The following is a 144,179-nucleotide window of genomic DNA, read 5'->3' as shown; positions in this document are numbered from 1 at the left end:
AAACTAATCCAGACCCACCCAAATGGGTGGAGATATGCCTCTACTTAGTCCAGTCTAACAACTACTCTTGATTAAATCATGTCTCTAGGGAGATGATTTGATTACAGTTTCAAAGATACAATACTGAATAGGGATTAGAAGAAATGGCTGCCTTTACAAAATAAAATTAGGATTAAAACATGGTTTTTCTAAGGTACATACATCATTTCAAACCAGCACAGAGTGCTGGGTGTTCTTTAGGCTTAACTGGAATGGTTTTGGTTGGGGATTGGCAAGTCATGGTAATAAGCAATATCTAGCTAAAGCTTTCTAAGAATAGCCTCAAGAATAGCCTCTATTTGAACTCTCTTAGCAACTGATACCTTATTTTGTTACATTTCTTTTCCCCTTTTGCTCAGGATGGCATTGTTGATCCCATAGTACCAGGGCCAGGCTCATTCCTGGGAATCATATTGCCAGGGAGACTTTCATCCTTGGATGTCATGTCCCATGTAGTGAGGAGGGTAATGATTTTCCTTGCAGAGTTGGGCTGAGAGAGAGAGAAAGAGGTCATATCTGAGCACTGAAAGAGGTTTCCTGGAAGTAACTCTTAGGTATAACTATAGACAGGCTTAGCTTTTCCACTACATAAATAAGCTTCATAAGAGCAAGCCTCAAGATCAAAGGCTTGGCCTATTGACTTGGGAGTCCCTAATGTTTAAGACCATATCAGGGGTTTTCCCCACAGTAAAGATTAATAGTTCCATATATTTTCTTCAGTTTCTCAAGGGAATTTGCCAATACCTTTTAATTACCTGCCCAACATACTTTGGTATGTATCTGGGTATTACATTAAGCTATACAGAATTGCATACTCTCATTCCAATTCTGAGCTCCATGTGTTTGGATTGTTTAAATGAGCTATGCGGACAATTTGAGTTAGATTATATGCTACAGAAAATTTATGTTTTGTACAACATAAACCTTTCCTCCTTTGGTCCCATACAGTAGTTGAAGTTCTAAAATATAGACAATATCATTCTTACCCCTGAATTCTGATATATCTTAGTTCCAACCAGATTGACTTTTTTCTTGTCCCTAACTGAAGCTTGATCTCTTTTTTGGTTTCTTTAACAGTTGTTATATGTAGCAGAATTCCAACTCTGGTACCCAAAGCTCCAGGGAAATACCAGGATATACACATATAGCACAACATCTCAGAATCTGGAAATAACACTTAAAGCTCAGGAATAAATGTGATGGGTATAAGACTTACAACCTAAGTCTGATTTTTCTTATAAGTATTTTCTAAAAGAGACCATACAATATTCGTTCTTTGTTTCTGGCTTATTTTTGCACAGCATAATACCCTCATGGTTCATTCACCTTGTTGTATTCCTCATGACTTCATTCCTTCCTGTAGCTGCACAATATTCCATCTTATGTATACACCACAGTTTGCCTTTCTGCTTCTCGGTTCTTATACTCTTTGGCCATCTCCATCCATTTGGGCATCGTGGATAGTGTCCAGAATAAACAATGCACGTCTCACATTATCTTTACTTAGTTGTACAATCATCAACACTCTCAATTTTAGACAATTTTCATTGCTCCAAAGAGAAAAATAACAGATAAACACACCCTCACCAAAGACGAAAGTCAAAACTCCTTTTAAATTTTGTTCCTCTCTTCCCCCTAATTATTTATACCTAAAATTGTTGCAGTATTAGTGATATCTTCCTGGAAAATATCAGCCATAGCATGCAATAATAGTTTTCCCCTTATACCCCTCTATTATTGACTCTTTGTACAGGATTCATACCTTTGAAGTAATTCAGAGTTGCATTAATTTTTAAAGTTTTCTAACAACTTAGAATTTTAAAGCCAATGAAGCAATTTGATTCTCTCCTTCCCCTTGGACTAATGTCCAAGAATTCAGTATGATTGGCTAAGGGCATAAACAAATGAGCCCGACTGTTAATGAAATGTCAGATGCACTACAAAAGTTCTTAGTTAATTCTTCTTCATTTCAATTTAATTTAATCTTCAAATTCAAAGGGGTCTTTGAGGGTAACAGTTCCAGCTATGTAAGGCCTCGACAAAGTCCCCAAGATTTGATCTCTTTGGTCTTCTAAAGGAACAGGGGAGGAGATTCCTTGGGCCCTTCCTCGTGTATCAGCTATTGAGAAGTAATGAGAGATCCTAAATGGATACTCCATGAGAAAGCAGGATTTTATATTTATTTCTGAACCTGAAGACTTCATCCTGTAGTGTGCTGACCACATTTTCCTGGGATTTGAGAAGGTGTGGAGAGGGGATAACCCAGCACTTCCACTAAAAGTTGCAGGATGCCACTAATGATTCCCTCATTCATTCACCCTCAGCCTTGTCTTCTGGATACCAGTTCAGACCTGCCTTTGTGGATCTACAATTTGCCTGATTCATGTCATTTGGTCTGGCTTTATATCTCACTCTCATCCCCTTGTCCCATTTCCTGGCACCCACCAGAACTTCCCCTGCCCACAGGATGTTTAAACTTCCTGTTCAGTCAAGACAGAGATCCTGGGGGATTCATACCTAATAACTGGGACTCCAGAGTCAGGAGGGAGAAATGAGTAGCATTGTGTTGTGAAGCACAGTGGGCTCAGCTCAAGGTTTGCCATGAGATATTCTTCTCAATATTATTTCAAACCATAGGTGGTGTGAGGACAGAGAGATGTTTGATCCATATTTAGTAGAGCGGGAATCTAGTATAAATGAAACTTTAGTTGTAGCAGTCAGGAGACTTCATTAAAGACTGAAGGAGTTTAATGCATGCCAAACTCACTTTGATATTAGATGGGAGTGGCTTGGGTCAAGTAAAGGAAAGCAAAGAACAGAAGGAAAGGAGAGAGTGGGAAACAAGGGTGGGCCAGAGGGATTGTCAGGGTCAAGAAGGTCAAGGTTGTGGAATGTGAGCTGGTTTGATCTTTGAGGCTGTAATCCTTTACTTCTGTTTTTTCCAAAAGAGTATCCTCCCTACCTGAAGATATCACTCAATCTTAGTAGATACTTGTGGACAGAATGACTAAGGTCTCTTCAAAAAGTCATCTTTAGGCAGAGTTGAACACATTCTATAATAGCTCCCTATTCTGTCTATGTAAGTATTGAAAGTAGCAATGATTCCTGGTAGATGAGGCCTGACTTTTTAAAACAGCAACAAACTCACTTTTACCAAACTATAACTAGTATTAATAATCATCTATCTTGACACTGGTGGATATATGCTGATTTGTTCTGTATGTCTTCAGTGGTTTATTTCTGGTTCTAATCTACCCTTTGTGCCCACATCTACCGTGGAGGATGTCGCTCCTTGGTGGTAGATGCTACATCTTAGGCACATTCCAAGGAGGCTGTCCTCCAAGTCCAGGAAACACGCTTTGTGTGATTGACCTGTATTGCCTTCTGTAAACCATTAATGCCAAGCTATCATGTAGCAGGAAGTTGAATATCAACCAACAGCCAGTCATTTGGGAAACCACACAATATCCAATTTTCTGCATTTGTTCTCTCATATATCAAATTCCTGTTGCTCACCCCAATGTGATAACTTGATCTACATTTCTATTGGTCTCTGAATTTGATTTTTTTATTGTAAGGTCATATTTCAACGAGCCCAGTCATAGTGGCCTAGAAGGAAGAAACTGAGCCCATTCATTGATAACATTCATGAGATGAAGGATGTTTTTAATGACTGTCCTGGCTCAGGAGTCTTAGAAATAGTTTACATCAATGTCACTTCCCACCACGGCTTCTTACTACTGGCCCCCACCCACCTCTACAGGGTCCTAGTTTGTGTTCTTATGTGGTCAGGGGGTTGTCTGGGACATTGCATGAGCAAGGAGGTGACTGGAGGAAGCAAAGGTCCTGGAGCCCAAACATGCATTCATCTAGCTGGGCAGTCATAAGGTGAGGGAATAAAAGTCTTGTCAGTGACCCAGGATTTGATGAAAAGGATGCATTCTTGAAAAACTCACATAATTCAAAACTTGCATGTTTTAAAATTATATATAAGGCTGGAGGGGCACATTCCTGGGCTCCGCAAATCTGCAATCACTGAACACAATTTTGTTTTAATGTCATTGGGTGTTTTTTTTTTTTTTTTACATACTAAGTAGTATTTTCCAGAGTGCTCTTTCTAAATCACAGCACAGTGTATGATCAGGGCTATTTGGCCTCTATCTTAACATTTTATACCGCTCCAAGCTTATTGATCATTATGTGTTATTTTTAGTATGATGTTAGTACTGTTACTTAATGAATATTCCGATTTCATCATTTTGAGATAAAAATGATTTTAGAAGACATTTATGAGAAATGCTTAAATAACAGCAGTACAGAAAAATAGTATAGTTTAACAGATGCAGACAAAAGGTGTCAGGAAAACCTGTTACGACTGATGGAGGGCTGTTATTTGGTACAGTTTACACATTTTATCATGATGTAGTTCTTAGGTTTGTTCCTGCAATTTTTGAAAATTTAACCTCTCAAATTTCTTTTTCATACAAAGTGGAATTGGACTAATAATGTCTTTACAGAGGCACTATTTAAATTTGCATAAAATTCAAATGCCCTGTTGTTAATCCCAAGGGAACACTGCTCAAACCCCTGGCACCCTTCCCAGCCCACTCTGTAGGACTTCCTGAGAGGTGAGGTCTCTCCCTTCTTAGAGCAACTCTTTCTGATTATGCTCCCGGTTCTTAGGACCCATGTCTACCAGATTGAAATGCTGGGAAAACCCCTTCTCCCCCTACCCCCAAGCTATTTGGAAATATACACATGAATCCTGTTCTCCCAAGGATTTCCTCAGGGACACCCAGCAACAGGCTTAGGTACGGGGAGCTGCACTGCCATGGGCCTCTCCTGGGGCAAAGGAAGCACCTGCTTGAATGAGAAAGGAAAGGAGGACACAAAATATGCTCCGCATCAAAATATTATCCAGCCCGCATTCATCAGTGGTTTGAAGGCTGGGAGAAATCAGACAAGGCATGGCATTCTAACCTCTGTAATTCAGAGATGGGCAATGACTGATGGAATTGAATCTGGAGCACAGAAATAGATGACTAAATCTATGGTAAACTGATCTTCGACAAGGCCCCCAAGTTCACTGAACTGGGACAAAAAGGTCTTTTCAATAAATAAGCTTGGGAGAATTGGATATCAATAGCCAGAAGAATGAAAGAGGACCCTTACCTTATACCCTATAAAAAAAATGAACTCAAGGGTGGGCCACAGTGGCTCAGCAGGCAAAGTTCTCGGCTGCCATGCTGGAAATCTGGGTTCAATTCCCGGTGCCTGCCCATGCAAAAAAAAAAAAAAAAAAAATCAAACTGGATCAAATGCCTAAATATAAGAGCTAGACCCATAAAACTCCTAGAAGAAAATGTAGGGAAATGTCTTCAAGACCTAGTAATAGGAGGTAGCTTCCTAAACTTTACACCCAAAGCATAAGCAACAAAAGAAAAAATAGATAAATGGAAACTCCTCAAAATCAAATGCCTTTGTGCCTCAAAAGACTTTGTCAAAAAGGTGAAAAGGCAGTCAACTCAATGGAAGAAAATATCTGGAAATCACACATCGGATGAAGGTTTGATATCCTATATACACAAATAAATTACAACTCAACAACAGAAGAACAAACAACCCAATTATAAAATGGGCTAAAGATATGAATAGACATTTTTTTCTGAAGAAAAAATTCAGATGGCTAAAAAGCACATGAAAAGATGATTATTCTCATTAGCTATAAGGGAAATGCAAACCAAGACGACAAGGAGATACCACCTCACACCTATAATAATGGCTGCTATCAAACAAACAGGAAACTATAAATGTTGGACAGAAGTTGGGACACTTATTCACTGCCGGTGGGAATGTATAATGGTACAGCCACTATGGAAAGCAGTCTAGTGATTCCTCAGAAAACTAAATTTCGAATTGTCCTATGACCTGGTAATTCCACTACTCGGTATATACCCAGCAGAGCTGAAAGCCATGATGCAAATAGAGATTTTCACACTGATGTTCATAGCAGCATTATTCATAATAGCCAAAAGATGGAAACAACCTATGTGCCCATCAAAAGATGAGTGGATTAACAAATGTAGTATATACATATGATGGAATATTATGCAACTATAGGATGAAATGATGTCCTGAACCACATGACAAGATGGATGAAACTTGAGGACATATTGCTGAGTGAAATAAGCCAGACACAAAAAGGATAGATACTATATGATTCCACTTTACAACTATGGTAAAGGTAAAATCAGAGGCTTATAGTGTAGAATATAAGTGACCTAGAGATATATGGAAGCTAGAGATGGGTGAACAGTTAGCTAATGAGGTTGAACTTAATTGTAAGGGAATAGATAGAAATGAAGGTGGTTCTCTAGTAGGTCTATAAGTGATATTACCATACTGAAGGTGAACATGATTGAAAGGGGTTGTGTAAACCCAGGTGTCATTCAGATTAAATAAGTTCTTGCATGAAAAAGAAATACAGTTATTGATGTTGCTGTATGATCTGAAAATGTTTGGCGGGAGACACAGGTTCGATTCCTGGCCCATGCACTTCCCAAAGAACAAAGAAACCAACAAAAACAAAGAGAGAAGTAAAAAAATTCAACAAATGGTGTTGCAATAATGGATGCTCACATGGAAAAAGAATTAAATGTGACCCCACCTAACAGCATACAAAAAACAAAAATGTTTGGGAGAGAGGCTGGGGCGTGTGTGTGCTTGCTGCTTTAAATGGCTCAGTTAGACAATGAAATTAATATTTCAGGAAGAAAAAGGTCAAGACAGGAATCATTTATGCTTCCATTAAATAAAGCATGGACAAATACATTCCCATTCCATCTTCACATCCCATCATCTTTGTGCATCTTCATTTTCTTGGCAAAGTCTTTTGAGGCACAAAAGCATTTGATTTTGAGGAGTCCCCATTTATCTATTTTTTCTTTTTTGATTTGTGCTTTGGATGTAAAGTTTAGGGAGCTACATCCCATTAATAGGTCTTGAAGATTGGGGGTGACAGCGAGAGGGCAGGCTGGAAAAGTATAAAGCAATTCAGAAGACCTTATGGGAACCTAAAGTCTCCAGAAAGCTGCTCAAGGATGACTCTGACAGGGAGCAATTGAAGAGAAAACCACTTGCTGCCCGCAGAGTAGAATGGGCTCACTCAACTCCATTTCTCTGATAAACAACAGGGAATGCACTGCTACAACTGGCTTCAAGGGGTATATCTTGGCTCCATTCTAGATGTCAGAGGATATTTACCAACTTCCATCTGATAGCAATAAATATAAACATTTAGAAAAGAGAAGTTGATAATAAAACATAGGTGTTCCTAGGTAATATGTATTGAATGCTTCTTGTGCAGTAGGCACAATTCTAAATTCATGGGTTCATTGCCTAAGTGTGCCTGAGAACCTTTTGTGGCAATTCCCTCATGAACAACAGTTTATGGCTGAAGACACTGAGGCACTGGTAACTAAGCACTTGTATAAAATTACAAAGAATGCATGTGATAGAGCTTGATTATCGACTAGACAGTGTGGCTCCAAGTCCTTCACCCTTAACCCTTAATCCATCACCTCTCAGTGTACACCAGCCAAAATATCACAAGGGATTGTGTACTTTAGAGTTTCAACGTCAAATGAGTCATATTTGGAAAGCATTTTTAAATAGTTACTCTGTGCTAAGCAGGGTGCTAGAGAGTTTTATACTTCCTTATTACAATATCCTGTGATAAATCTATTCCATTTCTTTCTAACCTTGTTCTTGGAAGAGGAGGTTGAAATAGAAATGATGTAATTTTCACTGTCATAAAGAAAAACCAAAAGAAAATTTTAATAGGTGAATCCCATCATCTCTACTTTCTTTGGTTGTCCATACCTTATTCACACTGTTGGATGGCAGTCAGCCTAACTAGGAAGCATCTTCACGTTGTGGCAGCTACCCAACCCTCACAGGATGTTGTGGCAGAATTCATTTACCTCCTAGCATTGCACGTCTCTCCTTCCCTTTTCATCAATGCCAGATATCACATGAGTGATCTTTTAAAAAATTTCAGCAGGGGGGTATTTATTTGGGTGGATCAGTGAAGCAGGATCTTGTTTCATGTTCCTGGTTCCACATGGTCATCTTTCCAGAAATTCCTAGAGTCCCTCCTGGTCAACCATTTTCATTATCTTAGTATTTATATCAAGAAGTCCAGTCTGTCTGTCTACCATTTAAAGTCATCTCATGACCCAGTGTGAACTATTTTTTTCTGATAGTATTTTCTGATTCTTTGCCTCATGTTACAGTCTGTGCCTTCCTGACTCTAATACACTGACTCATGCTTTCCGGAAAATTCGTCCATAGTTCCTATCTCCTAACATCTCTACACATCTACATACCGTGAGTCCTTCAAAGCCCAGTTGCAAAGCTGTCTCTTTCATATTTCCTTCTCCAATCACTCCGTAACTTGAAGTTGTCTACACTTTCTCCCTCTTATAGTGCTTTGGCTCGGCCCTTTTGTGATGCAACACTTTTTATCTTGTTATTTATATTCAAGTTATTTATATACACGTCTTATGTTCCTAGGTTGTAATTCCCTTGAGCATGGGACTGGTGCCATTCTGGGATAGATATAGAGACAGACATGAGTGCTGTGATAAAGATGTAAGGGGAGAACCAGGAACCAGCTATTATGATACTGGTTGTGTCCACATTTCACAAAGAACCAGCAGCTTCTCCCACTTCATAGAGAACTGACTGAGGGCAATTGACTTCCATGGTCACCTTGCATTTGTATGTTTCTCCAAAGAGAACCTGCTTGGGTCGTTTTACCACTACACAGCACAGGGCACTCCTAAAGGGTTGTTTGTCCCAGATGACCTTAGAGGTGAACGACCTTCATCATACCATCATACCCAGCTTACATCCAGTTGCTCTGAATCAAGCATCAACCTTTAAGCTCACAGTAGTGATGATCAGGCTAATAGATTTGGCTTCATGCAAGTTCACTTTAGCCACAGCAGCTTACATAGATATACCTGTGGAGGATCATTTTCTTCTTCTTCAAAGGTAGTTAGATCCCTCATCTTGCCTACCCAGCCCAATAGAATCTGATGACTTTTAACAAAGTTGGATGAATATAAGGCTTTGTTTCCAATTCTGCTTTACTCCATAGCATGGTCCTTGCTAAGTAGAATTTTGTGGGTTAAGGCAGGAGGCTTTCCCTGTCCCCAGTGCCTATTCCAAAATCTTGAATAGCCAATGAATGGTTTATCTTTTTGTTGGGTTTTGAGCCATAGCTTAAAGTTCATTAGGCCATCTAGCTGAGGCTACAGCCCATAATGCCTCACTCCTAATTGTAACCCCCTCCATCTTTTGGGGCAGGAGCCCTTTTACTGTCTGTTCTGGCTTGGAGGTTGACGGTCAATAAGAATTTCCTGGGCCTCCGCCTATCACACATTTTTGTATGATCAACCAGGCTCAACATGAACCAGCAGCACGTTGGAACCGAGTTCTAAGGCTCACCAGAGCCAATTGTTTGTATATCTTCCTGACTTCACGAACTCCACATTCAGTGATACATGCTTGAAATTAACCATGATGGGAGTGTTTACACAGGAAAATTGGCCAACACTACAAATATGGTGGAGGATTTCCTCCCCAGAGAACTGATTTACCAAATCACCAGTGAAGTGAACCCACCACTACTCCTAACAACAAATAGAAGACAGAATATCTTCCCACAGAGGCCTTATCTCATTTCTCCTGATACAGAAAATGTAGTCTGTTTTCTTGACGCTATGTCCAAGTGAGACACCCAGATGATTGTTCCAAGGAAAAGAACACCACAGCGGAGCTCCACATGAAATAATCTAAACAGGCATCTAATTCCTACTAGAAAATGTGACCCAAGATATGAAAGCTTCCTGACCCAAAGAGTCAGATGAATCTAGGAGAAGAAAAGCCAAATGGACAGAATAACTTTTTTCAAAAAAGGACAAATGAAGTCAATAAGTGTTTAGACCGGAAAAGCAGCTCCCGTTCCAGGGCTCTAGCAGCCTCTTGTACATTTCCATGTCATGCTGGCTGTAATGGGAAGTGACAGCTGATGAAAGCTGCTATTCATGGTCAGCTGAAACAGCTTTTCCTCCCAGATGAAATTCAGTGTGGCATGAGTCTAAACACACAGACCAAAGGCCGGGCGAATGTGTTCCCCAGGTCCCCAAGGGCTGGCAGAGGCGATTCTGTTTGCAAAGGAGGCTTCCTGACTGGGCATCAGGAGGGCTTCGTGTAAACAATGGGAGCCTTATGCCCCTCTTGAGTTCAGTCCCGAGATGGTGGTCCTGGACCTAGACTCCACCTCAGGCCCTCCTCTTTGTTTACAATCAGCCACAGGCACAGGGGGTGACTTTGGGGATTTGTGACTAGTGTTTTCCACAACCATAATGAACAAAGCCCAGGTTTATCCTGTATGTGTTCTAAGTGAACCGTTTCCCCTTGGAGAACATACTGGGTGACATGACACATGGACTGCTTCGGTTTGAAGCAACCAACTCCTAGTCTGGAAGTACCAAGAGCAATTGCAAGTCTTAGCAAAATGGTTATTTGTATGGAATTCAGGAATTCTGGGTAATCCCAGCAGCTGGGGCCAAGCAAACACTCCTTGGAACAAGAAGCCATAACTGCCACTCCATTTCTTGCCACCCGACAAAAAGTGACAAGCGTATGATTCCCGTCAAAACAGACTTGCATCAGTCCCAGGGAGCTAGGGACTTGGTAACCAGGGTAACTAGTAGCTTAGTAGCTAGAGGTTGTGCACTTGGAATAACGGCATCTGGAGCAGGATGTTGGAGTAGCCAATGCAAACTCCCCCGGACTGAAAGTTAGGCAAAGTAGCAGGATCAAGTGTCCAGAAGTAGGAGAAATATCATCTAGTCCCATGATTCCGCCTCCATTCTGAGTCATCTATTAAGCCCTCCATCATTCTTCTTCTTGCACAGAGGTTGAAATATCATAAAGTTGACTGTGGACGCCCTACTAGGAGAGGCGAAGCCTACTGCACATCACGCTGGCAAATAGACCCACAAGCTAGGGAATCCAGAGCAAACCATGAATGTCCCCTTCTTTGCTTCTCTTGACTCCTGTCATATGTCTCTGACTTCTGTGAACCAATGCTATTCTCAGGCCACAGACTCACCTTTGCAAGAGCTGTGACCTTTCTTTCCATGGCTAAACTTCTTTCCTCTTTAAAAATCCTAGGCCACTGAGTGGTAGAAACTAAAGTTCTTGTATACCACTCTATTCCCCAGTGTCTATAATCTTGTAAATACTCAGTAAATAAGTTAGTGAATATGAGAATATTCAGCTTTTCTCTGGTTCTTGCAGGGTCACATCTAAGTTTCTTGCCAAGTGACAAGACAGGTGCATGTGCCCACCTCTGAGTGTGTGTGTCAGTGGGTGTGTTGGGGAGCATCTGGTTCTTACCTACTGTCTGTCACTCCTGGCATTCCTTGAACTATCCTTGTTCTCAATATTTCTCCAGTTATCCAACCATTTAGCTTATTGCTTCATCCTTCTTGCCCCAGCTATAAAGCCTGGTCAAGTCTAGCTCCCCATGAGCATTTTCTGTGTTTCTCTTGGGGTTTCAGGGTAAATACTCAGCCATTCTCCTGGCTATTCCTGATCCCAAGGCTCGGAGTCTATAAGACACTTGTCACAGCCATGCCACTGTTCACAGGCTGTTCACCTCTCCAAGCCCCCAGGGAAGCAAGGCAAGGATGTCTGTACCATTATTTCTTCAAACCAACCTGGGGCTTCTATCATGCTGTCGCCAACACAGTACTGGGCACCAGGATGAGTAGGGAGTAGGGCAACTCTCCATTCTCCAATGCTTTCCCTTCCTTCTAATTCTCCTCTCTTCTCCCAGCCTATGACATCTGTATGGAGGCAGAATAACTCATCTCTGGATCTACTTTCTCATTTCAAGGTTTATAAGAGTATTTGCTCTGCCATGCATGCTGTTGAAACTCATAATTTTGTGGTCCCTGTGACTTAAACATCTTTTTCCTACAAACGATTACTCTCGTTGGGAATTTCAAAAATCAATGTTGATCCAAAACTGACTCGATCTTTTTTCTTTTGGCATTGCTACTGAAACATTCCATTCCAGAGACATGAGAGTGGAATATTCCAACTGCCTGGGTTAGGGGATGTGAAAAGTGAGGGAAAAACCAATACTTTAAAATATTATCCTATTTTACCTATTACTTTTGATCAGATGGATGCAGCAAGCTTCTATCATCTGCCCTGAAACTGTTATTCCTGTGGCTCCAGTGGTCATTTGGGAGTATTGGGGGTAGGGGGGAAGGTTCAAGCTATATTCTGAGACTAAAGAGGCACAGAAAAGTCAGGATCCTGCCAACAAGTTCGAACAGGAAAGAAATGGACTCTTCATTTCCCCTCCAGTCTTTTGGATGGGCAGGGTGCACAGAGTACCTTGCACAAACGAACATTTGCCAAGTGTCTCTGGGTTGTCTGTCATCATTTGGTGTGGAGCCTGATCATATATTGAATCACATGAAGCCAAAGGGAAGAGGAACTAGATCCAAGAGAGAGCTTGCATTTTCCCAAAGTGTGCGGATTTTAGAGCCTCTTCACAGCGGTGGGAATGAAATGTGGAGGCTCATGCCAGAGTTCCCTTCTCTCAGAACCTTGAAATTGGTACACATAAATAAAGGGTTGCCCTTTATTTCTAACTCCTTGCCTGTCACTTCCTTAGTGCTGCTGACTTGCACGTCAGGATATCCATTAAGTGCTTGTATGAAACCAAAGGACTTAAAATCTAACCCAGGAGATAACAAACTCATCTAGTGTTTCAGCAAGACTCTTGCCCCATTCTTCTAGAGCAGTCACTCTCTTAAAGTGTGTGTGTGGGGGGGGTGTGGGGGGGTGTGACATGCTTTGTCATCCCCCCCAACCTTCCCAGAATTTCTTCAACACGGTTTGACGTTCTTCACTTCCACCACGGGAAAGACTGAATGCAACCAATTTATTTCATTTATATGTGTCTTAGTAAGAAATACAACGTAGAAAATTCAAAGGAACATTTCAACCATGCATATTGTTGTATGAATTCATTTCTCAGAAAAGAGTTTTAATCCACAATGGATATTATGAATAAGCTAATATGGGTGAGAAGACTGAAGCCAAGAGAAATGGAATTACTTAGCCAAAATCTACAGCTCGGTAAAAACGGCCTCCTGACTTCCACGGAAAATCTTCTCCTCCTCTAAGATTATGAATTTAATCAGATTTCTGGCAGCTGAAATAGTGGGCCTTGATGGAAAAATGGTTTTAACAGAGATTTAAGATGAGGCGTAAGGCAAATTTGAGTAGTAAGAGTCCTGATTAGGGCATAATAATGAAGATCTTCTGAATGGAAGCTTGAAGCCACTGGACACCTGGAGATTCCAGAAGAGTTATGTAAGAAACAGTGATGGTGGAAGAATAGTAAGTTAAATTTGGTTGGGTCAGCGATTATTACAAAAATATCAGTTCTAATTAGGCACCAGTGATGGTAATACAGAAACAAATACGAGCAAGAAAAAATGAGATATGGTGGCATGTGAATGTTTCACCAATTTTTTTTAAAAAGTTGAAATTTATTTTAAATGTTTTCTTTGCTTTATTAGGATTCATCTGTTCTTTGAGGGGTGGAAGAAGGACTAGGGTGCCTTCTCCATGAGGAGATGCCAACATGTTCCCTAGTGTAAATAGCAACTCTTCCTAGCTGTAGAAGGCGAATCAACTCTTTGGTTGTTAATGATTTAGGTTCAGACTGGATGGGATCTTTAGTGCCTTCTGACTACTTATGAAATGCCATTGTGAGAGAAGGAAATAAAGTAAAGCTCTTGTGTGGGCATAAAGAGAGTGTGTGAACAGGAACCCAGAAGAGAATGGAAAGAACAGGATAAGAGGAAAGGAAGAACCAAGTATGTCAGTTCAGGTGATTCAGAAATCTGACACAAAACAGAATTAGAGGGGCCAGAGATTTACAGGGAAACGCCTATTTATCTTTCAATAAAGTGAAGAAGAAGCAAAAGTGAGTGGAAAAAGCCTTCAGAACATGATGCCATTCTGACATCCATGAAAGGAAATAGAGAAGGAAGATGGGTTGGAAGAGCCTCAAACCCTGAAAATGTCTTGCTTATGGGAAGCCCCAGAGAAGACACTGAGTGTTAGAAAAGCCCCTCGTTGGGCAGAAATGGCCAGACTCTGGTCCCCCACTGCTCAGTCCTAGGCTGGGAGCAGCCTTGCGAGAGAGTGTTCTCAAGGTGAATGCTAGAGTGCATCCGAAGGGGTGGCAGCTGGAGGCTGTCAATCAGCCATGTTTCTCACAATAGGATCCTTGGAGGAGACATCTGAGCCATGCATGTCCATGGCTATGTATCTGGTGTACCCCAGACCAGGAGAGGGGCCCAAGAGTGGGCTGTCACCTGGAGGTGCTGGGTAAGGGAGCCAACAGATTGGCCTCTGCTAGAGGATCAGTTCAAGTGCCTCAAAGCTGTGTTTCTGCCAGCCAACCAGTTGAGATTTAAGTGAGGGGCACTTTATATCTTCTGCATCAAGAACACCTTCTCCATATCTAATGGTCAGTCCTGCTGGAAGGAGAGTAATTCCTGCCCCATGCTATGCATATTCCCTTAGTTACAATCTCTCTGTGTGCTGGGAGGGGCTGCTGTACTGTATCAGGGGTGAATGTGACCCCAGGAGAGTCTGTCCACGCAGTCGTGGAAACCAGATGTCCAATTTGGCAATTTGATGTGATGGATCTCAAGGATATGTGGATGAAAATCTGAGCTTAAGGACTATAAAAGACATTTAAGAAATGATCTGCCCTCACTAGGGTTATGATAAGTCAAAGTTACCTGAGAAGACGTTTGGTTCCAGGCTATAATTAATGATTTAGTAATTTTATTTGTGAGGAAGATGAGTGTGCAGGTCAATGAGTGAACTCTTGATATTCTTATGTCAGGATTTCTAAGTGTTTGACCACAGGGTGAGGGAAGGTTTCAAGGAAAATGGAAAATAAACTAGAAATCCTGTATCACGTGTAGAGGTTACCAGAAGGCTACACTCTGAGACAGAACCTCCACCACAATCAGAAAGAAAATGACATGTTTCAAAGCAATAAAAACAGACACGCCACATGCACACAAAAAGTAGTACTTGGAGACAGGGAGTTCTAAATAAATAATTGATGATTCTTTCAGCCAAATGCACAATGGATTTTTGCATCATAAATAAATGAGCAACCTTTTATTCATCCAGCGAGACCTCTGTTAGCATGAATATAGAACATCATTCTTGTACCGTTGTGTTCATTTAAGGGCTAACCAGCTGTTTGCTCCATCCACTGAGGAACTGGGGAAATGTTTCATGCAAATGAAAATAGCAAATAAGTGCCAGCCACAGGTACTGTGAGGGCCCTGCTTTTACGATATTTTCTTAAACCTCACATAAAGAAAAATTGAGCATAGTTTTCTGGAAGATGGGTTTTATATATCTGCATTGGGAGTACTGACATTTTGTAAAATTGTCACTTAACACTCTGGTTGCAAATCTGAGACTCAGAAGGGAATTGTTTCCTCTCAGGCATTTTGTTTGCCCTGAGTGAGTAGTGTTGCCCTGTGATTGGTTCAAATAACAAAGCTCATGCTTCAGTATCGGGGAATTAAATTTTCTAATCAGTGAGGTAAAATATCATTATAGTCACAAGGTAAGGGAGCTGTGGCATTGTACTGTGCCATGGAGAGGTGGGCTCTACATTCCCTCTTTTTGAATCTCAGCCGAACTGTACAATTGGTTGACCCATAAGATATGGTGGAAACAATGTAGGTCTGACTTTCAAGGTCAGGTCCTAGAAGGGGTCTAGTGTGTGATGATACACTGGACCACTGAAGCTGGAGTCCTGAGCAGTGATGTAAAGATCTTAGCTTTCTATGGCCGCCATATTGTAAGGAAGCTTAAAGCCCACATGGAGAAACCACATAAGGAAGCCTTTAGAGCCCATGGAAAGACAGAGATACCTGGCTGGCCACCAGCTGCTCCAGCCCTTGCTGTTCTAGCTCCATCTACTGCCTACTTGCAGCTGCATAATGACACCAAACCAGAACTTCTCAGTCAAACCCTCCCCAAATTCCCAACCCACAGAAACTGAGAGATAATAAAACGGTTACTGATACTTTAATCTACTAAATTTGGGGGATGACTTGTAATTCAGTAATAGTTAAAAGGAATACAAACCTAATCATGATAGTGTAAAGAATTATAGATCTGTAAATGACTCCACAATTTATTGGAACTTAATTACAATCCAATGCCTGGACTTTAATTAGGATATCTATCTCTTTAGGCTGTAGGAGTGGGTACTATGCCCCTCTCTTGGGGTTTTGGAGTGTCACCATGTGTTCAAGCTTTCATCGGTAGCCTTTCCTTCCTAGCAGCTTTCTTCTTGAGATTCACCGGTTTATTTCTGAATTTTCTTCAAGCCAATACAAGGGAAGTCTGTGTTTCTCTCTCTAGATTCCTGGATGTTTGCTCCTATACCCATGAAAAAGGTAGCGATCGCACTCATTCTCCTTAGCTTGCATGGCCACTTCCACCAGGAATCCACCCTGTAGAATCTAACTTGTGGGATCTAGGAATCTAATGTTATGTACTAGATCAGTTTACTTAAAAATGAAGGGCTTTGTTCTTAAGTATTCAAAGTGTAAGCAGTTTTTATCTCTAATATCAGGAATTATTCAAAAAGAGACCACATCCATTCCAGAAAGAAAAAAAAACCCACCATTATTTAAGTAGAAAATTAAAGAAGTCTTTAAAGATATGCTTGCATACGATTTCTGGCAATCTTAGTGCTTCAAGGCGGGAAGGGGACCTCAGTCGCATAAAACTACTGCTATTCCTGCTGCTAAGTTAATTTTAGCTTGTTTAAATTATTATTGTTTTTACTGATTGCATATTAACTGTAGAAATTTTGAAGATACAGAGAAGGAAAAAGAATGTGTATGTGTGTATGTGTGTGTGTGTCATGTTCCAGTAACTGCCATTAAGACATTAATATTTTGGTAGATATCTATCGACTTGTGTGTGTATCTTTCACATTCATTTTCACAAACAAAAAAATTTAAACTTTACGTGTGAACATCTGTAAGGCTTTTACTTGGCATTACAAAGTGAGTTCACTGGATCATCTAAACTTTTGCTCTCAAATTAATTTCCTGTCCTTCCCCTGTCTTCCCTGAGTTTTGCTCCTGCAAAATATATTTCAGCCCCAATGGGAAGAAGTGGTGGGAGATCTGAGGGCAGGAAGAGAAGAGGAGCCAGGTTACCTCCTTGCTTTAGGAGGCATCACTGGCAGGTGCTAGACCTTTTGTGTGGCTCCAGTTGCTATCAAGCAGCCCCCCTCTCCACAGCTTTGCCTCCCTTAGTGACCTGGTTGGTCTGTCTGGCACCTTCTCCTCAAAGGTTCTAGCTCCCGCTTAGCAGCTCTAGTTCCTGAGCTCTGACAATGCTATCTTCCCCCAGCATCGCCCCCACTTGCCTCCCCCAGTCATTTAAGCAAAAGTGAGTGGAAAAAGCGTTCAGAACATGATGCCATTCTGACATCCATGAAAGGAAATAGAGAAGGAAGATGGGTTGGAAGAGCCTCAAACCCTGAAAATGTCTTGCTTATGGGAAGCCCCAGAGGAAACACTGAGTGTTAGAAGAGCCCCTCGTTGGGCAGAAATGGCCAGACTCTGGTCCCCCACTGCTCAGTCCAGTTGCTGCTCTCAGGTCACATTTTGCAACCTCCTTTCTTTTGCTCTTTCAACACTCCTAATACCTTAAGTACCTTCTGTTTTCCTGTCTGGACCTTGGCTGATACATAAAGTAATTTTTCCACAGCAGTTTAGTTACCAAAACAATCACTAAAGTCTCTTAGACATGTATCACTGCAATTAAGTGTTGCCTAAGTTATTTCCTGCATTACAATAAAATATAATAGTGTTTGTAAATAAAACTAATTAGAAGACAAAAATAAAAATATACTTTCTATTTCTTTTATTTTCATTATGATAGAGCTTTCTAAAGTTACTAAGTCATATAATATCTGATAGACTCAAGTGTCCTATTTGTTTCCTCATTTATTCTTATATTTCCCAAAACAGCCCTGCAGCTTTGACTCGGAAGGAGTTCCAGGCTAAATTTCTATTGGTTGTGGGGAGAAAGGCTTAAGGTACCCTCTTGCAAATTTTGGAGATGAGAATCCAGCATTTGCTTGCCCGTTAAACCCTGAATTTTCAACCACACTTTTTTCATCCCAGGCCACACCCATTGACATTTTTTGTACAATTCATTCATGTCTGTTTTCAATCTGCTACCAGTTATTGAATTCTTATGCTGTGCCAACATTGTGCTAACTACAGGAAAAAGTGAGTGCACAAGCTGCCCCTATACTTCAATAGCCCACATTCTCATAGAGATGGATATTTACATAGGGTAAGCACTTTAGCAGAAAAGACTCCTTCAGGCCCAGCGAGAAGAGTGTGGACCTCCCATCTTCCCGGTTGAGACCAAGATATTCCCATCTAAACCATGAGAGCTGAAGAGAAGAGTGACCCATGAGACTGAATAGTCACAGAGGCTTTGCTGCCAATTCCTGTTGTCGTGACATCACAGAAAGGTACATAACATTAGTTAGAGCACTTGTGACTTTCTGTATTGAGCTGTGAATCATGCAAATTTTAGGGTGAATTGTGTATGTGTGATGAGGCTTATATGGGAATTCTGTCCTTTCTGCATGAGGCTTTCTTTTGTTGTAAACTTACAACTGCTCTAAAAAATAAATTTAAAAATTAGGGTGATTAGGATATGGACATCTGTGAGGGGTGATTATCTGAATTGCTACAAGTGAATATACGAAATATTTGTTTCTCTTATTTAAAGAAGAAATACGCTTACACTAACTTTGACCTTTACTCTCATTTCCAAAATCTCTTCCAAAATCAGAAGCAAAAGAAACCTCACCAATAAAAGGACTTGGAATATTTTTCAGAGTTACCAGGACAAATAACATTTGAGCTGAAGCTAATCTAAGAAGTTATTTAGTCCCTCTCTGTCTTGCTAATCTTACTGGAGTTTACAGTGTCTGTCCCATCTGGGCATGCCTTCCACATTTTCCTCATGCATTACTGTCCCTGTCTCCATTTTTAATTTTTTCCCATGACTTCTTCACTGCTAAGAAGATTAGACATTGTTTATCAAACTACTGCAAGACTCTCCCTAGACAATTTTGTCAAGACAACCACAGCAAAGTTGGGTGTTTTAGTTATGATAACATTCCTGTCATTGGAATTGATGGATATCTAATTTTGTCTTTTTACATTCCTGTTTCCAATGTGCAATAGTGCTGCTTTTACCATTGTGCCAATTTGAATCTGTGGTGGACCCCGGAAAAGCCACAACCTTTAATCTTCATTCAATATTGCTGGGTGGGAGCATTTTGATTATTTCCATGGAGGTGTGTCTCCACCCATTGAAGGTGGAGTTGCTTACTGAAATCCTTTAAAAGAGGAAACATTTTGGAGAGAGTCCCTTTTTGGTAGAGCCACAAGAAAGCCAGCAGATGCCGCCATGTTTGCCATGTGCCCTTCCAGCTGAGAGAGAAACAGTGAACGTCATTGACCTTCTTGAACCAAGCTATCTTTCTCCAGATGCCTTAAATTGGACATTTCTATAGATTTGTTTTAATTGGGACATTTGCTCAGTCTTAGAATTGTAAACTTGTAACTTATTAAACTCCCCTTTTTAAAAGCCATTCTGTTTCTGGTATATTGCATTCTGGCAGCTAGCAAACTAGAACAACCATTAAATAAATGTGATAGTTCATTTCATGTACCGCCTTGGCTAGGTTACTATGTCCAATTGTTTGGTGAAGTAAGCACTGGCCTGACAGTTGCAATGAGGGTATTTCATTGATGGATTAGCATCTAGAGCCAGCTGATTGCATCTAAGGCTGATTGCATCTGGAACCAACAAGGGAGATTGTCCTCAAGAATGAGAGGAGTGTCCTCATCCAGTCAGTTGGAGGTCTTAGAAGCCAGAACTGAGGATTTCAGAAATCAGAAAGAAGTCCTGCTTCTTCTTAAGCCAGGCACTTCTTCTGGGGAATATAACTTCATCTTCATCAGAGTTTTCAATTTGTGACTCTAAGAAGTTCAGCTCTGCCTGATTTCAGAATCACCTTTTTCAAAGTTTCCAATTTATGGCCTGCCCTATGGAATTCGGATTTATCCCATGGTCACATGAGCAAATTTCTCTCTCTCTCTCCACACACACACATACACACATACTGCTCACTTCCTGGGAGTTTATTTTTCTTGGTTTATTTCTCTCAATGGTACCAGCATCCTTACTCATGACTTCACACTCTCCACCTTCCATCAAATCCAGTGGCAAGTCCTTCTCTTACACTCACCTCTTTCATTTCCATTGTCAACACTCTAAGTTTATATTTTTATTACGTCTTCCCTGAACTGTTGACTCAGTGGTCATATTAGTCTCTGCTAATTCTCCCATTTGGGCAGGTGATTCTTCATTCTGTGTCCAGAGTAATTTTTCTAAAGCATGAATGTCCAATCCCTGGGAGCCACTTTCAGCTACCAAATAAAGCCCAAACTCCTTAGTCCATTGTAGAGGATAATGCACCAAGGATTGCCTTTTATCTTATCTCCTCTTCTTCCTTTGGCTCTGCCTTAAGTAATAGTAATCCTTGAGCACATCACAACCTCCTTCTGAGTTCTAATGTCCTCATGTCAGTGACAGAAAAATGGTTCTAAATTGCTTGTTCTAAGTGGGGTGTGTCAGAATTTTGTGAGTACCCACAATTTTGCAAACATGCCCTGAATTGACATTTCCCAAGTAAGGATGACCCTCGCATGGACATTTCTAACTGATTCAAGCATGTACCCCTGGATCATGGAGACAAGAGATTTTGGTTCATTGCTAGCTCCTAAGTCTTCTAGGTGAATACAAAGCTTAGTATATAGTGGTGGCTCAACATTTATTCATTGAATGAATTAATGAATGATTGCTAATCTCCTTTCCACCGTGAATTCTTTCTGCATCTTTCCTTGTCCATTATGCATCATTAGAATGCTTAATAGTATCCTTGTTGTTCTAGGTGTTGACTGAGTATCTGTTGAATTGAACTGAAGGTCAGGGAGTAATTTGAGGCCTGGAGGCAGGATTTGGAATCCATTCCTGATGACATTAGAACTTTTCCTAGCTCCATATTAGAGACAAAAACATCTGGGGGGGGTATTTTTAGATATATTTTTTAAAGACAGCATTTTAGCACGATACAGTTTCAAATCCTACTCTTACAAATTGGGTTTCTACCAAGTCTTCAATTACTTTTATCCTTTGGAGCCCCTTGTGTTCTTGGGTCATCCTACCCACAGGGATGGTTTATCCCTAGTGGCTCCAGCAGACAGAGGCACTGGAATGCATGAGGCAGTGCTTTCTGGTTAACTAAGCAAACTGCAGTGTTTGGGAGGGGATTTCCTGCTTGGTCCACTCCTGACCCTGTCCCCAGGGCCTACCGGGGCTGCCCCAGGTCCAGAGCCTTCCCAGAATGCCTGGCTGCAGGACAACTTAGAACAGATCTCCTTTGATTCAGCTATTTATATCTCTTTGTCTTTTTGGCTGCAACAGTTCCATGGCCCTTTAGTCCTATTCCTAAACACCATCTTCTTTAGGCTATGACTTGAAGCTTTGAACTTGAATAACTCCAGCTGGTTCTACCATGGAATCACTTTAAATGATCCCAGGCCGGCCTTGTTGACAGCCTTCACCTTCACAGAGGGCCTTGAAGTTTAATCTCTGCTTCTCAGTGTGAGTAAATGACCAGAAAATTTTGCTTTGCTTTGGCAAACTAATAGGAAAAATAACCTGCATGTATTAACAAATGTTAAACATTTCTTTTATTTCAGTCTTCATCCTGAGGCGATGAGGCAGCTGAGAATCCACCAAGGAGCCTTGTGAAGTAGGAAACTGTCTCTCCCCTGAGGGGCTGGTTGGGTGAAAGGTGGGTGGGTTGGTTGGTTTTATGAATTTTGCTTCTTGGTTTGCTTTGTTGGGCCATTTTGGCCCCTTTATTGCAAGCAGCCTGCTCTTGTACCAAAGAAGCCTCTTCAGCATGTGTAACCACATTTGCTGACTTTAATTAACCACATTTGGTGACTTTAATTACCTCAGCTGGTAATGACTCCACACAACTGTGTTGGGTTATATACATATAGAAAGAGAGAAGTGCATCAATTGAGATGTAGAGGCTTAACAATTCTTTGTCTTTCTCACCTGCTCCCCTTAATACTCCTGACTCTGCTAGTTGACTCTAGTGGTCAACGACATCTGCCATAATCTCATCTCTCGATGGTTTTGCAGAACACTAGCCCCAGTGTAGCAGACCTCACTATGAATTGAAGGTATTAAATGTGCAAGTAAAGAAGTATTCAATGTACAAGTAAACTGAAAGAAAAGACCTGGTCTCTTCTCATAAGCAATTTGCTAACACTAGAGGGAAACATATCATATATGCACAAAGTAAGATTCTAAGAATAAGTATAAATTAAATATTATATCTAATTCATATCTTATTGATTCACAACATGTGATATCTTGGATATGGACAGTACTAAAATTTAGCTTAGAAATGTCTGGACAATGTATAACGTACTTCTTGGAAGACATTTTTCACATTCTCTTAAAAAAAATCCAAAAAAAAGTAATTCTCAAATTTTGTTTGCCAAAGAACCACTTGACAAATATGTTTAAAATGTGCATTCCAGATATATAGTTGAGAGAAGAAAGCAAGGGCCAGAATAGACTGTGTAGCGTGAACATTTTGTATAGGGTGTACATGAGATGTGTGTGTAATTGCTTGGGTAAGTATAGAACCTCTCAAAGGACATACAAAAACAAATAAGAGTTTCTTGTTGTAATGTATCACAGGAGGAGACTGGGTGGATGGGGTAGGGAAATTCACTCTTCATTGAATTCCCATCTGTATGTTTTGAATATTGCATCATGTGGATGTGTTTATTACCTATTCTGTAAGTACTCTTTTCTAAAAAGAAAAGAGTTAAATAAGTGCATTACTACAGTCATTAAACTGTGCATTCCTAATCCCTTCTCCAGAGATTTGGATTTCATAGATACCTGTGGGGTGGTGGGGTGTGTTTTGAATAAACATTCTACGTTGGTTTGATGCATGCACTTTAAAAGGACCACACTCTGTAAGACACATCTCCAGAAGCATGCTTCATCAGGTGGTGATTCATTAGTTCATCAAACAATTAAAGAGGACATAGCTACTATGTTCCAAACCAATGATATAAGGATGAGGTAGCAAGCTCAGCATCTAGAGGACAGAATAGACATATAGATATTCCACTGGAATTGTGATTCTCAAAGTTCAGCACGAATAAGATTTGTTGGGAGAGTTTGTTAATATACAGACTGCTGGACCCCATCCCAAGAATTTCTGATTTTGTAGATTTGGGTGTAGGCCTGGGAATCTGTATTTCTATTAAGGTCTCAGGTGCTGGGGATGCTGCTGGTCCAGGGACCACAGTTTGAGGACATTGTTTGAATACATCCTGAAAAAGTAGTTAACTGAAGTTACTTGAATATATTTTAGGATGCATTTTAGGATGTTGAACTCACTACCATACATGAAACAACTTCCTTCATTAAAAAATAAAGCAACCCAAAATGTTTCCCTATAACTGCTATTCGTACATACTCTACAATCACATAGAAATTGAATCCCTCTTCATAAACTTGAACAAAGCTATTACCCTCCCCTCTTTCCTATTAACTCTCCTGATTCCCAGGTTAAAAGGCTCTATTTACCTTGGCCAGTCCTCATCAAGCTTAGTTTTGAGTCCCTTCATTTCTGTCCTCCTGAGACACTATGCTCTGTTAAGATTCGTCTTGGAACATGGTTATCAAAAATTCGTGAGACCTGAATCTGAGGTCTCACTTACTCAAGGTCAAACAGGACATCCACCTTCTTTGTATTGGAGTCCACAGTATATACTGGTGGTGGAAAGAGCTCTCTGGTAGGGTGTGGACACCGTCTTCAAGTACAATCCTGATTAGGTAAGTTAATGAGCCTTTCTGAATCTCCTACGGGAATGAAGATTACAGTGTCATTGTGAGGATGAAGAAAATAGATGCAAAGTTCTGAGTGTGCTTTACCTTTCTAGCAGCTGTCATTGCTACTATGGTGAGACTACAGAGCTAATTATCAGCATGTGTTGATATAAACACAGGGGCTTTGTTCATTGACAGAAGGAGGAAAGAGGCCAGGCCTTGGGGATTATGAGTAGGATGGGAAGGAGTGAGGGACTCCACTGGACTCTTGATAGAGAAGAAGGTGACAACAGAACCCAAAAGGGACTTTATGACAAGGAAGGGCTGTGACAACGTAACACAGAGTGGGAAAGGGGCATTTTCTACTTTCATGCATGACACCAGAGCACTAGCTGGGGGGACCAAGGGGAAAGGGGCAGCTTTCTCCCAGAAGACACTGGCATGGAGGGTGAGTGGCAAAGGCCCTCCATCAGATGCCTTTCCTGGAGCAGGACTTGAGTCAGGCTGAAAGGAAGAAAACGTGAGCTTATGTGATCTTTTATGTAGGAGGCTTCCTCTAGTAACTCCCAGAAATAATGGGGAGGTAGTGGGAGCGGAGTGGGTTCCTGCTTTTATGATCATTATGGTAAAGGAGACTGCTTTAGCTGATCTGTCCTTTCTTTAATGTTACTTTTTCAGAGAGTGTAATAAGCCTGCTTCTGTCAGCTCACATTTACCAGTTCCACTCCTTATAAACAAAAGTCTCCCCCCCCGCAAAAAAAAGTTAATTGCTTTAGTCTCACACAAAAGTTAAAGTCTTAAAATATGAATTAACATCTATTTTCAACAAGCAGAAAATGTTTATTTGTACAAAATTTATATTTTGACTAGTGCATTTCCTAATATAATTTATGTGGACAGTTTAATTGAACACTATAAGTACATGGACCCTTGAGTAGGGCATGAGATCTTGTAGGTTTGTCCAGGGTAATGCCCAGATAAATCCCAGAGTGATTTGAACCATGAATAAAAAAGTATTTGCAAAGTCCCTGTGGGGGAATGGCGAGAATGGAGGAAAATTCCCCAAGTGGAGAATTCCTGATATTCTCACATGCAGTGAGGACAACCAAAGCAGTAGCCTGAGCCCTCAATCTTGGGGTGTGTTCACATGAAACTTATCCCTGCAAAGGATAGGCTAAGCTTACTTAAAATTAGGCCTAAGAGTCATCCCCAGGGGGAAAAACAAAGTTAATTACATTACCTAATTTAAATTAGTTAAATATGAATATGTGCACAATTAAAATGTGAACTTTCTTAAAAAAAAAAACAGAAATGAAACATCACGTCTCTAACACAGAGGTAAGTCATATTTACCACTAGTGTCTTATCTTTATTCTTCATAATACTTGTATCAGAAGGCGAATTTCATACAACTAGTGCCCTTTAAGGCAGAGCCCACTTATCCACACTTGTATTCAATAATAAGTGTCACCATAAATGTAGATGTGTGTGCCTGGGGATAAGTAGAGGTGGAGGTGGAGGCAATTTTATTTTTAAGGCCACATCTCAAAATCAGATTTCCTAGCAAATGGGGATCTGAGCGTCTCTTTAAAATTCAAAATATCTGGCAACAGTGAGTTGCCAATAGCCATAAATAACAATGGTACAGAGGTGCTCCACCTTTTGAGGGGAGCTACCTGTTCCCTCATTGTACCACTTCTCTTTTAGAGGCCCTTTACCAGGCCTGCCTTTCCCTCTGCATCATTTAGCACATCCCTGCATCAAAATCCAGAGTCCTTTACTGGAAGTTTTCTTTTCTTCTCCCTTTCCAACATGTACTATGCACAAGATACTTTAACTTAATTTTTTCTGGGATTCTGTTGTCAATTCTCAATTTTCACAAGGTTTGGATGGTTTCTTAAGTACGTTTTTTACCCCCCTCGGTGAAGGACCCACCAGGTCCCTTCTCACTTTCGGGAAAATTATTTACACCACAATGGAAAGGCTTGAAAACGCCAAGCTTTACTCTATGCTTCTGCTATAATGAAGCCAGGTCTTAGGGATTGACATAGAAATTTCAATCTGGGAACTAAAAGGAGTTTTAGCCTAGCAGATAAGGGGAAGTCTTTGTAACCTGGCTCAGAAAATGGAAGTGTCCATCCTATTCCACATCCTAGGCTGGGGTGGGCCCTAAATAAGTGTTCAAATAAAATGAGGCTGGTGATAAGAATAGTCATGGAAGTGAACGTGCTGTTCCCTTAGAGTGACGGTGCAAGCAGAGAAAAAGATTTAAAGGGCATCGCTTTGGATGGGAATGTTCTTGAATGTGGAACATTTCTAAAGGCCATTATCATTAACACGGTATCATCCTCTCGAGCCTCATGTAAAACAATAACTTTCCCATTCCCCAAATGTATACTATAAAAATATATCTTTGAAATTTTTTGTATTATATGTCGAATTGGTGATGAAGCAATAAAAATAACCCCACAATCACAAGACTTAATGCTTTTTAAATGTAGTTATGGAAATAGATGAAAAAACACCCAGCATCTGTTCAGTGCAGGGATTTTCAAACTGGAGACAGTACTAATAACTTTACATTTCTCAGCACTCCCTTCCTAATGTATCAAAACCCACATGAAATTTAAATAATGGAGTCAATCATCTGGCACATTTCAATTGGAGGGACAATTTTTTTATTAGATTATAGTGGGAGGATATTAGCCTGGTAAAACCCCATTCTCTAGATTCAAAACCCAGGCAATGTTTTAACAAAACTCTTAAGCAGCAGATCATCACATACAGCATCAAGGAACTCATAATCAAACCCTGAAGAGCTACCTGGAAGCCATAACACCAACATGGGCAGGAGATACAGCATTTAAAATATCAATTTGCTGATGCAAAATTAAATGGCAAAAGCTCAGGACCTAATTCCATTTGAGCCTAATTAGCTGTTTTTCCAGGCGCCCAACAGACTCTGGGTGAATAATTGTCTAAATGGATTTGCAAGGGATAGCTTCATGAAGCATAATACCAATTTATTGGGGCAAAAGCCTTTAACTCACCAGAACAGTCATGTTAGAACTGCATGCTCTTTCCTTTCAAAGAACCACACAGATATGTAACAGTCCAGGGTTTGGTTTACTGGAGGTATTGTGTGTCATAGAAGATATTAGAGGTTCATGGTCAAATTCTTATTCTCCATCTCCTGTTTCAGAACTTCCTTGTAGATTACCACCTTATGACAAAAACACAGCAATAGCAGTAATCATAGTAGCAGACAACAGCAACGATAGTGGCTTTTGAACAATGCAAGCATGAGCTCCTACAACGAAAGGAAAAATAAAAACTAAGACTAATGACAGTGGAAAGGGAAAGTTTTACTGTCAAACATCGAACCTCATATCACAGTGTTTCAGCTCAGGGGTAGAGGAATGGGGCAGGTCTTAAGTCCCAAAGGATGAGAATTGTCTCTGTCCTATAGTAGGGAAACAAAGGCTGTGAGTTTTGCCTCTAGACTGGGGACACTGGACTGCAGGGAGGTCAGCACTAGGCTGGCTGGAGGTGACCTGTAAACACACAGTCCATATCTTGGATTAGGTTGACCAATTGCTTCAGCTGCATCTATGACACCCCAGAGTCAGGATGATGCACCAATGTCAGCAGCCTATGAGATAGGTTGGCGTTTATACTGCCTTAGGGGACTAATTCGTTGTTTATGCAGACAAACAGTGTGCTTATAGGTGAGGAACATACAAATAGAAAAACCATTTGTTACCAACTCTGGCAAAAGTTATTGATGATACCACTTTTGAGATGGAATATAGATCAGTCTCAATTTATTGGCATGAAAAGTGATGGACAATTGCATTGCTCCAGATTTCTTGTTGGCTGGTCATGATGATACGTGTCCCATTGCTAATAATTCTTGTTGGTCTTGGATTAATGACACAGAGAAGGTGAAACAGGCCCTACATCACCTTGAGGAGAAAGCTTTTCAGCTCCCTAAGGTTGATCTTTATGTCTTTAGGATTTAATCTTTTGGCCAGTGTTGGGAAATTGGGGTTCCTGGTTTCAAAGCATCTTACAGGCACTGTAATTGTTCTTGTTTTTGTTATGGCAGTCATGACACTGGTCTATTGCATTCCATACAGAGTCTTAAATGCCTTCCACACTGCTGTCCTCTCATCCTATCATTCCTATAATGATACAACAGAAAGATCAAGACAATTTTACAATGCAGTTGACTGTGAAGACGACTCAACAATCTCTGAGTGATGAAGGCCTAGCTTTCCCTGAAATGGTCAGTCTCTTGCAAGTGAGAGAATGACAAAAAGGTAGGACTGAGAGACTGAATATATGGTTGATAATGTCAAGACCACACATAAATATATAACTCTGACCCACTATCTACAGTAACCCATTCAGAAGGCCAGACCACTACCTCTGTGGCAATTAGCCCCAAACAGTCCTAATGATTGTTAGCTTCCCTAATTTTCACCCCTGCTTCCAACTGAGCACCAACTAGAGAAAGCCAAATATCCTTCCTTAACCAATACATAGGATGCCTCACTTACTAGTTAACCCACCTTCAGCTTCTCCATGTCAACAACCTTCAATGAGAGCATAACTGAAGCCTTCTTTTTTTCTACTATAACGCTTTCCCACTCCTCGATCTGCTTTGAGTATCTGCCAAATGTGAATGATGATGACTGACTCCCTTGAATTAGCAAGCTGAATGAATAGTTTTGGTCTGTTCTCATTTTGGCAGTCTTTAATGATTTCCACAAGATTTAGGGTCAGGTCAATTTGTTATTGGTATGATATAATTCCTCTTTGAGTGATTTTTTAATATTACTCACTGTAGAAGATATCTGCTTTACCATTCAACACTGTCCACACCATCTTATTTCAATTTCACTTTAGAAGACCTGATTCATCCACTTCAAATTCATGTAAACTTGACTCTACCTCCAGGAGTAGAGCATGATGTAGGCTAGATCAGTCCTTATATCTTATCCACCCACTGGTTCAGGAATGGGTAATGACAAGTCAGGTTAATCAGCTTTCTGAGGCTTTCATTTGATCTTTGGAAGAATCAACCTTTCTTCAATTCATGTGAGCCTGGAGTGATGGGGGAGCTACCACTTAGTGCCAAACTCTAGACACAGCCTGTTTTAGTTTCCTGGATGCCAAAGAAAATACAATGCAATGAATTGGCTTCAACAATGGAGATTTATTGGCTCATGGTTTTGAGGCTTGGAGAAGTTCAACTCAAAGCACCATGAAGGCAATGCTTTCTTCATTAAGACTGGTGTTCTGGGGATGGCTGCCATGATCCCTGATCCTTAGTCTACTTCACACAGCAATACATATGGCAGCCTCTCCTCGCCTCTCACTTCTCCTCTAGGTTCTGTTCACATTCAACTTTTTGTTTCCTGTGGCTTTCTATCTTTTTTAATTTCAGCCTACTTATAAAGACTCTAGTAATAGATTAAGCTGAGCCACACCTTTGCTAAAGTAGCCTCATCATAAGGTTCTACTCACACTGTGTTCAGACCCATAAGAATGGATTAAGTGTAAGAACATGTTTTTCTGGGGTACAAACTCCAAAACCACCACACAACCTCTATAATAAGCAGCATGATTCTAGTATTGTGATCTGAAACCCGGAATAAGCCATGCCTAAAACTAGTCCTTCCTCCTAGATTTTCTAGCTTTCAGGGCCATCACATCCCCTTCCTGGTTAAACCACTGGGTTGGGCCATACACCCCGTGAACCTTGCTATGACCAATACCAAAATGGATTGGTCTCACGACAGAAATTTATTGGCTCATGGTGAGGAAGGTTAAATAGTTCAAAATCTAGGCATTAGCAAGGCTGTGATGGTCCCTTGCAGCTGTGGGGTTCTGGCGCTGCCTTGCCACCATCCTTGAGGTTCCTTGGCCTACATCTCTGCCTCTTTTCATACGGTGCTTTCCCTTTTCTTGGATCTGCTCTTCCACTTTCACTGACTTCAGACTTCTGCTCCTCTCCCTGTGGTTTTCTCTCTATACAGTCTCTAGTCACTTGTAAAAGGCCTGCCCTGATTCAGTTGGGTCACACCCAAAATAGAATCACAAAAGACCCTATTCGCAAATGAGTCCACACTCTGACTCACCGTGACATATTGAAAGAGACTGTGTATTCATGGTTTCACATCCACGGGCGTGGATTAAGATGGAAAACAACTCCTATTTGGGCAGTACAGAATTCACTCTACCAGTCCTTGTAACCTACAGTCCTTAACACTATCCAGGAAGTTGTTAGGATGTCTGCTTTCTTGGTTTGGCAAAAACCCAGAAGTTACATTAACATGAAAAGGGACATTAATGTAAAATCATAAACTGATAAAGGTGTTAGGTAATGCTATTATCTTTTTCTGCTTTGTGTTCTACTTACTTGTCCAGTGGAAAGCGTCCTCTCTTGTTAGAGTGTAAGTTTCTTGAGGGCAGAAACCACTTTTGGTCTTTGTTTCCGTCACAAAGGAGACTCCAGTAGAAGCGAATTATAAGGTCTTTTGCTTGCTAAGTTCTATGATGGATGGAAATAGGCCCATTTGGATACAGATGCCTGATCATGCTGAATTGTTTTGGATAGTAACACATGAATCCATTTCCTTTCGGGAAGAAGACAAAAGCTAGCTAGCAAAGCTGGAAGTGCTGCATGGAAGAAGAAAGGGGGAAGGAGAGGTGTCCCGTTGATAGTGCAGGACTGGACAGACATTGTGGAAGAGAAACATCCTGATATTGTTCAATTTTAGCTCTCACTGGAACATCTCCCTCTGACCCTCAAAACCTTGGTAAAATTAAAAACAATAATATGCCTCATTGGAACAGTGCAAGCTGTGTGAAGTGCAGTAGTGAGAAGACAGCTATACATTTGGGTGGCCCTTGTGATAGATTCGTAGGGGCTTCTTACTTCGGGGGGCCTGCACCCCATTAGCTATACTGTGAATATTTTTGCAGCTAAAACTGGAGGGAGAGTGACTGGAGAGAGGCCCCATTCATCCAGAACAGTTTTCTTTGGCAAATTACCCATATAAGATGGAAAATAGCCACGGGCTGAGAGGCTGAGTGAGCTGTTAGTTATTGTTTCTGAGCTGACCCTTGCCCCATGAAAAGCACATCCCTAAGGAAATCAGGCCCTGGGTCAGCTCAATGACCTTTTATAGCCTCAACAATTTAAGTGATTGCTCCTGTTTGCCACAAATCACAGATGAAACAGAAATGGGAAGAAATTTTTGTCAACTTTTTCCCCAGACGAAGGGGTTTGCGGTGCTTCCTTTCGTAGTTTGAGAAAAAGAACAAACTGAGGCTTCAATTAAGCTCACCAGAGCTGATCCCCCGCTTCTAATGATGTGCTCTTGTGCCAATTATCCTTGTAAAAACCAACCTGGATTTCTTTACCCAAACAGTCTGATGGCTCGTTAATAAAATATGAGCGCAGGGAAGCGCTGACTACTTGGGAAAAAAAGGTAACCTGTAACTGAAAAACAAAACAAGCAAATACAATGTCTGCTGCTATCTGACAGAGGCAAATCAGCAGGAGCTACAGGCCGATCTCCACTCCATCAAACTCAGCTACCTGCTCTATAGAGAACTATGATTGCCTGATTCCAAACCAACTGGACTCCCACAAGCAGCAGAGAGGCTCTTAATTGTGGTCAAAAGTAACGCGTGTTGTTGTGGTCAGACGTCTCAAAGAACATACACTAGATTTCAATAGCATCCCTTCCCTGATTGAAGGGAAAAAAGTTGTAGAGCCCATTTTTTTTTGAACATTTGGGAAAATTTGAATATGAACAACACAGATTAAAATAATGTTCAATTTCTTACGATTGGTTTTCATTGTGGCTATGGAAGAGAATACTATCACTTTAACTAGAGATATGCTGAAATAGTCAAGGGCAAAGTTTTAACTTGTTATAAACAACTTACTTTCATGTAAGTTCAGCTAAAACAACCCCTACGTATGTAAAAAAATATTAGAATAGGATACATGCACTCATACATGCATACTTCATGCGTATGTACAGAGAGAGCTAACCCAGGAGAATCCAAGAGCTTTAGGTTAAGATATGCGTAAAATGTTGGAGGGTGGCTCATATGAAGGAAAATATTTCTGAAATTAAAGGAGAAAAACAGGACTGTTCCACTTATGTGCACATATACACCAAATCTACACCAAGAACAATTTTATTCTGAGCCATACAACACTTTCTCCAAAGTTGTCTTTAATCACCATAATCTTACTCTTGGGCAGGTAGTAAACATTTTAAAATAAAATGTAATTGGTGCCCCCCACCAAATGTAATTGGGTGCAGAGTTTCTCTTTGTGGTGGAGAAAATGTTGGGGCAATGGGTGGTGGTGACGGCAGCACAATATTTTGAAAGTAATTAATATCACGAATTGTACACCTGAAGGTGCTGGTAAAATGGGAACTTTTGAGTTGATTATATGTTACTATAATTTTGAAAAAGAATGTAATGAAGCATTTAGGTACTTGTTTCAAGCAAAAGAACTGGGGAACCTATCCCAACCAGTTCTGCTGTACTGTGAGGTGGGGGGCAAGAACAACTAGTCAAAGACAACTAGTCAAGGGAGCATCAGGTCATCCACAGGAGAGCGAGGCAGCAAACATAGAGGTAGGAAAGCTCCGTGTGTGTGTGTGTCTGTGTGTGTGTGTGTAAGGTAGGTGAAGCAGTATTTGTAAAATTTCCTATTATGTGCTGAGAACTTAAGCAACATTAACTTATTTTTTCCTTACAACAGCCTTGCAAAGTCAACATGACTATTCTCCATTGAGATATAGGAATTTGAGTTTCAGAGAGGTTGTGTAAATTGACCAAGGTTACACAGCTATTGCATTTTAGAGCCAGTATTCAAGGCCGTGTGGCACTCTTCCCCCCTGTACCAACTCAACCTCAAGACATCAGGCAGAGCACTTGTAGGTGGGTCCCTCCCAAAGAGCCCTCAAGTGATGGGAGACTGGAGAGGGAGTGGGCAATGGACTGTGTCTCTGGGCCCGGGTACCTCTGCTTGTTAGGGATGAGTACTGTCTACCCAACACCTTTTTGCTTCCCTTTCCTTTATCTCCCCACTGAAAGATTCTCTATTTTTTCTAAAAGAGACAGAGAATTTATCTGGTAAATAAAACTGACATAAAAAAAAAAAGAACATCTAATCTTCTTTCCATTCCTCCTTTAGTCCCAAGACATATTCACAGTTGCCTTCTAAACCATTGGTCAGAAAACTATGCCCTCTAGGCCAGCAGCTTTTTTTTTTTTTTTGTAATTTAGATTTTATTGGAACACAGCTACACCCATCTGTTTACTATGTCTTGGTTACTTTCACCCTGGAGGCAGAGTTCAGAAATTATAACATAGACCAGATTGACTATAAGCCTAAAATATTTACTACCTGTACTTTTACAGAAAAAGTTCTAAACATAATGATCTCTCTTTTAGCCCCTTAATGCATAGAAACAATCTAATAGTTGTCATTGTAAAGGAACACAAAGTTACCCCAGGCTGCTAGTGCAGCTATATTCTCTGATCTTGTGCAACAGAGTGAAAATTAATACTTGAAATGAAAGCAAAAATAATAATAATAATCCATCAGACACACACTCAGTTACCCAAAATGTATTACTTTTGTGTTTTTTAAAATGTGACTAAGTTAAAAAAAAAAAAAAAAAGTCAAAATTTTTTTTTTCTCTGGGGAAAAAAATTCCCTGGTACAAATGGTAACCAGTTATAAAATAAGATGAAACAGTAAGATTGAACTCCAATGTAAGGGAATAGAAACAAGTAAAGTCAGTTCTCTAGTGGGTCTATAAATAATGTTACCAGATTGAAAATGAACAAGATTGAAAGGGGTTGTATAGACCTATGTGAGTCACTGACTAACACTAGAAATAAAAATTAGTTCTTGTTAAGAACAACTTAAAAAAAAAGATGAAAGGAGAAGTCTCATTTACAATAAATGAAAATAAGATAAAGATACACTGCTAAGTACAATAGTTAAAGATAAGCTAAAGATAAAATACTTAGGATTGAATTTAACAAATATACAAACAATACTCTAATGGAGAACCTAAAAAATAACTCAAATACATGAGAGTATTTCTTTGTTCGCTAGTGAGAAGACTCAGCATGCTTGCAAAGAGGTCAATTTTATAGAAATGGTTAAGAAATTCAATGGATTTCTTTGATTTTGATAAAACTAGACAACATTTTAATTAAAAATAAACCTGAAAATGTCCAGGAAAATAAAATGTAATGAACAGTAACTAACCTCATCAGATAATGAAGCACATTATTAAACTATAATTGTAGCAGTGAGTGTCCAATCAGGAAAGAGAAACCATACAATTATTTGAATGGAGAAGATATGTTATAAAGAATTATTAATGATTACTGGGGACTGGTGTAACAAAAGATTGGCTAGTAAGGAGTAAAGAGAACTTCAAAGAATAGAAGAATTGCAGGTAAGAGTTAAGGCAGATTGCCCAAGGAAGACCTCTCCCCTCCCCCGCCTGACGCCTGCTGGGCTGACATGAAGACCTTCTTAGAGAGAGTTCTGGAAAACTGTAGGTCAATATTGCTGCAAAACATAAATACCAAAATTTCAAACATAATTTTAGCAATTCAAATAATACAGTTTATAAAAAGTACAATATATCATGATTACCACAATTAGTGGGTTTATCCCTGAAGCGCAAAACTGGGTTAACGCTTAAAAGAAAAAATCTACTATATCAACACTTTAAAAGATCATCTCAATAGTTGCAAAAAAAAAAAGAGCAATTGACAAAATCCAACCTTGATTCCTGATTAAAATCCCCAGAAAACATGAAAAACATGGCATCTGTGCAAAAGCCTACAGCTCATATCATACATAATGATGAAATCTGAATACTCTGCCCCTAAGATCAGGAAGAAGACAAGGATTTCTGCTTTCACCACATTTATTCCATTTTGTACTGGGGCTGCTAGCCAGTGAAATAAATGCAATAAAAGGGAAAGAGTAAAATTATCTTTATTTGCAGACTACATGATTATCTATGTAGAAAATCTGATGAAATCTAAAAAATGTTTTCTATATACAGATAATAGCAAGGCTGCAGGATACAAGTCAACACACAAAAATCAATCATATTTCTATATTCTAGCAATTGACAATAGAACATCAAAGTTAAAAAGCCATGCCATTTGCAATAGCATAAAAAATGTGCAATAATACTTAATGATAAACTTGAGAAAAGACATGAAAGACCTTTATACTCAAAACTACAAAATAAATCTGAGAGAAATTAAGGAAACCTAAATAAATGCAAAGATATCTCACTCATGGTCCAGAAGGCAAATATTGCTAAGATGTCAGTTCCCTTTATAATGAATGTAGATTTAGTGCAATTCAAAGTAAAATCCCAGCAGGCTCTTTTCAGAAATTGACAAACTTGTTCGAACATTTACATGGAATGGTAAAGAACCTAGAATAGTTAAAACAACTTTTGAAAAAGAAGAGTCAAGTTAGAGAACTAACAGCTGATTTTAATAGTTATTATAAGGCTTAAATACAAGCTTTATATAAAAAGCTTACATAAAATAAAAAAGTTATTCCAAATTGTGGTGTCATCATCAAGATAGACAAATAGATTAATGGACATGCACAGACAACTGTTTCTCTACAATGGTGCAAAGGCAATTCAAAGGAGAAAAGATGGTCTTTCAACAAACAATGCTAGATCAATTAGTCATTAGGTAAATGCAACTGAAAACCACGGTGAGATTCTAGCACATATCTACTGGAATTGTTAAAAGTTTGAAGACTGACCGTGCCAAGGTTTGGCAAAGATGCAACAGAAACAGAGCTCTCATATACTGTTTGGAATGTAAAATTGTACAACCCACTTGGAAATCAATTTGGCAGTTTCCTAAAAAGATAAATGTACACCTACAATATGATCCAGCCATTCTAAAACCAAGTATCTAGCTAACAGAAAATAAAGTATATGCCCAAACAACAACTTGTATGCAAATGTTCATAGTGGCTTTATTTTTAATAGCCAAAAAACTGGAAACAATCAAATGTCCATAAACAGGTGAATGAGTAAAGAAATCTCAAATAATTATGCTGAGCTAAGTGCTAGATGACAAAGAGCATATGCTGTATGATTCCTTTTACATATAATTCTGGAAAAGACAAAATAACATATAGTGACCGAAAGCATAACAGTGAATGGAGCAGAGGGGGTGGATGCCAATTACATTCAATATAGCTGTTAAAATATTATAAAATAAAGCCAAACACAAGACATAAAACTTGGAAAAATTTTACAACATATATGATAGACTATGGACTAAATTCTTCGATTTAAAAGGGTCTTAGAAATCTACATGAAGAAACTTAAATGTAGAAGAAATAAACAGACAGTTTTCAAACCATCAAACAAAAAACTAATAGCTGGTGAAAACATGCTAGCTTCACTTGTAGTTAAAGACATGCAAATACAATATCATGTTTTATCTACTAACCTGGCAAACGTTTGAAGTTTTGGTCCATCCCAGGGTTGGCCAGCGTTTACTGGGGTAAAGCAGGCTCTCATGTAATTTTGGAAGGACTGTAATTGGTAAATTATTATCCAGTATCTATTAAAATTAAAAATGTACATACCCACAAAACCAACAATTTATTCCATGCTTGTACTGGAAAATATGAGCATAGAAATGCTATTTTTAAAAATATTTTTCAGAAATATCCATGCATGTACGTTCCAACTATATTATACAATTAATGGCTCACAATATCATCACATAGTTGTGAATTCTTCACCATGATCATTTTTAGAACATTTGCATCACTCCAGGAAAAGAAATAAAATGAAAAAAAAAGAGCTCATACATTCCGTATCCCTAACCTCTCTCTCTCTCATTGACCCAAAGTATTTAAGTCTACCCAATTTTTACCCTTTATCCTCTATTATTTATTTATTTTTTATCCTTATATATTTTCTACTCATCTTTCCATACCCTGGATAAAAGGAGCATCAGACACAAGATTTGCACAATCACACAGTCATATTATAAAAGCTATATAGTTATACAGTCTTCTTCAAGAATCAAGGCTACTGGAACACAGGTCAACAATTTCAGGTAGTTCCCTCCAGCCACTCCAATACACCATAAACTAAAAAGGGATATCTATATAATGCATAGAATAATCTCTAGGATAACCTCACGACTCTGAACTCTCTCAGCCACTAAGGCATTATTTGGTCTTATTTCTCTCTTCCCCATTTCTCAATCCCATGAAGCACAGCAATGTTTGATAGAAGAAAATAACCAGACATCAAATAACAACAGCTTGTATGTTTCTCAGCAGGAAGAAGTTATATAAATTGTAGTATTATGTCATTGTAAAAAGAAATATTTTGACACATATATGTGAATATAGAATGGCCATGGGAAATTTATACCAAGCAAGGTATAGTACATGTATGCATGTACTATATATTTAATATATATGCATATGCACATATACATACACACTTATATGGCTTTGTGCCAGTGTGAACTTATTATGTACCCCAGAAAAGCCACGTTTTAATCCTGATCCAATCTTGTGTCAGCAGCAGTTTCTTTTAATTCTGATTCAATACTGCAGGTCAGAAACTTTTAATTAGATTATCTCCACAGACATGTGGCAGCGCAATTGTGGATATGCGTTAGATGGAGTGTGACTTTGATTAGATGGAGTGTGACTCCAAGCAATACAGGTGGGTCTTGATTAGTTTACTGGAATCCTTTAAAAGAGGAAACATTTTGGAGAGAGTCAGAAATGACAGAGCCAACAGAAACTTCGGAGCAGAGCTCACACAGATGCTGACACTTGGAGAACAAAGACATGGAGATGCTCAGAGCCCAGCAGACGTCACCATGAGAAGTTAAGCAAGCCAGAACCTGGAGAGAGCCAAAGGGAACCAAAAGATGAAAGCCAACCCTGGAGAAGCAAAGTGAGGAACCCCACAGGGACACAGGCTGAGAGCAAGGGACCAGCAGGCGCCAGCCACATGACTTTCCAGCTGACACAGGTGTTCCTGGCCCATGGGCCTTTCTTGAGTGAAAGTAATCACTTGTTGGTGCCTTAATTTGAACACTTTCACTTCCTTAGAACTGCAAACTTGTAGCTTCTTAAATTCCCCTTTTAAAAACCGTTCCAGTTCTGGTATATCACATTCGGCAGCTTGCAAACTAACACAGGACTTATGCATAAGAATCTTCAGAAAGAACACAGAAACTCAGTTACAAGTGGCTAACTTTGGAGAAAGCTTAATTTTATAATCCTATGCATGGCCTATTTTTTTTTTTTACTTAATTTTTCTTTTCTTACTGTTTTTTTGAAAAAGAATAAAATTCAATACTAACCTAAGAGGTCAAATTCATTCTAAACATTGTAGTTGTATTTTAAAAATGTCCATCTTGATACTTCAGATTATGAAAATAAAATTCCTGGATAATATGTAGAATGTTTGTTGAACTTGGTTGATGCAAGTAGCATTATTTGGAGGCTCTGAAGGAGCCACATGACGATGTCCTCAAGGACAGATGCCTATTTAGCTACTTCTCCTGTGGAATGGACTAAGGGCTGAATGCGAATCCCAGACCTACCTCTTGCTGGCTGTCGGACCTTGGAAAAATCTTCACCTGTCAAGCAGCTGCCTCACCTGTGAAACAGGAACAATAATCCCATGTCACAGGCGTTTGCTAAGATCGTTTAGGAAGCGTAAAACCTATCTTCCCCTAAATTCTAGAGCTTCAATTCTTGCCAAGGAAATTTGATTCAAATTTCATAAACATTTGACACCTGAAGGAGAGCCTTTCCTCATGGGTGGGGTTCTCGCTGCTGGCCACCTGGTGGCTGTTGGGACGTTGTCAACCACATGTACCCAATCAACAGGTCAAATGAAAGGTACTCCTGGTTGCCTGGGAAACGTTAAGAGGATGGTCCTGAACTAACTTGACTATTTTTTTTTCTGAGTTGTCTTTTGAAAGAGTAAATGTAGCCACTTGATAGGTGTTTGTGTGGATGGCTTTTCCTGAATAAATATTGATTTTTCTTGCTGGATCAGTGATGTTCCCCTCCCCCACACACACATAAAAAAAGGAAAAACACATTTTATAAGATGCCAACTGTAAGATGGCAACTACTAGTCATATTCACAAATGCCAGGTGAAATGAATTGATACGTCCTCGGGCTGGAGTGATGGGGTAACCGGTGTTAGGATGAGCCTAAGAAATTGGCCCTGGACTTACAATGGAAAGTGTCATTAGAAGGTTTCCAACCCTTTTCCAAGTCTGCCTTTAGTTGGTGGCTGTTGAGCAAGTCACCCAAAGCTTTTGTTTGATGGGTAAAATTTGGCTGGCTAGCCATTCCTCTTCTCCTAAGACCTTTGGAGACATCTGCTATGCAGCAATAGAATGCATGTAGAAATATAACTTGGGTGTGTTATTCAGTCAGCATAACTGTTTCTGTTAGACATAGAAGAAGGAAGGCAGTCCTTACACATAACACCAGGAAAAAAAGGAGGAGGAGACAGGAGCCAAAAACAATTCTGAGTCCTGATATAGGTGAGGATTTCTTCCAAAATGTAGGTGATTTAGTTCAATTAAGCGCTGCTTTCTTTCATTTTCATGGAGAGAATTTTTGTGCTTTGAGAACAAAGAAAGCCAAGTGTAGGTTACAACTCTGAGAACAAATCAAGAAAGATATCTCAAGGAAAATCCCCTGGAGGCAACGACAATCGAGAGGCTTCACCCATCAGGCAGAAAATCTGAGCGGTCCTCTGATAAGAGTCCCTCAAATTGCTTCGAAGGTTAATCCATTCCTGATGCTGTCCTGTGGAAAGGAGATGATTATCCAATGTGTCATGCCACAGGCATCAACTTCGGAGGGCCCCGTTGGTCACCTCTCAGCCCTGGCCAGGCGAGAGACCCTGGTTGGAATTCCAGATCTTTCCCATCAAGCGCAGAATTTCCCCTGGGTTTGCCGGGCATGTCTTAATTCTTGCTAACTGATGGTAATTTTGACCTGTGAGTTAACAGGAACTGCCCTTCAGATTTCATCTGGCCTTTGTGCAATCTATTAAAGCACTTAAGCTTCTGCTTTCTACATAAAACATTCCTATTTTTAAAAACAAACTTTTAAGTCCAAAATGACAGGGTTAATTATTCTGAAATATGCTGTTTACAGCCCAAACTCTATAAAACAGAATACATGATTTAATACACCATCCAAGACGGCACTGTTTTTCATTTCTGCACAATCAGGGACTAAATCTATGTCACTCACTCCCCTATGTGTGCTGGAAATGGTTTTATGTTCCATCCTACTTTAAATTATACCCATCAAGGTTATAATGGGACCCAGTCTACTTTGTTGCCAAAATCTGCTAGGTTAGATCATCTATTAAACTCTATTTATTTTTTATGACAAACAAGAAAAATGACAAAGCAGCTACTGAATGCTCACTAATGAACACCAAATGCCTCCTTCGTATTGCGCTTATTTCTTCAGGAGTTCGGTTAGCTTCCTCTTTGATGCTCTACCTCCCAAAAATAATCCTAAGAAGAAGCTGGTTTTCATAAGCTACTGGGGACTGAGCTGGTTACCATCTGCCCTTGTGCTCTCATTCTGGGGTCAAAAGTTTGATGCAGTTTTGACAGGCAAAGCTACTAGAAAATGAGAAAAAAAAAAAACTCACGTGTCCTCGTCCTACTTGTCTTGAGGGCCAAGTAAGAGAAATGAAATATTTGAACTCTCCATTTGTGAGGGTAGCCATCATCTCCACAAGCATTTTTATCAAGGTTCACAGATGACAACTAGAATAGGAAGTAACCAATGTAAGGACAGACTTCCCTAAATTGTCAGCCTTTAGAGATGCCTAAGAATCAAACTCAGAGGATTAAAAGGGACATTTGGAGTTGATTTGAGCAACAATTCCGAGTTTGACAGCATCCCATACTTTTAGATGTTGTGTATTCTTCTACACTTGTCTAAAAATCTTTCTAAGTTCTATTTAAAACTGTTCCTAACAGGCTATGTTCTGTATAAGATGCCCATAGCAGCCCTTTAAGAGCAGGTCCTGGAACGCAGTGGTGACACAATGCTTCACACACCTCATACCCAGTTCCCTGCAGGAACTTGGAGTCTCTGTCGGGATGGGAAAGGATGTCAGTGGGAGCATGAGATAAAAAGGCATAGCCTTCCTCTTCACAGCATAGCACAAGATGGGTGGAAAGGCATGGCTGCCTAATTCCAAGTACATCAGACCCTACTCCGTGTGGCAGGCAGAGAGGAAAAGGCAGACTGCATTTCTTTTAAGAAGAGGGCCGGGGGATAGGATGATATGAAATTTGAGCAAGTTTTCAAAATTCAGCTCTTCTGCTTCCTAATGACAGGCTATTTCCCCCAAACCCTAGCGCTTGCTTATCTCTTATTCTTAGGCTATTGGTGGCTGTTAATAGTTTATTCTTTTGCCAAGTCTTGACTGATCCTTAAATAAGGTATGGGATGGTGGGCCATTGCCATTTTGAACTGGAAATTTGAAATGCTCTGTTTTTGTTTTTGTTTTTGTTTTTTTGGCATAGGTAGGCACTGGGGATCCAACCCGGGTCTCCTGCATGACAAGCGAGAACTCTGCCTGCTGAGCCACCATGGCCGGCCCAGAATGCTCTTTTACCTACACCACACTCATTTCATTTAACAGTCTCAGTGTTATATTAATAGATCCTTTGGTACCAGAGCCGTATAAGCAAAAATATGTTGCCTTCGATCTTTTGAAGGGGCAGGTGAATCATGGGTTTAACAGAGGGAGGCTAAGCAGTAGAAGTGTGAAACAGGCAGAAATCTAGAGTTCTTTGGGAGCATAACTCTGTCTCTAATTGAAAAATATGAAAAAAAATTGCTTTTGCACACACTCAGTGGGTTTGGTGTGTGTATGTGTGCGTGTGTTTATAGTATGAGGGTGAGGAGAGCATGAGAAAAATGAAATGCCTTTGCAACTCGGAATATTCTGACTCCGAGTAAATACTCAGACACAACCTCCCCTGGTTTTATAATTCAGTATAAACCTGACAAAATAATTCCTGTACTGTTATCTTCCATGCAAAATGACCACGGTCTCACTTCCTGGCCATTCTCTATATAAGGTGAACTGGATGATTCTACCTGAAGAAGTGGAGACCTGATGGCTTATCACACGTGACTCCACATGGAAAGCGGTTTAATAGAGCCAGAGGCTGTTCTTAATATGAATCCATTACATTCAGGACCACTAAGGAAAGTTTTCTACTTTAAACTTTTGGGAGAGGGGTGAACTTGCCAGGTAAAATGCCGGGTGCCCAATTCCATGTGAATTTCAGATACACGACGAATCATTTTCTAGTATAAGTATATCCCATTCATTGCTTATTTGAAATTCAAAGTTTTTTGACTGAATTAAGTTTTTTAAATAGATTGCATATATAGATGTTTAGCCACACTCATCTATCTATTGAAATTCAAATTTAATTGGACATCTTGCGCTTTTTATTACTACAGCCAATGAGTCTTGCCTATAACTGCATTTTTTAGTCAATTATAAAGACCAGTAAGAAAGAAACCAAAAAATGTGTTTAATTGCCATATCCTACCATACCTGACAAAACAGTTTGCTTATTTTGCAGAAAAAAAGTTGGTCTCTGACAAAATAACAAACACGAATGTTACGGATGTTTAGCCATAATATAAACTCTGCACGAAGTCTATATTGGTGCCAGTTTATATTACTAATGGAAAACTGTGGACAATCTCTATTTTTATTAGAAAATAAGATTAAAGAGATTTAGACTTCATCAAAAAGGAGAATTCTTTTATCATCTTAAAACTATTTCTTGTCACACCCCAATTTAGTAAAACCGGATGACCTTGAACATTGAAATTGTTTCTTATACCGACCTACGAATTGAGGAAAGTCAAACTAGCTCCAACAGAAAGCTCAGTGCATTGGCTGGCTGTCTTAAAGATAAAGCCATCAAAGTTATTCTTTGTTGGTTATCATTTTCCTTTGTGAAAAGATGGGGACCCGTGATTATAGTTTCTGATCTCAGTGGTACATATTTTCATTTTCCCTGAGCATAAAAATAAAGTAGGATCACGGTTATTTGTAAATTTCCCTCTAAGAGCAATTGCGTAGTCATAACGCGATGTCTTCTATCAGCAAATTATCCATCGCAACATAACACATGTATGTCTGTCTCCATTGATCCCCAAATTAATCAGAGTGCTAGAAGGCTCTTTGTGGATTTCAGTTCCTTCACAATTGAAGACTAAATGGCTAAAGTCTTCTCCATTTAAATTTTTAAAAAGTCAGTGGCTGGCTGATGGAGAGCTGACTGGGGAAAAGGGTTGCGGTTATAATCTGCCATTTCTTTCTGGGCAGCCACCATATACCTCTCTGCCAGCAGGGACCACAGCGTCAGAAGGGCTGAGTGCCCACGGAGCAAGCAGTCAAGGCGACAGCCTCTTCTGGCTTGAGCTCCTCAGAGGGTGAGGGTGGGATTCAGACACTCCCTGGGAGGCAGGACTCAATAGCAGCAACTGGGAGGACAAAGCAGAATGTGGAGCAAATTGGCCTTAAACTTTGGGGAGATGACAACGTTTGTGGCCAGAGATAGCAAATCCCTTGTGCAGGAGGAATACTCATTTGCAGGATGAAATCTGCTTGTTCTAATACCATAATTAGTTCTCGTCCTTTCATGACTCATGGACAGTTTACTGAGCTGGTGGGCTTTTCTCTCTGCCAAGGTAGGCCAGATAGAATGCCGGTTGTATGCATCACCCTGTACTTGTTGAGGAACGATGTTCTTGGCTTGTAGGGGGCTGGAAAACCTCGATGGAACCCTGCTAAGTTGGAAGCAAAGACTCAGGAGATTCCAGTAAGTTGCAGGAGATTGCAATAAAGGCATTTTGAAGCAGTTCTTGTAAAATCAAGGCCTTCTGCTCCAAAAGACATACTTCTTCTATGGAATTCAGTGGCAACTCGTCAGCAGCTCATTCCTGGGAACTGTCTTCTTTGCTTTATGTATTTTTTCAGTTCCCTATTCTTTGGCTCTTGATTCTAAATGATGTATGAATCTTGACCAAAGTTTTAAGTGATGAACTGGGAGTCAAACTCAAGGTTAATTCACCCCAAAACCCAGCTCTTAACTTTATGCAATTAGTATCTAACCTTTGTATAATTACGAGGCGTTCATATGGAAATTTGAGATAGGCAAATCTGAAATAGCATAGTACAGAAAATTATTTATGTTCTTACTTTAGGCAAACCTCAGATTAAAAAAAAAATTTCAGAACTGCAAAATTTCAAAAACTGATGGGCAGACTCAATGGCAGAAAGTTTTTATGCCATTGCCACATAACTGTGTGACTTCACAGTATCCTATGAACCATATTGCAGTTTACATCAATACCTGTAAGCAATTTTGGTGGCTTGTGTGTTGGTGTTTTGATATGTATTGTTATTACAATTAATTATTTAATACGCATTATTATTATTAAAATGATTCTGAAAAAAGATCTTTATCTATGCCACCCAAATAACATTCCTGCTATAGCTGCTGCCACTGGAAATCAGTACCTTTTAGTTCTAAAAGGTTAGATATGATAAAATATTATGAAGTAGGTCAAAGCACCCAAATATGCAGGGCTGTTAATTTTGGAGAGAGTGCTAAGAGAAGCATTAGAAACATAGAGATGTCGCTGAGAAAATAAAAGGCAGGCTTAAAGCAAAAATATGTAGCAACAATTCTCGGTACATGGTCCCCAAATTTAATTTGTTCCCCCATCCCATGTTTACATTTGATTCTAAGGAAAAGCTAGTTATGAATCATGCTAGGTTTGCAGAAATGCGTCTCTTGCACAAAGTGCAACCCACTTAACACTTTTAATTAAAAGCATCTGACAACATCTTGCCTTCTTGTCTAGTTTTATAAAAGAATCCTGTGGTGTATCAACTAAAAAGAATGGAATTTGTAGGAGAATAAGACTAATCTAGTTCCACAACCTAATGCCACGCTTGTCTGGAACACATGGTGCTTAATAAATATTTGGTGAATATACAAACGAGTAAACATACTAACTCAAATAATAGCATATCACAAAATCCAGGTATTTTGAAATCCTAAACACTTTCCTCAGGATTATTTATAAAAGTGTTAATTCCCAGGAGAGATACCAATACTTAAGAGCCTTCACATAGAGAATTAACTATTTATCCCTAATCTTGCCTGTAAAGTAGCAGGCACTTTAACCATTTTACCATCTCTTAGCAATCCAAATAAATAAATAAAAGTTAGGCACAGAATCGTTCAATGGCATCAAAAGTCTGCCCCCTGTTGGGACTGTTTGTGCAATGTTTTGATGTTCTCTATATTGAGAGGGGCTATAAGGCATAACTTTTTGAAACTCATCCTTGGAATCACTGAAAGGCCATTGATAACTGTTACATTACACAGCCATCTTTTTTACAAAAATACCTTCTGGCCCAAATGAAGTCCCTGCCTGATGCTAGTATCAATACCAAACAGATTATTTGCTTTTCCGACTTAGAAAATGTAAATTATATAATTGACATTGTTTCCTTTTCTATATGTGTGTTATGTGCTAGAAAACTTAGAACCAAATTTGTGGTTGCAAGGATTTATGCTAATTTCCAGTCATCTTTTTTGTCCCTACCCTTGCCTGCCTTTCTTTTCTCCTAATTTGCCTTCTATTTCATTCATCTCCCCTAAGCCCTTTTTGGAACATGACAGGGTCTCAAAAAATAAGTAATGTCAAAATTGATCAAAGTCGATTTGCTTTAACCCTTTGAACGGGCAAATTAAGGCATGGAGTTTTCTTGCCTTAGTAGATGCATTCCTTTTACACAAACCATGTGGCTTTTCTAGAAGAGGAATATTTGTTAAATACTCCGTAACTCGAACTTCGGTGATTGGTAGCACTAACTTATCTGGTATGAAATCAAAACTCATTTTTCTATAATTCCCTCTGGTCTTTTTGAGGGGCCGGGGGTGGGAGTGGAACACAGATCTTATTACTCATCTCTCTAGCACAAAGTCTACATGTCAATAACACTACAATTTTTCAAAGAAAAATGCCATCTGGTCCTTACCTGTTATACATTCCTGATTTGACAATTTTATCGCATGAATTCTCTTTTTTTGGATCCATCATTTCTAATGTTTATTAATTTGCAATCAAAGTCTAAGGCACCAAATGCACAGACTGTAGACTCAGACCTTGTTCAAATATCAAATTTGGCACTTAGCAGCTGTGTGACTCTGGGCAAATGACTTAAATTCTCTGTGCCTCAGTTTCCTTACCTATAAAATGAGACTAATAAAAGGCTGTTGTAGGGATAACGGATTAAAACAATTGGTACAGCCCCTAGTATGTGGCTAGTACTCACTAAAAATTATTTGATGTTATGTTGTCCTGTTTTAAAACCTTATCTCACTTCTTTTGCATAACGTTCATTAACCAGCTCACAGAGCCTCTAGCTGACCTTGCCCTTTTTGGGATATAAAGAATCTATTATTGTTAGTCTTAGAGTATCTTTCCAATTCTGTCTTAAATTCTTTTTCTGTTTCTTTTTTGTTTGTTTGGCATGTCTAATTCATGGTGTATGCCTTCCTATTTTGTTCACTTAGCCTATCTTTCCATTTTTGAAAAATTGCAGTAGAATAACCTATTTTATTTTGCTAGTTGACCATGAAGAGTTGTATGTGTGCTTTTTTGTTTTCTTTAAAGTGCCAGTCTTTTGTTACTTGGCACGCATTTATCCTGGACTTTTAGCAAGCTATTTGGAAATAGTCACCAGGCTGTCTTAGCTTTTAAACTCTTCCTTTCAGTTTTTCCCCTAACAAATGTTCTCACTTGGCCATTAGTCTCTTTGCATGAATAAAGACATGAGGCATTTCTATTTTTTTCCTTCTCCCTCTAGAAAGAAAAAATTGCCTTGACAACTGATCTCTAGTGGTTTACCCCCAACTCCTTCCTGCAAAACTTCTAGTCATGACTTGGGCTTCGTTCCATGTATTTCCTTCCATCTATACTATTCAGGAAAGCTGTCTTCTCAAACATTTTGGCCTCTACCTGTCTCTTGATAGGTTTTCCTGCCATCTTATTTCAACCCCCTCAAGGCCATACTTCTATCTACTCAGCAAGCACGTAATGAGTCCTGGTTGCCTGTAGGATCCTCTGCTAAATGAAGAAGACCCATGAGTGCACAAAATACATTATCTGCCTGCAAGGAGCTTAGTCTGGTGAGAGTACTATCAGGGGTGAGCAAAGGGTATTCTGGCTGCATTTAGAAGTGATCTACCCATTTACATGGGCTCAGAGAAGACTTTTCTAAGGGGATGATATACAAGCTGAGATAAATGACAAAAAAGAAAAAAAGAATTCTTACAATATTATCCCATACACTAGTGGTTATTGGGAATAGAGTGACAGTGAAAGCTGAGTTAGTTTTCCATGGATTGCTTTTAATAAAGAAGAGAAAATACATTTCAATAAATTTGACCAAGTAAGATGGGAAAGATGCAAGGCTGGAGAAGGAAAGAGGTAAAATATAAGAGGGAACTAATAGGAACAAAAAATTAGAGGCAGCAAGTTTCCAAAGGTCGGGGTATTACCCAAGTTATAGTATTGTGACAACAACTGAAAGGAGATTAGTGAAGAGAGGAGGTGATGGGCACTGGGCACGAATGGCTAAGAAGAGTAGAGGTGATGGCCACTGGAATGGAGGAGAACTTGGGACCACTGGATAGGGTGTCAGCATGCAAGCTGAAGTCCCCTGGATAACAGCAGGAGGGATGAGATGGGGACAAAGTCAGGAAGTAGAGTACTATATAGTATATATAGGAAGATTTCCATGATTGGGGAAGAGAGATCTGGGAAAGTCAATAGATTCAAGAAGCGATTGAGACCAGTATGATAAAACTCTAGATTCCAGAGTCTCAGGAGCATGGTTTAAAGTCTAGCTCCATCACTTACTGGGTGGCCTTAGGCAATTCATGTCACCTCTGAAAGTCTCCTTCTCCTCATCTGTAAGTGGGGAGTAACCATGATCCCTACTTCTTAGAGTGTTGGGGCTATTATATGAGAGCAATGGTACACAGTAAATGCACAGTCGAATGGCCAAGACTCTGAGGCAACAGATACCAGAAACCAAAGTGAAGAACCTGCATGAGTGCAAATCCTGAGAGGAAATATCTAAACCAAACATGAAAGCACAAAATTCAGAATTGGTTTACATCGCTTCAACCCTTTACCTACATAGAGGGAAAAAAAAATGAATGTATCAGTTTTGGGCTACAAGGATAGATTTTAAGATGATTTCTTTAAAGAAAATGATGTTCAAAGTCCATCCCTCACTTGTGCCATGGCTCCTTTAGAGAAGAGTATGGGGATAGCAGCTTCAGTACAATTACTTGGAGAGCTTCATATGTGAGCACTTCAGTACAGGAGACAGAATGTACTAGGTCCCCACTTCCTCCCAAGAAATCAAGAGTTCTAACTGCTGACAGTAAGTCAAAGGAGAGACAGCTATATTGAGTCATCTTGCACTCCTAGAGTCGGACAGGGCAAAAGCTGTATTGATATGTCCTATGGACCAGTTGTGGTCACACCAAAGAGAAAGCTGCTGTGTGGTTGTATTAGGTCCTGTCTATAGGGGCTGGCTCGATGGAAAATGGTGCCTTGATAGACTGGAGCTGGAGAACAAGCACAAGGTTCCTGAGGAAGAGCCAGAAAGAGCAAGTACCTGACCAGAACCCTAAGAACTTTAGGTGTCAGATGTGCTGTGACAGTAGAGGGTGGTTCCTGAAGAACCTCTGGCTGCTCTGTTAGACAGGCTGCCTTCTGCAGCAGGCAAACGAGAGCTAGGACAGAAGCATCTCCTTAACTTTGAATAGAGCTGGAAGCTCTCTATGTCGAGTGGGGACTGGACAGTCTAGTTTCTGAATTGAGGCCATGCTTGGACATTTAATGACTTTTTATTACTTTGGAATGATCAGAAAATTTCTAGGACTATCTGAGTTCTCTTTCAGGAAAAGGGGAAGAACTTTTCACACAGAATTGACTAAGCAGGGACAATGAGAGATAAAGTTTTGGTTGTTGATTTTACTATACCCCCGAATGTTCAATGTCACAATTACACCAGTAGGATGAGGCGACAGCAGTAAGAACCAGCAAAAGAAGACAGAACTGTTTGGCATGAATCTTAAAGTAGAGTGTTTACTTGAAGTTGGAAAACATATTAAATTCTAGGAGCATTTCTGAGGACAGAGAAAGGACAACTCCCACCTTGGACCTGGAGGTATGCAGAGCATGAATGAACTGCAGCTATTTAAGAGAAGAGACATGGTTCCACTTTTTGGTCAAGCATGGATGAGGAAGAAAGGTTTGTGAAAAGCCAGACTTTGAAGATGAAGCTGTTCATTGGGAATGGGCAACCCTGAGTGGACAGAGAGGGGACTCGGTCAGGAGAAAGGAAGCAGAGAGCAGTATGGACAAGATAAGCCACCGAAGATGTCATATATCCATGGAGGACAGAGATAGAGAGCAGAGGGGGAGAGAGGGCAAGTAAATTCCAGAGGATTAGGAACAGTGGCTGTAGTCTGGCTTGATTATGGTGTGTTTTGCAGCTTTCCCTTGTCATTTCAATTTCCAACTCAATTGGATTCAACTGGTCAGGTGCATGTACCATGTATACATACAGAATTGGAGGCAGAGCTTTCAGAATTACCTTTATGCATCTCCCCAGTTTGGCCTTGACTCCTGAATGCTTGGACTCTTCCACTGAAGGACCAGCTACCAGCACAACAGCTCTGCATAGAGGAAACTCAAATGCGTCCTGGGAGCACAACTCTATTACTCCTCTCTGTTATAAATGCAACAGTATCATTCTCATTAGCTCTTATTACATATTATAGGCCTTTGATGTCACATACAAATAACAAATAGCAGACATTCAATCAGCAAGGACCTTAATGCTAATTACTCCTGGTTTCCAAATGTTGTTTTCTAATTTATAAAGTGTTTTCATGGGCACTAATCCATTTGATGCTGCCTCAGTCTTATGAACCCCTGAGCTGTGGTGAAGGAAATGGAGGCTCAGAATCATGGCATGGCATGTCCCAAGTTCACAAATCTATAAAGAGGGTTTCAAAAGTGTAATACTTTACATTTACCTGTGTTCAAAAGGATCTAGAATATTTGATATCTGGAGATGAGCATATCTTTTTTTTAAGATCCCTTCTGTACAGTAAAATTATTTTTAGTAATTATCATGAAATGAAATAAATAATATGGACAGAAAAAATGCAGTGACCATTTTCTTTTTAATAAAATGTTTACACATATTTATATACATCTATAAATACATATTATATAAGTATATATATGTACACATATATACGTGCACACACATTAAGACAACATTAATGGGTTAATTCTTAAATTACACTATTTCTTTCAATTAAGAGGAAAACATACATATCTGTCATAGTAGTGAATAATAACCTTATAATTGTTTTCAAGACTTGACTTTTGCAAATCTGTCAGAAACTTCATCAAAACTGATCTTTGCATATTTATGTTCACTGACAACATAACCAGGTTGGCCAAATTTCTTCACTCATCCATCTTCATTTTTGACTGAAGACTGCTTTTATTCAGTCTAATTTTAAATTGGTTCTTTCATATGAAGCAAAAGAGATAAATAGTTTTTTTAAAAGTTATGTAAAATAAGGCTAAATTTTACAGAGACTCAAAAATCCCACTTCCCAATAAACTCCAGGAGCTTTTTGTTTGTTTGTTTGATTGATTTTGTATGCTGTATGGCGGGGTCACATTTCATTATTTGCCATGTGAGTATCCTGTTATTGCAGCACCATTTGTTGAATTTTTTGTTTTTTGTTTGCGTTTTGTTTGTTTGTTTTCCTTGTTTGTTTGGGAAGTGCATGGACCGGGAATCGAACCCGGGTCTCCTGCATGGCAGGTGAGAATTCTACCACTGAACTACCCTTGCATAACCTAAACCTCAGAAGGTTTCAGCACAAAAAAATGTGAGCAGTACCTAGAATGATTCAAGTTCTTCTTCATCTCCACAATCATTGTACTATTATTTTGAATCTGTTGTTTAAACACAGGAATACCACAGGGCTTGTAGACGCATACCACGCCCAAAGGAGGCTTGAACGAGTCTAAAGTTTCATGAACTAACCCTTGAAATGTGCATCTGTTATGGTGTCTTGTGTGCCCAGAGCCAAATGCATGACCGGCAGTTCTTTGAATTACCATCCCTGTATTTGTAACACAACACCTATTAAAAAAGTAAATATTAGAATAATCCTAATAAAACGTATGTAGAGATATTGCCAAAACTCAACAGTTACAATCATTGAGAACTTAGATTTCTTTTTTCTTGAGGAGTATGTTGTCACTGATATTGTTTAGATTGCTAGTGTATGGTGATGATTAAAAGCACATGTACTCCAGTTAGCTTTATTTTGGTCTTCACGGTCCCTACAGGCAATGCACCCCCTTGTTGCTTGCACCCTAGATGAACTGTTCCCACCTCCCCACCTTTGGGATAGGCAAGACCTCCTGCTTTTCATTTCCTCTTTGAGCTCTGGGCGCCTCCTCCCTCACTTCTGCATTGCATGAGCTCTGATACGTTGGCAACCACAATACTTTCCTATCCCATGGTCTGGGGCTTCTGCTACTGCCTCTTGCCATTGCTACAGAATTTCCTAGGCCTGAGATGCCAGCCTGTTAGGGAAGCTTTTCACCCAACCCCCACATTGCTTTTAGCTGGAAAATCATCTTCAGGAAACTCCTGAACAGTAGCTGCTGCTGCTGTTTCTATAGCCCCTTATGCACGTGACTTACGCACACTAGGATCTCTTGTGTGTGCTTTTCCAGACCCCATCTGCCCTCTGTATGTGTCTCAGGCATATTTATTTGAGGAATAGGCAATGCTTTCATGCTTACCTCATGTAAATAAATTGCCTCGGAACATCTCAATGAGTCTTTGGACATTTTCCATTCTTGGACTGTGGACATGCCACATAAATTCATTTGGCCCTCTGCAAGTTTTCCCCTGAATGCAGAATGGAATTTTGGGCACCTAACCTAGTGCTGCCCACTCAAGGTAGGCAGGTGTTAACACTATAAAGCTAGAAATCCATGTGTGCTCTCAGATCACCAATGCCTTAATTTCAAAAGGCCTGAACAGGTTACGCTAACATCCACAGCCTGACATCTCCTGTCCTGGCTGTAACCTGAGTCTCAGTCATTGCAGTGTCCTTTCTCTTCTACTCTAACTTTATTTCATTCCTGATCCATACTTCAAATGTTAAGGGCCTTCAAGCGTAACCAAGTTCTGGAAAAATTGTTAACTAAGACAAACACATAGAGATGATAGAAAATCCAAATACCACCTTTGTATATGTTACAGTGTAAGTTAGAGGGCTTAGCAAAGTACAAGAGCTGCATGGGTCTGCTGAGAGTCCCAGAAGATGGCAAACTCAATACCCTCCCCCCCACCACCCACCCTTCGGAGGCAACCCGGGGAATCAAGGAGGCCTCCCCCACTTCCTTTCTATAAAAAGCCGAGTAGGATATCCGCTCCTGATGGGCGGTGTGCTTCCAAGAGAAGCAAGAGAGGAGCCAAGGCAAGCATGCCCAATTATTCCTTCAAATTTCCCAGCCCTGTAAGTCATTTCCCTCACTTTGGGTCAGGATAAAGGGGAAGATGGTGCAGGTTCATTACACCAACTGAGCTCTCACCATAGGGATGGAGACACCCGAACAGAGGAGGAAGGAGGGTTTACTGCAGTAACATGTCTTGGAATGTCTCAGTTTGCTCTTCCAGATCCTTTCAACCTTTCTCTACCCTTTCCTTTGTGCCTGGGGGCTGATCTTGTGGACTACATCAGTCAGACTCCCTTCTCCAGTGGATGTGGCCAATGGGAAGCAAGAAAAGGAGAACAAAGGGTCTTCTGCTCTTTCACCTCCCCTGCTTCTGGGTCTCAAGGTGGCGGTGGCCGCATTCTCCTCCTAAAGGCCACTGCTTCAATCACTCAGTCCTTGCCTATAGATGCACCTCTTTCATAGTAACCCCTGATTCCTCCTACATCTCCAAACTCAAGAGTAGTACCAGCAACCCCTCCTCTCAGCCTCCCTGCCACCCCCTCCCCCCTTGTAAACAGATTCTTCTGTAGATTCTCCTCCAGTACCTCATTTGCACGTCCATTTGTTTCCCATTGGGTCCCTGATCCGGTAGACGCAACATCCATCCCAAGGATTTTTTGTGAAAATTAAATGAAACGATGTTCCTAAGGTATCTAGCACAGAACCTGGTACCAAGTTACAGTGACTATAGATCAGCTATTTTTATCCTCTCCAATCCCCTTTCTATTATACATGCGTTTATGCACTCAATGCATGGAAACACTGCAGATCCGCTTTTGTCCAAAAAGAATGCAATAGAATTGCTGCTCCTCACATTCATTTCCTAGTACCTTGATCATTTTATTTGACTATTCTCTGTCCAAATTGAGTTGCCAATTAAGTAGATACTGATTTTCTCCCTCTTGCAAATATTGGCACAGACGATGGGCAGGGAAGGAAGTGTAGCACACAAATTAGAGCTCAGGCCTTCCTTGATATTCTGGATTTTGCTCTCTCAAGGTATATATGTGAAAACTTTCAGTATCCTTTTCATATAATTCAGCGATACATGGAGAATTGAGAACATGTGCGGCTGTGCGTATGGAAAATGAGCTTTTCTTCTTCTTTCATCTCTCTCCTTTAATCCTCACCTCTCTGCAATTTCCGGTGAGGTGCTCCTTGCCCTCCTGTCTTAGTTTTTCCAGAGCTGTTGTCACTAAGTACCATGGACTAGTTGGCTTAAAAGAAATTTATGGTCTCACAGATCTGGAACCCTGAACTCTGAATGAAGGCATCAGCCGGGCCAGGCTTCCTCTGGATTCTGCAGTGTCCTAGCAGTGGCCTGCAATCCAGTGCTCCTTGGCTTGTAGAATAACTCAGTTTCTGCCTCCATCCATGTCCCCTTTATCTCTGCTTATAAGGACACCAGTCATGTGGGGTTAGGACTCACCCTAATCCAGTTTGGCCTCATCTTAATGAATAACATCTTCAAAAGATCCTACTTTAAAATAAGTTTACATTCACAGGACCAGGAGTTAAGACTTGAACACGTCTTTTTTTGGAGGGCGTGGGGCACATTATTCAATCCATAACATTTCCTTTCCAATAATTCCTGCTTGGGGTTGTGACACTGCTTTGACCTGCTGTGTCCTTGTATTCTATGTCATGACTGTGTTCACAGAGCCCCATTTGGGCTCCAAATGTGGGAGCACTAAGTCCCCCACCTCCTTCTCATTCCAATGCAAAGAACTTCTTCAAGAAGAACAAAGTGAGAATTAAGACTCTCTGTGGCTCGATAGGACAAGAGTCTACCCTGCCCTCACCACTGGCCCTAGCCTCCTAAAGCTCCAGGTTACCTAAATGGTTATGTCAAAACCTGGGCCAAGATTTGTCCTTCCCTGGAATTAAGCCAAGTCACTGGTGAGATACACTTATTTGTTTGGGGGAATTGTATTTTATATATATTTTGTTGATATGTGTTTGGGAGGCATTTCACTTGGAAATTTCCCAAACATGTGCATATCCAGTGTCTCAGGCACAGTAGTAAAATAATAATAATAAATACAGACTTTAATATCAGAAAGAACTGGGTTCCAACCTGACTTTTCCACTTGTTGGTAAGTGATCCTGGACAGGTTAGGAATCCTCTCCATGCCTCACTTTCCTAGTCTGCAAAAGGGAACTAGTCAACTAATCTTCATAGGACTGCTGAAAGGATCAAGTAACATGATATAGTCTATATTAAGTTCTTTACTCAATGACTGACATTCAATAGAGTGTTAGTTCTCATTAATAATCATGGTGATATTGCAAGACCCTTGTAGACTTATTTTTCCACATTTAACAGATGAATCAAGGTAAGCTGTACAAATTGTGGGGCTGGTTCAAGGTCACACACTGAAGCAGTGATCTCAAGAGGCCAAATTCAGGGCTGTTTTCCCTGTACCATGATTGACTTACATTTCAGCATTCAGTGGCAGGCAATGTTAACCATATTCTCTCTCTCTCTCTCTTTCTCTTTCTTCTATATTATTTATCTATCTATATTATCTGTATAAATTTATCTATTTCTATTCACCTACATTTACCTATCTATCCACGCACCTCATCTATCTGTGGATGTGTCTATCAGTATATCCATCCATCCATCCATCCCCCCATCATCCAACTATTTTAGTTTTCTTTTTTTTGCAGTTCTGCAAAGATGGAATTTTTTTTGTGCTTTTTGTTTTGAGTTTCAATAACTGACTGTGGTCAAGCAAACCTGGCCTAAGTTGAACTGGTCTTTACCAGGTTTCTCCAAAACAGAGGTTATTTTGTTAGTTAGTTGGTTTGTTTTTAAAATGGAGAATTGGTGGAGCCCATTCTCCCTTCAGAGATTTATGTAAAAGAACTCAGGCAACTCAGTTTCCTTCTTAATGCTTTAGATACGTTTTCTGTAAAATGGAAAACTGCTACGTGTCCTCCTCCAAAAAGACTTCTCAGGGTTGGAACGTCCATTAGCTTTTGGTTTCTGCAGGGTATGGTATCATTTTGGCTGCTCTCTGTGTAAAAAAGAACTCATGGCAAGAACACAAGCCCAGTGTAGAATCTAAACACTATTTGGTGGAATATCAGGCAACAGCTTGGATTTCTGTGTTTTCTGAGTGTGAGTTGAATAAGTGAGTCTGGCCTGCCACCCATGTTTTTGGCAAGCAATGAGGTTTACAACTAGCTGTCTTCTGTCAGCCCCTCCATAAGAGCATTTCAAAGTACTTCTGCAAGGAGCCCAAAGTGACATCATTGCTACTGTTATCAGATGTCATGAGATCCATGCTTAAGGACCCTGGGTTTGGGCTGTTTGGGTTTGAATGGGGGAGGTACAGGAAGCTCATCTGGCAAGGGGCTTTCCTTGATAACTCTGAGTAAACCTTGTACCAGGTAGGTGCATTTACCTTGGCAATCAGCTGAGTTTCAGAACCTCACATTCATTCTTTAGATAGCTCTTTTACGCTCTTCATTACTAATGAGTCTGGTTTCCTCTTTCCACAACCTCCTGAAATACCCACCATTCATAGGAGTCTGAGTGTTCCTTTGCCAGACACACTTCGTTTGGCAAAATTTATTTTATGAGCTCATAATGCCAATTCAGGAAACAGAAGAAAGATTCATCTAAGATATCTTTTGCTTATTCCAATTTGGAGTGAATTGAAATGTTTCACTTTTTTATTTTAAAGACTCCTATTGTCAGTATTCATTGGTAGCTATATTCTACACACTTTCTTGGGAGGCACTCACCGTTCCTTATATTTCTACCTACCATCTCCATGAGCAAGACTCCAAACAAACTGGTACCAGACAGTCACCAAATCCTATTGATTTGAACTCAGAAATAGCTTAAGTATGATCTTGTTTCTCTTCCCCAGTATTAAAGGCCTGGACTTTGCAATGGCTTGCCTGTACTTTTTTTTTCCCTTTCACCTAATTTGCCAGCTAGACAAAGCCATATTTCACTATTCTAGGTTGTACAGTTTTTTGCCTTTTATTATCTCTGAATTCAGAACACATATTTCAATGGATGTACACCACGTCTGTATTAATTGCCAGTAAATAAGAAAGAAAGAGGATAAGAGTGCAAGAAATGTTTTCACTCAGAAACATCTTCCTCCATCTTATGCCTTCATCCAATTATGGTTAAAGCAGACTTTCAGTGTGACATGATGCTTTCAGATTTCTGGCAATCTTTCAATATTTTAGGTTCTGATCCTTTTTCAGATCAGGGGTCAGATGTGGTCTTTAAACTGGAATTTTCCTAGCATGGTAGCTGGAACTAATTAGCAGCTAAAGTAAATCCCATCCAAGCAGATCTTTAAGTTCATCTTTCAATACCCTTAAGGTTAAGAACTCTTGAACATTTAGCTATTGATGGCAAAGAAGTACAGAGTTTGGTATGTAACAGGCACTTAACGATATTTACTGTTGATTTAAGACATCCTTATTTCACTCTGCAAATGCAGGTTATGGAAGTTGAGCACAAGAGCATACATACCTAAACCCTCACCAGTAGCTTGGGAGGAGTAGGGCAGCTTGCAGGGCAGAAGAAATTTTTCTGCTTAAAATTGACTAATTTGGGGTTATAAAGATGATTATCAAGAATTGAACAAACTTTTCAGATCACTTTCTCCCTTAGGGGAAATCATGTGACTTGGGCAATTTTAATGTAATGGCAAAAAAAAAAAAAAAAAAGCCCAGGCATTTCCCACATGCTTCCCTCCAACCCTTAAACAGAATACTCCAATATTCATTCATGTATCTATTAGAGTATTTTTAGGAGTATTATGGAAAAAACTCTGTCTTTGTGTCTACAATCATTTCTCTTTCTCTCTTTCTTCACAACAGATGATGGTATTTGGAACTAGTCCTTTCACCCTGGGTACTGGACAGTCCACTTTATCTTTACACCATCTGATGTAGGGTCTGGATAATATAATCTTGAGCTCATTCAAGTGTTTGCTCTCATTTCCTGTAGCAGATATTCCAAACCTTCTCTCTCAACTTTTCTTCTACTCTGTCACCCCTGCTCTTGTTCTTAGGAGTGTAAAATTTCCTCTTAGTTCCCAGAGATATTGGAAACTATCAGAAGAACAGCGCTTCACTTTCTGTGATAGCCTGAAGTGCATGGTTTGGACCAGGTGACAATCTACTCAACCACGCTCTGCATCCATTCCATACTGTCTACTCTCTGGCTGTTCCTTCTAAGTCTTTCAGGACCAATAATTTGCTCAGCTCCAAATGTCTCAAGCCCTTCTTATTTCCCCCTAAACACTCACTCTGGTTATTCTCAATTACTCTAATGGCCTTGGTTAGCCCTTGGAGTATTTAAGGCTTCACAATGACTGCTCCAGCTCGTCTCCTTCTAGAACTTCAAATCCATATCCCCAATGACCCAATGGGCATTGCCATTTGGAAGACTGCTTAAAACCAGTAGGGATGAAATAGACTAAAACCCATCCATCCTTTTATGTTACCACTCTCAATGAATGGTACCACCATGCCCACAATTGTCCAAGCTTAAATTCTGAACATCCTCTCTGTTTCCCTGCTTCTTTCTTGTTCCAGATTTTGGCCAAGCTCCTAAGTGCTTCTCACTTCCCTTCACTTCTCTACATCCTCAATATATTTATCCTAGTTCAAGATGACATCACCTTCTGCAAAAATAATCTCAACACAAGGACATCTGTGATGGATTGTCTCAAATATGGCCTCTAATAATTCCTCCAATTCCTGTACACACCAGGTCAGGACTTCCAACAAGAGGAAGAGTCAATAACCATCCTCTTGATTCTTGTCTTGTAATCTGCAATCAGTAGAATGCCCCAGAGGTTTCTGACCTTTAAGAACCCTTTCACTTTCTTGGAACCCTGAGACATGGTTAAGTTGCCTGACTACCCTACCGGAGAGAGGTGCCCAATCATCCCAGCCACCATAGCACAGCTGCCAGACATGTGAATGAAACCTCCTTGGGTGTTCTGGCCACAGCCAAGTTCCTACCTGGAATGAAGTTGTGCAAAGGATGCCTTCTAATACCTTATGAAGTAGAGACGAGCCATTTCTACAAAGCTGTGTCCAAATGGTAAAATTATGATCAGATAAATGATTTTTTATTTATTTAAGCCAAGCTTTGGGTGGTTTGTTATACCTCTGAATGTGTTCATGATACATGCCTCGGTCACATCTCTTTCTCCTTGAAATTTCCCCAGTTTGCAGGAGAAATCAAGAGTGAAGTTTGGATAGTGTTGCATTTTCCATTATATTCCTTCATGAACTGAAGTTTTTGAAGAAAACATGATCAACTTTAATTGTTTGATTCCAGTTACAATCATTTCAAACCTTTGATAATTTGCTTACACTCATATTTACTCTCAAGTTCCTATATATTTTCTTTTTTCAATTAAAAAACAGCACATTTATCTACATTATGGGCTACTTCAGTGAAGCCCATATGATTAGTAGATGGACAAAGTGAAGCCGTTCTTACTTGTTTCTCATGCCTTTCCCTCACTGCCAATAGTTCATACTTGTGATTAAACCTGGGCTGTTATTGTTGGTAATTTCTTCCTGGTGAATTGTGAACTATGAGATATTTAAAGCCCCTAATGAATTCAATTAGTAGTTTTGCCCTAAATGTTAAGAAACATAAGAGGAAAGGTAGGAGAGGTGCCAGAGCCCTCAATTTCTGAGCATAGGACAACAGGGAGGAGATACCCACCTAGACAACCCTTGCAAAAGACCCTTGGAGATGGCGAGCACTCCTCCTAAGCTGAGGAAGGACCAGGGCCTCAACATCACAACAAAATCAGTGCTAATAGCTGCCCTTGTGGGGCATTTTCATTTGTTTTTTGTTTTCTGCTTTTATTTTTACCATTTTGCCTCTATCAGGTCACTTCAGGGCCTATGAAGAGTGATACAATGGATGGTGTTACAGCGCTCAGTGGGAAATGCCCCACAAGGCTCAGAGAAATCACAATGGTGGCTAGATGATGATGATAGTGGTTAGAAAGCGATGAGAGGCAGGAGATGGCTATTAAAAGGGACACCCACAAGAACACTGCCTAACAGCTCCCAGCAACTTCTGATGGCCTCAAACTCCCCCTTCCTCTGAGTCTGTTGAGGAAAAAGGACTTTCCAGGCCCTGCTGATGCACCTGACCAAATAAGAAATCATGGGGACAACATCTTATCCGTTGCACTGGTTTTGTTGGAATTTCAGAAGCTCCACAAAACAAGGCTTGAATCCATTGATGAACTGTAACCTGGCCCTCAGACTTCTAATAAGCTTTATGTGATGCTGGGAGCATCTTCACCAGCATTGGCTTTTTACTGCTTTGGAGAGTAAATACCAGTGTTGCAAACACAAAGTCTCGAAAGAAGGAAAAAACGAGTATCCAGAAATTTGCATCACACCATATTAGAGTCTTTCCCTTTCACAGTAATGTAATTTGCACTAGCATGGGGAAAGAGGATGGAGATAGACTTTCCCATTACAAAAAGATTCAAACCACATTCTTCCCTTTGCTTTCCAAGGAAGCTTGAGAGAAAACAGCTGTTTCACTGTGGTTAAACCCTAGTTTCCACAGCCCTATCATTTGGTTTCTTAGGACACCATTTCTCACTCCGTTCTTGGTTGACCAGGAAAGCAGACAGAGGATCAAGGCCATGCAATTGACACATAGATCATTTTCCATGTGCTGCGATTTGAGGGGCAGGGTCCACTTATGGCTTGCATAGGAATTTAAATATTTGCTCCTTTTCCAACAGCTTCCTCCTGTTGAGGTTTTCCCAGTGAAATCTGTGTAGACCATTTACAGTTTTTGAGAGTTTTCAGTTCTGAACATTCCGCGTCTTCTAGAATGACTGTCTGGCCACTACAGCGTGTGGTGGCAATGGGGTTGAGGCTGTGTGGCTATAGCCAAGACCCATGATTAAGACTTGGCCCCCATAGCGTGGTGTGATGGTGGCTCAGCAGGCGGAATTCTCGCCTGCCATGCCAGAGACCCGGGTTCGATTCCCAGTGCCTGCCCATGCAAAAAACAAGAATTGGCCCCTCAAGGGTCACACTGATTCTAGAGAATTAGTCTTCAAATCTAAGATGTCCATTCATTGTGCTTTGGTAAAAATGGCATACGTATTTTCAAGCATCTAATGGAAGCAATTGCCCTTCTTTGGATTATTGTACCTTTTCTAGACTATAGATGCAGAATTTTAACTGGTTTCTCTTGCCTTTCTCTCTCCTTGTGTTTATCCTCTGGGTTGTTTTTGTTTATTTTTTCCAGAAGAGATCTTTTTTTAAATGCAAAACAGAACATGTCTATCCTCCCCTGAATGACATGTATCACCCACAGGGAATTTAGTCCCTTCAGCATAGCATGCCAAAATCTTCACCAGGGCTTTGAAAACATTTTCTGTAAAGGGTCACATGGGGCTTGGAAAACATTTTCTGTAAAGGGCCACATAAATATGTTGACTTCATTCTTACCGGTGAACTGCACACAAACAAGGCAGGAAGCTGGCTTTGGCTGGTGGGCTCTAATTTGCCAACCTCTGTTCTTCATGGTCTTGTCTCCCTCACTCCTCTCTGGTCATTCTTTTTCCTGCTTGCTCTACATCCTGCAAGCTTTCTTCTAACTCCAGGCTGTTTCGTCCCCTTCCCTCTCATAGCAGTTTACTTCTATTATCCTTCCACCCTTTGACTTCATGTTATATTCTCTTCGGGTGAGGGATGATTTTCAGAGTTTTCACCTTCACTTTGTGACCCTATGTACAATGCACAGCTTCCTAACATCACTCTTACCACAGTTACTGCAACTTTGTTAGCTTGTTTATCTCCAACACTAAATTCTGAACTCCTCGAGGGCAGTGATCACTGTGAGTTATCTTTGAATTCCCAGGGCCCAGATGCGTAGTCAGCAAATATTGAATTGAGCTGGCTTTCTTTGTCCGAGGGGAAAAGGAGACATAGGTTTGATCGGAAGAGATTCAGGATAAGTGAGAAATCTGGACAGCTGTTTCTCCCCACCCCATCCCCCCATCTTTTTTCCTTTTTAATTAAAAAGAAAAATTCCCCGGAAACAAACACATTCCTGTGGGAGCTTCATAGCATAAACACATCCATTTACATGAATGCTGACTTGGGGAACATATCCAACTTAAGGACAAGGTTAGGGGCTGGGTTCCAGTTTCACCAAGTTTGGTACTCAAAAAGTTCTAAACTGACCTGAATTTAGCTTTGTACCTCCCTTTCTTTTTTTAAATGAAAAATATGCCTGAACAAATAAGGGAAAGGTAAATGGCCCAAAGAGAAAAATGGACATAGCTCTTTAATAGGCAATTCCGGGGGTGGGGTAGGGGAGGTCAATAATCCTATAAAAGAAACTAAATTGCATTAGCAATCAGAAAAGTATAAATAAAACATAAATTAGACAGTACAAGGATACTATTTTACAACTCTCAAAGTGGCCAAGACTTTATTTAAAAAGTAGCTTAATTTTCTGTGTTGGCAAAAGTTAGCAAGAGTGTGAGTAAATAAGAACTCAGAATTTAACAGTATGCATCAACATTTTTGAAAGTTTTGTCTTTAAACCAGCAACTCCATTTCTGGGAATTTTTTCTTCCGAAAATTTTCCTTAGGAAAAAAATCAAACATTCACCAAGTTTTGTGTTTGACCTTGTTCACTGCCGCATTATTTATGACAGTGAAATTTATGATCTATCTGTATGTTGAAACAAGCAGTCATATCGGATTATATAGTAAAAATATTTAATGATATAAGGTCATACTCATAATACATTATTAAGTTAAAAGAGCAAGTTACAAAGCAGACTATATATATAGTATAAAATGTGCCAAGACAGGGAAGATATTAATGAACTATTATTATCAGTGGTTACCTTGAAAATGGAAACTAGGGTGGAATCGGAAGTGTGATCTTTTTACACTCTTCAGGTTATTCTAAAGGGCTTCCTTTTCCTACTAGTGATCTCATTTGCTCCTTGAGTATAATTTTGACATCCCACCCGGCTTCTCATTGTCCAGCAGCCAGAGAGATCTTTCTAAAAATGCAAATCAGATCATGTCACTCTCTGCTTCCAATTAGACTTAGAATAAAAGCCAGACTCCTTACCATGACCTGAAACGCCTTCCCCAGTTGGCCTCTTCCCTTCCTCTCATCTCTCTCCACCCTCCTGCCTGCTTGCTGGACTCCAACACCACCAGCTGTCTTTATGTTCCATCCACGTGCCAAGATCTTTCAAGGATTCACGGGCTGGTTGTTCTTCCCCAAGGAATGCTACTTTCCTACCTCTTTGCATCGCTGGCTCTTCCTCGACTCTCAGGTCTAAGCTCAAATGTCACGTACTTACAGAGACCGTTCCACCTACTTCCATTACCCTCTCATGCATTTTCCTTTTTTGCTTTCCTAGCACAACCAATTGTCTTGTTAATTATCTGCGTATTTGTTTGTGGCCCCTCTATCTCTCTAGAATGTAATTTCCACAGGACATGAATCATATCTTTCTTGTTCTCTGCAGCCTCGTGTCTAAGGCTGGGCCTGGGACTAGAAGCAGCTCAATCAGTATTTCTATAATACATGAGTGGTCAAATCCCGGGTTCTCCTTTCAGAGCTCTGGGAAAAGGAAAACAAATTCCCTTGGAATACAGAATTTCGAGCTCCCAGAGGCAGAGCTTCTGAATCCTTGCTTTGTCTTGGGCAGATGTACTTGATGGTGACTATCCTACTCTGAGACATGCCTGGACCTCTCTGCTCATGCTTCTCTTCCGGTCTCAGTGCCTTCTCTGCTTCCTTCTCCATGTCTGAACCCTGCCCAGCTGAAAAGGCCCAGCTCGAGTTTTACCCTATGGTGTCCTGTACACAGTAGTTCTGCATACAGACATTTTTGTTTCATCAGATTATCCCTCATGATATGTCATCAGTGCTGTTGGAAAAACAAGCTGTTGCATGAAATGTGTGAGATCTAAGGGAAAAGGCCTGGCTTTGAATCACAAAGCTCTGCCCCTACTTTCTGAGTGAACTTGAACACATCATTTAATTTCTCCTGGCTCATTTGCTTAGAAGAACATTGAAGGGACATTGTGAGAGTTAAAGGACATGGCAAGTGAAAGGGCCTCACAAAGTACCTGACACATCACAGATACTCAAGAGTTGATTGTTTCCTCTTTCATCTCAGTCTTTGCTCAGCTAATGAAAAGAAGCAGAGTCTGTTTAGAGGGCTTCATCAATTTCAATGTCCCTGCTTCCATTGGACAGAGATAAATGCCCATTTGAGTGTGTGGGCAAAGATAAACAGCTTATAACTCATGTCTCCTGGCTAGGATAGCAGGAAGAGAGTGGTCAACAAAGAACTCTTCATGTTTACAGCCTGCTTTCAATTAGGAATCAAGAAGTCTGTAAGACAAAATAATTATTTACATGAGTCTCAAAAAGTCAATGAATGTAATAAATGTAGGCATTTTGTAAACATGTTATAGATAGCTTGGTTTTCATTGACCTTTATTGCATTTCTTCAGGGGTTGGAGGAAGATGGGGAAAATAAAAGGATTTTGGAATTTATTATTTATTAGAAGTTACATACACTTTTGGCCATTCCCTCTCCCAAGAGCTTTTTGTTCTGAAATATGGGAAGAGTAAATATTTAAGGCAGTGTCCAAATCCAATCTCTACAGTTCTCAGGCACATGGAGAAGTCTGTGACCACCATATATGTCCATCCCATGTCTGCCATGTTGGATGTTGGTTCTCAGCTCACAGGGAGAAGGGAAGCATTAAGAATTGGGTACTTTGAACTTGTGGCCAGTCCTACCTCACCCAGAAAGTATCTTATGTGATTCCTAAAGTAGAAGGAACTGTTAACTAGGATTCAAAAGCCAGAGATGGTTGGAGCACTGAGAGGACCAATAGGTAAGCTTTCCTGAGTGAAGAGTGTGTGGTTAGAATTCAGCATAAAGAAAGACAGTAAGTAAATTCACCTTTATAGCATCAGATTAATATTCCACTGGCTGTAAGGACACCTCTCAGTGGTAGAAACACCACTATGGGGTCTATATTACAAAAATAAATTTCCATGGGGGCATTTAGTTTTGCTTTTTTGTTTGTTTTTGTTTTCTAGTCTGCCACCCAACAGGGGACCCAGTTTATTGGATGCTCTCATGCAATTCACCCACAAACTCAACAGCTCTTCTTAGAACCATTTGGGTAAGCAGAATATATCTGAGATGCTCAAAAGGCATTCTGACACTAATTTTTCTAGCTTCTCCTATGAAAAGATGCAAGTGCTTTTTGAAGAGGAACCATTGTGGCATATAACAGCTAACCCAAAGTGCGTTACGAAAAAGACATCAGACAGATTCGAATTTCTTGATATTCTCATCTAGATGAATATGTGGGTGGGGATGAGGATGATAATGATTGGCATATGATTAGGTGGGGGTAGTATGGTTTTTGTGTTATTTTTTTGTGTTCTTGAACAGTAGTTTAGTACAAAGTTATCCAATAAGGAAGCTCTTCTTTGGACGTGAGCTGGTAACCTTTGCAGAATTGGACATCTCCTTAATTATAAAGGGCCCCGGTACTTGTAACCACATAGACCCATTCACCAAGGAGAGCATAGATCATCTACGGTATGGATGATTCTTGGGGGTCCCTTCTTTTTGGGGTGTGAGTAGCCCTGGTCATTTATATAATTAGCCTTTTGGAAAAAGTGGGAAAGAATCAAGGTGATCCAACAATCCCTTTTCTTTCAACCCCAGCCTGGCAGTCACTAATTTTTGTCCACATAGCAGTTTTGTTCCTTGAATGTACTTCCCCACATGCACACTTCTTCTCCCTCCCCAGTTTTGCTTTAAGCTCTTCTTTCCCATGTGGGTGGGAGGGTAAGCCCTCAGTCACGAGTGAGTCATAATTGGTCTAAACTAGCCTTGGCAATTCCCTCTTGATCACCAATGATTGATTTAGGGCATGGGCACAAAGCCTGAGGATCTGGTGAAAGTTTTCCTCTCTAACAAATAATGATGTTCGGAAGAAATATTCTTTTTCTTTACTGGACATCTTCCACCTGTGTTTAATGCCTGAAGGTGCTGCAGCTATCCTGTGATCATGAGGAAAGACTGACCCAATAGGCTGTGGATGGCAGAATGGGGAAACAGGAAGTATCTAGGACATAGCTAGATCACTGAACTAACATTCCCCAGAACTGCCCTGTCCCCAGACTTCTTCTTATATGAGAATCAAGCCCTTATAATGTATGATACTTTTGTTTAAAACTCCATTATTCTAGCCCAAAGTATACTGATAACTTTTACCTTATACTTTAAAAATAATAAAGGTACAAACAGAAATTATTTTGTAAAGATTGATAAGATGAAGCTGCGATAACATACGGTATAAAGTCCCCAAATGAGTAGGGTTGAAACACATTCTATTAATTTCTTCCAGCCCCTCCAAGCTGTGGCCTTTCTCTCTTGATTTTAGCTGGAGAAGGGCTGTAGGAGTGGTGTTTAAAGGCGTGGCTGTGTGTCTGTTTGTGGTCCAGTTCCTTCACTATGACACGTAGTTTCTTCATCCTAAAGTGGAGACAATGATAAAATGAGTTGTTTTAAGGATTAAATGAGATGAGACATGCAAAGCACTCCATTCAGTTCTTGGTGGAGCCTAAGAGCTCAGTAAGGGCAGTCTCATTAGCTTTTTTTTTTTTTTATCAGCTCAGAGTACTTTGGCTCATTTTCCAGTCTGCAGCATTTCTGCACCTTGCCTCCTATCCCCTGTATTCTCTTTCTCCTTATTCTTCTGGCCTGATATTTCTTGGACAGCCCTGGCCATAACCAACCTCTGTCTTGCTCCTTGGGTAGTGTTTGCAGCCCCCTTTTGATGCTCCTTGAAGAGGCCATGCCTCTTATCTGTGTATCCAGTACCTGAGGCCTCTTACATTGGCTTGCAGGTTTGCCCAATGTGGGTTCGAATGACTGCTGGTCTGAGTAAGGCATAGATCCTTTGCTTGAGTAAAGGGATCCCAGTCAATGACAATGGACAAATAATGAAATGAACAAGAGCAAGCTCTTAAGGGAAAACATAATGCAGCTGGCTGCGGTGCTTGTGGCCGGGATGCGAACAGGTGGTAACTGGCTGAAATACATGAGAAAATCAGAGAGGGGGACCTGTATGGCAGGCCACAGTGATAACTCAGGACCTAGTGCACCAGCATCAGTGGGAGAGTGGACAGGTTGCCAGGGACAAAGAATTGGAAAATGAGTAAAGAATGCTTAGAGGATAGTGTTTTTACTCTCGAGAACTTTCCAGTCTGAGGAGGTAGGATGTCCTTGAATAAGTGAATGGGTAGACAGATGAATTCCTGATTTACAGGTAAGGAAACAGACTCTGCAAGCTTAACTAATCTTATTAAGTCAAAGAGCACACGGCTAGGATGCTTTGTGATATTTACTTTACTGCATCTTCTGTATCATATTCAAAGAAAAATTTGAGCTTTGGGGTGCTCTTAAGCTTTCTCAGCAGAACCATTTGATTGAAAAATGTGAGACCTTGACAGCTGCTTGCTGATATTTCAATTTATAAAACAAAGGAGGTATAAACCCAATCCCTGGCCCCTGCCATTGGCTTGCCATTTCTGCTACTTATTATGCACCCTGATCAGGTAAAAATTTCAACCCCGTCAACCACTGTGCATGTGCAAATGTGGATTAGCAAGCAAGCCTGACAGAGCAGCACTGCAGGGGTTAAATTCAACAGCATCTGCAACGAAGTATTGAAGTTTTCTAATATCATTGTCAACTAGACAATGATGCCATGAACTTTCCCCAGCACTTCAGTTACAGATGACAAGATAATATGAAATTCATTTGCCATCTGAACAAAACACAAGCTAGCACTTGAAATTTACCCCACAAGATTCTTTCCTTTCTTCCTGCCATCAGACTAAAATGATCCCAACTTCTCTCAGAGTATATAAATATAATGAAAAGGAAATTTTTCGTATGATATTTCTTTGCTTCAGATCATTTCAAATAAATGGAACTCCAAAATGAAATATTGGAAATGAAAATTATTACATTCATTTTACCTTTGTGGTTAGCCTACGTCTTGGAAATTTATTCATATGTTATGTTTAATAAACCGTAATTTAAAAATCACCTGCAGGCAAATGTCTAAACTGGTCCTATTATCCATTACACTTTGTTTCTTCTTTACTAGGCAGAATTGTCTCCATCCTGCCCCTAGGAAAATAAATGGATGAAAAAATGCAGTACTAAAGGCTGATTGATTCTCCTGGAGAGAACAGACATGGATCAGAGGGGACTTTATTTCTGTTGTCCCCATATAGGGAGAGAGGCTGATATTCAGCCCTCCTCTTTCATTCATTTTTGAAGGGGCAACGAAAACTCTGAGAGGTGGATATTATTTATATCTTCCCGAATGCAGAGTGCAAAATAACTCCTGAAAGAAAAATGGCTATGATGTAGCTCACATGGTATCTTTCTCTGAGAGTATTTTCTAAAGTGTTCAAAGGTGCTTTTTGGAGGCTGAATTCCAGATGGGGTTGGAAAGAATCCTCTTTGTCTCAGAATCAAGAGGCCAGCGTTCTAAAACCAGGCAATGTGATAAGCCAGTTCCTTGAGGATACTTAGCTCAAACCCTGCAATGAGGACTTGAGACCTAGAAGCTGACGCGGTGAGTGAGAGCACCAACAGATGGTTTGTGGCTAAGGCCATTGCAGGCCTAGAACCGGAGTCCCCTGTTCCCTTTTCAAAAATCTAGAAACCAGCATTTCCTGGTCTGATAACCAAAATTGCTGTTTTTATATTTTGCCTTTATTATACATGACAGAGGACAATTTGAATGCCAGGGGTATTTATATTTCAATAGTCATAATTTTGTTATCCTTAACACCTATTAGTTCTTGTGCTTATGTATGATAGGATTTTGGAGTGATGTTTTAATGGTCCAGTAATAAGGTGTTGTAAAAGTTCAGGGGAGTCAATGGATGCATTAACCCTAGGGGCTAGATAACAGCTCCAAGTTAACAGGTACTGTTGAGTTACAACTGCTGTGTGCCAGTCACAGATGAATAGGCTTTACATGTGCTGTTTCCACAGTACTCCTTAAAGGTAGAGGCTGATAGCATTGCTTCTCCAGGAAACTGAGACCAAGAGATAAAGCAACCTGCCATGCCCACACCTGCTGAAAGTCAAAGCTGGGTTTATCGTCTGGTGATCTGACTCCAGAGGCTGCTCTCTTAGCTACTGCATCATCCTGCCACATATGGCAGGTGGGTGAATTGGCAATGACAACTGTCAAGGTGGCACTGAAACACTGAGACTTCACCTTTGCACAGTGCCTACCAGCTTTCTACACACTCTCACCTCCTGTCTATTGTTTGAGACTCATAACATCCCTGTACGATGGGTAAGTACAAGGATTCCCGTCCCTATCTTAGAGTTGAAGAAACGAAAGGATTTTTCCATATCGCATGGAGGAAGAGCAAAAACACAAATCCAGATGTTTGGATAACAAAGACATACAGTTTCCGAGGCACATTGCAGGGTCACCAATAAATGTAGCAAAATCTTCCAGGTGTGCTTTGAGGAATCTGAGTTTCGGATACCCCGAGTCCTCAAAATCAGAGGAGTTGAGAATGATCTATCTGTTCTGAGGTTGTGAGGTAAATAACATATTTTTTACACAATGAAAGCTTTCACCCACTCACTTTTGCTCCAGAATTATTCCTGCCACATTGAACTGCCCCTTTCATAATCTCTTGCCAGTCTCCCTCTCCTTTTCTAACTAGGAATTCAGATTTCTTCCTTGAGTTCTTGGGACCAGACCAGCATGTTGGAAGCAGCTGATGAGAGAAGACTGGCTGCTGGAGTGTGTAAGGATTTTTCTCAGACACTCTCTGGGCTGGGCAGCGCCTGAGCGTCTACGCACGGGTTCACATTTACACACATGGACATCCCAGCCAATCCCCAGAATCTTCCTGTCTCCACAGTGTCTGCCTGAGAGTGGAAACGCATAACTTCCCACCAATTTTCAACCAGAGTTTTGAGCAGATATTGAATCAGCTGTCACAACGAGACCAAAATACCAGCCAGCGTTCCACGAAGCCTTCAACTCTAGGGCCTTTGACTGGTTTGTCTGACACAAGTGATGTCTCATTTACAGCCACCCTAAATTTAGCTGTGGTTATCAGCTTCAGTGTGTGTAAATTCAGCCTTGATGATGTCAGCACTGGAGGGTTTAGCTGCCTAGCATTCATTGGGGTTTTCAGAAGGAACTGCTGTAGTCTAAGGGTCCACTTGAAAACCTTCTAGAGCTAAAGACAAAATATGCTTTTTTTTTGCATGTCTTCAAATAGAAAATCACCTTCTGTAGTCCAGAGCCCATCCAGGCCTGCAGGTCTTTTACACGTATAGTTTTTCATTTAGCCTTAAACGAAAAAGTAGAACTTTTCCCAAATCAAATAAAGACCTGTGTTGGCAAATCTAATTTATTTATTAAATAATACTGTACATTTGAATAAACGAGGCTAAGATCTAGAATTACCTTGATATTTTAGAGCTTCAAGGAAAAAGCTACAAATATGTCAAGGTAGAAAAAAAAATTCAAATTCAAAGAAGCAAAAAGCAGACTGGTGTCAGCATTCTCCTCTGCTTCTAAAATTCCAGAGAAGAGTGGAAAAAAGGTCAAGAAGTTTTGTCCATCCTTTAAATTCTCCATTAAAATACAAGCACCTCAGGGAAGAAAAGTCATTTTTGTCTGAGTAAATTGAAAAGCTGAGTGTTGACTAGCTACTATAAAGCCAAAGACAAAAAGTACTGTACAAAGACATCGATAAATTTGTTTCTCACAAGGGTGAAGGTTAGCAATTCTGAAATACTTTGTATGTATGCGAGGGCTGAACAATTTTGTAGATACAGGGAATCAGGTTTCTCACTTTCAGAGAAAGAATTTACAAACAAGCAAAGATGGGAGGCTAGAAGGAAGCCTTTGGTGTCAGTTACTGGAGTTGCTATAAAATCATGGCTATTTTAAATACATGCAGGAAGTAAATAACAGAGATGCAGATATGTTTGTATACCTGGGTTGATATATGCACACATATTTCCTTGCTCTGTATGATGAGCACTTCCTCAAAGCACACCTAGTGCCCAGATTTGAGTTCTAAATATGGATCTTTAATTAAAGGAACCTAGGCTCTCTAGAGAAATGGCTGATTCTAGATCTGGAGCAAGAAAAATACAAATGAGGCCAGAAGGTCTCACAATGTCATATAGTAATGATGCAGTAAAAAATAAAATAAAATAAAAGCAAAGCAAAGCAAAGGAAAAGGATAGAGACATGTCAAAAGACCACAGAAATCAACCTTAAAGAGACCCTAATGGCCAAAGCTAGAACAATTTGAGCATACAATCCTGTTGCATTATAACCCAAAGAATAAAATTAACATCCACAAGTCCATACCGATATAAATAAATCATCGAGTAAATAGATAATTGGAGGAGAAGGTACAAATGTTCCTCATAGAAGAACTTCAATTAATAGTGTAGAAGGATGAGGGAAATAAAAAAAGAAACAGCATTAGAACACAGTAATAACTGCCGCGGGCAACAGCTACTGATGTGAGTACTAAACTTAAGTGGGTTAAACAACAAGATATTTGCATAACTTCAAAACTCTTCCCCATAATAATGATGAATCACTGTGGTGATTTACATAAATGTCCACAAATTCTTTGCTATTCTTCCTTCTAAGAGGTGGAGCTTGATCCCCCACCCCTTGAATTTCGATGGGACATAGAGACCACTTCCATTGACTGGCGTCTAGAAATTTTAGAGTGGAGGAGCCTGGCAGATTCCACCTTGACCAAGTGATCAAGGTAAATATTGCTGTTAACAAGTAATATAAATAACAGGTACCAACTGACAGCAGATGATGAGAAGCACTTCCCCTGTAATATTTTTGTCCCCAAATCCATAACCCCAGTCTAATCATGAGGAAACAAGAAACAGATCTAAATCAAGAGACAGCCTACAAAATACCTTAACAGTTCTTTTAAAAAGTACCCAAAGTCATGAAAAACTAGGAAAGATTAAGAAACTGTCACAGAGTAGAGGAAACCCAAGGAGACATGACAACTGAATGCATCATAGTATCTTGTATTGGAACCAGAGACAGGAAAGGACATTAGTGAGAAAACTGGTGAAATCTGAATAAAGCAAGTCATTTAGCTAATAGTTTCATATTAATGTTTATTTTTTCAATTTTGATAAATGTACTATGGTTAAGTATTAGGGGAGGCTGCGAGAAGAGTAATGAGAACTCACTATACTTTTTGAATTCTTCCATAAATCTAGAATGATTTCAAAACAAAATTTTTTAAAAATTGCAAGCACACTTGAATTCATTTAAAAATTTCATTATGTGCTGAATGTATGAAAAAGTATCAGGAATATGCCCATATATATGTTTTATATATATATATATATATATATATATATAACAGGTTTAAACATATTAAGTAAATTTGAGCAATAAAGAAAACTAAGATAAATTATCATTTGATAACATAAAAAGCAAGTTGAAATTTATCAAAGGGGAAACTAAATCATTTCAGCTTGATAATAATTATCAATCTCAATAAAGATGTAATTAACATGATACTCTAGGCAGCAAATGAAAGGTCTTCAAAATATATAAAATTTTACGTGTTGAAAATATTAACAGAAATGAGAATGTTGATTTTAACACATCACATTTGGTGAAGTAGACACAACATCCATAATTGGATAATGAAAGAAATAAGGTTGATTTATTAGATATGTCAAGCTTTTTAACCAACTGAGAATGCATATTCTTTACAGAGTCCCAGGGAGAGTTTTGAAAATTGATCATAATCTAGGATACAAAAATCCTCCAATGGTTTCTAAAAGGGAAAGAAGGTACAATCTACCTTTTGTGGTTACAATGCCATTAAACCAGAAATTTAAAAATTGAAAACAACAGTAACAACAAAATCCCGAATACTTGGAAATGGGGGGAAAAATCATCATATTGACCTGTAAATGCTGTGCAAAGAGGATTAAAAACTTCAGTGTGAGAACACTTAAATAAAAGCAAAATAGAAGAAATCATACATAAAGCCTCGTAACTATAGTCAGAGGCAAATTATAGATTTGACGCTTTCATCACTGAGCCCCCCCAAAAAGAATAAGGAAAACTAAAGTAAATGTTTGTTTTGGGTTCAGTAGTGAACAGCGTACACCCTCCACCTCCCAAATATTCAGGTCCACCTGCTGCTCCAGAATGTGGCCTTATATAGAACTACGGTCTTTGAGATGTAATTAGTTAAGACAAGGTCATACTGGATATGGGGCGGGGGGGCGGTGGGGGAAGTCCAATATGACTAGTGTTCTTAAAAGAAGAGGAACTTTAGACCCAAAGACACAGACACACATGGGAGGAGGTCACGTGAAGATGGAGGAGACAGAGATTAGAGAGATGCATCTGAAAGCCAAGGAATGGCAAGGGTGCTGGTTTGAAAGGATGCATGTACCCTAGAAAAGTCATGTTTTAATCCTAATCCCATTTTGTAAAGGCAGCCGTTTCTTCTATTCAGTATTGTATGTTTGAATCTGTAATCGGATCATCTCCCTGGAGATGTGATTTAATCAAGAGTGGTTGTTAAACTGGATAGGCATGTCTCCACCCTTTTGGGTGGGTCTTAATTAGTTTCTGGAGTCCTGTAAAAGAGGGAACATTTTGGAGAATGAAAGAGATTTGGAGAGAGCAGGGAACGCCGCAGCACCACGAAGCAGAGAGTGCACGAGCCAGCGACCTTGGGAGATGAAGAAGGAAAATGCCTCCCAGGGAGCGTCATGAAACAGGAAGCCAGGAGAGAAAGCTAGCAGATGACACTGTGTTCGCCATGTGCCCTTCCACCTGAGTGAGAAGACCTGACTATGTTCGCCATGTGCCTTCTTACTTGAGAGGGAAACCCTGAAATTTATTGGCCTTCTTGAACTGAGGTGTCTTTCCCTGGATGGATGCCTTTGATTGGACATTTCTATAGACTTGTTTTAATTGGGACATTTTCTCGGCCTTAGAACTGCAAACTAGCAACTTATTAAATTCCCCTTTTTAAAAACCATCCTGTTTCTGGTATATTGCATTCTGGCAGCTAGCAAGCTAGAACAGTAGGGGTGGCCAGCAATGACAGAGAAGCTAGGAAGAGGCAAGGAAGGATTCTTCCCTACAGGTTTCAGAAGGAACAACCCAGCTGATTTCAGACTTATGGTCTCCAGAATTATGAGACACTAAGTTTCTGTTGTTCCTAGCAGCTCTAGGAAATGAATACAATGTTCAAATCAATAAAAAGGAAAATAAGCAACAAAAGTAACTTAAAATGCAGGAGAAAGAAATTAATAATTAAAACATATAAAAAAATTAGGAAAGAGGAAATAATAGAATCAATTTATTTATTATTTTAAATAACAAAGTATATAAATCTCTATTCTCATCAAAAAGAAAAAAATGAAAAATGTAATTGCTAGAAAGGGGAAGAAATCTCAGGAAAAATATAGAGAAATTAATTTAAATATTAAACAACTAAATCATTAAGTCGAGCCCTCACTCTTGGGGTTTGCCACTATGAAATTTATCCCTGCAAAAGATAGGCTAAGCCTACTTAAAATTAGTCCTAAGGGGAAAAAATTAGGCCTAAGAGTGACGCCCCCCAGAGAACTTCTTTTTTGTTACTTAGATATGGCCTCCCTCTCTCTAGACCAACACAGCTAGTGAACTCACTGCCCTCCCCACTTCTACATGGGACGTGACTCCCAGGGGTATAAACCTTCTTGGCAACGTGAGGCAGAATTGCTAGGATGAGCTGGGACTCAGCATCAAGGGATTGAGAAAATCTTCTCGACCAAAAAGGGGAAAAGAGAAATGAGACAAAATAAAGTGTCAGTGGCTGAGAGATTTCAAACAGAGTTGAGAGGTTATCCTGGAGGTTATTCTTATGCTTTATATAGATAACCCCTTTTTAGTTTATGGTGTATTAGAATGGCTAGAGGGAAGTACCTGAAACTTGTCAAGCTGTGTACTAGTGGCCATGTTTCTTGAAGATGATTGTATAATAATATAGCTTTTGCAGTGTGACTCTGTGATTGTGAAACTCTTGTTGTGTCTGATCTTTTTATCTATGGTATGGACAGATGAGTAAAAAATATGGATAAGAAATAAATAATAGGGGGAGCAAAGGTTAAATAAATTAAATAGATTGAAATACTAGAGGTCAATGAGAGGGAGAGGAAAGGGGTATGGCATATATGAGTTTTTTCTTTTTTATTTCTTTTGCTGGAGAGATGCAAATGTTCAAAAATGTGATCATGGTGATGAATACATAACTATGTGATGATACTGTGAAACACTGATTGTAACCATGTCAAGAATGTTTGTATGTCTAGAATGTTTGTGTTTTTATTTATTGTTTACAATAAAAATGTTTTTTTAATCTGACTAAAATGGGCAATATCCTGAAAAAAAAACAGAAATGACTGAAAGAATTCATTCCAGATTTAGGACACTCATACCAAAAGCAAACAAATAAAATTGACTCAAGGAAATAGACTTGTGAAAAAATGCACATTATGCTAATTTACTTCAGAAAGTATACAAACATGGGCAGAGTACAAATATAGTTACAGAACATAAATACTATATATAAATATATATATCATATACACATCTATGCATATGCATACATATACATATACATATATGCATAGCACATCCATATACAAACACAATGCATCTATCTACCTATCTATCCATCCTGTCTGTCTATCATCTATCTATCTGTCATCTGTGCTCATCAAGAGGGAAAGAGAGAGAAGAATATAGCATGATCTCTTATTTTACCAGTGTGTTTTTAATCACTAATGAATGTGACAGTAACATAACACATTATACGACAGCGGATTAACATTAAATCTTAAGAATGAACCCAATGATGTTGCAATGTTTTCATCTTCAAGATGCATCCACGTTACCCCCCTGTATCATGGGTTCATTCCTTTTGGTGATAGAGTGGTATACAATTCTTTATTTATTCATTCCATAGTAGACAGGCATTTAAGGGGGTTCTCCCTCAATTTTTGGCAAATACAAATAAAGCTGTAAGTACCCCAGAAAAACATGTTCTTTAAGGGAATCCATTCCTGAGGGTGTGAACCCATTATAAGTAGTACTTTTTGATGAGCCTATTTCAGTTAAAGTTGCCCCACCTCAATCAGGATGAGCCTTAATCCTATTTCTTGGAGTTCTTTATAAGTGAATGAAATTCAGACAAGAGAGAAAAAAGCTACAGAAGCAAGAAGGTGAAATTGATGAAACCTGGAAGAGAAACAGACACTGCCGTGTGCCCTGCCGTGTGACAGAGAATCCAAGGATCACCAGCAGCCAGTCTTCAGGAAGAAAACATCTCCTTGAAAATGTATAGATTTGGACATTTTCCCAGCCTCAAAAGCGTAAGGAAATAATTTCCTATTGTTTAACCCTACCCATTTCATGGTATTTGCTTTAAGCAGCCTAGGAATTAAAACAGCTACTATAAACATTTTTGTACTCACCTTGGTGGGAGGCATCCCAAAGAATTTGTGGGCATATATTCAAATCACCATGGAAATGAATAAGTACCATAGGGAAGAGCTTTAAAGCTATGTAAATACCTAGTTTAAAATATCCTTAATGTTCCACATCCTAATTTTAGCACACACCATAGATCTTGCTGCAGCAATTATTACTTGTACAAGGAATTCTCAGAGTCGCACCTCAGTTGTCTCAGATTAGGTTCCTAAAGGCAGAGCTTGATCCATGAATTCTAGTGCCCATAACTTATTGTAGGAGTCTTCCCAGGAGAAACCGATAAGGGAGGGAGAGAGCAGGGTAAGGATAAGGTCTCATATCAAGTCCAGGATTAGCCTCGAGACAAGGGTCCTGGTATTTTTACTTCCTATCAGTCATCAGTTGTAGCAGATTCACTTCTGAAGGTAGATGCATAACTTGTTGGGTGAGTGGCTCCTATCAGCTGAGGTCAATCCCTTGGAGAAGAAGCAACTGTGAGCGATTAACCAACACTAACAGCAGGCCAGGGGAGAATCTGATGGCCTGCCAGGCTTTGTGTGGACATATGTTTTGACATCTTTGGGTAAATACTTAGAAGTCGAATTGCCGGGTCACAGGATCATTGTAAGATTAGCTTTATAAAAAACTTAAAATATTTTTTTCTAAATAAGTTGTACCATTTTATACCAGCAAAGTATGAGGGCTCCAGTTTCTTCACATCTTCACCAACATGTGTGGTTGACAATCTTTTTAATTTTAACTATTCTAAGGGTGTGAAGCGATATCTGTTTGCAGTTTTAATTTGTATTTTCCTGTTAACAAATGATGCTGGACACGTCTTCATGAGTTTATTGCCCATTCCTCTATCTTATTTTGTGACTTTCTCTTCATGGCTTGTGCCCAATTTTTATTTGACTGTCTGTCTTTTTATCATTAATGAATAATGAATAATAATTTTAGACATAAGTCTTTGTAATACATAGGTATTATGAATATTTTCTCCTAATCTGTGGCTTTCTTTAATGCTGTCTTTGAATCAACAGGTTTAAATTTTGATAAATTCCATTTTATCAATTATTTATGGTTACTGCTTGCTGTATCTTCTCCAAGAAGTCTTTTCTTGTTCCACTTCATGAAGATATTCTACTATATTTTCTACTAGAAGCATTATAGATTTTGCATTAATATTTAGCCTGTAATCTATTTTACATTTACTAAGGTATATGGTAGGAATGATTTTATTTTCCCAATATGTGTATCCAATTGTTCCAGCATTCTTTACTAAAGGACTTTTCTTTCCTCAATGAATTGATTTGGTACCTAGTAAAAAACAATGGAGTGTTTGTGGGTCTGTTTCTGGACTCTTTTCTGTTTCATAGTTTTAGGTATCTATCCACGGTGTCTTTTTCTTACTTTTTTTTTGCATGGGCAGGCACCAGGAATTGAACCTGGGTCTCCAGCATGGCAGGTGAGAACTCTGCCACTGAGCCACCATGGCCCACCCTCTTACTTTTTTTATTGTATTATATAACATATATACAAAGCAAAGAAAGAGAAAAGCAATGGTTTTCAAAGCACTCTTTAACAAGTAATTACAGGACAGATTCCGGAGTTTGTAATGGGCTACCATACCATCCTATCAGATTTTTCCTTCTAGCTGATACAGAATATAGGAAGCTAGAAGGAATAAATTTTTTTATCATCACACTTGACTTTTTTTCATTTTTGTGAAGAGTAATATACATACAAAAAAGCAATAAGTTTCAAAGTACAGCACAAGAATTAGTTGTAGAACTGATTTGAGTTTGGTTTATAATTCCACAATTTTACGTTTTTACTTCTAGCTGCTCTAAGCTGCTGGAGACTAAAAGAAGTATCAGTTTAATGATTCAGCAATCGTATTTGTTTGTTAAACCTACCTTCTCTGTATAACTCCACCAGCACCTTTGATCTTTCTATCCCACTCTTTGGGGTAGTTGCGCTAAGCTCATTCTAACTTTTTCATGTTGAAAGGGGCTGTCCATAATATGGAGTAGAGAGATGGAACCAACCAATGTTCTGGAGAAGCTGGGCCCTCTAGGTTCCAGAACTTATCTGGTTGAAGGACCCATCTGGAGGCCACAGGCCTCCAGAAAGTCACCCCAATACATGGAACCTCTGCAGAATCCCATATATTGCCCAAATGTTCTCCAGGATTGGCTTGGAATGGCCCTGGTTTGGGTTTGGCAAGCCATGATAGGTAGCACTGTGCAACTGAAGCTTGCATGAGTGACCTTCAGAGTAGCTTCTTGACTCTATTTGACCCCTCTCAGCCACTGATACTTTATTAGTTGCTCTTCTTTTCCCCCTTTTAGTCAGGATGAAATTGCTGATCCCACAGTGCCAGGGCCAAGCTCATCCCTGGAACTCAGCTCCCATGCTGCCAGGGAGACTTTACCCCTGGATGTCCTGCCTCACATAACCTGCCAGGGAGACTTTACCCCTGGATGTCCTGTCTCACATAACGAGTAGGGCAATGATTTCACTTACAGAGCTGGGAGTAGAGAAAGTGATGCCATGTCTAAGCAACAAAAGAGGTCCTCCAGAAGGAACTCTTAGGCAGCCTGTAGGTAGACCAAGCTTCTACACTACCTACACAAGCCCCACAAGAGGAAGCCTCGAGATCAGGGACCTAGCCCATATCCACAGCATCTGTTTATCTGCAGCTTTATAGTAAATCTCAAAATTAGCAGTTTAAGTTCTTTGACCCTGTTTTCTGTTTCAAGTTTGTTTTAATTGTTGTAGGTCTTTTGCACACCTATTGAATTTCATAATTAATTTGTCCATTTCTAAAAAGCCTGCTGTGATTTTGATTGTGGCTGTAGTGAATCTATAGATAATTTAAAGGGAAATGAACATATTCACAATATTTTTATTTCCAAATCATAAATATGGCATTTCTCTCCATTTATTTAGGTCTTCTTTAATTTCTCCCAATGGTTTTCGACATTGTTTTGTCAGGTCTTGCATATATTACTTTATTTTATGAAATATTTTATGCTTTCGGGCTGTTGTGATTGGTTCATTTTCATTTCATTTTCCATTGATACGTTGCCAACAAGTAGAAGTGCAATTGCTTTTTGTATATTGACTGTTTCCTGTGATCTTGCTATTAGTCACTTTTTTCTTAGGATTCCTACATAGACAATTGGTTCATTTGTGAATGAAGACAGCATACTTCTTTGTATCCAATGTATACAACTTTAATTCATTTTTCCTGCCTTATTTTACTGGTTAAAACATCTAGTACAATGTTGAATGAAAATAGTGAGTGTGAACATACTTGCCTTGTTCCCGCTTGTTCTAGTTTGCTAGCTGCTGGAATGCAATATACCAGAAACGGAATGGCTTTTAAAAAGGGGAATTTAATGAGTTGCAAGTTTACAGTTCTAAGGCCGAGAAAATGTCCCCATTACAACAAGTCTATAGTAATGTCCAATCAAAGGCATCCAGGGAAAGATACCTTGGTTCAAGAAGGCCGATGAAGTTCAGGGTTTCTCTCTCATCTGGAAAGGCACATGGTGAACATGGTCAGGGCTCCTCTCTCAGCTGGAAGGGCACATGGCAAATACAGCATCATCTGCTAGCTTTCTCTCCTGGCTTCCTATTTCATGAAGCTCCCCGGGAGGCACTTTCCTTCTTCAACTCCAAAGGTTGCTGGCTCGTGGACTCTGCATCGTGGTGCTGCAGCATTCTCTGCTCTCTCTGAGTCTCTCTGAGTCTCCAAAATATTTCCTCTTTTATAGGACTCCAGTAAACCAATCAAGACCCACTCAAATGGGTGGAGACATGTCATCCCCTAATCCAGTTTAACAACCGTTCTTAACTAAATCACATCAACTAGGGAGATGATCTCATTACAGTTTCAAATATGCAGTACTGAGTAGGGATTATTCTACCTTTAAGTAATGAGATTTATATTAAAACATGGCTTTCTTAGGGGGCGTATATCCTTTCAAACCAGCACACCGCTCTTAGGGCGAAAGCTTTTAGAGTGTCACCATTAAGTAGGATGTCAGCTAGGGGGTTTTCAGGAACACTCTTTATCACATTGGAGGAACTTCCTTCTATTCCTCTTTTGCTGGGAAAAAAAATTTGTTCATGTATAAGTATCGAATATTGACAAATTTTCTTTTTGTATCTATTGAGATGATCATAAGCTATCCCACTTCACTTAGTTCTGTGACTAAATGTAGTGGTTGATTTTCAAATGTTAAATTGACATTTTTAGCGTAAATTTACATGACATTATCATTTTCATATATTGCAGAAATTGATTTCCTGATATATATTGAGGATTTTTGCTTCCATGTTTTTATATGATAATGATCAGTATTTATAATGTCTTTGTCTGATTTTAGTTTCTGTGCTGTTTTAGTATCTGTGCTATTTTGACCTTATAAAATGAATTCTGAAGCATTCCATTCGCCTATATTTTCTAAAACTCTCATGTCAGGTTGGTCCTTGGATGTTTGATTTTGTTGGTATTTTCTTTTTGGAAAGTTATTTAAATATAAATGAAATATCTTTAACAGACTTAAAACTATTCAGATTTTCTGTTTCTTCCAGAGTCAGTTTTGATAAATTGTGTTTTTAAAGAAATTCTATTTAATCTGAGTCTTCAAATTTATTGGATAGAGTTGTTCATAATATCCCCATAATACCTTTCTTTTTTTTTTTTTTTTTACATGGGCAGGCAGCAGGAATTGAACCTGGGTCTCCGGCATGGTAGGTGAGAATTCTGCCTCTGAGCCACCATTGCACTGCCCCATAATATCCTTTTAAATGCCTGTAGGATCTGTAATGATGTCTCTACTGTTATTCTTGATATTAGCAATTTGGCTTTTTTCTTAATTAGACATCCTAAGTGTGTATCAGTTTATTTAATCTTTCAAAGAAGCAGGAACTATTAATTTTCTCTATTATATGCTTTCTATTTTATTGATCTCTATCTTTATCTTTATTATTTTATCTTCACTACTTAATTAGGTGTCTAATTTGTTCTTTTCTTAACTTCTTAAGATGGAACTTTCAATCTTGATTTTAAGACTTTTTTCTCTTCTAAAATAAGCATTTAAATCTAGAAATTTCCCTTTAAAGCCTAACTGCATGCCACAAATGTTGATACATCAAGCTTGTAATATAATTTATTTTGAAATATTTTCTAGTTCCTCTCACGATTTCATTTTTGACCATGGATTATTTAATATTTAATTTCTAAATATTTTGGGGCTTTTCTTGTTACCTAAGTGTCATTGAATCTAATTTAATTTCATTCCGATCAGAGAATGTTGTTTGTAAGCTTTTAAGCTTTTAAAATGTATAGGAAATTATTTGTGGCCCAGCATATGGCTTAACTTCATGATCATTCAGTGTGCATTTTCAAATAGTGTGTATTCAATAGTTATTGTGTATAGTGCTATTCACATGTCCTTTATTTTTGCTGACTTTTTGCCCAGTTATTCCAACTAATATTGAGGATACTAAAATTTCCAATTTGTCAATGTATATGTGTCTGTTTCACCCTTTAATATTGTCAGTTTTTTCTTCAAAAGATGTATTTTTTGAACATTTTTATTGAGATGCAATTCACATTAAAATTCTATGTTAAGATTCATATGTTTTTGGCATTAGAAAGTTGACTTGACAGATTATATCTTTTATCATGAAGAAATGATATTTATCTTTAGTAATACTCTTTGTCTTGAAGTCTCTTTTGCTGGATATTATTACAGCCACTCCAGCTCTCCTCTGCTTAATGTTTGCATATTAATTTTTGCCATCCTTTGATTTAACCAATCTGTGCCTTAATTTTTGAAATGCATCTCTTGTAGACAGTACACAGTTTAGTCTTGCTTTTTATCTAGGCTGACCTTTTAATAGGACTGCTTAATCTTTTTAATGTAGTTATTGGCATGATTGGGTTTTGTCTGCGCTTATTAAATGTTTATTTTCTATTTGTTCCATCTGTTCTTACCTCTGTTCCTTTTTATCTTGCCTTATTTGGGGTTAATTGAATATTTTAATATTCCATTTTATTCTATTTTCTTTTTAGCTATACCTCTCATAATGTTGTTGTAATTATTTTAGTTGCTCTAGAGATTATAATATGCTTCCTTAATTTATCACAGTCTGTTTAGAATTAAGATGATGCCACTTCACATAGTGTGTAAGAAGTTTACAACCGTGTACTTCCATTGCCCCTCTACTTTGTGCTATTGCTGTATTTCCACATTCTATAAATAGTCAGTTATCTTTTATTTTCTCAAATGTTCAGTATTTCTGTGGTCTTTTTCACTTGCTGCAGATGCAGTTTAGCAACTGGTATCATTTCCCTTCAGTCTAAAATGCCTAGTTTAGTATATCTTGTAATTCAAGTCTTTTGGTAACAAATTCCCTTAGTTTTTATTTATCTAAAAGCATCTTTATTTCCCCCTCATTTTTGGAGAATGTTTTTAATACATCTAGGATTCTGATGTTTTTTCCCCAGCACTTTAAAGTTGTCCCATAGCCTTCTGACATTAATAAAACATAAAATAGCTGTTATTTCTCACTGACACTGTTGATCTTTTGTGTTATTTTTCATAAACCATTTACTCAGTCTTCTAGCAGGAAGCCAGTATCTCATTGTTGTCTGTTAAACTTCCCCCATTGGAATTCTACATCACTGTCCCTCCCTCTGTCTGCCCTTGTTTCATTATTTATTGCTATACTTCTCTAAATGTTAGGTGCGTGACACTCTTCTATATATTCTGGCTGTGATAGAGAATTTTCTCTGTTTCATTGATGTGGTCATTTTCACTGGGAACTGAACCCAATGGAGAGTCCCAACTGAAACAATACTTCTTACCTGAAATTCTTTATGTTTTAATTATTGATGTTCAGCATTCCACACTTTCTGGTAATATTGTGATAATTGGTTTCTTCTGGCTTGCATTTTTGTCTGGCACATGTTTTCATATCATTTGCACGTGAATCTTTCTAAGTTCCTTTGTTTTCAGTATACCTTTGTACACAGAAGACCTCTGCTTTATAAGGCACCTGATCTTTTGTCTTTTATATTTAACCAGTTTCCAATTTATGTGTATTGCCCACCTGCCATCTTACTTGATTCCTTCTTTTATATGCTCGTACATTGATTTTCTTTATCTTTTACTCTACGGGTTATGTATATTTATTTATTTTCCCTAGGGATTTGTAAGGTATAAACCTTGTTTTCCTTTCAATTACAGTTTAATTGTAATTCTTTTAAAAACTGTATCCTTTAGCTCTTTAACTGTCAACCCTGAATAGGAAATGGTATCTCCTGATGCCCTTTGGTTCAGAAAAGAAAATGAGCAGATTCTTTTTTTTCCCACCCCCCATTTTATATGAGATTTTGGAAGCTGTTTATTATTACTTTTCTCAATTGAAAGCCTTCTATTCTTTTCTTTTGAAATGATTTGTGGCATTTTCATAGTGCTTTGTATCTATACTTTAAACTTTTTAAGACCTAATTATATATTTAAGCAATTTCAAGTTTCACTTCTAGTCCTTTTATTCTACCTCCTCATTACTGAGTTTTAAAAAATTGCCACTACTTCCTGTTTGATTTGCGTTCACCTCTGAGTAATATTTTTCAGGGTAGATGTGTGCATTGTATATTTTATGAACACTTACATATCTGGAAAGTCTTTCCATTATATTCATACATGAATGACATTCTGTCCAGGAACTGGGGTATTACCAAATTTTCTTCTCAGAACTCTTTATGGATTCCTCTAATGTCTCTAAGAATTTAAGGTTGCAGAAGGGAGGTCTTGGACGCTCCATGCCCTTATTTGCTTTGCACAAGAATTAACAAGATATGAACCGTTATATGGTAAGCTTTCCCACCCTTCTTGTGAGCTTTACAACATAATTTTAATTGTAAAAGCTTAATGTAGAGAAAGTGGCTAGAACGGAAATTTTTTAGTTGCGTATATGTACTACAATAAAAAGTTTTTAAAATGATTAATTCAAAGGTTGATTTAGAAATTAATTTGGTCCTGATAACTTATCATAAAAATCAAAACAAACCTATTTGAAGAGCACTTCAGTCGAACACCCCTGCGATGGAAATGGCAGAAGAGCTTAGAAGTCAGCTTCCAGCTATTGAGCTGGTAGCAAACAGGAGAGTAGAAAGGAAAGGAGGAGGGCGGTAGGGAAGAATGAAAGAGGAGACATGGTGGAGACAGCCAGGTTATAGAATGGGTTGACCCAAGTTTAACCAATTTCATGGGTTCAGTTTCAGTTAGAGGGCTAGAAAAAAGGTCCCTTTAAGCATGCATAATAATCATTTCCTATCAAAATCAGTCTCAGGTTGATTCTGAAAATATGTGAATTTTACCACGTTGTTTGAAGTTACCCTCCATATCCTAATTTATCTATTGCCTTTATATATTTTAGAATAACTATTTATACTTATCAGAGTAATAATGTTTCCATCTACCAGGTATATTGCTACACTACTAACATATACTTATAGAATTAAAATATATTATTATTATCTATAGAACAAGAAATAATACAAATTATTATGGCCCTACAGATGTTCATATAGAATTAATAAGATTATTAAATAAATATAGATGAGGTGGCTCTTCTTTGAACTCAGCCACCTTCTACCCACCCGGCCACCTACCCACCACCCCTCCCACCAAAAAAAAAAAAAAAAAGAAAAGAAAAAAATAATCTTTCGTGACATTGTGACTTTCTTCTAATTTCCAGAATTCCACCGAGTCTAATTCTGGCTGGGATAAGCTTGCATCTTTGTGTGCTGACTGTCTCGAAACTGCCCTCTGAAAGACCTGCCCTCTCCACCATCTGCAGGGGGATGTGGAGGGGAGTAGAAAGTGTCGCAATCTATGTCCAGCTGGTCTGGATTATTTAGCCTCGAAGGTGTATCCGCCTGCTGCCCCTCCTTCCCATTATAAATCATCTTCTCATTGAGTATCAGACCAGACTGGGGCCTGATTCATTGGCTGAATGTTGCTACCTGGCTCCAGGAGAAGCCTGAATCTCAGTCCTGTAATAGTCATCATGCTTTTAAGAAACCTACACATTTTTGAACAGTTACATAGTGTCCTCAGCCAAAGAAAGAGGAAGTCTGGAGTCCATTTCCGGCAACTAGCAGGGAGCTGTTTTCCTCTCCTTGACATTAGCAAGGTTTGTCAGCTTGTTAATCTTTAAGGGGATTTGGGGTTGAAATTTTTAGGGGGTGGGGTTTGGAGGTGTGTAATATAGGCAAAGCTCTTCAAAATAGTTTCAGAGAATAAAATAGATGCCCGTGTTTTTTTTTTTGTTTTGCTTTATGGCTATGATTCCCAGTTTGTCTTGGATTTCAAATGCCAAGCGTATATGAAAGGAAAACCACAAACTATTGGATAGTGTAAGCATTAGAATAATGGTCTCTACCTTTTTTCTTGATGACTTCCAAATCTGTTTCCATAATTCTGAGGTAGCAGAAGCAATCAATAACTGTAATATAAATTACACAGGATGGAGTGTTACAGGAATTACAGGCTGGGTCTCCACAAGGCCAATGTTGACCAAGTTGGGCCTTGACACATTTTCCTCCTCCTTCATTATCCCTCTGCCTCATGCCCAAGGACCAAGTAAGAAGATGTGGTGAGAAAAGCACAATTAGGGTGTAACTGGCTCACCCTCTTTTGTGGAAAAACTTTATTGGGATAAACTTCCCCAAGGTGCAAAAACCACAGTTGAGATTAGAGAGAAAACAGAGGAGAGGAAAACGTTCTCGCACAAAGACCTGACTCTAGCAGCCATGTTTACTAATTATTCTCTGACAAAATATATATTTGCCTAAGACGAAATGGCAAAGATGTGCTACATCTGGCAAACATCACATTAGGCTTCTGAATGGAACAATCATGCCATTGTTTCTCCCATTACATGGGGGAATGGAGTCAGAATGGCATGCACCTCTGTAGATACTGTACTCCAGTTCTCTCCTCTTTAGGCAAAGAGGGAAATCATCTAAGAAGCGGCTTCCATAGATTTTTCTGGAATAACACTATGCTTTGAACATAACAGGCTTCCCATGTTCCACAAACAATTACGGGTGCTGATGAAGTACGTAACTATGCCCTGTGGAATCTGCATTTAAACTCGAGCCACCTGGCTTTTTTATCTCTTTAATATATTGACTTCTTATGTAAGATCTAATTTGAAGAAACAGTTCTGCTGCTTTACAAGAAAGGGCAAGGGTGATCTGAAACCTGATGATTTATGTTGTGACACTCTGCTTTACAGGTTTTTATTCTAACCCATCAGGGACCACGCTGTGGCATGAGATGGATTTCTAGCAGATACCTTGGTGAATCTGCTGGAGAAGGGTCTACAAGGCTTGAAATATAGCCAAGAAAAATGTCAGTGCTCCTGACTAAAGCAATGACCAACTCTTAATGAGTCTGCTCTAAGATAACCAACAAGACTTATGCCAGGTGTTTTCCTCCTCCATGTTATGAAAGACTGCACCCTTGCATGCCCCGGAAGTTGGTTGGAAAGTTTTAACAAAAATAATACACACCCTTTTAAAAAGTTGCTTTCCTATGTTTTTCATGAAGATCAAAAATTATCGGAATGCTTCCTCTTGGTGTTTGCTCTTTTGGTTGGGATTTTGTGGGACTTTGCAGGAGAAGCAGGGAGGTACGGTAGAACACATAGCAAGATGCGCACTGTCAGAGCAGGGTTTGGGCCTAGATTCTGCTGTGTTATCTACACATTTTGGGATAAGTTACCCAGCCTTTGAATTCATCTATAAAGTAAAGAATAAACAGAATCTGTGCAACCTATATCCTAGGGCTTTTAACAAACGGAAAAATACAGCAGAGTTTCTCAAAGTGAAGTCTACATTAAGTTAATAACTTATTGTTATTACTTTTTATTTGAATTTTCATTGTGCAAATTGCTAGTGGAATGACCTAGTAGCTGAGTGAGATGTTCAGAATGCATGGTTTTTGTTTTAATATCTGGAAGATTTGGGTGGTCTTGAGAGAATGAAAGAACGCAGGTTTCCATTAGGTTCAGAGGTGTTTAGAGGTAGATGGAAAATACACTGACACAATTTGAGATCCAAGGAAACAGAAAATCTAATGAGGTAGTTGACCAGGGTTCATGTCACAGATGTGTGTGAGTAAGGAGAAGAATTAGGTAACAGGCAGAATTTGAATCTACAGGTCTGTGGCATAATTCCTTCGAGTTATAGACTCATTGATGGAACAATTATCAGTACGGTTTAATGTAGCACATCAAAGTTGCTGACAAGGAATCAAGTCAGCATCCTGGCTGAATTTTTTGGTCTTTTCACAACCTCAAGAAGCTGAGAAAGCAACCTTCCATCATACATGGAATGGTATAATAGTTCTGTTATGAGACAGAAAGAGGAATTGTCTCAAATGCATGGAACTCCACATCTCACAGCCAACAGAAATCTGTGGGGAAAAGTTCACATGAATTACAGAAAAGGGTAAATATCTTCTGCCTTATAAGCTTCTAATGGTTAGGATTCAACATTTAATATGGAAGAGAAGGAACAGAATGATTTGAATTATTTGATATTTATGAATTTGTTATGTTAAGCAAAATTTGACATATTAGAGTCCCAGACCAATAACTCCAAATTAAAATGTACAATTAAATATTTAACTTAGAGCTGCAATTTTAATTTGTAATCTTTCTAAGTTTATATACTCTATTGGAACGTTTAAAAAAACTCAAAATCCATTATGGTTATAGGTTTGATTTATTAGATTTATAAGTAAGGTTCACTAATTAAGTTGAAATGAAAGTACTTAAGGAGCTCAAACATTTCAAATTTTAAAATGCAGTCTAAAATATTTGAAGGTCTTTAATTATTTAATTTTATAATTGGGGCAAAACATTAGTCAAAAGAACATTAAGAGTGAATTCCAAAATTACTAGGTGGGAACATAGAATTATACATCTTATAAGTAAAATTTAAATGCATGAAGGAGAACCAGGGTTTTTACTTTGCCACTGTAATATATCTAATATTAATTTTAGAAACCAAATAAACTTTTGAATGGTCTCTCTGGCATTCAAGAACTATCTACAAGTTTGTTTTAAAAAAAACTTAAATTAACAACAATAATTCAAGAAAATTATTTTGTCAGCTGAATGAGCTTTACTCAATGGGGTGTAGATTGAAAGCTACTCCATTCTTTTTCAACACTCCCCACTAAACTTGCTCTTGGAAAAGTTCTTTATCAACTCCTGGCTATAATCTCACATGGGTTTCATAGCTTTTTCTTTCACTCTATAAAGTAAAGAACCCAGGCCTATCTAATAAGAACATAACTCCAATCCCTTGTAATTATAAAACTCTACATTTTGTTCACGTTTAAAACTTTTCTCCTCCTTTAGCTTGGCTTGCTTCCTACCTGGAAGCCCAGAAAAGATAGAGAGGGCATAGTCAGCTTCCCCACAATGTCCTAATGACACTTTTCCCCCCATTTCTTAGCAGTGTCGATCCTAGGAGGAGGGCGAATTGGTAATAGACAGAAAAGGCCTTTCTTGAATGGAACAGTTAAAAAGCACCTCAGCAAATTCCAAAGACTGATTCTTCTGATATGGCATTGTGCTGGTTTGAAAGGGAGTACGTACCCTAGAAAAGCCTGTTTTAATCCTAATCCCTAAATCCAGCCATTTCTTTTAACCCCTACTCAGTATAGTATGTTTGAATTCGTAATTAGATCATCTCCCTGGAGATGTGACGCAATCTAGAGTGGTTGTTAAACTGGATTAGGTAGAGACGTGTCTCCACCTATTCCAGTGGGTCTTGATTAGTTTACTGGAATCCTATAAAAGAGGAAACATTTTGGAGAAAGCTGGAGATTCTGAGAGAGCAGAGAAGAACTACACAGCCATGAGAAGCAGAGAGTCCACCGGTCAGCAACCTTTGGAGATGAAGAAGGAAAATACCTCCCGGGGAGCTTCATGAAACATGAAGCCAGGAGAGAAAGCTAGGGGATGAGGCCAGGTTTTCCACATGCCCTTCCAGCTGAGAGAGAAAACTTAACTGTGTTCGCCATGTGCCTTCTCACTTGCGAGAGAGACCCTGAACTTCATTGGACCTTCTTGAACCAAGGTATCTTTTCCTGGATGCCTTTGATTGGACATTTCTATAGACTTTTAATTGAGACATGTTCTCAGCCTTAGAACTGCAGACTAGCAACTTATTAAATTTCCCTTTTTGAAAGCCATTCTGTTTCTGGCATATTGCATTCTAGCAGCTAGCAAACTAGAACAGTCATTACTTATGGGTTTCCCACAGATAGTGTTCTGCGATCTTCCAGCTGGGGTTCCTATGACTTAGGTGACACATAACTGTAAAGCTGATTCTGGGATTTGTATGGTCCATCTTTTTGTTAGAAATCTTCTTCACTGTAAGCATCCCACAGGGTGGGAATGCTTTTAAAGAAAACCCTGTGGCAGCTCTCTTCCATTGGATCCATACCAACCATTCCAAGGAAAACCCCTGCCACAAGTAGAAAGGCAACCTACTGCCAAAGCATTTGTCTCTCTTTTTTCCATCAGCTCCATATTCTCCAGTGTATGTCACATACTAGACTTTGTCTTTCCAATGTTGGAGAATACATATCCAAGTCTTCAAGTGCTTTTACTTGCATTAAGGTGCATGGCAGAGTAATTGCCACAACTCTTCCATGATTCTCTCCAATGCCATTTTCTCTACTGCTTTCTTCCATGTCAACTTGTTTGTACCTTGAAGTTAGGTGATGGGCTAATGCTGGTAGAACCAAATTTACGATCTCTTGGTGGAGTTTGCATCTTAATTTAGAAACAAGGATACTTGTGATTTATTATACTTTTCTTAGCTTTCAGGGTCTAAGCTTAGAAATGTCATTTGAATGTTCCATGGTATAAAATATCTATTGAATATTAAGTTGTTTTCATGTTCAATCTCTCTGAATGAACTTTTTGCACTGATAGTTCACAGTTGGAAGACATTTTATAGAATGCAATCATTAAATAATTACTTCCAAAGTTGAGAAATGGCAAATTCTCTGGAACAAATGTTTTTGTTTCTTCTTTAGAAGTATAAGAAACAGGATTCCACTACAGCCTGTACACAAATATTTTAAAGAGAACTTCAGAAAGCATATAAACCTTAATAGCACAACCTTGAAATGACCACTATTAACATTGACATGTGTGTTTGTGCATGTGTGTGTGTGTTTCCCACAAGATTGAGATGCATATGCCATATGATCCAGCAGTGCCATTGCTAGGTATCTACACAGAGGACATGAGGACAAGAACACAAACGGACGTTTGCACACCAGTGTTTACAGCAGCATTATTTACAATTGCCAAGAGATGGATACATCCAAAATGTCCATCAACAGATGAAAGGCTAAACAAGCTGTGGTATATACATACGATGGGTTATTATGTAGCTGCGAGACAGAATAAATTTATGAAGTATGTAACAACATGGATGGACCTTGAGGACACTATGCTGAGTGAGATTTGCCAGAAACAAAAGGACAAATACTGTATGGTCTCACTGATATGAACTAAGATTAGTGAATGAACTCGGAAAATATCAGTTAAGAAGAGACCATCAGGAGATAGAAATAGGGAGATACTGGGTAATTGGAGCTGAAGGGATACAGACTGTGCAGTAGGACTGATTGTAAAAATTCAGAAATGGGTAGCACAATACTACTTAACTGTAACACAATAATGTTAGTACACTGAATGAAGCTGAATGTGAGAATAATAGAGGGAGGACGGCAGGGGGCACAAATGAAATCAGAAGGAAAGATAGACAATAAAGACTGAGATGGTATAATCTATGCCTAGAGTATATAGTAATGATGACCAAATGAACAAATTAAAACTGCTTTTACATGAGGAAGAACAAAGGAATGTCAATATTGCAGGGTGTTGAAAACAGATGGTCATTCATATTTTAAAACTTTAACTTATGTGTGAGACTAAAGCAAAAGATGTGTATTTGGTACAAAATTTATATTTTGACTAGTGCATTTCCTAAACAAACAAACAAACAAACAAATAAATAAAGAGCCAAATGGTACAAATGGCTTTTATGCCGTAAAGCAAAATGTCCTACTCTCTTCCAACCGCATTCCGCTTCCCAGATGTGATGATCACTTTTAACAGTTTCTTCTTCTGATATTTCCGGTGGATCTTCCCACCTTTCAATAATAAATTCTCAGTTCTGGCCGCATATTAAGAAATCACCTGCAGCCAGTGCGAGGGTGGCTCAGTGGCAGAGTTCTCGCCTGTCATGCTGGAGACCTGGGTTTGATTCCTGGTGCCTGCCCATGTAAAGAAAAATCAACTGCCAGTTTCCAAACTGTCCTCACCCCAGATCAATTGATCTGGGTATTATGGAGTGGGACTCTGGCATGATTTTTCATTTCTGATAGGCAATCATGATCTTAAGAACCTCTGAGTATGTATCATGAACGTTAAGAAGCTCTGAGCTTTATAACATGCTTACACAACAATGTTTTGACATTCATTTTAGACATGATTCATTAGTTTTCTGTTATAACAACTAAAGATTTACTTTACTTATACAAATTCTTTCTCGTTCCTTTCCCATATTCCTCAATTTGATAGTTATATACCAAATCATAGTTATACAGTTATCACAAATAAAAGCTTTGCTTTACCAACGATTGCATTTCCGATATCAAATATGTGCTTATAGCCTTATTTTTTGTTTATCAAATTTAGACATTATCTCCTCCTTCCTCACTATAAAATATCAGAATATTACCCTTCTTACTGTCCTTTCCACTTTTCCCCACCCAACATATCAACATCCATTATCGATATTTGTGTTTTCACGTTGTAAACATCGATAGCATTAGCATTCTGTTCTAGAACCTAATTCCATGATTTGTCTACCAGTTGGTTCTAGAATCATAAACCAGAAATATCATTTATTATTATATAAAGGAAATACATCTATATATATTTTTTACAGAAGCAGTACATAATAAAGTTTAAGAATCTTGTTCCACCACTTGCTAGCTTTTGGATCATGGAGATGTCACTTAGCTTCTTTATGCTTTAAATCTTTATCTCTAAAAAGAGGAAAATAGTATCTGCCTCTCAGGGGAGTTGTGAGGATTATAAAATTAACACATGTACGGTACTTTGCCCAGTGCCTGGAGCACAATAAATACTCGTTTTATGCTAACAGATTCTTTCTTCCTATTTTTTCCTTTAGTGATTCAGTATGATTGTCTCTGGACCACATAAATCAGAATATTTCTAGAATCAAGGTCAATTGGGTTTCATTTTTCTTACACTCTGACAGTTGGTGTTTAAAAGAGCCATTTTCAAAATCTTGTCATCTTCTGATCATGGTTTTCCCGTAGTTTCCCCCTTACCTTGCAAAGAGTCTCTAAATACCTTGCTTCTGTTTTGTTTTGAACAACCTATGTGCTCCACCATGTCTTCAAAATATTCCAGCCTTTAATGGGACCATCTACTACTGCCTGAGATCCACTTTCTCCCTGGGGAATCCACCTCAGAGCCCTCTGGTCTCTTACTGCATTCTGGACTAGATGCTTTTTAGACTTCTTGAGTACCACTGGTTTCTACTGTTTCCTGTATTTCACAATTTCCTCTCTTCAATTTCTATTTTTGCTGGTGTAAATCCTCAAATAAATTCCTCAGAATGACTCACAAAAGACATATTCTTTTAATCCTTGCATGCCTGGAAACCCCATTACTTGCCATCGTGCAATCATGATAAGAATCTTTTAGTTTTTTAAATTGACCAGCTGATTCTAAAACCCATAGGAAACACAAAAGATATAGAATGATAAAACAACTTTGAGAAGGAAAAACAAGATGGAAAGTTGTTTCTACCTGACTGAAAGACTTGTTTAAAGCTACAGCAATCAAGAAAGTGTGGTATTGATGAGGATAAACCAATAGCTTAATGAAACAGAATAGAGTAGTCAGAATTGGATCCACAATATAGGGACAACTGATTACTGACAAATGTCCAAAGGGAAGTCAGTGGAGAAAAAATAATCTTCCAACAACTGGTGGTTGATCTCCTTACTCAGGCCTCCCACCTTTACAGAAGTTAACTCAAAATGAATAACAAACTTAAATATAAAAACTAAAAGTATAAAGTTTCTAAAAGGGAACACAGGACAAATACCTATAACTCTGGATTAAGCAAAGACACTTTAGATACAACATGAAAAGCATGACCCATAAAAAACAAAGATAAATGGATTTCATCTAAATTTTAAATGTTTATACTTCAAATTCCCGGTGCCTGCCCATGCAAAAAAAAAAAAAAAAAGAGAAAAAGCAATGTTAAGATGATGAAAGGTAAGTTTCAGTTGGGAAGAAAATGTTGGAGTAACATATACCTGATAAAGCTTTTGTATCCAAGTAGATAGATAGATGGATGATCTCAAAACTAATTAATTAGAAAGCAACCTAAAATAAAGGTCAAATGATATAAACAGCTGCTAATCAAGGAAGATATGTGGATAGCACATTATCATGTGAAAAGTTGGTCAACATGATTAATAATTAGAAGATGGAAGTTCAAAACTCAATGAGATGTAATTATGTACTTATTAGGTTAAAATTTAAAGCACTGACCATAACGGGGTGTTGGTAAGGATGTGGAGCAACTGGAACTCTTACACACTGCTGGTGCAGATGTAAAATGCTATAAATACTTTGGAAAATACTTTCATACTTTTTTAAAAAGTTGAACACATTCATATTATATGACCTAGTCATGCCACCCTAGAGAAATCAAGGCATAGGTTCATATGAATATTTATATATAAATCGTTCATTGCAGCTTCTTTGTAATATCCCCAAATTGGAAACAGCCCAAATGCCTGTGAAAAGATGAATGGATAAACAAATTATGGTACAGTTATACAATGAAAGGCTACTCACCAATAAAAAGTAATGAAATATTGATACCTGTGGCAACAGATTAATCTCAAAATAATCATGCTGAGTCAAAGAAGCCAGACATAAAAGAGTATACACTGTGTGTTCCCATTAATGCAAAATTTTACAAAATGCAAACTTATTTTTGTCCAAAAGCAGATTGCTAGGGAATGAGCAGAATTGGAATGGGTGGGAAGGAGGTATTCAAAAAGATAAACAAAAGGAACTTTCAGGGGTGATAGAAATGTTCATTATTTTGATGGTGGTGATGGTTTTACAAGTGATATATCTGTTAAAACTAATCAAATTGTTCACTTTAAATATGTAATGTTCATTTTATGTCAACTCTAAGTACAGCTGTAAAAGTAAAAATAGAAAGAAACATGACTTAATTTTTTCTAAATTTGATGAAAACACATAATAATATGGATGTATAAAGCTCAGCCAACCACGGGAAGAACATATGCAAAGAAAATTCACACATAGACACATTATAGTTAAATTGCTAAAACCCAAAGTTAAAGAGGAAATCTGGAAAGCAGCCAAGGATGAAAAGGAACATTACATACAGGGAATGATTGGCACAAATAATGGTGGACTTCTCATCAGAAACAATGGAGACCAGTGGAGTGCCTAAAGGAAAAACCCTGAATTTAAAGTGCTGAAAAAAAAAAAGAACCAGAAGCATCTTTATAGTGATGAAAGACAGAAATACTGTCAGCCCACAATTCTCTACTGAGCAAAAATTTCAAAAATTGAGGTAGCATTAGCCCCTACCTAGCATGCGTGTGAGTCAGTGGTTCTCAAGTAGAGATAACTTGGTAGATAGAGGCCAGGGATGCTGCTTGCCATCCTACAATGGCCCAGAATGAAAAAATATTTAAATATGTTTTAAAGTGGCCATGAAATTAATATGCAAAGTGAAGCTGACCAAGGAGACAGAGAGTCGTGGGTATCATCTCAGTCTCATTCAGGGGCATATTTTCAGAGAGTAGAAAGGTGCACAGAATTCATTGCACTGTGAAATTATTTCCCTCTATAATCATCGAGTACCCATAAGTTAAACGTGCATGCCAAGTGACTTCACTATACAACTAAAAATCTCTCATCACTCTTCTTGCACCCCCAATCAATCACTGGGCAAATCCTCTAAGTTCCTCTATTGGTAGTCTCCCATCTGTTCCCTTTCCTTCTGTTCCCTCTATCATCCCCTTAAGTTCACAATTCATTATCTTCAGCTTGAACTGCTATTTCCTATATACTTATAACCTGTGTAGGTAGTTCTGTTTTCAAACAAATTCTGACTTGGAAACTTTGTGTGTGTCTGTCTGTCTGCCTCTCTCTCTATATATAGATAGATAGATAGATAGATAGATAGATATCTGCATATGTACATGTGTATGTGTGTATATATATGTATAATATTAGATATATACAAATAAGAAACATGTCATATAAATGCTGTATGTATATGTCTATATACACACATGCACACATACAAATATATATATTGTGTGTATATATATGTATATATATGTATATATATATACACACAATATATAGAAAAAGAGAGGCAATGATGCATCTGAAGTTGGAAGTTGGGTGATAGGACACTGGCATCAATTGGTCCAGAAAACAGGTGGCGTGTTTCCTCCTGAGATTCCATTTGACCCTCTATGGGGCAGTTTGAAGTTCACTGACCAAAGCTGTAATAGCAGACTCCTACCTCATCTCTCTGCCTCTCAAATTCCAGTCCACTAAACCCCTTCTTTCTATATGGAGAAAGTGACCTGTGGGCATTGTCATACACAGAAATACATCTCTAGTGATATGCGTACTTGAGTTCCCAGAAACTCCATCCGTCGCAGGGTCCAGCCTCCACAGAGGGAACTTCTCACAATCATTGCCACCTTAATTCAGACCATGCCCTCCTGACACAGTTTGGCACCAGTATTCCATTGGCATTCTCATTTGCAACCCTCTCCCCTCCCATCCATTCTGGATTCTGTGATCAAAGCACTCTATCTGAAATGCAAATCTAATCAGTTCTCTCCTCTATCTGCCTACCTCTAGGCCCACCCCACTCCAAACACACACAGATTACTGGCCCCAAGTTCTTTTTTTTTTTTTTTTTTTTTACATGGGCAGGCACCGGGAATCAAACCCGGGTCCTCTGGCATTGCAGGCAAGCCTTCCTGCCTGCTGAGCCACTGTGGCCCACCCAAGTTCTTTTTTTTTTTGAAAAAACATTCTTTACTGTGAAATATAACATATATACAAAAAAAAGCAATAAATTTCAAAGTGCATTGTAACAAATACTTATAAGACAGATTTCAGGATTTGGTATGGGTTATAGTTCCAGAATTTTAGGTTTTCCTTTTAGTTGCTCTAAGATACTGGAGACTAAAAGAAATATCAATATAGTGATTCAGCAACCATAATCATTTGTTAAACTTCACCTTTTCTGTAAAACTCCACCATCACCTTTGATCTTTTTTCCACTCTTTAGGGATTTGGGCTATGCCCATTCCAACTTTTTCATGTTGGAAGGGGGTGTCGATAATATGGGGTAGGGAGATGGAACTATATGACTTTCTGGAGAAGTTGGCCCTGGTGCATTTCAGGACTTAACTAGCCTAGGAATCTGTCTGGAGGGTGTAGGTTTCTAGAAAGTATCCTTAAGCTGTGAAACTTCTGCAGAATTTCAGATAGAGCCCTAGGTATTCTTTAGGGTTGATAGGAATGGTTTTGGTTGTGGTTTGGCAAACCCTAGCAATTAGCAATATCTAGCTGAAGCTAGCTAAGAGTGGCCTCCAGAAGAGCCACTGAACTCTATTTGAACTTTCTTAGTCACTAATATCTTATTTTGTTACATTCCTTTTCCCCCTTTTATCAGGAAGGTGTTGTCAATCCCATGGTGCCAAGGCTAGACACATCTCTAGGAGTTAAAACCCACATTTCCAGGGGGTTCATGCCTGAACGTCACATCCAATGTAGAGGGGAGGGTAATGATTTTCCTTGCAGAGTTGGGCTTAGAGAGAGAGGGGCCACATCTGAGCAGGAAAAGAAGCTTTTTGGAAGTAACTCTTAGGCATAATGTTAGGTAGACTTAGCTTCTCCGCTACAGATATAGGCTTCACAAGAGCAAGCTTCAAGATGAAGGGCTTGGCTATTCACTTGGGAGTCCTAATGTTTGAGAGAGTATCTGGGATTTCCCCAGTAGCAAAGCTCTAGAGTTCCATATTTTTTCTCCTATCCCTCAAGGGACTTTGCCAATACATTTTAATTATCTTGACCAGCATGCTCTGGGTTGTATCTGGGTAATACAGAATTACAAGCCCTCATTTCCATTCTGGGCTCTAAGTGTTTGGGTTGTTTAAATGTGATATCCAGACAGGTTGAGTTAGATTGTTTAATTTAGGTTTTGCACAACATAAACTTCTCTTCCTTTGGTCTCATATGAGAAGTGAAGTTCTTCTGTATTCTGATTTACCTTGGTCCTGATCTGATTGCTTCATTCCGTTGTGATCAGAGAAAGTGCTTTGAATAAATTCAATCATTTTAAATTTATAAAGTCCCGTTTTGTGCTCATGGAGAACATTCCATGAGCACGAAAGAAGAATGTATACCCTGGTGTTTTGGAAGTGTAATTATCTATATATTTCTGCTAGATCTAATACACTTATCAAATTGTTTAAGTTCTCTATTTCCTGGTTGATCCTCTGCCTGGTTGTTCTTTCTATAGAGGAGAGTGGTGTACTAAAGTCTCCCACAATTATTGTTGAAATATCTATCACTCCCTTCAGTTTTTCCAATATTTGCCTCATATGCTTTGGAGCTCCTTGATTTATTAGCATAAATGTTAATGATCATTGTCTCTTCTTAATGAAATGTCCCTTTTATTAATATGTAGCATTCTTCCTTGTCTCTTATGATGTCTTTACATTTAAAGTATATTTTGTCTGATATTAATATAGCTACTCCTGCTTTCTTTTGATTACAGCTTGCACGGAACACCTTTTTCCATCCTTTCACTTTCAATCAATTTGTGTCATTGGATCTAAGATGAGTCTCTTGTAAGCAGCATATAGATGTATCATGTTTTTAAATCCATTCTGCCAATCTGTATCTTTTAATTGGCGTGTTTAGTCCATTAATATTCAGTTATTACTGTAAAGGCATTTCCTGTATCTACTATCTTATCCTTTGGCTTTTATTTGTCAGATCTATATATTCTTTTCCCTCTGCCTCTTTTTGTCCTTTAAATTACCCTTACTGGTACTCTTCAATTCTGTGCCCTCCTCCAGACCTCCTTCTCCTATCTTTTCTTTTCCTCAGCTGATAGAAGTCCCTATAGCATTTCCTGTAGGGCTGGTCTTTTGTTGAAAAATTCTCTCCGTTTGTCTGTCTGTGAAGATTTTAAGCTCTCTTCCACTTTTGAAAGATGATTTAACTGGATAAAGAATTCATAGCCAAAGTCATTCTCTTTCAGGATCTTGAATTTATCATAATAATGCCTTCTCACCTCCATAGTGCCCATTGAGTAGTCCAAAATCAGTCTTATGTGGTTGCCTTGTATGTGTTTAGTCACTTTTCTCTTGCTGTTTTTAGGAGTTTATGCTTCTCTTCAACATTTGACAGACTGATTAGTATGTGTCTTGGCATAGACCTATTTGGATTTATTCTATTCAGAGTTCATTGGGTTTCTTTGATTTGCATATTTATGTCTTTTATAAGGATTGGGAAGTTTTCCCTCATTATCTCCTCAACCAATCTGCCTAGCCCTTTACTCTTCTCTTCTCCTTCTGGGACACCGATGATTCTTATATTTGTGCACTTCGTGTTGTCCATCATTTTCCTGAGCTCCAAGTCAAATTCTTCCATCTTTTTCGCCATTTATTTTGTGTGCATTCAAATTCAATTGTCCTGTCCTTTAGTTCATGTATTCTTTCTTCTGCATCTTCAAAATTGCTGTTTTGTGTCTCTAGTATATTTTTAATTTGGTCTACATATCGTTCATCTCTGTGATATCTGCTATTTTTCTACTTATTCTTTCAAATTCTTTCCCATGCTCTTCCAGTGTTTTCTTGATATCCTTTATGTCATTAGCCAATCTGCTGAATTTATTTAGTAGAGTTCTATGAATATCTTTGATTAGTTGTTCCAGAGTCTGTGTCTCCTCCAGTGTTTTAACCTGGTCATTTGGCTGAGCTATATCTGTCTGCATCTTCATATGCTTTGTGATCTTTCTATTGACTTCGAGGCATTTGATCATCTAATAGTGTTGTTTTGGAATTTGATTTCCCTCAGTTATCTGAGTTTTGTATTTGCTTGGATTTGCATTGAAGGTTTCCTTTTGCACTTGGTTCAGCAGTAATTCTCCACAAAACCAAGGTCCGGATCTCATGAAGGGGAAGCAACTCTACTTAAGGATCTTTTTGAAGATAGACAGGCAGTTTGCAGAAAGTACAGAGAGCCAGACTGTACTCTCTGCTCCTTCCCAGAAGATGGCAACCATGAGCCTCCTGGTCCCCTCAGGCCTGCTTCTCCCGGACTGTGGCAGCCAGTCGAGCTGGATGGAGACCCCAGGCAATTTCAGCCAGTTCCACTGGTCCTGTTGTGCTTTGCAAACCTCCAATCCCCGGGCTAGAGAGTGGGCAGTATGCACCTTAGTGGAGATTCTGCTTGTGGGCTCGATGGGTCTGGTGGCTCCCAGGCTCCAGTTTGGGTTGTGGACAGGGAATGTCAACCACCCGTGACCACAATCTTACCTGAAAATACCTTTTGGCTAGATGCGGCACAGAATGTGGGGCATGGGGTGTGCTGAGGCTAGGGGCACAGGGGGAGGGGGGGAAGCATGGAGTGCGGTAAGCAGGGGCACAGTATGTAGTGTGGCATGTGTGGAATGGTGTGCAAAGAACAGTGGTAGGGGGCCCAGGATGTGGGGCTGGTATGGGGAGCGACATGGGGAGGGTATGGGGTGGGGGCGGGGGGTGAGAGTAGGGGGTGTGGAGTGTGGTACAGTGCAAGGAGCTCAGGCAGAGGCGCAGAGGCTATGGGAGCAGGGCATGGCACAGCGCAGTGGCCATATGGGCGCAGGGTGCAGTGAGGTGTGGGGCCCCACATGGCATGGGCATGGGGAGCGTTGCAGAGGCTGTATTCAGCGCAGTGCACATGGCGGTGGGGCACGGCACTGGGTGTGGCATGGCGCTGGGTGGGGCATGGCTCAGTGACACATGTGTGCTGGGTGGTGCTGGGGCAGGGTGGGGGGGCGGTGTTACCTGCTGTGGCTCAGGTGCTGGGGGAAGATGGTAGCACAGGGTGCAGTGACAGGGTTTGGGAGTGGGGCTGGGGGAGCAGCCTGGGGCGGGGCTCGGGGAGGTGATAAGCATGGGTGCTGGGGTGTAGTGCGCTGAACTAGAGGCACAGCATGGTTTGCTTCCTGGCCTCCCTGTCTGTGCACTCCTGAGGGCTCCCAGCCTCCGTGTAGAGAGGGCAGCAGAAGGCTTTCTTTCTAGCTGGATGGTCTCTATGAGCAGGAAAAGCAAATTTACTGGCTTCCAAGTTCCCCAAGGACACTATGGGCTGTGGAGCTGAGGGGGCTAATAACCCCAGCTGGCTGCAGGCTGGCACTTTGTTGAGTGTGGCCTCTTGTCCCTGGTGGAGTCCAGGGGCCCACTCACTCCTTTCTCTGTGTCTCAATTCCTCAGCTTTTTCATCCAGGACCTCCCTGTGTAGCACAGAAGATTCCCTTAAGTCACTTACACCCTGGAACTGCTGAACCAGTCATTTTTCTCTCACTTCTCTAGCTGTTCCTTGGAGCAGGGGTGAACTCAGCCTGCCCTATTCCACCATCTTCCCGGAAGTCCCAGAGTTCTTTAATATGCTTTAATGTTTCCTACATGAGATTGCTCCCCCTTTTCTCTTTCTGTAGTACAGTTTTTCCAATATGCCAAACGGTCTATTACATTCAGATTTTTGCATGAGTTTTCTCTGTGCCTGGAATGTTCTCTTCTCTGGCTCTCTCTGCTGCATCCTTGAGTCTCAATGTAGCTTGCACGTCCACCAGCAAGCCTTCCTTAACCCCTCTCAGTTGCATTAAATACTTCTTCAGGTGGTTCTGTAGCCCCTTTTTTTTTTGGTAGCACTTACCTTCTGTTTACTCCAGTGGACATTAAGCTCTTTACAGCAAAAGATTATGACCGTTTTGCCCAGTGGTTTCTGGCGCCTTGTAAGCGACCACTAAATGTGCCTCAAAATAATGCAGGAAGGGGGAAAGCATATAAAAGAGTGATATTCTTAAATCAACGTTTGTCTTCTCTCTTGGGTTGTTGTTGGAGTGTTTTGGACAGTATTTAAAAATAGTTCCAATGTTGCTTTGTTGGTTAACATGACTTTTTCATCAAAGCTGAAAAAGGAAACCAGGCTGTTGGCTGAATTTTCTAAGTCTGCTATTAGCTGTGATCTCTTTTTAATGATTGCCTCCTTGCCATTTGGATCTGGGAATGGGCAAGTGTCACATCTATACCCTAATGGTTCTGGCATGAGCTGCTTGAGCCCAAACCTCAAGGAACAGAATGTGCAGCTGCTTTGGAGGATGGTGGCTCTTCATCCCAGGGGGACCAAGGCCTGCAGGCGGCAATGTCCCTGTGCACGTGTCCTTGTAGGAACGTGTTGGGGCAGGATGGTGAAAACGCAGTGAGATGGATTTGTAACTGATATTCCCATGGGAGGAAAGATTTGAGAGTACAACAGCAGATTGGCCCTTGTTCAGGGAATATTCTATGAATGCTCACTCCTTCTCAAGCCACATTTGCATTCCAGCTGAATGGGCTATTTTAGATTTTCCTTGTGAACATGCATAAAATCAACAGCCAAAGAAAATGTATTTTGGAAATGGCTGCATACCAGGATAAATACAGGTTGATTTTATTCAAAGATAATAAAATTGTTGTTTTGGTTTTTTTTTTTTCAATTTACGTAGGTAATGACTCTGATTTCTTTTAACCAACATACCAGACGTTATGAACACAAATGAGTTCAGGACTCTTGAATATACGTCCCTGGAGCAGCTGGGCATTTATAATACCCAGTTTCCTCTCCTTACCTCCTTTGTGGGGCCCATTGCCGAGCATTGCCTCTAGATCTGTGACACATTCTTTTGTAAACAGTCAACAATCACTCAGAATCGCAACGATGAATATGGTAGATAATTAAAGTAAAATGATACAATACAATTAATTAATTAATTAAAATTATTACTTCTCTTTTAAGTTGAAGAATGAAAGGAAGTGAGTGGGTCATGCCTTGAGATGATTTTGTGTGAATTGTGTGTGTGTGTGTGTGTAACTTTCCTGTGGAAATCCAAGACTGGCTCTTAAGCCAAATTAACACAAAGTAGATTTGTAAATTCAAAGTACCCTTTAGAAATTCATTCAGGGTCAGTCAAGATTCACTATATCTTAGCAGACTTGAAATATTATCCTTTCTTAATAATAGAAATCTTAATTATGGAATGGTATTAAATGCTTATGAATATTTACCTTTTCATTATTATACAGCTGCAATAGTCATAAAGAAGTTCGTAGGCGCGAAGCCCCATCTCTCTCCCTCTCAATGGCTAGAGCCAAAAAAGAACCACATGTTTGTGTCAGGTCATGATAACATGAGTGCAGGTGGAGGGCATATACCTGCCTACTTTTGTACAGCCCATGAGGGGCTCCAAGTCCCTCTGCACCACCATAAAGCAAGGCACCTGCGGATTGTGCATCTCCTCCAAGAGGTAGCATTTTCTGAGTTCTTTCTTTGCTCTAGTTGCCCTCCTAAGCATTTACATAGAACATCTCATTAGTTTTCACCATCACCTCATGTTAATAGTTCTGTCAACGTGTGGAACCCACTGGAGTCAACTAACTTCTCCAAGGTCACAGAGCCTTGTAGGGCTGGGAAGAGTTAACTGCATTTTGTAACTATGGAGTTGGATGCAAAAAAAATAAAAAAAGCAAAAATAGAAACAACTGATAAAATACAATCTATGCAAGGGCAAGCCACAGTGGCTCAACAGGCAGAGTTCTCGCTTGCCATGCCAGAGACCCAAGTTTGATTCCCAGTGCCTACCCATGCAAAAAAAAAATATATATATATATAATATATATATATACACATACACACAATCCAGGCCAAACAGTAATAAACTTTGATAATTAATTGGAAATATAATATGAAGAACTGGGAATCCAAATATGATTCTCAGGTTTTAGGCATGAATCATTTCATTGAAATAGAGTGAAAAGGATGCTATGAGGGAAAATAAATCAATTCTGTTTTAAATATATTGAGTTTGAAGCTAGATAGAATATCCAATTTGGAGAGGCCCGTTGGAGGAAGGAACTCCTGCTTAAGGGAAAGTTATAGTGCTGCGTTTCAAATGAACAAATTGAAGACTAGATTTGGAAAACACCCAATGAGGGATCAGAAGGAGGAAAAGATGGAGCCATTGACATGTTATCTCATTTGAGGTTACCTAATACTTTTCAAAATGTAGGTTCGTTTGTTCATATTTTGGGATGAAAAGCCCTGGCAATGACTGAAAGAAAATTAATTTTATACTGCTTCTCCAGAAACATGAAAAATATTATATAGGGAGATATAGATGCAGAAGTAGAAATTGAAGTAGATTACATAGATCTATCAAGATAAAGATAGAGACACAGATGTAGACATAGAAATATGGATATAGATTGGGGCCTAAGAATAATGTTTTCATGAGAAGTTAAGCTAGAATCTAAATGCAAGATCTATTTTAGCAAGCTTAGTACTTAATTTTTGCCCAGAGTTTTACTCTGAAATACCAGCTTGTGACATGCCATCTCATTTTTCCAGTCTACGCACCATTACTTGAACATTTTAGCTCATATAATTTAGCAAATTGAATTTTATATCAGTCTTCTCTCAACATCGAGATTGAAAATAACTTGTGGTCTAGACTTCAGTCTTTATTCTTTCCATACAATTATTTCACAGTGGTGGACTGATTCATTCAAATAGCATTTATTTATTGAGAGCATTTTTTTGTGCCTGGCACTGTGCTGAGAAGTCATAAATAAAATGTAATTACAGCCTGCCACAAAAGACCACAAATTGTATGATTCCATTCATATGAAATGTCTGAAATAAACAAATATATAGAAACAGAAAGTAGATTGGTGTTTCCTTGGCATGGAGGGAAATGAGGGTGCTGAAGGGTGATAGCTAAAGGACATGGGGTTTCTTTGGGGGATGATGAAAATGATCTGAAATCGACTGCAGCGATGATTGCACAATTTTATGGCTATGATAAATATCATTAACTCCTACACTTTCATGAGTGCATTGTAATCTAAGTGCATTGTATCACACTAAAGCTGTTACCAAAAAATGCCATAACATAATCTGTTCTATCTTGAGGAAAACATTATATTCAAATGTAGGGTAATGTGGAAAGTACCATGTGACAGATAAGTGCAAAGAACTTTGGCCCCATGGAGGAGGAAGGATATTATTTTGTCTAAGAGTATCAGAAAGCTCAACACCCATTTGTTGATTGATCAACTGGTGATCAGCTGTGCCTGCACCTCTCAGCACTGTGTGGCTTCCAGCCCTGGTAGGTCTTGGCTTCTCTGGAACTGGAGATCAATGAATGGGTTCAAGGCTGGCCATGTGGTGGTGGAGTATACCTTTTCGCTGTCTAGTGCTCCCCGGAACATTTGCTTCAAATTCAGACCAAGACCCAGAAGACTAGGAAATCAAACTCTGAGATGTGGACATGTGGTCTGGGGACCAGAACTCTCTTTCTTTAGAAGCTTAATGAAGCACAGAGATGCCAGCACTTTCCTTTCAACTACCCACAGTAATCAGCTCTCAGCAGCCTGGCAGTTTAATATTATTTCACATCAATGCTCAGGAATGGTCCCAATTGGAAAGGGCCAGGGAAACTTAGTCCAAGAGTTTTTATGAACAGCTTAACAACTCCTCTAGAACATTCCATAAGCAATATTACAAGCTTTCCTTTCTTTTTATATTAAGGGGTGGAGAAAAGAGTAGGGGGAGGACATTGTAATCGTGAATCAAATTTCAAAGTCAATAAGTTGAACCTCTGCTAGGCCCTGGATATTTTCTAAATTAATTGACCATCAAATTCTTACCCTCTACATCTGCATTACATTAGAAATCATAAAACTATTTGGGTTTTTTGGCTACTTGAAGCAAAGATTGCGTGGGCATAATGCTTTGAGAAGGCCTGTTCCTTTTCAAAAATAATTTTGAATTCATAAAAAGAAACGAGATTATCTTTCTTGTTTGTGCATTGCTAGTCCCCTCTAAGAACCTCAAAGAACATTGCTTAAGTCTTGTCAGGCCGGATAGGGGGAAATGAATCCAGATTTCTGTTAGCAGCTGACTCTAAACAAGAATGTGGATTTCCTGCTAGTCCTAATCTGTAGGCATTCTCCCACTGTATCATTTGCTGAATTTTGTGAGAGTAGTGCATCTCTTCAGTTAATTCATTAATTCATTCAACAAATACCTAGTATTGTGCTGATGCTATATAGGTGCTGGCAGTACCAAAAAGAGAGGCAGATGAGCTTTGACTGCCTGTGATTTTTCAGGCTGGTACAAGGCACAGGCAATCTAGAAGTAAGCCAATAAAGCAGCTATAAAGCTGATGTGAAATGAATCAGTGCCATGTTAGGGGGTAAAAACAGGGCGTACTTTTACCTACCTTTATAGAAAAGCCCAAAGCCCTCTTGGAAGAGGAGACAATTGAGCTGAAATAGGAAGGAAGAGCAGAAGCCAGGTATGTAGGGAAATAGTGGTCCAGGAATAGGGAGTAGGCAGTGCAAAAGCAGGAAAGAATTTAACTGTTTTAAGAATTTACAGAAATCTTCTGTTGGGGATTGAATCATGCCTCCATCCCAAAACATATGTTTAAGCTTCAGTCTAATTCCTTAATCCTTTGAGTGTGAATCCTTTTGTAAATAGAACATTTGAAGATACTGTTATTAAGGGTGGAGGTATTTGTGAATGAGATCTTTGGAGATCCTCTTGAGGGCAAATAGAATCAGAGTGAGCCTGAATCTGTATGGCTGAAGTCCTTATGAGGTAAGGAGATCTAGATGGAGATGCAGATGGCTGAGCAGGAGAAAGAAAAGCCAAAAGGAAAAGCCATGTGACAGGAGGCAGAGGTGCCAGCCAAGGAACCCCAAGAATTTCGGGAAGCCAGCACCGGAATGCTAAAGACTCCAGGAGAAAACATGGCCTATTGAGATTTTGGTTTTGGATTTCCAGCTTCCAAAACCATGAGACAATACATTTCTGTTGTTTTAGCGAACCCACAGTGTGGTATTTGTCATAGCAACTCTGGCAAACTAAGACAACTACTAAATGTACACATTCAGGGAGGGGAAAGGAGACAAGACAAGAACACGGGTGTGGAAACGACTGTGCTGTAAGCTGACAAGAGTGATATTGGCTACATTTAGTTGACTATTGGCAAATACTTAGGCAAAACCATTCACATGGTTTCCTTTACTGAAGACTTAAAAGAAAGATGTTATCATCATCATTCACATTTCACAAATGAGGGAAGGGAAAGTAAGAAGGTTGAGTCAACTTCCTGAAGCACACAGCTAATAATCTAAATTGGGGAACAGGGAATTGAACCCAGGCATTTTGAGGCCAGAGCACAGGCTCTTGGGAAGTCAGCTGCATTACCACCTGATGGTTAAGTGACATGCAGGGAGGGACAGGAACCAGAGGAGTAAATAGACAGTAAGCGTAGGACATCATGGCTTGAGGAAATAAAAGGATGCTTTTATGGAGCATCCGAGGAAATCTGCAGGGCGAGGTGAGACTTGCCAGAGGGATTAGCCAAGCAGAGAAGGCAGGTGGGTCAGTGCTCCCAGAGGGAGATCGAGGCTTTCAAACAGCACGAATTGCTCCTTGAGCTTTGAGCAATTCTGCATGCCTGCAACATATAGGGGCAGGGGAGCAGCTTCTGAGTTGATGCTGGAGCAGTGGGCAGGTTCAAAACCGTAAAGATCATCGAAACATTTAAATGTCCTCAACCTCCTTTCTGACTTTTATCATGGGGTCCACACAATCCCAAATACCAAAATTGTCGTCAGGGTAAAATAGCAAAGCAGCATCTTGTTCTTTATGTTTGGAGGCAGGTCGAGGGAAATCGATGAAAAGAACTCGCACAATAGTGTAGGAATGAGGCTGCATCATTCCTCGAGGACGTCATGCTTCTGTAAAGACAAAAACATCATGGAACAGCCAAGCTTCTCTCAAGTCTGAGAAGCCACCCAATGCCTGTCCTGACTCAGGCAGGGGCATTCCACAGTTATATAACTGCGCGTTAAATAAGCCAAATGCTGGGCTGTGTCCCTGAATCTGCTTTCTTGAGTTCAGAGGGTGGTACTTGGTTTTGGGGAGAAACTGTCTTTTCCTAAAGATTATGCTAATTTTAGCTCTGGGCCAGGGTATGTGAAGGACAGTGAGAAGCTAAAAGGTCAAGCAAGGAAATGTCAAGTTGGAAACGCCTTGGAAAGTTCTTGGAGGCATGTTCGCTCTTTATTGTAAGATAAGCCCATGGCTGTGTTCCCTTCCTTCTTCATTGTGCTTTTCAGTTTTGTCTTAGGGACATGCTTTTTTGAGACAGGCCAGCAAGCCTGGCTCTAACAGTGGCTTCCTCTGTGTGATACATCGGAACCCAGCAGCCAAGTCTTGGGGTACCAGGGAGCTCCAGGGGACCGTGTCCTGGGGTCCTTTGGTGAGTATCCCCTAGGTATCTTTAGAAAACCAGATTTAGCCTTCAAAATTGGGTTGAATCATCATTGTATTCATAGGCTTCAATTTTTAAAATATTTTTAATGACAAATTTTCACACACATACAGTCCATACGTGGTATACAATTAACGGCTCACAGTATCATCACGTAGTGTGTATTTGTCACCATGATCATTTATGGAACACTTGCATTACTCCAGAAAAAGAAAAAAGAAAAACTCATACATCCCATACTTACCCCTCCCTTCATTGACCACTAGCTCTTCAGTCTACCTTCATATACTTCAATTTTTAAAAAATAATAGGCTTTATTTTTAGGACAGTATTAAGTTTATAGAAAAATTGCACAAAAAGTAAAGAGAGTTCCCACATGCCACCCCCCACATACACACTGAAGTTTTCTACGACTAACATCTTATATTAGTGTGTACAATTGTTACAGTTGATAAAATGATAACACTGCACTATTAACTCAATTTTAGACTTTATATTATATGATATATATCCCATGGGTTTTGACAAATACTAGTGCCCTGTATCCGTCATTGCAGTAGCATGCAGAATAGTTTCACAGCCCTAAATCTGCCCTGTGCTTCAACTGATCACCTATTCTTACAACTTTTTTTTTCTGGCTATACACAAGAAAAATCTGTTCACTGTGGAAAATTTGGGGTATACTGAAAGATAAAAAGGAAGCCAGTAAAAATCACCAATGAGCCTATTATACTTTTTACGATTTGGGATAAACAAGTCAGTTATTTTTCTTTAATTATCAAATATATAAATATTCTTCTTTTAAAAAATGTTTTAAAAATTATATTCATTTTAAATTGTGATAAAATATACATAACCCAAATATTATTTTAACCTTTTTAAAATAGAAAATACTGTGACATACAGTACATTGACAATATTGTGTGGCATTCACCACTATCTATTTCCAGATTATTTTCATCGACCCAAACTGAATTTACCCCTAATAAGCAATAATGGTGATGGAGTGGACTTACCTTTTCAAAGTCAATCTGGGCTTATTGGGGACAAAGTAGGAAGAGGTCTGCTTTCCCTCAGTCTAGATTACTGTTTTTTTCCTCGAAGTTAAAGTGATGCCCCACATCATTAAAAAATGTAACAAAATATGTTTTTAAAGAAAGTATATGTAGGCATATATACACAGTTGTGTGCATGTAAATATATCACAAAAAGTACATCACAGAAAGCAAATCACATTGTGCACATAGTGTTTGTGTCCGTTTGAAAGGATTTGTGCCCCCCCAGAAAAGCCCTGCCTTAATCCTAATCCAATCCTGTGGAGCAGTGCTTCTCTTAAACCCTATTTGTCCCTCTATGTTGGAATGTTGATTAGATCATCTCCATGGAGATGTGACTCACCTAATTGTAGGTATTAACTTTTGAATAGAGGGAGATGTGACTCCACCCATTCCATGTGGGTCTTGATTACTTTACTGGAATCCTTTAAAAGAAGAAGCATTTTGGAGACAGTCCCCTTTTTAGAGCCATGATAGGGTCCACCAGTCAGCAACCTTTGGAGATGAAGGAGAATGCCCCTGGGGGAGCTTCATGAAGCAAGAGGCCTGGAGAGAAAGCTAGCAGATGTCACCACATTCGCCATGTGCCTTTCCAGTTGAAAGAGAAACCTTTCACTTCATCGGTCTCTCTTGAGCGAAGGTAACATCTTTCGGTGCCTTAATTTGTACATTTGCATAAACTTGCTTTAATTGGGACATTTTCATGGCCTTAGAACTGCAAACTTGCAACTTATTAAATTCTCCCTTTTAAAAAGCCATTCCATTTCTGGTATATTGGATTCCGGCAGCTAGCAAACTAGAACAGTGTCCATTTTCCATTTTTCTAAAAAGAGGTTTGTGTCTTTTATTAATTACTAATAAGGGTTCTTCAGATAGTAAAGAGGACTAATCCCTTGTTACATAGCTCACCAACATTTTCCCTATTTGGCATCAGCCTCTGATTGATCAATCCTTTTTTACTGTGCAAATGGTTTTACTTTTTACATAGTCAGATCCATCATATTTTCCTTTATGACAGATGCCATTGAGGTTGCCCTTAGAAAACTCTTTCCCCATCAAAGATTATGTAAGTATTCACCTGGCTTCTCTTATAGGATGCTTGTGTTTTTTGTTTTTTGTTTTTCTAAATCTAAATGAGTAATCCCTCTAGAATTGGTGAATTCACCCACAGCTGGTGAATGCTGTGAAGGAGGTATCTGGATTTATGTTTTTTCCAAATGGTGAGCCAATTACCTCAATATCATTTATTGGCAAATTCGCCCTTTCCCTGTTGAATTAAAATGTCATCTTTATTATGTAATGATTTGTATATGCTCGTGAATCTGCTTCTGCACTTTATATGCTCTTCCATTGTTCAGTCTGGATCAAAGTCACTCTATCTCATTATTTTAATGTATGATATAATTTTAAGCTGACAGAGAAAGACACTATTACTCATTTTCTTAGTTATTTCTATGGGTTTATTGTTCCAAATTAACACTAGAATCATGTTGGAAATTCCAAGTAAAATCCCCTTGGGACTTTACTGGATTTTCTTAGGAGTGTGTATAGTGCAGACTTTTAGGCATTTGGTTTGACTGGCTTATAAAAAATAGCAGAATAAATAGCATATGAAACTTATTTTCAATATGAGTTCAATTTTAAGTATATATATTTAATTGTGTATGTATATTATATATTTAGCAAATTTATTGAGCTCTTACAGTCATCTAAGCACAGAGCTAAGGGCTTCACCACCATGATCTAATTAAATTATTCTCAATCACAGAGGAGATACTCTCACCATTTTACAACTGGGAGAACTGAGGCTTAGAGAAGCTAAACAAACTCTACTTAAATTCACACAGTTATAATTGAAGCCAGAATTTGAACCAAGCTCATTTTGTCTCCAAAGTCCAGAGATTTCAGTAGTATTCTTATGTGCCTTCAGAAGGACCAAAAGGAGCAGCATGAAATATTCATGAGGTTTACCTTTGGCTGATGGGATTAAGAATGGTAGCATTTTCATGGAGAAGCAATCTGGTGTTTAAGGGTTTAAGCTTTAGACACTGAGCTGCACATTTAAATCCTGCCTCCCCTCTTTACTAGCTGTGTGTCTTTGGGCAAGTCACTTAACCTCTCTGAGCTTTGCTTCCTTCCGCTACTAAATAGAGATTTAAAAACTTATTTCATAGAACAGTTGCAAGAATTAAATGAGATGATCCACATAAGGAATTGTGTTAGTTGGATTCAGTTGTCAACTTGGCCAGGTGAGCACACCTAGTCTTGTTGCTGCGGACATAAGCCAACGGTACATGAACCTCATCTATTGCTAATTACATCAGCAGTCGGCTAGGAGGCGTGTCTGCTGCAATGAGTGACGTTTGACTTAATTGGCTTGTGCTTAAATGAGAGAACGCAATGTAGCACAGTTAAGTAGCTCGGCATTCCTCATCTCAGCACTTGCAGCTCAGCCCAGGCCTTTGGAGATGCAGAAAGAAGTCACCCCGGGGAAAGTTGTTGGAACCCAGGGCCTGGAGAGAAGACCAGCAGAGACCATCCTGTGCCTTCCACATAAGAAATAACCTCAGTGGAAACTTAGCTGCCTTTCCTCTGAAGAACCAACACAATAAATCCCCTTTTATTAAAAGCCAATCCGTCTCTGGTGTGTTGCATTCCGGCAACTAGCAAACTAGAACAGGAACCATAGTGTAATGGCAAATAAAAAGTTCATAAATAGCACCTAGTATATTTATATTTTTCAGTACTTCCCAAAATTTCCCAATGAGCATGTTTTACTCTTATTTAAGTAGAGGTTGAGGGTGGGGTGAGTTTGCTTTTTCTTAATCTCTAACTGTGAATGCATATAGGTTCAGTGCCAATATTGAATGACATTGAGCCATTTCCCAATTTCCCTGACAACTAATAACATGCATGTTTAACAATGCTAGCACAATTTGTATTTGTAGTTAAAGGCCCAAAAGACCAACAGTACATCTTTCCTTTTTTTTTTTTTGTGCAGTCACCAGGAATCAAACCTGGGTCTCCAGCATAGCAGGTGAGAATTGAGAATTCTGCCACTGAGCCACCATTGTACCACCATCCTTTCTTTTTAAATTTTTTTGGAGGGGCGCCAAACATAACAGAGCTGTATAGAAATAATTTCCACTCATCCTATGTTTTGAGAAGTTCAGTTACCCAAGTACTGTCTGGATATTGACCACCATTCCATGTCCTCTAGGATAGTGTTATTAGAGGGAATTCTTGGACTACCAACATTAGACTGCCCTGGTGAAAAGGCAGATTCTTAGGTCCCAGCTGTCACCTACTGAGTCAGAATACTGGAGAAGGCTCAAGAAGTTTTAAACAAACAAATAAACAAAAACCTGCCCCCTTGATGGCTCTTATGCACACTGACATTTGAGCATCACTTTACCAGAAATTAGTGACCAGAAATTAGTGAATGAAAGGGAAGGTTGGTTCTAAGTCCAGTTTTAACCCTAACTGGCTGTCAGTACTTGGGAAACCCTCTATAACTCAATCCATCAATTTCCGTAATCTCTCAGAGGAATCAGAAGTTTTCTGAAGTACCTTCCAGTAATATCATTCTTTCTACCCATCTAAAAATTTATGACACACAAGGGAGTCAGTAAAAGTTCAGTGGATAAGATGCAAATTGGACTACGTAAAAGGAAAGGGAGGGCTGGTTTGAGAGAGTTTGTGAGCGCTCTGGCTGGCAGTAAGCATAACTAACATTGGAGGGACAACACAACACTACCGCCAACCCAGGCCATCAGTTCCTTATTGTGAAACAGCTGAAGGTAAATTATGGGGAAAGATTACAAACAGCCTTCAATGTCAGGATGAAAACTTTGGGATTTGCATAAATGGTATTTGCAACCAGGAGTCCCTGATAGCTGTTGAGCAGAAGAACGATAGGATGGAAGTGAAATTTTGGATGTCAGGAAAAACAGAACGCTCAGAGCGGAAGGACAGGTCAAGAGGCTCCTGGAAAGTCTTGGACGAGCACGATGAAACCCTAATGTTTGTGGTCACGGAGTAGAAAGAGGTGCTTCAACAGGAGTTCCACACTCCAAGTTTCAGCTGTGACATGTGAAGAACTTGGAAGCTGTCACCCCCACCCTTTTAATAAGGAAAAACTGGACAAATTGGATATCAAGGCCTTAGATGCATCAGAGAACTGAGGTTTCAGAGCAAAGCATCACCCCATAATCTGGGGAGATGGGAGAGTCCAGCCAAGGTCTACTTACCTGGGAAAGAAACCACTGACGTCACAACTGGGCAGGAACACCTAGGTGATGAATTTGACAAAATGCTGGTGGCCAAGTCTAGACGAGACTGAGAATGAAACTCCCAGAGGATGGAGAATACAGAGTAAACACCCAGCTGGAGTTGTAAGTATTACGTGGCATGCTTTTTCAGTCTGACACTCATAGGACAAGGCTGTGTGGGGGAACACAGAAGCATAGGAAAGTAAATCAGAAAATCCTTCTGGTGTAGGTAGGGCAAACAAGGAGATAAGTGGGAGGAAGACTCTGGCAGGTGTCTTCATACTTAAAGCAAGAAGAGCATCCCAGATTCCAGCATCAGGTACTTTTGTTACTATAATATTGTTTATTTGGTGGTGGTGGGGGGAACAAATCAGAGCTATGACTTAATATAGCTAATAAAATCCTGCAAGTATGATGTGACAAAACTGGTACTTATGTTAAGATTCTCTGACTTCATCACAACATGGATTTCCTGCTATTCATCTGTTGTCATATCCATCAGTCAGTCTTCCCCAGTTCTAAGGTTCTCCAGCCAAGAAGCTGGGCCTTACACTAACTCCTGATCATGTGTGAGCAGCATATAATAATTTCTCTGAAGTTACTCATTTTTGAAACAGGAGTAGTAATAAAAATATCCACATTAGCAGTTGTTGGGAAGAAGACAAGATTCATTGGGCTAATCATATGTGAGAAGCACTATTCAAAATCTAAAACACTGGGCAGTGTGGCAGTGGCTCAGTGGCAGAATTCTCACCTGCCATGCCAGAGACCCAGGTTCGATTCCTGGTCTCTGGCATACCCATGCCAGAAAAAAAAAAATCTAAAAGCCTATCCACATATATAAGTAAAAGCTTTTGTGAAGATATGAATTTTGGAGGCATAAGGAATAGATGTCACAATTAAAGCAGTAAATATCAATGAACTTTCCAGAGGAGAATATTTAGAGTTGATAGAGAGGAAATGAAGAAGCAAGGAAGCCACTCACAGTTAGGGGTGGGAAAATCTGGATTGTGTATTATCATGAAATCCAAGGAAACGAAGTCTCAAGAAAATATGGGAAGTCAATATTGCTAAAGGGCCCAGAAAGTTCAATAAAAGCAAAGTAACTGGAAGTGCTGAGAAGCCCATTTGTGAGTGTATTAGACAAGGTTCTCCAAAGAAACAGAGCCAACCAAAGAAACATATATGCAAATATTATGAGATTTATTATAGGAACTGGCTCATGCAACTGTGTCTGAATTCCACAGGGCAGGCTGCAACTTGGAAACTTTAATGAAGGTTTCAACCAGGAGAAGCTAGTTGGCTGCAGGAGAGAGAAATTCTTCTTTCCTGACTGCCAAAAACATCAGTTCTCCCTCTAAAACCTTCAACTGACTGGATGAGACTTTGCTCATTGCAGAAGGCAATCACTTTTTATTTTTTTATTTTATTTATTTATTTATTTATTTATTTATTTATTTATTTTTGGCAATCACTTTTATTGATTGTAGATGTCAGCCATTCATACAATCAACTGGCTAGTGATTTAAATCCATGCAATGCCCTCACAGTAACAATCACACCTGTTCTTGTTTGACAAAACAACTGGACACCATAACCTGCCCAAGTTTGACATATGAATTTACCCATCCCGGCCATCATTTAAAAAACAAACATTTTTTTATTGTGAAATATAGCATATATACAAGAAAGCAATACATTTCAAAGTACAATTGTTTGTTTGTTTGTTTGTTGGGTGTATGGTCTGGGAATTGAACCCGGGTCTCCCACGTGGAAGTCAAAGTACATTCTAACAAATACTTATAGAACAATTTGATATGGGGTTACAGTTTCACAATTTCAAATCTTTCCTTCTAAGTGCTCCAAGACACTGGAGACTAAAAAGAAATATTGAGATTCTTTTGAATATCAATATTGATATATTGAAATATGTTGATTTAATGATTCAGTAGTCATATTCATTTGTTAAATCCGAATTTCTCTAACTCTTCTGTCTTCTTTGATCCTTCTCCCACTCTTTAAAGATATTTGGGCTATGCCCATTCGAACTTTTTCATGCTGAAAGGGGTGTCGACAATAAATGGGATAAGGGGATGGAGCTGATGGGTGTTCTTGGAGAGGCTGGCACCCCTGGGTTTCAGGGCCTATACTGCTTAGGAACCATCTGAAGGTTTTAGGTTTCTGAAAAGTAAATTTAGTGTGTGCAACTTTTGTAGGGCCTCATATAGAACCCTGGGTGTTCTTTAGAGTTAGCAGGTTTGATGTTGGTTGGATTTGGGCAAATCATAGCAATAAGCAATATTAATTGAAGCTTGTATAAGAGTAGCCTCCAAAATAGTCTATCAGTGCAATTTGAACTCTCAGTGACTGATACCATATTTTGTTACATTTCTTTTCTCCAGTTTGGTCAATACAGCATTGTCGATCCCACAATGCCAGAGCCAGGCTCATCTCTGGAAGTCTTTCCCACATTTCCAGGGAGACTCACATCCCTGGGCATCATGTCCCATGTAAGGAGGAAAATTCCAGCCATCTTGAAAGAATTATCAGGGATGTTGTTGGAATGGACCCCAGACTGTGGAGTCAAGTTGGCTTAAGGTAAGTGTAGCTGATGACATGGATGACAAAAAACTTGAAACAGGGACCATACACTATCCGCTTTTAAGTATCTAGGCAGTGAAAGGAAGACACAGTAGTAGGAAAGGGAAGCAACTGTTTTCTTTGTAGCTAATGAGATCTGTGCAGAAAAAAAGTCAAGATGTAAAAAGCAGATGGGCTTAACTTTGGAAGCAAAGCTCCCAGCTGTTAAGAATGGATGGTACCATGAACATGACTAGAGTTATTACACAGTTCTTAAACATTAGTCTGTCACCTCAAGACAGAGCTATGTTAAGATGGAGAGTGGGATAAAGTTACGGAGATGGTTTCTCTGATTAGATGAAATTTCAAGTCAGATTTCCTGCTGGTAAATATTTCAGGGGTAAGCTGTATGCCAGGTGTCTCAAATCCTAATCCCTACAGGGGCCAATAGCATGAGTGAACTCATGCAACATGCAATAATTTAAGCACCTTGTGTTTCCCCCAAGCAATGTGTCCTCTCACATTTTTCAGGAAGCATGCAGTCCTCTTAGTTTATTTTTCACTTTTTCAACTTCAGTAGAGACACAGTCATATAGAAGGGTTTCCCTATAATGAGAAAACCATGTTTATAAATGCAATGGACACCTGGCCTCAGAGTTGAGGAGATAGCTTGGAATAATATAGTCTGAGAAGAACCAGAGGGCATATGCTAGAGAGAACAGTCACTATTCTGTACCAACTGCTTGTCATGTGTCTAGGTTAGGAGCTATCAGATATCCTGATAATTTAAGAGAAACCAAAGCTCTGAATGTTGATGTGAAATATCCTGGTGGTTGTCTGTGGGATCAGTTGAAAAATGAAACAAGATTGGGTAGGCCATGAGGGCACCAGAACTGCCCAGGCACTGCCAAGCGGCATCTTCTGTCGTACACATCCAGTTCATTCTGTCACATACCTGGGAAGCAGGCAGCTTTTGATACTGGAGACTCAGAACTACATGTGGTTTCCTTTGGTCGTGCTGATTAAAGGTCAAGGGGGACAAAAGAATCCCTTAAAGCCAAATGAGCAGTTGGGATTAATGGTTTACCAGGGTGATTGATACTGTGAAAACAGAGCAAGAGGCTTAAACTAAATGGATTTTGTGGTACTTGAGCCATTTGTTTGATTTTGATAACAGGAGGCATTCTTGTGCTCTTTAAATTGGGTGGAGAAAGGGCTTTGCCTGCTATGACAAAACTACATGTATGGCAATCTGAGAGCGGTATTGGTGGGATAATACGGCAAAATGTTATGATGCTATGAAGCCATTATGGACATAGTTATTTAGAAATATGTATTTATTTTGGGAGTATCTCACTATATTGGCCACTGTTCTAGGTGATATTATCAAACTTGAAACATTATTTTAGACAGCATGATTCCGTGGCTTTCTTATTTTATTAATAATTTCATTAATAATTTTAATTTTTTAAAAAGAATCAATTATACTTAGAATTGTGTTGTTTTAGGTTTTGGAATAACGAATTATATAAGTAACATCTGTTAACATTACATGATGCCGGTTAGTAGAATGTCAGGAGATTTTTGTTTGTTTTGTGATAGCTAGCATGGGAACCAAGATATATGCCATCTGTGCTTAGAGTTCACAAAGAGGTTGCAAAATTCCAATTATAATACTGTTCTGGTTTGCTAAAGCTGCTGGAATGCAATATACCAGAAATGGATTGGCTTTTACAAAAGGGATTTATTAGGTTACAAATTTACAGTTCTAAGGCCATGAAAATGTCCGAATGAAGGCATCAAGGGGAAGGTACCTTCTCTCAGGAAAGGCTGCTGGCATCCAGGGTTCCTCTGTCACATGGGAAAGAACATGGTGACTTCTGCTAGTCCTTTTCTCCAAAATGTCTCTGAGCTTCTGTGCGTGCTTTTCTCCTGAGTTCTGGTTTAATGGCTTTCTCCAAAATGTCTCTGCCTTTGTCCTCTCATAAAGGACTCCAAGTGAAGGATTAAGACCCAGCTTAAATAGTCTGGGTTACATCTCCAGGGAAACAACCTGATCAAAAGTTCCCACCCAACAATAGTTCTGCACCCACAGGGTGCACAAATCCCTTCCCAGATTGCCCCCTCTTCAATTCTATCTTCCTTTTCTGGTGGAGACTGCTGGTTGTCTCCTAAGGTTCATGCCTTCCATGATGTTAGAATTTTAGCTAGACAGTGGCTATCAGAAAAAAGGTAAAATTTCCGGTCTTCATTGGAAGTGAGGTGTAACAAGTGACTCAATTTTTACCAGGATATAGAAGAAGGCAACTTTCAGGAATCTTTCTTTAGACCTGCTGGTCCATGAACTTTGCTTGCTTCCACCTCTTTGTTCCTTTATCTTACTGCATGCTGTGTGGAGATTGTCATCTTGGATGAAAAGAATGAAGGCTTCATTCTAGGGATGGCATTGTGTGATCTGGAAAAAATAATCTGAGCATATGTTGGAGCAGAGCTTTCATAGCCCTCTGGATTACATGCTCACAGCTGAATTCCATCCTGAGTAAAACTCCATCCCTACCTACCACCATAAAGTGATAAAATTAATGTGTGTGTTGGCATGAGGCAGCTTTTTCTTGAGTGGTCTCATCTCATCCTTTACTGTTCTAAACCATCCATGAGCAAACTCCTTGTACCCCATTTAAATCTCTAAAATGCTTAATTGACATACTGGATAAGGGAGAATTCTAGTCTCTGACCTTTTCATCAAAACTTTGCTCATAGTTCTTAGAACCAAAACTAATACTGCAACTGAAAATCTAGAAAGACTCCTTCCCTACCCCTAAAATGTTTTCATTTAAAAAATTGACTTATGTGTTTATTGCATCAAGTAAGCATAAATGCTAATTTTTCCCAAAACCACATGGATGTTTTTGCTGTCATTTCATTAAATTTGTATTTATTTGAAGAGTCTATCACTTTTCTACAATAAATCTTCTCCCAAGAAAATATTTCCATGAACTTATTCAAATTTTCTTTTTCATAACCCTAGAGCCCATATATTTCTCTTAAGTTAATCTGTGACTATTTTTATAAATTTTGTTGCCATTGAAATGCAAATTTATTATCTGAGATTTTGATTCTTAATGCATCATATATACTAAACAAACTTTTGAAGGAAAATAAGATTATTTGGCAAAATGCTATGATGCTATGAAGCCATTGCAAACATAGTTATTTAGAAAAATATATATTTATTTTGGGAGTATCTCACTATATTGGCCACTGTTCTATGTGACATTATCTAACTTGAAACTGATTATTTTAGGCAGCATGATTCCATGGCTGGAATCATGATTGTGATCAAACATATTATTGCTATTATTGTCAGATGTAAAAATTGCATTGTAAATGTCCTATTCATTTTGTATATGGCAACACTTAAAAATAGGAAAGTTTTATTTAATATGGAGATAAATCATACCCACAGGATTTTTACAAGCTTTATCCCATTTTGATTGTAGTTTACCTCTTTTACGATTACTGATCTGGAAACCTCAACATTTCCATTCCTCTATTTATGAAATCAGAAGATGTGTGTGATAAAACGAAAGCTTACAATTATTTAGTTTATTGCTCTCGTTTTATGCACTATGAAATGGGCCAAGAAAGATAATGTGGTTTGGCTGATATCACTTATTTATTTATTTTTACTGAGAACATCAAACAGGTACAAAAAGGGTCTATCCGTGAAAAGAGGTTTATTATCAGATAAACATGCTTTAGATCTTGGGCTGTCCGTGTACAAACTGAATCACCATGGCCTCTCTACCTCACAGTAACCTGATCTGTAAAACCATCAGACTTTTCATGGCTTTTATGAGGAATAATAAGCAAATTGTATTAAAGCCCCTAACCCTTGACTGGGCACAGGGCATAGAGTCTTAGTTTGCCAGGGCTGCTGGGACAGATACAACCCAATGGAGTTGGGTTCACAACAGGAATGTATTGGCTTTAAAGGGTCCTGTTAGAAAGGGGGTCACACCTACCTGGCCCTGGATTAGATAAAAAACAATGTCTTTATTGGGGTACATAATTCAACCCACCACATGTGGTATGTGCTACAAAGGTGCTCTTTCTCCTATCCACGTGAGGATAAGAGAGCTTTTACATTACATACAAAAGGGAATTCTCCACGAAGCAGAAAGCATTACATGATTCCCACAGCTGTGGGACAAAACTGACAAAATGAACTTTATTCAAAGAATCCCTTGGAATATGATAATGGGATTGTCCCAAATAGAGCAGAGACTTTTGATCTGGTCCCCCTGGGCTGATGGATGTGCTGGCATGGATGGGGAGATTCCTGCTGGATTGGGGGCTTGTTTATACCCATCGGGTGCCTTGGATGTAAACAGCTTTAATGACTTGGGGTTGGAGTCATTAAAATATTTAGCGCCCATGGATGAGAATGTTTGTCTCCCTGTTTCTTCAGACCGGTTGCTGGAGAGTATATAATTTACCTCTAACTTTTATGTGTAAGAACCAGCAGCCCATGATGTTTCCTTCCATGCCAGGTAACATTCCATGCATATCTCTTTCATAAATCTTAGGTCTCTCTGCAGGTTGAGGCCCTAGAAGAACACGAGAATCTCAGCATATGTTGCATGAAGAAGGTAATCGGGGAGGCAGGGACACAGACACATGCCAGGGCCGGAGAAGTACTTCGTCCAGCCAGCACTTAAATAATCAATCCCGACAATTACAGATGGAGCAGAGTTTACACTCAGGAAACGTCAGTCAGAGACTGTCTCTGTGTAATGTCAAGCAGGTTCATGCTGCTAACCCAGGAACCTCAGGTGTCACTTGTTAAAAGGCTGATTATGTTTATATCAGTTATTTGTCCACACGATAATTGTACTTCTTTCTAGGTTATAATCATCCTGAAGCAATCTTATTTCATTGGCTAAAAGGGACATGCTTCTTAAGTTCACATGTCAGTAAAACAATTCTCAAAATACCATTTAATTTTTTTTTTTTTGACATGAGGTCTAGAAATAATCACAAGGATTGTTTTGAAGGTGATTGGACTGAGGTTGGCCTGGATCCTGAAAAGGACGAAATAGACAAAAGCCATCCTCCTGAAATGCTGCCTTACTCTTAATAAGCTCAAATGATGTGCATTTCTAAAAATCCAAGGTAATATTTTTATTTATCTTCACATTACATATTACCTTTCTTATATAATATTGCTTCCTATTCCATTTAAGACTATTAAAGCTATGAAGTATGAATTCCTTTATCAAACTACCTTTTTATCTTAAAATAGCTTTATAGCTATATTCACTTCCATCCATGCATCCAAATATAACAAATATAAAAGTATTAGAAAAACCATAAAGGAAAAGGCTAATGTATAGCTGTGTAAAATACCATTTCAAAGTGTCCAAAACACCACAAGAAAACTTAAAAAGCAAAATATAAACTGGAACACAATCAAAGCTATTATCCTCAGTAAATATAGATCTATTAAGTTGCAATCAGTAAAAACCAATCTTTCCAAAAGACAAACAGACAAAGAATACAAACAGGAAATTTCCAAATCAAGAAGCAGACATGGCTAATAAATATACCAAGTATTGTTCAATTTCAATATTAATTGAATATGGATGCCGAGGCAAAAACAGATCAGACAATTACACATTAGAACAAAATTTTATTCCTCATTCATCAGATTGACAAAAATTAAAATATTTGACAATATGAATTGCTAGTAAAAATGTGGCAGGAGTATAAAGTGGTACAAATAACATGGGCAGCACTTTGACAGGAGGTTATAAAATAAAATGAGAAGATAGGATTTAACAAATGAATATGATTGCTGAATCATTAAATTGATATCTCTTTTAGTCTCCAGGATCTTAGAGCAACTAGAAATAAAAATCTAAATTTGTGGAATTGTAACCCATGTCAAATTTTGAAATCTGTTCTACCAGGAATTATGATGCTGTGCTTTGAAATGTATTGCTTTTTTTGTATATATGTTATTTTTTACAAAAAAGAAAAATAAGTCGATTGTGATGATAAAAAAAATATTTAAGCCCTCTAGCCTCCTATATTCTGGAGCAGCTGGAAGGAAAAATCTGAGAGGATCGTATGGTAGCTCATGACAAACTCTGGGATCTGCCCTGTAACTACTTGTTGAGGGGTCCTTTGGAAACTATTGCCTTTTTATTTCTTTGCTTTGTATATATGATATATTATGTAATAAAAAAAGTTATAAAAAAATGAAAAGGGCAGATATCTTATGACTCGGAGATTCTACTTTAAGTAACTATTCTCAAGGAAAGATTTGCCTACCAACACAGGGAGATATATACAAGGATGTTTGGTGTACCATATATGATAGAATATTTGTATGGCAGTTACAAGTTTCTCAATAAACATATGCACATGTGGAATATAATATAGCAATTAAAAGAAACTTAGAAATAATATATTTAATTTATTTTACATAAATAATGGAAAGATCCAAAAAGCATATTGCTGGGTAAAGAAGCAATTATAGAATATGGGCACCATATTTTACCATTTATATGAATTTAAAACACAGATACATCAAAAATATACTACTTAGGGCTCACTTGTTTCTTATAGCTATGAAGTGGCCCTCAGCTTCATCTATAGTGTTTTCTTTTATGAAAAAAAGAAGGAATGTTATGAAATATTAATAATCCTCATTTCTATGCAGGAAGATTACAGACATGGTTATTTATTGTTCTTTTTTATTTTAAGAAAGTGAAAGAAAACAATCTTACAAAAATCAAGAACAAATCGATATTAATAGATAACCTATAGAAGAGAAGTGTGAATGCAAAACCAATCAACATCACTATTAGCCAACAGAATACAAATTAAAGTCACAATTGGAGGATTTTTTTTTATTAATTAAAAAAAAGAAATTAACACAACATTTAGAAATCATTCCATTCTACATATGCAATCAGTAATTCTTAATATTATCACATAGATGTATGATCATCATTTCTTAGTACATTTGCATCGATTTAGGAAAAGATGCAAAACAACAGAAAAGATATAGAATGTTAATAGAGAAAAAATAAAAATAATAATATAATAAAAAAAAAATATATATATAAAAAAGGAAAAAGAAAATAAAACAAAAGACACAAACAAACAAACAAAAAAAAAACTGTAGCTCAGATGCAGCTTCATTCAGTGTTTTAACATAATTACATTACAATTAGGTATTTTGTGCTGTCCATTTTTGAGTTTTTGTATCTAGTCCTGTTGCACAGTCTGTAATTTGGAAGATTTTAAAATGGAATTTATTTTTTGGAGAAGTTTTAGTTTTGCAGAAAAATTGTGTGGAAAGTGCAGAATTCCCATATCTCCTTTCCCTTCCACCCCACAGTTTCCCCTATCATTAAAATCATGCAATAGCACGGTACATTTGTCATAATTATACCCATATTGATACATTGTTATTAAGTCCATAGTTTACATTAGGGTTCACTCTTTGTGTTGTACATTCTATGGGTTTTGACAAATGCACAATGTCATGTATCCACCATTACAAGATCCTTCAGAATAGTTTCACTGCCCTATCAATACCCCAGACTCCACCTATCCATCCCTCCTCTCCTCCCTCTGACCCCTGGCACCACTGATCTTCTCACTCTATCCTTTTGCCCTTTCCAGAATGTCATATAGTTGGAGTCATACAATATGGAGACATTTTAGACCAGCTCTTTTCCCTTAGCAATAAGGGAAAAATCTTTCTGTGGCTTGAGACCTCATTTTTTTCCATCGCTGAATAACACTCCATCATATGAGTATCCCACGGTTTGTTTATCTGTTTCCTATTGAAGGGCATCTTGGTTGCTTCCAATTTGGGGCAATTAAGGATAAAGCTGCTGTAAACATTCACATGCAGGCTTTTGTGTGGACATGCGTTTCCAACTCATTTGGGTAAATAAATAAAAGGAGCGTGATCGGTACAAAGTTTTGCTGAAGGATCTAATACCCAGTGGGGGCACTGCCAAAAGGAGCCTGTGGGTGACTGGGACAAGCCCGTGTGTTGAGTTGGCATCCTGCAACCTTTCCGAAGCCCACATGCATGCTCCAGGAATGTCCTCACCCATGGCCACCAGTGCCCAGAGACCAAGAGCCAATCACAGCGTGGGACTTTTGTCCCTCTCCTGGAATTCCCCATTTCCCCTGCCTTGACCCTGAACGAGCTGGAACTAGTAGATAAGCAAAGAGAAATGGGAGCATAGGATGCACCTTTCTCTGTGCTGGACCTAAGGATGACAGTCAGGCCAGATTGGGGGTGGGAGGAGAGGTGGCAGGAAAATCTTTGAAATACGCATGAGATTGAACTTGTAAACTTGGCAATGCTACTTTTTTATACCTGAAAGTATGACTGATCAGTTTCAATAAACATATACTTGAATATGACAGATGTAAGATGATGACATAAGGCAGACCTGGGGACTTGTTTCCCTATAGTGGAAGGCAGTGATAGAAGTAAAATGTGCTTTTATCAATTCTAACACATGTACCACACTGAAGCAATATGTTAGTAATGGACAGTATAAGCAAACCCTGTATTTTATGCATGAGTTTTCTGTAATCCACACTTTCTCTAATTAAAAAAAAAAATTAAAACAAAAGCAAAAAAATGTATCACCCACCTAGATAAACCAAAGATAAGATACTTGAGAGGTGAGGAATATTTTCTAGAGTAACCAACTTCCTGGTTTACCCAGACCACCCCTATTTGCTTGTTCCAGAGTCATTATTTAGTGTACCCTTTTATTCTCAGAAACGTTTGGTCTTGGATGATGAGAAAATCCGTGAAAATTAAGTTGTTTATTTAAGCGCAATCATCTAAAAAGTGGCAGCTCTGGAATTCAAATCACATCTGTCTGGCTCTAACCTGTATGTTCTTTTCACTGCTATTGAATATTATTAATCTGGACTAATAGGAAGTAATTTAGCCCAAATGAGTCAGTTTTTGAAAAACGACTAGAGTTGAAGGAAAAATGAATTATTACTATTACTTCATACTTAAGCTAACAAGCATTGGCATGTAGAAATCTTTGGGGATTGGTCCTAATGAGTAAATAAATCAAATGTGTATATAATATAAGTACCTGGCTGTAAAGACATTAAAATATGTATTTTCTTAAATGTATCAAGCACCTAGGGTTTACATATTTAATTGCCTCCTCTTTCTCCATGACTGAAACAAACGTAAGACTCTTTGAAAGGTCATGAATTTCAAATCAGTGGAGTTCTGATTAGATAGCTTCATATGTATTAACAAAACCAATGAAATGGGATTATATTCATAGCAATCTTAAAAAACATCAAGGAATAATTTTTACAGTATAAAACAATCAATCTATAAATATTATCTATCACCTCCTTTTAAATATGAGATCACAAAATTGTGGTCCTTTTCAAAGAGGGGGAAACTTTAGTGTTAGTTGCAAAGAATTCATCTTAGGGACACATTTTGCAATATTAGAAATGCTGTAAAACCATGTACACCTCATTGTGTGAGCTGCAGTTACGCCTGAATGTATGTGAATGTTTGCTGACATATTTAATCTCAGAATTTATCTGTGAAAACAACCATTAATTTCTTTTAGATTAAAGGGAATATTCCCAAGCTAAGAAGGACTTTTTCCATTTAGGTCTCTAAAAACTGTATCTTAGTTGGAAATTACCAAGAGATCCCATGAGATGAATCAATAGAGAAAAGAGAAGCCTTGCTTTTCCCTCTCTCCTTATCAGCTGTGTGACCTTGGACAAATGTTTTCACCTCTCTGAATCTCAGTTTCCTTTCCTGTCTTGTTGAAATGATACTTACCTATCTCACAGTTTTTAATTAGGTTCAAAACTCAAAATGAGCTAATATTTGTATAACATACCATTGAAAAAGGTTTATCGTATAGTCCTCATTTGTCAAGGACTTTACGAATTCAAGGTTATTATTACCATTGGGATAAACTTCCTCCAACAAAGAATAGCCTTAAGCAGCAAAGAAATGTGTCCTAGTGAGTCTCAGATGCAAAAAAAGTGGGGCAAAAAAGGGAGCGGGGGTAGGGGACAGGCAAAGGAGCGGTGGAAGGGAGAATTAAAAGCCGCCGAGGAATGAATCACCTCTTTGCTTTTCAAAATGTGCACGTATTGGGGCGGACCAATCCGCGGGATACCTCACGGTCTGACAAGTTCAACCGCAGTTGCCAGTCTCGACAGAGCTGCTCATCAAACCCCTTTGAGCCTCGGGAGGGAACTCCTGCCTTGGCCCAGACGAACGGGGCTCTGCAACTGATCTTCCCCCAACCCTGTAATGAAGTTTGACACTTGGCAGAAGCGGGGAGCAGAGGCACATGCTCTAATGAGCTCTCATTCCTAAGAGACTTTGGTATCCCGGGAACATACCTCCAGTTATCTGCTGCGGCTCTCCGGACAGCCGAGGCAGGCTGCAGTTAGCGACAAGTCGAGATGCCATGCCAGGCGACGTCTGGCTGGAGAGACTGGATGTCTGCGCTCATTGCCAGATTTCACTGGGGAGATGAGGGGTGGGACAGGGAACCTTCAATACAAAGACCAGGGGTCCTCCCCAGACCGAGCGCTCTAAATGTCTAAAGAGGAAGCGTTGACTGGGCAGGAGGCAAAGCAAACCTGGGTATGGGGCACCGAGTTGCATAAAATACCCAGGCTTCTGGGTCACATCCTAAATGACATGTTATTTGCTCAAATGAAAGAGCATTCACTCACCCCAAGAGTCTCAGCCAGTGGCCGCCTGTGTGGCTTTTGCCCTGAAGCTTAACTAGCTAGATTGGCTTGTGAATTTATTCATTCAATAGTTGAGGATTAATTGCTTCTGTTGCCAGTACTTTTCTACCCACCTGTGAGAGCTTCTGCCACCTTCAAGGTGGAAAGATTCTTCCCCTGTGGAGTCGGCCTTCTATTAGGGGAAGACAGATGACAAAGAATTAGTTAAATGAGACCATTCGAGTGTGTGAAAACAAGAGATGTGAGAGGAGAAGGGGTCTAGGTTTGGGGAAGACAGCTTTAGAAAGAGTGGTCATTTTGGAGGCTGTGACATTTGAGTTGAGATGTGCTGGTTGAGCAGGGTGCAGCCACGGGGAGGGCTAAGGAAAGAGCATTCCAGGCAGAGGGATGCCCGTGAGAGGTTGAGAGGCTGTGTATATGAAGGATTGGGTGGGGAGGTGCTTTATAAACCACCAGGTACTCAAGAGTAATGTTTTATTAGCAGCACAGTCATTATTTTAATGACCCTTGTCCAGGACCCTTCTAACCATGTTTTCTATAGAAGGAATTTCCCTGGATCTGTGTGGATTAATTGTCAGACTCAAAGCAAAGAGACTTCTTTGCTTATCATGCTGTAGTGCAATTAAGGATTGACTTGTCCCTCTTTCCTTCTCGCAGAGTTGCTTGAAGGCATGTACTCCTTCTTTTGTTGTGGTGCCACTAGAACCTGGTAGAGCCATTTAGCATACAGCAGGCACCTTATAAATATCTGCCAAATGTGTGTATCAAAGCGGCTGGGTCTGTGGTGGTTTAGAGAAGGGGCTGCTTTCATAGTGGCTGAATTACTTATTTCAAAGCTACAGGGAGGGGTCTTCAAGAGAATCTGTCACTACATGTATATCCATTGCCACAAGTCTCAGAGTTATTCCACCTGTTCCTGAAGGCATGGAATTCATGAAGTAAGGATACTTTGTAAGTTACTTGTTTTTCCAATCAGGAGAAAGGATGCATTTCTTCATCTAGGAGGAATTCAGTCATAACTACTTATAATACAAGGTGTAATAAAATAAAGGCTAAATTGAAGGAACAGGAAGAATGGAAAAAGAAATGCTGAAAAGGTGTCAGAGAAAAGAATAAAAATTGTAGCCCTTTGATAAGAATATTCTTTTTACAATGACCAATCAGTGATAGCTCAGGTTTGTGAATGAGATTCTCAAAAACAATTCAGAAATGTGGGTTGCATCTAGGTTCAGATTTCACGTGGCAGTTATCTTATTGCATTTGAACTGCAAATTGGTTATTAAAAACACATTTCTTTAGCTTTGACTACCATGTAATAGGCAGGTAACAATTACATTGTTGCTTATTGGAAACACATTTCTTTCTTCTCAACAGTGTGATCATGTGTATATATATCACAGAAATCTTGAAACTCTATCAATTTGTGCCAAAAATACATCTCTTTTCTTTTGAATTCACCAGGTTCAAGATATTGTCTCAAAGGAGTACTATTTAATCTCCTAAAAGTATCTCTGTAGGAAAGGATGACTGCTTCAAGCAAAAGTTTGGCAGTTTGTTTAATCACTCAGAATAATAACTGGAAACAAGAACACTCTGCATATTAAAAGCAGATTTGTTCAAAGCGTGATGACCACTTTGTGTCTAGACCAAACTACCGCAGGCTCAAATGTTCTGGACAAAAATTGAAGCAGCGAAACCTTTTTTCAGGGGCAAATGAATCATTCTGTGGGTTGGGTGCATTTTCCTACCCAATGGATTTATTGTAGCAAACTCCTAATTTCATGGGTTTGAACCGAGTTCTGTATTCTGGGCTATAGCTTAGACTGGAGTTAAATGATTAAAGAAGAAAAAGTAATGGAATTTAAAGAGATGAAAGGAACTAAAACACCACCTCATCCAACATACTCATCTACACACATGAGAAAACTGGGGCAACTAGTTGTTGCAGAGCCATTTTCAGATTCTGGCTCATTTACCAATTTTGGGAAATGTAATGGATATGCAAACTCTAAGCAGAGTTCTGCATTAAATTTTTTTTTCAATAAGTGAAAAGATGCTTTAAGTTTTCTGAAACTAGGTGGAATGTAAACGACTTTCACTATTCTTTAGTTAGTCATTTCCTGCTTCATTTTGGTTAAGGATAGTGAAGTGGATTGAATTAAAGGCTCCAACAAGGACAAATTCTTAATCTCCATCTGCACCCTGTGGGTGTGAACCCATTTGAAAACAGGACCCTTTGAAGATTTGTATCAGTTAAGTGGTGGGTTCATTTGTGGATAGGATCTTCCAGGATCCCATTTAGGTATGAAAGAACTGAACGAGAGTGGCCTTAACCACATGACTGGAGGCCGTATTAAGAGAAGAAATCCAGGGGTGCAAGGGCAGTTCAGTGCTAGAATTCTCACTTGCCATGCAGGAAACCCAGGTTCGATTCCCAACCTATGCATCCCCCCCTCCAAAAAAAAATTCAACAAATGGTGCTGAAATAATGGGATAATCACATGGAAGAAGAATGAAATGTGTCCCACACACACACACACACCATGCAGCAAAACAAATTTTTAAAAGAGAGAGTGAGAGGGAGGAACTCCAGAGGCAGCCAGAGAACCCAGAAGCTGGAAGTCAGTGGAAACCAGAAGAGCAGACACAAGGCGAGAAAGTGCCCTGTGATGGAGGCAGAGATGGAAGCCAAGGAATCCCAAGGATTGTGGCAAGACTGCCCCAGAATGCTGCAGACTTCGGGGAGAAAGCATGGGCTTGCCGACAGCTTGATTTTGAACTTCTAGTTTCCCAAGCTGTGAGACCATACATTCCTGTTAAGACAACCATGTGTGGCATTTGTCATAGCAGCCCTGGTTAACTGACAGACCCAGTAAGAAAGAATATTATTCATATGGAGCTTGTGCAGAGGCGGCTAAGACCCAGTTTGCTAGTGAGAAAAATATTGAAATATTTCTCTATAGATTGGTAATTAGATGCTTCCCTGAGTGCGTGGAGGGCTCCATTATCACTCTTGCAGTCAGCGGCCACTCCTTCCCCAGATTTCCCCACCATGCATCGTCTAAAAGCTTAGCAGTGGGACATTCCTTTGGAGCAGTGTCTTTCTGTTCCAACTGGTCACTGCCTGTCGCTTACAGACTTTCACATTTTTGGATGTCTCATCTGCATATGGCAATAGACTTTGCTAAAGACTAATACAGTTCTAATATTGGAAGAAATTTTATCTAAGAGAAGCATCATTAATAAAATGGACATAAACACTAAATATGACATTTCCACAACTCTGTTCCTTTTATAATAATACCAATATGTACTGAGTGCTTACTCTGTTTCATTAGCAGACAACTAATGAAAAAGACTGTAACAAGTCTTTTTCAGTTCTCTTAAGGTTCATTAACTTATTTCATCTTCATTACAGTCCTGTGTTGGTAGGACCTAATATTTTACAGATGGAAAAGCAGAAAGGTGAAATAATTGGCACTAAAACACACAGCTAGTAAGCGGTGGAGCTAAGATTTCAGCCAAAGCATCTTGATTCCAGAGCATGAACTTTTAATCTCCAGAATGAAATTCTCTTTGGGATGGCATACAGATTTTGATTATATATTTATTTTTGTTAGTTCTTTCTAGACAATAATCAATCAGAATGCCTGAGACTGTAGCATAGAGAAGATTCAACTAAATTATTACTGCTTAACTCACGATTTAAATATTGAGGGGGTAGGTACCCTTGCTTGACTGGCATTGCACTTTTCTAAAAAGACTAATTTGTCCTACTGTGATTCAGTTGAATTAGTGAATTTCTTAGATCAGTAATTAAAGTGTTGTTTTGAAATCAGAAGTGAGTCATGCACAAAAGGTTATTTATTATATAATTCCATTTATATGGAATGTCCAGTGTCCAGAATAGGCAAATCCATGGAGACAGAGAGTAGATTGGTTGCAAGGCACTGGAAGGAGAAGGGTGGAATTGGGGAGTTAATGCTAATGAGTACAAGGGTATTTTGGGGGGCTGATGGAAACATCCTGAAATTAGGTCACGGTGATAGTTGCACAACTCTGTGAAGACACTAAAAGCTATTAAACTGTACACTTTGAAATGGTGAATTTTATGGTCCTTGAATTATATATCAATTAACAAATAATAATTTTTTAAAAGTGAGTCAAGGTTCACCATCAACTGGCTATCACCAACGAAGCCAGTTTGATCAGAGGGGACATTTAGACTTTTAGTTCTGTGAGGATGAATTCTATCCAGAAAGAAAAAGAAAACATAAAACAGATGGGGGCTACCGGTTAATCTTTTGGTCCGCTGGATGGAAAGAAAAGTCTAGAAGACGTACGCTTTGATTAAATGCAATAAACAATTACTGGGTAAGTGCCATATGCAAGGCACCCTGCTAGGCAGTGCTGCCTGAAAATTTAAAAAAAAAAAAAAGAAAGATGGTTCTAATATAGACGCTACTAAGTGAGAGGAAAGAATCAGCTCCTGGTAAGGTTCGGAAGTTGCTACTGGGGAATTGTTGTCAGGGATGTGCCAAAGGAAACTTCTCAGTGCCAGGAGTTCAGTGAGATGGGGAAGCCCACACTCCAACCCTCAATCATCCATACCCAGATACCAGATTTCACTAGAATATCTAGAAAAGATTTTTCTCCCATTGCTTCACTGATGCTCACTGGCATCATGACGCTGATAAATGATTCAGGATGACGCAGTATTGACATGAAGAGGCAACCCAACGCCCATTTACCTACCCTGGGTACTTCCTCCCAAGTCTCAACGAACCCATAAAACATGACCACTGATCCAGAGGTGCCTTGGTGGATATGGAATTAGAAGGAAAAGGAGAGAACAATCTGGAACGATAGGTCCTTCTGGCTAGGCTGTGGTGAGGTATCCTCTCTACCCACACCAAAGAATGTCTCTTTAGTGATGGAGAGGCTCAAAATGGCGCCACCTGCTCTCCCTTTCCTGCCTCGTGGTAACATCTCAAACAGACTTCAAACCCTTCTCCTGGTCATCTTCAGACTCAAGACATTCTCATATCAGCTAAAATATGCTTTCAGAAATTTTCTAGATGGAAATTTGTTCCATCTAGACATGGTAAAAACTTTGATTTCAGACCTAATTCAGTGGCCTATTAGTTCTAGACTGGTCTAGACCAGACCTGACTTGGGCATTAACTAGTAGAGAGGGAAAACTGTATTTTCTCTTCATTTCCCTATGCCCTTTTTCTTTCTTTCTTTCTTTTTTCTTTTTTTTTTTTTTTTGCATGGACAGGTACCGGGAATCGAACCCGGGTCTCTGGCATGGCAGGCAAGAACTCTGCCACTGAGCCACCATGGCCCTCCCTATGCCTTTTTTAAATGCAATTTTATTGAGATATATTCATATACCACATAATCATCCAAAGTATACAATCATTGGCTCATAGTAGCATCCTATAGCTATTCATTCATCACCACAATCAAATTCTTAGAGATTTATTTATTGTAAAATATACACAAAGCAAAGACAGAAAAAAGAAGTAATTTTCAAAGCACACTTCAACAAGTAGTTACAGAACAGATCACAGAGTTTGTCATGGGCTACCATTCCATCATCTCAGGTTTTTCCTTCTAGCTGCTCCAAAAACACTGGAGGCTAGAAGTCTTAGTAATATTGTGATTCAGTAGCCTTGCTTGTTTGTTAAATGCCATTTCCTCTGTTATACCTACTCCTACTCCTTCGATCCTTCTCCCAGACTGTGAGGATCTTTGGGCAATGCTTCTTCTGACTTTTTCATGCTGAGAAGGGGTGTCCACACTAAAAGATAGGGGGATGTAATTAATTAATAATCTGGAAGAGGCTGGTCCTTCTGAGTTTCAGGATTTATCTAACTTAGGAACCCTCTGGGAATCATATGTTCCAGGAAGGCAAACCTACTGCATGACCGCCCCTTTGGATCCTCAAGGGGCACCACCGATGCTTTTTAATTACCAGCTCACCATAGTCTGAGATGTATCCTGATATTACATTAAGCTATACAGAATTCCAAGTCCTCATTTCGGTTCTGGACTCCAGGAGTTTGGATTGTTTAAATGAGCTATTCAGAGAGGTTGATTTAGATTATGTGTTACAGAGAATTTAGGCTCTAGACTTAATAAACTTCTCTGCCTTTGATCTCATACAGTAGCTGAAGATTTAGAATATATACACTATCATCTTTTATCTTGCATTCCAATTTAACTTAGACCCAGTCAGATTGACTCTGCTTTAAACTTGGATTGAGACCTGAACTCTTTTTTGGTTACTTTAGCTGTTATTATATATAGCTATGCTAACTTTCAGGGCTGCAGCACTCCATTTCTGGGTTTTAGGTGTCACAGAGTTACCCAAAGTTCCAGAGAAATACCAGCAGATACACATATAGCTCAGTGTCTCAGAATCTAGAAATACATCTACAGTGTCAGAGCAGATGTGGCTGCTATAAGGATCCACAATCTGGCTCCTGTTTTCTTATGAATATTTTCTGAGAGAATCCTTAGCATATTTGTTCTTTTGTTTCTGGCTTATTTTGCATGACGCATTGGCCCCAAGTTTATTCAGCTGGTCGTGTGCCCCTCGAGTCCCTCCTTTTTGTAGTAGGACCAAATTCCATCATATAAATGTATCACCACTGAGCTCTTAGTCATTGTACCCTTCAGCTCCTCCAGCTATTGGGCACCATGCATAATGTCCAAAATAAACAAACCATGTCTTACAGTATCCTGGCTTGGTTGTACAATCAGCAGCACTCTCAATTTTAGACAATTTTTGTTGCCCATAATGGCAAAAAATGGGAAACATGTCACCAGCTATTGAATCAAAACTACCTCTTATCACTTATCCCTCCCTGCACTCAGTTAATTGCCCTGGTAGTGCTGTGGTGCTGTTGATGTCTTCCTGTTAACTATTGGCCATAGCATGTATTTTTAGTTTTCCCCCTAGATCCCTCTACCATTGACTCTTTGTCCACTATAGAACCATTGGAATAGTTCACATGAGAACTTATTTATAATTGCAAATTTAATCAGCAGGCTACATGGCATTTTGCATAAGCTTTTGATAACATTCACCTTCCAAATGGCAATGTTCCTTAAAAATCTGCTAAATAGCGATCATCACTGCTATTCATTCTCTTGCATTTAGATTCAACCTCATTGAGTAGCCTTTCCTCTGTCTAGCTTTTGTGTACCTCCAGGTCTGCTAAATTCTACAGTGTAACCTCTGAGACTATCTTTACCAGAGGCATAGTAGGGAAATCCTACAGTAGCTGTCCTTTTGTGCCTGACTTATTTCACTCAGTATTAGGTCTTCAAAATTCATCCATGTTGTCTTATGTTTTGGGACATCATTTTATCACATTGCTGCCTAATATTCCATCATACACCACATTTTGTTTATCCATTCGCCTGTTGATGGGCACATGGATTGTTTCCAGTTGTGAGTAGTGCCACTATGAACATCTCTGTGCTAATGTCTGTTCATGTCACTGCTTTCAGGTCTTCTAGGTATATACTGAGTGTTGGTATTGTCGGGTCATAGGGCAATTATTTAGTTTTCTGAGAAATGGCCAAACTGTCTTCCATAGCAGCAGCACCATTACATATTCCCACCAACAGTGAATAAGTGTACATATTTCTCCACATTCTCTCCAGTACTTGTAGTTTAATCACTTTTTTATTTAACATATTTATTATTAGATATAACATATATACAAAAAGGTAATAAATTTCAAAGTACATTTCAACAAGTACTTATAGAACAGATTTCAAAGTTTGCTATGGATTACAGTTCCACAATTTCAGCCTTTCTTTCCAGCTTCTCCAAGTCACTGGAGATGATAAAGAAATATCAATATAATGATTCAGAAGTCATACTTATTTGTTAAATCCTAACTTCTCTGTTATAACTCCTCCTTCTCCTTTGATCCTTCTCCCAATCTTTAGAGATATTTAGGTTACGCCCATTCTAACTTTTTCATGTGGAAAAGGGGTATCAGCACTATGGGATAGGGGAATAGAATTGGTTGATGTTCTTTAAGAGAAAGGTACCTCTGGGTTTCAGGTCTTACTTAACCTAGGGATCTTCTGAAGGTTTTAAGTTTTTGAAAGTAAACTTAGTGCATGCAAATTTTGTAGACTCTCAGATAGAGCCCTGGGTGTTCTTTAGAGTTAAAAAAAAGAATGATGTTGGTAGGAGGTTGGCAAACCTTGGCAATTAGCAATATCAAGCTGAAGCTTGCATAAGAATAGCTTCCAGAATAGTCTTTCAACTTTACTTTAACTCTTTAAGCACTGATACCTTATTTTGTTACATTTCTTTCCCTTATTTTGGCCAGGAAAGTGTTGCTGATCCCATGGTGCCAGGTCCAGGCTCATCCCTGGATGTCATGTCCCACATGGGGGGAGGGGACGGGTTTTACTTGCAGAGTTCAGCATAAGAGAGAGGCCACATCTGAGCAGCAAAAGAAATTCTCTGAAAGTAACTTTTAGGCATAATTATAGGTACAGTTAGCTTCTCTGCTACAGAAATAAGTTTCATAAGAGCAAGACTTAAGATAAAGGTCCTGGCCTATAAACTTAGGTGTCCCTAGTGTTTGAGAGAGTATCTGGGATTTGCCAGATATGGAAGTTTAATAGTTCCGTATTTTTTCTCCAGTCCCTCAAGGAACTTTGCCAATACTTTAATTTTCTGCCCAGCATATTCTGGGATATATCTGACTATTACATTAGATATTACATTAGCTATACAGAATTATAAATCCTCACTACCATTCTAGGCTTCTTGAACTTGGGTTATTTAAATGAGCTATCCCGACAGGTAGAGTTAGATTGTGTCCTCCAGAAAATTTAGATTTTGGACAAAGTAATGCATTCTTCCTTTGGTCTCATACAGTAGGTGAAGTTCTAAAATACAGACACTGTCATCCTTTACCCCTGTATTCTGACTTACCTTAGTCCCAGCAAGATCAGCTTTATTCCTATCTCTAATTGAAGACTAATGTCATTGTCAGTTTCTTTAACAGTTGTGTGTAGCAATGCTGACTTTCAGAGCTGCAGAACTCCAACTCTGAGTCTCAGGTGTCACACAGGTAGCCAAAGTTCCAGGGAGGTACTAGATTATATACAGCACAGCATCTCAGAATCTAGAAATAACATTTAAAGCTTAGGAATAAATGTTAGTGCTCTAAGAGCTTACAATCTAGGCCCCATTTTCTTATAAGTATTTTCTAAAAGAAGCCATGTGATATTTGTTCTTTTGTTTCCAGCTTATTTAGCACTACGTAATGTCCCCAAGGTTCATTTACCTCATTGCATGCCTCACAACTTTGTTCCTTTCTGTAGCCATACAACAGTCCATCATATGTGTTTATGACAGTTCACCTTCTACTTCTCAGTCAATGCATCCTTTACCACCTCCTTCCATTTGGCATCTATATAATGTCCACAGTAAGTAATAATCCATGTTTTACATTATCCTCACTTAGTTGTATAATCATCAGTACTATACAACTCTCAATTTTAGACAATTTTCACTGATCCGAAGAGAAAAATAACAGATAACACGTCTTTACCAAAGAGAAAATCCCAAACTCCCTGTTCTAGTTTGCTAGCTGCCAGAATGCAATATACCAGAAACAGAATGGCCTTTAAAAAGGGGCATTTAATAAGTTGCTAGTTTACATTCTAAGGCCGAGAAAATGTCCCAATTAAAACAAGTCTATAGAAATGTCCAATCAAAGGCATCCAGGGAAAGATGCCTTGGTTCAAAAAGACTGATGAAGTTCAGGGTTTCTCTCTCAAGTGAGAAGGCACATGGCAAAGAGGGTCAGGGTTTCTCTCTCATCTGGAAAGGCATGTGGCGAACACAGTGTCATCTGCTAGCTTTCTCTCCTGGCTTCCCTTCACAAAGCTCCCTGGGAGGCATTTTCCTTCTTCATCTCCAAAGGTTGCTGGCTGGTGAACTTTGCTTCTTGTGGCTATGTAGTTCTTCTCTGCTCTCTCCGAATCTCCATTCTCCAAACTGTTCCCTCTTTTATAGGACTCCAATAAACCAATCAAGACCTACCCAAATGGGTGGAGACATGTCATCACCTAATCCAGTTAACAACCACTCTTGACTAAATTACATCATCTAGGTAGATGATCTGATTACAGTTTCAAACATACAGTATTGAAGAGGGATTATTCTACCTTTATGAAATGGGATTTTGATTAAAACATGGCTTTTCTAGGGGGCATACTTCCTTTCAAACCAGCACACTCCCCTTAACTTTTGTCCCAACTCACCCAACTATTTACACCTAGTATTGCTGTGGTACTGGTGATGTCTTCCTCTTAAATATAGGCCATAGCAACCATACCCCTCTATTATTGACTCTTTATGCATGATTCATACCTTTGAAGTGGTTCATGCACAGCCAATTTTTTAACATTTTCATTACACTGAGAAAAAAGAATAAAAATAAAAATAAGAAAGAAGACCAAAACATCCCATACCCCTTATGTTCCCCTATTATTTACTTTTTGTCTTTATTTTCTTACTCATTTGTCCACATATTGAATAAAGGGAGTGTCAGTCACAAGGATTCCACAATCATATGATCACACTGTGAAAGCTATATAGTTACACAACCATCTTCAAGAATCAAGGCTACTTGATTACAGTTCAACAGTTTCAGGTATTTCCTTCTAGCTATTGTAATACAATAAAAGCTAAAAAGGATATCTATATAATGCACAAAAATAACCTCAAAGAATGCCTTCTTGACTCTTTGAGATTTAGACCCCTGGGAGTCATGCTCCACATAGGGGTAAGGGTAGTGAATTTGGCTGCAGAGTTGGATTTGTAAGAGAGACCACATCTGAGCAATGAAAGAGCTTCTGTGCAGGTGACTGTTAGGCATAATTTGAAGTAGGGTTAGCTTCTCCTTTGCAGGAATAAGTTTGCTAAGGGCACATCCCAAGATTGAGGGTTTGGCCTATTGAATTGGCAGTCCCCATGCTTGCAAGAATATCAAGAATTTGCCAGGTGGGGAAGTTTAATATTTCCACATTTTTCCTCAGTCCCTCAAGGAGTCTTTGTAAATATTTTGCAATTTTTTCCCAGATTATTTGGAACGTATCAGGGCATCACACTAACCTGTACAAACCAATAAAACCTCATTCCCTATTCAAAGTTCCATAGAATTATGGTGTTTGAATAAACCAACAAGTTAAATTAGATAGTATGCTACAGGAATTATAAATTTTACACCAAATAAACATCTCTTCCTTTGGTCTCACACAGATGTTGAAGTTTTAAAACATAGTCAATACCATCCTCTGCCCTTTAGTCCAATTTACCCTAGTCCTAACCAGATCAGCTTCATTCATATGTCTAATTGAAATCTGATCTCTTTTTCAGCTTCTTTTTTTAAAATTTCTGCATGGGGTAATGCTGACTTACATAGTTGCAGAAATCTAGTTCTGAGTCTCAGGTGTCACACAGATTCCCAAAGCTCCAGGGGACAACCAGGTTATACACAAAGAGCTCAGCATCTCAGAATTTAAGAATAATAGTTACGACTCAGGAATAGAACTAACTGCTGTAACAGCTTGCAGTCTAGGGACCTTTAGAATAAGCCTTCACCTGATAATGTGCTATCAAATTCAATTCTCAGAATTTGCACATTAGAATTAGCCCATCTTAGTGACGCATTCTATTTGTCTTTTCATTCCTGACTTATTCAATCAACATGCTGTCTCCAGGTGCATTCATTTAGTTGTGTGCCTCACAACTTCACTCCTTCTTGCAGCCACTTAATATTCCATCGTATGTATACACCATGGTTCCCATTCCATTCATCTGTCGATATACACTCAGGACAACTACAACCACTGCAAATCCTGAATACGGCTCCATAAGCCAATGTGCAAATGTCCATTCTCATGTCCTTGCTTTCAGTTCTTCCAAGTATGTTCCTAACAACAGGGTTGTAGGATCAAATGGCGACCCTAGACTTAGCCTCCGCTGGAACCACCACACTGCCTTCCAGAGGGGCTCCACCGTCTACTTCCCTACTGAGAGTGAATAGGTTCATTGCTCTTCCATATTTTCTCCAACACCTCTATCTTTCTGTTTATTTTCCCCCATGCCATTGCATAAATAATTTTATTATGGTAACATATATATCATAAAATGTGTCATTTTAACAGTTTTAGGCATACAATTCAGTGGCATCAACTACATTCACAATGTTGGGCAGCTCATCACTGCCATCTATTACCAAAACTTTCTCATCACCCCAAACAGAAATTCTGTACCCACTGCGCATTAATTCCCTATTCTCCCTTCACCCCAGTCCCTAGAAACCCCTAATCTACTTTCTGCCTCTATGGAGTTTCCTTATTGTAGTTATTTCATACAAGTAGAATCATACAATATCTGTCCTTTTATGTCTGACTTCTTTAACACAGCCTCATGTCTTAAAGGTTAATCCATGCTGTAGCATGTACCAGAACTTCATTCTTTTTTCAGGTGGTGGGGTAGGGGAGATAGAAATGCAGCTTTTATTGTGAGAATTTGACTTGTCATAGAGGGATCATCACATAAAATTCCATTTAGTAAACTTTTAGGTGACCAGTGACTTTGTCAGTTAGGTCTGCTGGTGCTGGCCCAGTTGCTAGGACAGTCAGAGGGCCTGGTGCAATCTGAGTACGTGCAGCATCTTGAATTAAACTTATGGTCAGATCCAGCATTTTGCATGGGTCAGTAATCCAATCAGAGTTTCTTCATCAGGGCCTTTGACCACCGCTTTGGGCTGGTCACAGTGCTCCCATTGTTTGAGCAATTCAAGGTTTCTCCTTTGAATTTGCTTGCAGGCAGACAGCATCACGCGGGCACCAGCAGCCACTTCCCCCTTCCCCATCCTTAAGTCATTTTGAACCACAAGAATCATTTTGTATTTCTCACTCTCTCCTAAGAGGCTGGCATCTTCCAGTGCCTGTGTCTACCTTGCTTACTGAGCTTTTGGGTGTCATCTCGAAGTGTACTTGGAGCCCCCAGCCCAGGCACATGCCAGAAACAACTCCAGCAGCCAAGCTGAGTGCACCAGGATGAGCCAAGTAATCAATAACCAAGAATTTGAAGAGTGTCTTAAAGGGAAGAAAAAAAGTTAGTTATCACTCTCTAGCAGTGAAAAAGTTATAGACGTGTAAGATCAAACACCTTGATAGTATATAACTGCAATAAACTTTTAAAACTATATGACTTCATTGAGAATGTCATTCTTTTTCATTGCCAAATAATATTCCATTGCGTGGACATACCATGTTTTGTTTATCTACTCATCAGTTGATGGACACTTGAGTTGTTTCTACCTTTTGGCAATCGTGGATAATGCTGCTATGAACATTACTGTAGAAGTGTCTGTTCGAGTCCCCTGCTTTCAGTTCTTTTAGGTATGTATCTCCATTGCTTTTTGCTCTTCCTTCTCCTCCTCACTTTACTGCTTCCTGTTTCTCTAGCATCAGGACAGAGGGAGCAGGGTTAGAGGACAAGGTGAGAACCTTGTAACTTAGTAAATGTCCTTTACTTTCTGGCTTGGCTGTGGGTGCCTGCTGCGTGACAGATATACTGATAATGAACCTCTCTGGGGTTACACAGACACTCTCTGATAGTCCTTCAGGGGTCCACCCCCCACAATGTATTGCTTCCTGGTAGGGTAGGCATGCTCTTCCACAATACTTTCCAATGCCCCTCACTAACCACAGGCACGGGAAATTCAGACAGCCTCTCCATGCCTCCACTCTTTACCATCACAGGCTGCCAAGTAAGACTCTCACTACTAGATAGCATATATTGAAGTATTCACTGCACACTCCCATGAAATGTAGCTAAACATCCTCCCAGAAAAAAAATCAGGTGTTTCATGATTTAACTTAAAATTTTACACCCTGTATCAAGGGGTAGTGTTGCATAATCCATACAGCATATATTTTGGAATCAAACAGATATGAGAATTGAGTCAAGGAATGTAGATGTGAATCCAAGTTCTGCAAGTTTTTAGCTGATGGACCATAAGGAAGTGACTTATTACCCTGGTCGTATTTTCCCTATTAGGAAAAAAGTACTTTTAAAAGGCTATGAGGTAGCATATATGGTGTCTAGTATAGTGCTTGGCACAGAAGAGATGTTCAATAATTGTATCTAACACAATAACTTATATAGAGTGTACAAAACCCAAAGCATAGGGTAAGTGGATGAATTCAGGTTGGAATCCCAACTCAGCCATTTTCAAGCAGTGTGACCTTGGACATGTTACTTAGCCTATCTGTGCTACAGTTTCCTTATCTAGAAAATAAAAGTAATGACAATAGCTACCTCATAGAGCTTCTATGAAAAAAATGGAAGCCATAAAATAAGTATAATATAAATAAGCCTTAGATTATGTTAAATAAAGCTAAAGCCATGTACCTATAACATATGCAATCACAGGGAGCCAAAATAATTTTATTGTACATATTTGAATAACATTTAGAATCTATAATTCATTTTAAGCTGAATGATTACCTTGCAAATGAAATATTCAGGATTGCTTTCTTCATTCTGGACCCCAGTTCTCATTTAGACCCACTGTTGAGAGATACTCAGTGAGAAAACAAATGGGTTTCTGAGGTCTGTTTCCATAATGAATGGTCTTTTAGTCCCAGGAAAGAGTCCATGGAATGAAAACTATTTCATAATTTTCCACATGATTAATTGGAAGAAGCAAGAAAGTGCTCCCTAAGGAAGAACTTTGTGGCTTCCAGAACAGGTCTGTCCATGAGAAACAAAGACCAGGAGTTAAGCTAGGAAGGAGAAAATCTAGTGGGAACCAGAGGACAGCCAAGCAGGAATTCAGTAACTGCTGAATGAATGGTGCTTCAGTTTAAGGATGTGGCAAAGTCCTCTTCTATCCTCTAATAGAGACAGACAAGCACACATAGAGTTTTATCAGTGGGGTCCATAGCATAAGGTGGATTAGTGCAAAACTCTACAGTTACCACTAGGAAGAATACAGGACTGTAGAATATGTTTTTGTGGTTTTTCCCTGCCTAGTATGTGTAGCAGCAAAGATATGTCAGCTGTGCCTTGTGTGGATGCAGGGATTGCTGGAAATGGAGCCAGAAGATTCCTTTGAATCTCAGTGTGGGCAGTCCCTGTTACCTTAGGTTCACTTACCTACAACGAGGACTAATAACTTCCCTGCCTACTTCATAGGGTTGTTGAGAAGAAAATAAACCAGCAAATATGAAAGAAATTTGGTAAAGAGCAAAGCATTACTTAAATATGTGTCATTATATACACTCTGCACTCCCATCTTCAAGTCCATTTTACAAATAAGAAAAAGATAAAGTTCAAAGACATGCTTGCTAAATGAATGCATTCCTAGTAACTTCCCCTATTACAAAATAATATTACAATAGAATATTGCTGAAAGCTTTGAAAGTACAGAATACTGCTGAGAAATTAAAGAAGCAAACAAATAATAAAAAACCACTATTGTCTGTCATTCCATTATACAGAGAATTTTGGGTTTTTTTTAATATATAAACCTGGGACAGTTTGTCACTGTGGTTTTCTATTTGTGGCTGCAAGAGAGCATAGGTGCTTCTCTACCTGAAGGAGACACTGCCCTACCTAAGAACTCAACAGGAATTTGGGGTGGCCACTGCAGAGAAAGGGAGAGGAAAGAGATAGAGGTGTCAGCAGAGACAGAAGTGAAGAGAGAACTATGCCCCCATGAGAACTTCTGGGGAAGGTGGGTTGTAGAAATTATCTTCCACCACGTCAGCCAAGCCTCCAGTAACTGCTGCATGCAAATAGGTTTTGTGTTTGTGGCGAATTAGAGACATGTATTTAAAAACTGGAGTCAGGAATGCCACTGTAATGTTCATTTCGGTGTTGCCCTCAAAGCTAGATTTATGAGATTCCAGATTTTGGTGAAATAAGAATATCAGAATATTGAGGCGAGCACAGAAGTTTAATCCTAAAATTCTCAGTAATGTTGGGAAGTTATTTTACCTCCTGCCAGATATGGGATAGGAGATTTGAGTCCATTTTATGTTAATCTAAGAATAACAAGTGAGAGGAACTTTGAGATGGGATCTAAAGACCCTGCAGTTACATTCATGGCCTCCATAAGTGTGGTAGTTAGATTCACTTGTCAACTTGTACAGATGAAGGCACCTAGTTCTGTTGCTGCGGACATGAGCCAATGGTACATGAACCTCATCTGTTGCTGATTACATCTGCAGTTGGCTAGGACGCGTGCCTGCTGCAATGGATGACGTTTGACTTAATTGGCTGGAGGCTTAAATGCAAGAACTCAACATAGCACAGCCCAAGCAGCTCAGCATACCTCATCTCAGCACTCGCAGCTCAGCCCATGCCTTTGAGGATGCAGAAAGGAATCACCCAGGGAAAGTTGTTGGAACCCAGAGGCCTGGAGAGAAGGCCAGCAGAGATTACCCTGAGCCTTCCCACATAAGAAAGAACCTCAGGTGAAAGTTTTCTGCCTTTCCTCTGAAGAACTAGCAAAATAAAACCCTTTTATTAAAAGCCAATCCATCTCTGGTGTGTTGCATTCCAGCAGCTAGCAAATTAGAACAGTAGGAAAGACCAGAGTCAGTGTAGATGTGGCTGTAACCTCGTTTGTATCTCCACTCCCTGCAGTTTCATCCAAATAGGCTCTCTCTTTGCGTCTTGTTTCCTCCCTTGCTTTTGTCACTCAACAATAAGCTGTGCCCTTTCCCTCAGTCCTTTGTTTTAAAAATCTTTAATGAATACCTATTATCTTCTTGTAAGTAAATATTTGCCCCATGACTA

The 144,179-nt window shown here is 39.2% G+C and overlaps 1 long non-coding RNA gene and 1 pseudogene across 1 annotated transcript; both read right to left on the bottom strand.

The window, feature by feature from the left end:
- Positions 1-66,413: 66,413 nt before the first annotated feature.
- Positions 66,414-109,949, bottom strand: LOC143686098 (uncharacterized). The gene is made up of 2 exons (XR_013176897.1): positions 109,605-109,949; positions 66,414-66,655 (listed from the first exon to the last, which is right to left on the bottom strand). It is a non-coding gene; the product is annotated as an uncharacterized LOC143686098 (long non-coding RNA).
- A 29,981-nt stretch (positions 109,950-139,930) lies between these two features.
- The window catches only part of LOC143686696 (peptidyl-tRNA hydrolase 2, mitochondrial-like), an 11,574-nt pseudogene continuing 7,325 nt past the window's right edge, over positions 139,931-144,179 (bottom strand).

This window comes from Tamandua tetradactyla, chromosome 6, assembly GCF_023851605.1.
Source record: "Tamandua tetradactyla isolate mTamTet1 chromosome 6, mTamTet1.pri, whole genome shotgun sequence".
In the NCBI taxonomy this organism is placed as follows: domain Eukaryota; kingdom Metazoa; phylum Chordata; class Mammalia; order Pilosa; family Myrmecophagidae; genus Tamandua; species Tamandua tetradactyla.
The sequence above is the reverse complement of the archived record's forward strand: the minus strand, read 5'-3'. Positions and strand labels throughout refer to the sequence as shown.